We start from the raw sequence: 144179 nt of genomic DNA, 5'->3' as shown, positions 1-144179 counted from the left end.
ATACTAAAACATCACTCTACCAGCTAATCTAGATTCCCAATCCATGGATTAACCCTGGAGTTCCTCTTTAAAAAGTGAAAGAAATCTGTTCTGCATAAACACCTGAGTTCATTTTCTGCTAATAACTTATAAAATATTTGAAATTGTCTCAGCTTTTTAAAATTTTAAATTAATAAACATACTTAAATATAACTATCTAATAACATCACATATACTCTAAGCATGAAATAAATAACTTGTAAGGAGCAGTTAGATAAAGAAAAATGAGACGTCTAAATCAATAAACAGTTTTAAAAATATGCTTTATTATATGGACATTATATGGAACCTTTTAGGGTTCATGGTCAAATTGAGAAATATATAATGTTGTAATATGCATGTTTCTCCCATTGCCAGATTCCTACTTCAGAGTGGTGAAATGATTACAACTGGTAAACCTACACTGTTATATCATCATTCAAAGTCTGTAGTTGCATTAGGGCCACTCTTCAGGGTTTTTTGGGTTTTTTGGGTTTTTTGTTTGTTTGTTTGTTTGTTGTTTGTTTGTTTAAGACAGGGTTTCATGTAGCAAAATTATGTGATTATAGTTCAGTATGACCTTGGATTTCTGATCTTTCTGACTTTACCTTTCAAGAGGTGTGGTTACAGGTATGTGCCAGTATGCCAGGTCCATTTTGGTATTGTATATTCTATGACTTTGGAGAAAATATACAATGAATTGTAGTCACCATTAAGTGTCCATACTGAGTAGTTTCAATACCCTAAAACATCTCACATGTTCTCTCCTTTTTTTGAACCCCTCGGCAATAACAAATACTTTAGAATTTTAAAAAAGTTGGAAATTTCATAATCTGATTTTTCCTTCTACTCCCTCCAGACCTATTTCCTTCTTCCCCTTCTCACATTCATGTTCTTTAAACACACACACACACACACACACACACTCCAATTAGAACTGCTTTCATGTACACGAGTGTGGGGCTAATCAACATAGGTAGCTTATGAGTATCTATACCCTTGACAGAAACAATGATTTCCTTTCCCACAGCAGCTATCAATTGCCAATAGATCCTGGACTAAGGATAGAGCTTTAGGAGCCCCTGCCCAAGCCATCTCAGTCAACCAAAACGGTGTCTCAAGGCAGGGAATAAGGATTGAAAAGAAAAAGATAATTAGACAACATTATAATGTGTCTCCAGCCAGTGACGAGGCTGAAGCAAGCTTATTTTTCTCCAGTCTGCTTTTATACCACTCTAAGTACATGCAAAGAATAAGGTCAGTTCTAGGTCAATAAACAAAAAATAGTCAAGTGACAAAGAAGGCAATAAACAAAGTCCCATGGTATTCAGGGACTTATCAAGATGATCAAGATATTGAGTCTACTTCCTTTCCTAGGCCCAATGTCAAATTCCTGCCTGAGCTTACTTCCACATCCTGGTCCAATGTCTCATTCTTGGCAAATTTCTAGAAACAGCCCCAAGAGCTCTCCACATCTCCCCTCTTTTAATTTTATAAACAAGACTGCATCTGTCTTTGGCTTTTCTGACAAGAATGCCTTCCTTACCCATTGTGGAATATGCATTATCAAAAGCAATGCATTGCTATCTTAGGTTGGTAAGGCTCTGTGCAGAATCTTGACTGCCAGCCTTTTAAATGACTGACTCTGTTTGGGATCCATTTTTAGTTTCAAGCCATGTATTTTTGCCACCACCATGTGTTGTTAAAGGCAACTTTTATCACAATAGGCAGGAATAAAAGTATTCCCAGGACAAGAAGGGCTAACATGATCAAGCTATATAAGCTATTCTTGAAGCTTGACTAAGATGGAAATACTGACCTAAGCCAGTAATATTTTTATGAGAAATATCCACAGCATTAAAACTCGGTGGTGCAGCATTCTTTAAATTCATAATCTCATTATGCAAAGTTAAAACATCCAGAGACGTGTTAGAATTATGCCAATACCCTGCAAATATCTTTGAATTTTCTCCCAATTATAGTGACTGTCATTGTAAATTTTAGAAGTGACACAAATCCATTGGTATTTAGCATGACACTTGAGATGGCTTCTTACTCTTAAACTCTGAACCTCTTCTCCAATAATTTGAATTGTACCATAAAGAACATCAATTAGTTGTTCCAAACACCTATCTAAATCTACTTGAATAATCAGAGCATTAGTAACATGTTTTGCTAAATGATTAACAAAAGTAGCTGTCTTAAATTCTTGTGTCAAAGCAATTGCAGAAGTGTGGGCTATAGCTTGCACGTGGGCATGGGTTCTGTCGGGTTGAGTTGTGGCCAACCCAACACTTGTCTGCCACCCTAGGCATCTAGAACCACAGCTCAGGGGAGCAGTAGCGCAGAAATTTGACTGAGTTCACTCCATGCAGTGTTGGGTGGATGCTGGGCTATGAAACACACAGAGCTCCACTCTGAGGCATGGGGAGATCTCAGTCTGAGGTCCCTCAGGGGCAGAGAGCTCTTGGGTCAAAGGTCTCCTGGCCAAGGCAGCTGACACTGCCTGGTCTCAGCTCTTGGGCTTCCAGGTGCCTCTGGGAGGCTGCAGAATGGGCTGAGAATTGGGGGGGGGGTGTGCATATGGGCTAGACCAGCCTGCAGCTGAAAGGGGCAAAGGAGAGAGGCTCTGGGCAATGCCCCGAGGGGTAGATGAGACTCTTGGTCATGGCTACTTACTTGGCTGGGTCATGGCTGGCTCACCTATTTTTGCTTAAGTTTCCAGGCTCCTGTGACTAGAACGCAGAGAGGTCCTCTGGAGGCTCATTAGTTGAAGGCCCCCTCTACAGCTCTCCATGGCAGGCCCCAATGACATGAGGAAGTCCATGGTTTTAAAAGGTTTGTTGTCATGGCAAAACATGGATGAAGCTGTACCCCTTGTCCTCAGGGAGGGCCTGAGGTTAAATAATTTTTGTAAGTTGGAGAAGGGTCTGGAAAGAATGCTTAATTGGCTACATTCTCTGGGCTTTAGGTAACTCATGAATATGGAGATCTCTTAAGGCTCTGTGGCCTGTAGTCACAACCTCTACCTGTGTAACTGAAGGCCACAAACCTTTTTTGGGAAGGGCTGTGAATGGCTGAAGCTAAGTGAGAGGGTTTGAGGCCTGTGCTACCCTCTCACAGCCCACCACCCCACACAGAAGCAAAGTAACTTCATACAAAGCAGTTGTCTATTTTCAAATATGCCTCTGGAAATGTCTTGTATCATCCCTCCAACTGAAGATTTTCTCTTTTACATAATGATTTCCAGACCAGTTCATAACTGAGTCAGAATAAGTGGTCCCAAATATTGAAAAGGATATTGTTTTTGAAACCTTTCTGGAGCAACAACTAATCCCAAAGATTTTAAAACTTATTTTATAAGAGCAAAGGATTGTAGTAAAACTCCTTCAGAGGGATCACCTAATAAAATATCATACATGTAATGAGTAATATACACTGAAGGATTCAAAGTCCTAACTTCTTGTATTGAAGCAGTGACAAATTTTTGATATAATGCAAGGCTATTAGCCATTCCCTGTGGCAAAACTTTCCAATGACATCACTTCATGGGTTCTTTAAAATTACAAGCAGGCACACTAAATGCAAACTTTTTACAATCATCAAGATGCAAAGGAATATTATAAAATCAATCTTTTAAATTTATAATATTTTATACATATTTCTTGGAATGGCAGCTGGAGTAGGTAAGCCAGGTTGTAATGCTCCCATAAGTTCCATAGTTGAATTAACCTTTCATAAACCTTGCAATAATTTCTATGTTCCTAAATTTTTCTTACTCACAAATATGGGTGAGTTCCAAGGGGAATTAAAATCTTGAGTTTCTGATTGAAACTGCCAATGTTCCACTAGCTTTATATATATTTAACTATAATTATTAAAATTTTATTTTGCAATATCAGAGCATAACCATAATTTTGGAAAGGAAAACCAAATTTTAACAGTGTAAGCGATCCATTTTCTCTAAAATCTAGTGCAGCACTTTCATGTTAAAGTTTGGCTGCCAGTTCTTGTATATGAACACATGACATAATGGTTCAGCTTTTAATAACTTATTAAAGAAACATTATGGGCTGGAGAGATGGCTCAGTGGTTAAGAGCACTGAATGCTCTTCCAGAGGTTCTGAGTTTAATTCCCAGCAACCACTTGGTGGCTCACAACCATCTGTAATGGGATCTGATGAACTCTTCTAGTATGTGTCTGAAAACAGCTACAGTATACTCATATAAATAAAAGTAAATAAATAAATCTAAAAAAGAAGTAAAAAAAAAACATCATTTTAAATCCTATCTTTTATAAACATGGTTTCTAGGATAAGAATTACATAAAATATTATCCCAATTTAGAGTTATCTTTACAGACCTATTTCCCTGGGTTGACTCATACCTAGTGTTGTTGACTAGAATGACTCCAATCTTGAGTTACCAGTTTTAAGCCAATTTTTGTTACCATGCTACAAACTTTTAACCATACCCAATAACTTATAAACCAATAATCTATAACTGAGACATGCAGAACATATTTATATATTTAGGATCAGTTAGAAACAAACATGACCCCAAAACCCAGAGGAAGCTGGACTCCCAGGAGCACTAACATGCCCAGGATTCTAGAGGGCATGTTTGTGTTTTGTTTGCAGGATGCTGAAGAAACATGGTGGCTGCCAGAGAGACAGGTGAGACATGCTGATACCTGGACAAAGAATGATGCTGACCTGTGAGCTTGCTGAGTGTCCTGACAATGGTGCCTGGGAAGTTGTATTAGACATATTTTCCTGACCCACCTTTGCTTACCTATGGGTCCCTGATGGTTACCTGATGGGACAAGCTTCCTTGCCTCAAGTTTTTAGACCTTGTGGGACAGAGAATCAAAAAGAGAAGTTATAATGACTCTTGTATTTTTCTTAAATGTGACCAGTTATTTGGACTTAATCATGTACTGGTCTAGAAATCAATTCAATATTGGAAATAACAGTCTTCATTTGGAAATCTGGTTCTGGACATTTTCAGAGACATATTTGGAAGTTAGGTGCATTTCTCTATGTTGTTATGTTAGCAAGAGATAAAGTTGGGGTAGGATCAGGATTTCAAACAAGTGTTAGTACAAGTGTTAAGGCTCTTTTAATTGTCAAGTTAAAATTACTTTGTTTTTTCTACAGTATTTAATGTAAGTTGCATTGATTGTACACCTTCTAATTGCGTTAGTGTGTTGAAATCCGGCATGTCAGTTACAGATGTCTATCAACCAGATTTTGTTTTATTGCCCTGAGTATCACAGAACCTGAGTATGAGTCAGGCTTTAAGCAGAAGCAAGAGAGTAGTGGGCTTGATTTTTGCTGGTATAACAGCTTTAATTACATTAATTGCTAGCACCACTGCTTATGCAATTGCTTTGACAAAAGAATTTAAGACAGCTACTTTTGTTAATCATTTAGCAAAAATGTTACTAATGTGTTGAATATACAAGAGGATTTAGATAGGCATTTGGAACAATGGATTAATGTTCTTTATCCTATTCAAATTACTGGAAGGAGGTTCAGAGTTTAAGAGTAAGGAGCCTCCTCCCCCTTCTCCCAGCATGGTGGCTCTTCTTCTTCCTTCCTCCTTCCTTGGTCCCTTGCCTGGGAATCACCAAAGAATGACCAAGAAATAACTACATAAAGAATCAGTGACGCTGGACCAGACCTCTGTCCAGTCTGCTGTTGTGTGGACCCCGGATTCCGCCTGAGACATACTGGAAGGTCCACTCAACCCAGAGCCACAGAGGAACAACTGAACTCAGAGCGTCAGACAACATATCCTGAGATATCCTAGAGGAGACACTGCACCCAAAACAGCAGACACCTAGCTGGACTGCTACCTTGGAGGCACCATATCCTGAGGCATCCTAGAGGTACCACTGTACTCAGTGCAGCTGGAAAAGATCACAGAGACATCTGGACCCTGAGGAGATCAGACACAAGCTAGATAACTGGAAAGGCAGGCTTCAGTCAGAGACAGCAAGTACAGGCAGCACTAGAGTTAACCAGATGGCGAAAGGCAAGTGCAAGAATGTAAGCAACAGAAACCAAAGTTACATGGCATCATCAGAACCCAGTTCCCCCATCATAGCAAGCCCTGAACACCCCATCACACCAGAAAAGCAGGATTCAAAATTAAAATCACTTCTCATGACGGTGATAGAGGACTTTAAGAAAGACATAAATAACACTCTCAAAGAACTTAAGGAGAGCACTGGTAGACAGATAGAAACCCTTAAAGAGGAAACACAAAAATCCCTTAAGGAATTGCAAGAAAATGCAACCAAACAGGAAAAGGAATTAAACAGAACCATGAAGGATCTAAAAGTGGAAGTAGAAACAATAAAGAAATCACAAAGGGAGACTACCCTGTAGATAGAAAACCTAAAAATGATCAGGAGTCATAGACACAAGTATCACCAACAGAATACAAGAGATGGAAGAGAGAATCTCATGTGCAGAAGATACCATGGAAAACATTGACACAACTGTCAAAGAAAATGCAAAATACAAAAAGCTACTAACCCAAAATATACAAGAAATCCAAGACACAATGAGAAGGCCAAACCTAAGGATAATAGGTATAGATGAGGGGGAAGACACCCAACTTAAAGGACCAGTAAATATCCTCAACAAAATTATAGAGGAAAACTTCCCTAACCTAAAGAAAGAGCTGTCCATAAATATACAAGAAACCTACAGAACTCCAAATAGTTTAGACCAGAAAAGAAATACTTCCCGCCACATAATAGTCAAAACATCAAATGTACAAAACAAAGAAAAAATACTGAAAGCAGTAAGGGAAAAAGGCAAAGTAACATATAAAGGCAGACCTATAAGAATTACACCAGACTTCTCACCAGAGACCATAAAAGCCAGAAGATCCTGGACTGATATCATACAGACCCTAAAAGAACATAAATGTCAGCCCAGACTACTATACCCAGCAAAACTGTCAATCATTATTGATGGAGAAACCAAAATATTCCATGACAAATCCAAATTTAAACAATATCTTACCACAAACCCAGCACTTCAAAGAATAATTGGTGGAAAACTCCATCACAAGGAGGGAAACTACAACCTAGAAAAAGCAGGAAAGTAATCTTCTAAAAACCGTAAAAGAAGGTAGCTACACAAACGTATCTCCACTGCCAATAACAAAAATAACAGGAAAAAACACTCATTTTTCCTTAATATCTCTTAATATCAATGGACTCAATTCTCCAGTAGAAAGACATAGACTATCAGACTGGATATGTAAACAGGACCCAACATTTTGCTGCATTCAGGAAACGCACCTCTGTGGAAAGGACAGACACTACCTCAGAGTAAAAGGTTTGAAAACAATCTTCCAAGCAAATGGTCCCAAGAAACAAGCTGGAGTAGCGATTCTAATATCAAATAAAATCAGTTTTCAACCAGAAGTAATCAAAAAAGATAAAGAAGGTCACTTCATATTCATCAAAGGAAAAATGTACCAAGAGGAACTCGCAATTCTCAACATCTATGCCCCAAATGTAAGGGCACCCACATATATAAAAGACACTTTACTAAAGCTTAAAGCATACATTGCACCCTACACAATAATAGTGGGAGATTTCAACACCCCACTCTCAGCTATGGACAGATCATGGAAACAGAAACTAAACTGAGATACAATTAAACTAACAGAAGTTATGAACCAATTGGACCTAACTGACATCTATTGAACATTTCATCCTAAAATAAAAGAATATACCTTCTTCTCAGCACCTCATGGTACCTTCTCCAAAATAGACCATATAATTGGTCACAAAACAGGCCTCAACAGATACAAAAAGATTGAAATAATCCCTTGTACCTTATCAGACCACCATGGACTAAGACTCCTCTTTGACATGGACAAAAACAATGGAAAGCCCACATACACTTGGAAACTGAACAATGTTCTACTCAATGATAACTTGGTCAAGGAAGAAATGAAGAAAGAAATTAAAGACTTTTTAGAATTAAATGAAAATGAGGACACATCATATCAAAACTTGTGGGACTCACTGAAAGCAGTACTAAGAGGAAAAATCATAGCTCTAAGTGCTCACAAGAAGAAAATGGAAAGAGCATACATTAACAACTTGACAGCAAACCTGAAAGTGTTAGAACAAAAAGAAGCTAATATACCCAAGAGGAGTAGACAGCAGCAGGAAATAATCAAACTCAGGGCTGAAATCAACCAAGTTGAAACAGAAAGAACTATACAAAATATCAACAAAACCAGGAGCTGGTTCTTTGAGAAAATCAAGAAGATAGACAAACCCTTAGCCAGACTAACCAAAGGGTGCAGAGACAGTATTCAATTAATAAAATCAGAACTGAAAAGGGAGACATAACAACAGAAACAGAGGAAATTAAAAAAATCATCAGATCTTACTACAAAGGCCTATACTCAACAAAACTGGAAAATCTGGATGAAATGGACAATTTTCTAGACAGATACCAGGTACCAAAGTTAAATGAGGAGCAGATAAACCATCTAAACAGTTGCGTAACTCCTAAAGAAATAGACACAGTCATTAAAAATCTTCCCACCAAAAAATGTCCGGGGCCAGATGGTTTCAGTGCAGAATTCTATCAGACCTTCAAGGAAGACCTAATACCAATCTTCTTCAAGCTATTCCATCAAATAGAAACAGAAGGAACACTACCCAATTCGTTCTATGAAGCTACCATTACGCTCATACGTAAACCACAGAAAGATCCAACAAAGAGAACTACAGACCAATCTCTCTTATGAATGTTGATACAAAAATACTCAATAAAATTCCTGCCAACCGAATCCAACAACACATCAAAACAATTATCCATCAAGATCAAGTAGGCTTTATCCCAGGAATGCAGGGATGGTTCAATATTCAGAAATCCATCAATGTAATCCACTACATAAATAAACTCAAAGAAAAAAACCACATGGTCATCTCACTAGACGCTGAGAAAGCATTTGACAAAATTCAACATCCCTTCATGTTAAAAGTTTTGGAAAGATCAGGAATTCAAGGCCCATATCGAAACATAGTAAAAGCAAACCAGTAGCCAACATCAAACTAAATGGAGAGAAACTTGAAGCAATCCCACAAAGATCAGGGACTAGACAAGGCTGCCCACTCTCACCCTACCTATTCAATATAGTACTGGAAATCCTAGCTAGAGCAATTAGACAACAAAAGGAAGTCAAAAGGATACAAATAGGAAAGGAAGAAGTCAAAATTTCACTATTTGCAGATGATATGATAGTATACTTAAGTGACCCTAAAACTTCCACCAGAGAACTCCTAAACATGATAAACAACTTCAGCAAAGTGGTTGGATATAAAATCAACTCAAACAAATCAGTAGCCTTCCTCTATTCAAAGGATAAACAGGCTGAGAAAGAAATTAGGGAAATGACACCCTTCACAATAGTCACAAATAAAATGTCTTGGAGTGAATCTAACCAAGCAAGTGAAAGATCTGTATGACAAGAACTTCAAGTCTCTGAAGAAAGAAATCGAAGAAAATCTCAGAAGATAGAAAGATCTCCCATGCTCCTGGATTGGCAGCATTAACTTAGTAAAAATGGCCATCCTGCCAAAAGCAATTTAAAGATTCAACGCAATACCCATCAAAATTCCAAATCAATTCTTCATAGGGATAGAAAGAGCAATTTACAAATTCATTTGGAACAACAAAAAACCTAGGATAGCTAGAACTATTCTCAACAATAAAAGAACTTCTGGGGGAATCACCATCCCTGATCTCAAACTGTACTACAGAGCAGTAGTGATAAAAACTTCATGGTATTGGTACAGAGACAGACAGGAAGATCAATGGAATAGAATTGAAGACCCAAAAATGAACCCGCACACCTATGGTCACTTGATCTTTGACAAGGGAGCTAAAACCATCCAGTGGAAAAAGGACAGCATTTTCAACAAGTGGTGCTGGCTCAACTGGAGGTCAACATGTAGAAGAATGCAAATTAATCCATTCTTATCCCCTTGTACAAAGCTCAACTCCAAGTGGATAAAGGACCTTCACATAAATCCAGATACACTGAAACTAATAGAAGAGAAGTTGGGGAAGACCCTCGAATACCTAGGCACAGGGGGAAAGTTCCTGAACAGAACATCTATGGCTTATGCTCTAAGATCAAGAATCGACAAATGGGACCTCATCAAATTTCAAAGCTTCTGTAAGGCAAAGGAAAAGGTCAACAAGACAAAATGGCAACCAACAGATTAGGAAAAGATCATTACCAATCCTACATCCGATAGAGGGCTAATATCGAATATATACAAAGAACTCAAGAAGGTAGATGCCAAACAACAAAATAACCCCATTAAAAAATAGGGTACAGAGCTAAACAAAGAATTCTCAACTGAGGAAACACGAATGGCGGAGAAGCACCTTAAGAAATGCTCAACATCCTTAGTCATCAGGGAAATGCAAATCAAAACAACACTGAGATGCCACCTGACACCAGTCAGAATGGCTAAGATCACAAATTCAGGTGATAGTAGATGCTGGCAAGGATGTGAAAAAAGAGGAACACTCCTTCATTGTTGGTGGGGTTGCAAGCTGGTACAACCACTTTGGAAGTCAGTCTGGCGGTTCCTCAGAAAATTGGACATAGTACTACCTGAGGACCCAGCTATACCACTCCTGGGCATATACCCAGAAAATGCCCCAACATATAACAAAGACATATGCTCCACTATGTTCATAGAAGCCTTATTTATAATAGCTAGAAGCTGGAAAGAACCCAGATGCCCTTCAACAGAGGAATGGATACAAAAAATGTGGTACATTTACACAATGGAATATTACACAGCTATTAAAAATAATGAATTTGAGAAATTCTTAGGTAAATGGTTGGAACTAGAAAATATCATCCTGAGTGAGGTAACCCAATCACAAAAGAACACCCACGGTATTTACTCACTGATAAGTGGAGATTAGCCCAAAAGTTTGAAACAACAAAGATTCAACTACCAGACGACATGAAGCTCATGAAGAAGAAAGAACAAGTGAGGATGCCTAGGTCTTTCTTAGAAGGAGTAACTAAATACCCAAGGGAGCAAATATGGAGACAAAGTGTGGGACAGAATCTGAAGGAGGGGTTGTATGGAGACCATTCCACCTGGGTATTCATTCCATGTGCAGTCACCAAAAATAAAGCTGACAGCAGCCTGATAAGGCTGTTTCCTTAGAGGTCCCCCAGAGTCTGACATATCCAGAGGCAGATACTTGCGCTAACCATTAATCTGATCAAAGGTTCCCAATGGAGAAGTTAGAGAGTAAACTGAAGGAGCCTAAAGGGTTGGTGGCCCCATGAGGAGAGCAACAATACCAACCAGCCAGAGCTCCCCAGGATCTAAACCACCAGCCTAGGAGCACATATGGAGAGACACATGACTCCAGCTGTACATGTATGGGAGAATGACCTTGTTGGGCATAGATGGGAGACGAGGTCTTTGGTACCTTGAAGGCTGAGCCCTGAGTGGGAGGGGGGGAATCTGAGGGTGGGGAGGGGGATTGGGGGGTAGGTGGGTAAACACCCTCATAGAAGCAGGAGGAGGGGGGATGGGATAAGGGGTTCCTGGGGGGTGGGGGGAATGCGGTAAGGGGATAAATTTTGAAATGTAAATATTATATCCAATAAAAGAGGGGAAAAAAAGAAAAGCGGTTAGAACCAACATCCTTAATAAAATGTTAGCCCTCTTAAAATAAAAACTATCTTGATACTAAAATTTGTTTTGAGAATTGTATATTGCAGAATGATCAGCTTTGGTGTATCTACTCATCAAGCAAGCTGGGCAGACCTGCTCAAACCTCTGAGGTCCGGGAATTCCATCTGGAGGCAGTGAAGACACAGCATCAGAGGCTTAAAAATTTGCTCTTCCCCCCACTCCTCTTCTAATATCTCAATGCCCATAATCAGCTTGAAGAAGCTAATGAAGAGTCAGCACCCCTATTCCCTGGGCTTGAAAACTAAGGTGGTAAATGTTGGGCTGTCTCTCTAGGGAAAAGTACTGGTTTTGTCAGAATAGAGAGGATTAGCTAGGGTTTATTGCATAGCCATAACCTATTAGTAGAAATCTGTATAATTAGTATCAAGATGAAGATATAAATTCTTAAACGGCTCCAATTTACTTTGATTACAAATTTTAAGGTTTTCAGTGGTACGAGCTTTTTATTGATATAAAAGTGAGATGAATATTGTTACTCTCATAGGCATTGTACCAGTACAACACATTTAGGAATACAAGGCTTAGATCCAGTCCTTCTTTAACTTTTTTTAAACTGATTTGAGATGGTCAGCCTGTGAGTTAAGGGACTATAGCAAATTCATGGCTTGGAGTTTATTATAAGGGTGTACTCTATGTTTTATTTAGAAATAGCTGAGTAGAGTTAACAGACAACAGTCCAGATTACCTTACATGGATAGTTGGTTTTCAAAACATCAGAAATCCACAGAATTGACATGACAAACATTTCTGTATTAATGTTCATTTTGATTAGAGACCTGTCTGCTCCTGACAGCTTCATATATTGAATTATAAGAAGAAATTGAGCATCTTTGGAGTTATTCCAGTTATGGTGAGACAGCCACTAGACAAGAATTGCCTCTTTCCTTCTACAGAAAAATTACTGTCCAGAAAAGGACACACTTGCAGAATAGTTGACTGATTATATCTGCCTAGACAGAGTAATCAGCCCTTAATAATTCTGCAGCACTAAGGTCTGTCAGATGATCCTGGGCCAGAAGGCTGAAGAACAGATGCTCCAACGTTTTGTAGTAGAGGGAGTGTCCAGGTGTTCAGAGGTCTCTATAAATTGGCTAAGTTTTAGAAGCTATGCTTTGTGCTTCCCACAATTATAGTTCACTCAGTCATTCTGGATTTTTGATGGGGTTGAAAACTTATAGCCTCATAGCCAATCCTGGCTATTTACCTTGAGAGAAAAGATTTGAGTGGATGGTCTTCAGCTGACATTCATCCTAAAGCCAGGTTCAGAACTAAAATTTTTAGTTAGGGTAGATGACAGGGGTTCTGGTTAGTCAACAAAATGATGGATTGGGTATTAGGACTATCTTGTACCTCACTAGTACAAATTGGCATAAGTATGCTCTAATTGTATTTTGAGAGAAAAGTTTCATTTGAACAGGAAGGGTGATATGTAGGAGGAGCTAAGGTGGGAGGAGTACTGAGAGGAAGAGAAGGAGTAAGAAGAGGAGGAGAAGAAGGTGAGGAGAAGCTAGGTGATGAAAGAGAGAAAGAGGGGGGAGACAGGGAGGCAGATGTTCATGTATCTCCACCAGTCAAGGACAGTTGATATATCTAGGTTGGGTAGTGGGTTACACCTCTGATTGAGCAATACCAAACTTATAAAGCCTTTGATTAACATTTTTTTTTAAAAAAAATGTATGAGTGCAGAAAGGAAAAGGGGGCATGGGATAGGGGCTTTCTAGGGGGAGGGGAATGGGGAAAGGGGATGGCATCTGAAGTGTAAATAAAATATCCTATAAAAATGGGGGGAAAAGGAGTAAGGAGCCATCTCAAGTGTCTTGCCAAATACCATTGGATTCATGTTAATTCTAAAATTTACAGTGGTGGTCATTATAATTAGGAAAAAGTTTAAAGACACTTGCAGTATATTTGGCATAATTCTAACACCTCTCTGGATGTTTTAACTTTGCATAGTGAGCTTATGAATTTAAAGAATGCTGCTCTGCTGAGTGTTAATTCAGCAGATACTGCTGATAAAATTACCCATGGCCTGAGCTCAGTATTTCTATTTTGGTCAAATTTCAAGAATGGCATATATAGCTTGATCATGCTAGCCTTTTTTGCCCTGGGAATAATTTTATTTCTGCCCATCATGTTAAAGCTTGTCTTTAACAACATCAACATGTACATGGCTTGAAACTGAAAATGGACCCCCAGACAGGGTTGTTAAATTAATAGACTGGCAAGCCAAGGACAGGTAAGATTCTGCACAGAGCCTTACCAAGCTAAGACAGAAGTGCATTGCTTTGGATAATGCATATTCCATGATGAGTAAGGAAGGCATTCTTGTCAGAAAGACCTAAGTAAGACAGGCTCCGTCTTGTTTAGTAAATAAAAAGGGGGAGAGGCAGAGAGCTTTTGGGGCTGCTTGGCAGGAATATGACATTGGCCAAGGATAAGAAAGTAGGCTTCAGGCAGGAAGCTGACATTAGGCTAGAACAAAGAATTAATTTTAGGCAGGAATCTAAATTTTAGGCTAGAACAAGGAAGTAGGCTTCAGACATAAAAATGACTTTGGGCTAGGACAGGAAAGTTGGGTCAGATATTTTGTTCATCCTGATAAGCCCTTAGAAACAGTGATCATGGGAGTGCTCACAGAATTTTGTTTTTTGTTTTGCTTGTTCTTTGACTATGTGTGTTTATTTTCTATCCATCCTCCTTTGTCTTTGAGCCCCTGATATCCATGGGGACATCTATTATTTTTTTAATTTATTTTTTATTGGATATTTTATTTACATTTCAGATGCCATCCCCGTTCCCCATTTCCCCTCCCTAGAAAACCCCTATCCCATGCCCCCTTCTCCTTTTTGCTTTTATACAATTTTTTTAAATGTCAACCAAAGGCTTTATAAGTTTGGTAATGCTCAATATCAATCAGAAGTGTAACCTAATACCCAATCTAGATATATCAACTATCTTTGACTGTTGGAGACATGTGAATATCCGCCTCCATGTCTGGCCCCCCTCTCTCTTTCTCTCTCATCACCTAGCTCCTCCTCTCCTTCTGCTCCTCCTCTCCTTACTCCTCCTCTCTGTACCTCTCCCACCGTAGCTCCTCCTACATGTCACCCTTCCTGTTAAAATAAAACTTTTCTCTCAAAAATTAGTATAAAAAATTAGTATAAAAATTAGTATAGTTAGAACATAACTATACTAATTTATGTCAGTAAGGTGCAAGATAGACCTAATACCCAGTCCATCATTTTGTTGACTAACCAGAACCTCTGTCATCTCTTTTAACTAAAACACTTACTTTTGATCCTGGCTTTTTTTTTTTTTTTTTTTTTTTTTTTTTTTTTTTTGCTTTAGAATGAATGACAGCTGAAAACCATCTACTCAGATCTTTTCTGTCAAAGTAAATAGCAAGGATTGGCTATGAGACTATAAGTTTTCAACCCCATCAAAAATCCAGAATGACTGAGTTAACTGAGATTATGGGAAGCACAAAGCATAGCTTCTAAAACATAGCCAATTTGTAGAGACTGCTGGACACCTGGATAGTCCCTATACTACAGAATGTTGGAGCATCCAATCTTCAGCCTTCTGGCCCAGGGTCATCTGACAGACCTAGTGATGCAGAATTTATTAAGGGCTGATTACTCTGTCTACGCAGATAAAATCAGTCGACTATTCTGCAAGTGTGTCCTTTTCTGGATAGTATTATGTCTGTAGATGGAAAGAGGCAATTCTCGCCTAGTGGCTGTCTCACCACAATAGAAATAACTCCAAAGATGCTCAATTTCTTCTTGGAATCCAAGACAGGAAGCTGTCAGGAGCAGGCAGGTCTCTAATCAAAATGAACATTAATACAGAAATGTTCGTAACTTCAGTTCTGTGGATTTCTGATGTTTTGAAAACCAACTATCCATGTAACGCTATCGGGGCTGTTGTCTTAACTCCTCTCAGCTATTTCTAAAGAAAATATAGAAAACTCCCTAACAATAAACTCAAAGCCATGAATTTGCTATAGGCCCTTAACTCACAGTTTAACCATCTCAAATGAGTTAAAAAAGCTAAAGAAGGACTGGGTCTAAGCCTTGTATTCCTAAATGTGTTATACAGGTGCAATGCCTATGATAATAACAATATTCATCTCACTTTTATATTTATAAGAAGCTCGTACCAATAAAAACCTTAAATTTCAAATCAAAATAAATTTTGTACTATTTAAGAAATTATAACTTCATCTTAATAACAATTATGCATATTTCTACCAATAAGTTATGGCTATGCAATAAATCCTAGCTAATACTCTCTATTCCCACAAAACCACTACTTTTCCCTAGAAAGACAGCCCAGTATTAACCACCTTAGTCCCCAAGCCCAGGGAATAGGGGCACCGACTCTTCATTAACTTCTTCAAGATGATTATAGGTGTTGAGATATTAAAAGAGGGGTTGGGGGAAGAATAAATTGATAAGTCTCTGACACTGTGTCTTCACTACATCCAGGTGGAATTCCAGGAAATCAGAGGTTCGAGTCTGCTCAGCTTGCCTGATGAGTAGACACATCAAGGCTGTGTATTCTGCAATATACAATTCTCAAAACAAATTTTAGTATCAAGATAATTGTTTGTTTGAATTCTGGAATCTAGTCTTCTGGTGGCCTGCCTCTATCATGTCTAATACATATAATTCTGGGTATTTCTATGAAGGTGTGCTCCCACCATGCTCCCATTCCTGCCTCCCTGTTCTCAAATTCCTCAACACTTGGGGATCCACACTTTCAAGCACCAAGGCCCTCCACTTCCACTGATGCCTAACCCCTTACCCCATCTTTCCTCCTCCAATTACTATGAGGGTGTGCTTCCACCATCCTCTCATTCCCACCTCCCTGCTCTTGAAATTCCCCAACACTAGGGAATCCAAACTTTAAGGTACCAAGGCTGTCCACTTCCACTGATGCCTGGCAAGGCCAACCTCAACTACATATACAGGTGGAGCCATGAGTCCTTTCTTTTGTGTTCTCAAGCTGGAGATTTTAGAATGGCTACTCCAGCTTGTTTCTTAGGACCATTTGCTTGAAAAATTGTTTTCCAGCCCTTTGCTCTAAGGTAGAGTTTGTCTTTGCACTGAGGTGGGTTTCCTGTATGCAGCAAAATGCTGGGTCCCGTTTATGTATCCAGTCCATTAGCCTATGTCTTTTAATTGGGGCACTGAGTCAATTGATGTTAAGAGATATTAAGGAACAGTGATTGTTGTTATTAGAGGTGAAGTTATCTTTGTGTGGCTATCTTCTTTTGGATTTGTTGGAAGAGGGTTACTTTCTTGCTCTTTCTAGGGTATAATTTCCCTCCTTGTATCGGAGCTTTCCTGATATTATCCTTTGTAATGCTGGGTTTGTGGAAAGATATTGTGTAAATTTGGTTTTGTTGTGGAATATCTTGGTTTCTCCATCTATGGTAATTGAGAGTTTTGCTGGGTATAGTAGCCTGGACTGGCATTTGTGTTCTCTTAGGCTCTGTATGATATCAGTCCAGCATCTTCTAGCTTTTATAGTATCTGGTGAGAAGTCTGGTGTAATTCTGATAGGTCTGCCTTTATATGTTACTTGGCCTTTCTCCCTTACTGCATTTATTATTCTTTCTTTATTTTGTGCACTTGGTGTTTTGATTATTATGTGACAGGAGGTATTTCTTTTCTGGTCTAGTCTATTTGGCGTTCTATAGGCTTCTTGTATGTTTATGGGCATCTCGTTCTTTGGATTAGGGAAGTTTTATTCTATAATTTTGTTGAAGATATTTATTGGCCCTTTAAGTTGGGAATCTTCACTCTCATCTATACCTATTATCCTTAGGTTTGTTCTTCTCATTGTGTCCTGAATTTCCTGGATGTTTTGTGTTAAAAACTTTTTGCATTTTGCATTTTCTTTGACAGTTGTGCCAATATTTTCTATGATATCTTCTGCACCTGAGATTCTCTCTTCTATCTCTTGTATTCTGTTGGTGATGCTTGTATCAATGACACCTGATTTCTTTCTTGGTTTTCTATCTCCAGGGTAGTCTCCCTTTGTGATTTCTTGATTGTTTCTACTTCCACTTTTATGTCCTGGATGTTTTTTTTTTCAATTCCTTCACCTGTTTGGTTGTGTTCTCTTGTAAGTCTTTAAGGGATTTTTGTGTTTCCACTTTAAGGGCTTCTACCTGTTTATCTGTGTTCTCCTCAAATTCTTTAAGAGTGTTATTTATGTCCTTCTTGAAGTCCTCTATCATCATCATTAGAAGTGATTTTAAATCTGAATCATGCTTTCCTAGTGATATGGGGAATTCAGGACTTCCTTGTGTGGGAGAAGTAGGTTCTAATGATGCCAAGTACCCTGGGTTACTGATGCTTATGTTCTTGTGCTTGCCTTTTGCCATCTGTATCTCCTTAGTGCTACCTGCCCTGTCCCTGACTGGAGCCTGTCTTTCCTATTTTCTTGGTTGTATTAGAATTTGTGGGGTGGGTGTAACTACTGGGGTAAGCGCTGGGGCCCAAAATCTGCTCAGTGCTTAAGCTCAGAAAGGATACTGCCTGAGTTAGAGTGCCTGAGATCCCTGTTTCCTCTGGGTTCTTGGAGATTGGGGGCAGAGCTGCCACCCAAGATCTGCTCAGTGCTCTGGCCCAGACAGGAAGGAACCAGTGTTCCAGGCTGGGAGTGACTTCCTGGGTCCTTGTGGGTCCCACTTACTCCCTGTTTGGGGCAGGCCTTGCTCTCTGCTTACCTAAAATACTGCCCGAGTTAGAGCGCCTGGGATCCCCGCTTCCTCTGGGTTCTTGGGAGATTGGGGGCAGAGCTGCCACCCAAGATCTGCTCAGTGCTCAGGCCCAGACTGGAAGGAACCAGTGTTCCAGGCCGGGCAGGAGTCGGGACCTCTATTATTGATGATCAAATCCCTCTAATAGCTTGTGTGAACTAGTCCATTAGGGGATGATTTCCATTTTATTGTCTCAGATTATGTAGCCCTTGTTTTCAAGAAAGATGGGTGGTTATACTGCTCAGTTTGTCTGTTTCTGAAGCACTCAAATTGATCTTATTTTTCCCATATCCCATAGTCTCACAAGCCAGGTGGAGAGAGGCTTCATTGATTGTTTAAAGCTCTTCCTTAATTCCAGGAGTTTCACTGCTGAGTAGTCTCTGATTCTTATAGCCACTCACACAGACCATTGTTAAAATCCCCATTGGCACTCTGGATTGTGAATTATTATTTTCTCTGTATCAAAGACCTCAGTGGTGTCTTCTGTTACTTCTACTTTGCTCTCTTCCTCTTTTCCTCTTCAGGCCTTCCCTGGGTTCCAGGCTTTTGAGGCCCCAGAAAGGCTCTTTAACATGGATCAGACTGGTGATCCTGCTACCTTTCTCCAGCCATGAGAAATAGCAAGCCAATACCTCCAACTCTACTTCTCTCTTGTATAATTCACCTACTATGATGGAAGCCAAACTAAGGATGCCAGATGAATGGCTTTCTTATTGCCTTTCCTCCCTTTCACCCACAAGCTTCTTCTGAGCAACCATCTTTGCCTTAGAAGTATTTCTTGTTACCCATAGTATGGCCAGGCAACTTCTGCAGCCTCTTATCAATACTCTTGTTCCTGGAGTGCTACTTTCAAAGACTGTAATAGCTGTTGAAAACATCAAACAGTTCTCAAATAATTTTAAGATGTACATGAAACACCTTACACATCGAACAAGCATGCTACTCCATACTACTTAGAAGCTACCACTCTGAGATTGCCACTATAGATACTCCATCTTCAAGTGGCCCTGCTTTAGTTATGTATCTCACTATACCCTAGACTGCCCCTGCCACTGCTGCTACCCACGAAAAGCAAACCATTACATGCCATATGGAGGATGGACAATCATGTCAAAATTTCCCCTGGGGATGCTTCACCTTGCATCGCAACTGTCTGTCTCATTATCCATAGCAGTGACAATGTCTTTGTTCTTGAAACCTCAGCTCCCTGGTTTTGTTATATCCTGCAGACTATGCCAGGTGCTTTAAGAATTTTTTTCTCCAGGGAGACTTAAATGGCTACTGTGATGGTTGATGGGACTGGCCCCCATAGACTCTTATGTTTGAATGCTTGGCCATAGGGAGCGGCACTATTAGGAGGTGTGGCTTTGTGAGAGCAGGTGTATCCTTGTTGGAGAAAGTCTATCACTGTGGACGTAGGCTCTGAGGTCATATATGCTCAAGTTACTCTCAGTGTGGTACCCAGTCTTATTCTGCTGTTTTCAGATCTAGATGTAGAACTCTCATCTCTTTATCCAGAACCGTGTTTGCCTATATGCTGCCATGCTTTTTGCCATGATGATAATGGACTAAACCTCTGAAACTATAAGCCAGCCCCATTCAAGTGTTTTCCTTTATAAGAATTGTCATAGGCTAGAGAGATGGCTCAGTGGTTAAGAGCACCGACTATTCTTCCAGAGGTCCTGAGTTTAATTCCCAGCAACCACACGGTGGCTCACAACCATCTGTAATGGGATCTGATGTCCTCTTCTGGTGTGTCTGAAGACAGGTACAGTGTACTCATATACATTAAATAAATAAATAAATAAATAAATAAATATTTTTAAATAAAAAGAGTTGACGAGGTCATGGTGTCTCTTCACAACAATGGAAACCCTAACTAAGAGAGCTACCAAAGTTTTATTCCACAAAGTTCACCCTGGGGAACCACTGAGTGTATTAGCCTTACTTCCAGAGCATGGGTGAGGAGTTATGGCCAGGAACTTAGGAGATCTTAAAGTAGCTCAGTGGAAGGTCAGCACCCAGCATGAACAATGGTTTCCCTATGGTTAGCCTTCCCCCAGCCAATATACTCTAGTACTTCCCTTAGACCCTGAGGCCATGTGCAACTAAGACAAAAATTGCATCCAAAAGGGAATATCAAATGAAGTTCCAGTGACACACCACCATACCCTCCTTCTATAGGAGAATATCAACATTCTGCAGGCCTGCTTCTGATAGACACTTGCAAGCATGTACAAATGATATGAAGATGATAGCTATTTGGCCAGAGGATAGTCCTGGACAATAATAATAATAATAATAATAATAATAATAATAATAATAATAATAGGTTTTACCAGGATATTTTCATATATGAACAAAAGTATTTTGATCATATTTAAACCCCATTGCCCTTTATTGTCCCCTTCCCATTACTATTGACCCCTGTCACTTCCATGTATTTGTGTGTGTGTCCCAATGAGCTTCATTAGTGTTGTTTACAGGAGCATAGGGAGGATTTTAGAGGATCATGTGTTTCTTACTAGTGGCTAAACCACTGAAGATAATGTCTTTTCATCCCTTATCAACAATTATGTACATATGTATCTTCAGGGAAAATTGGGGCACACAAATCCTTCCCCTAAAAACAAGTTTTCAAACTATAAATGCCCCAACAAGTACCAGTTACTGATATTTCAAACATAATTGGAAAATGAGAAATTCTGTCTGTCTTTCTCATTCCCTCCCCACCTCTCTCTTACTCATTCTCTCTCTCTCTCTCTCTCTCTCTCTCTCTCTCTCTCTCTCTCTCTCTCTCTCTCTCCCTCCCTCTCTGAAAGAGGGCCTCATTATATTGTATTGGCAGGCCTGGGCCTCACTATGTAGATAAATCTAGCTTGTCTAGAACTCACAGGGATACAATTCCTTTTCAGTGCTAGGATTAAGCTGTGTGTCACCATGCCAGACTAGTAAAGGGGAAATTTGGCATACTCATATTAGTACTTTTTCATATGATCTCTGACTTGCTTATATAAAAAATTAAGTGTTAAATTACATACAGATGACTCTAAAATATACTTTATGGACTAGTTATTGCATAAAAATGACTCTAAAACTACATGGAGTGTGTTGCTCAAAGAGTTCAGCATTTCAGACCATTTAATGTGCTGTCATGAGGACTCGATTTTAGATCCCAGCACCCACATAATAAGTTGAATGTCTCACAAATCTCTATAACTAGCGCCCCAAGGACTCTAACACCCTCCTTTATACTTCCAATACAAAGATGCATACACTCTACACACACTAGTGCATGTATAACCACAGATAAATCTTAAAATACTAAAGGGCTCAAAGCAACAACCATTTATTATTTATCATGATGCTTTAGACTAATTATAGACACAGCTAAATGAAATTTAAGTTCTAAGCAGAATTGACTAAACTCATTCATTTAACTAGATCACTCATCTAGTAGCTTCAACAGCTGTAAACTTTCTGGGGCTACAATATTCAAGATTATTTTATTGACATATCTGAACATTGTGACTGGTAACTTGGGGGTGCCTTGGGTCTCTCATTTGCTGGCAGCATAGATTATCTTTCTCACAGTATAGTAGATATAGATAGTAGATAGTAGATATAGTAGTATAGTAGATATAGTAAATATATAGTTCATATAGAGAAGGGTTGACTTCTGCACAAGAGCTTTTCTGCATGTATTGTGTTTGCTAATATTGCATCACTTGTATAAGTCCTATTGATCAAGCACAAGGTCAGCATGGGAGGGATCAACAAAGTACATTATTGCTAGTAAACATGAGTCATTAGGAGCTACCTATCTAGTAGCCTACTGTATGTGTGTGTGTGAGTGTGCACCTGAGAAAGAACTACATTCATTCATTCACTCATCAGTGATAAAAACTGCAGGCCCAAGGGATAGAACATTGTTAATGGCAAAATCCCTGGTACCAAGGAGCCTACCTGGTTACATTTTGGGGGATAGGATAAAAGAAGATGTAGCCCTTAGTTGCCTTTCAGGAGTGGATGGTGGGTCCCTGTTGCTAAAGTGACCACACACTCCACATACTCTGCTCCTCTCTTCTCTCTCCTCTCTTCTCCTCTCTCCTCTCCCCTCTCCCCTCTCCCCTCTCCCCTCTCCCCTCTCCCCTCTCCCCTCTTTTCCTCTCCCCTCTCCTCTCTTTTCCTCTCCCCTCTCCCCTCTCCCCTCTCCCCTCTCCCCTCTCCCTTCTCCCCTCCCCCCTCTCTGTTTCTTTCAGTCCTTGGTTCAGGTTATAAAGTTCTCAGCTACTTCCCAGCATAGCCATGCCTTCCTGCCAGCCATGATGTGTCCCACTATGATGATAATGGACTAAGCCTCTAAACATATAAGCAAGCCCCTATTTAAATGCTTTTTGATAAGAGTTGCCTTTGTCATAGTGTCTCTTCACAGGAATAGAACACTGATTAAGGCATAAGTTGGTACTGGGAGTAGGATATTGCTGAGCCAGACGTGACCATGCTGATTTGGGGCAGAATATGGAAGATGTTGGACTAGAAAAGGGTTTCATGCTTTAAGTGGGAGGTTAATGGGCCACCCTAGTAAGAGCATGCAAGAGAGTGCTGTGGGTGATTTGAACTGTGTGGGGGCCCAGCCCAAGAAATTTCAGAAGGGAAGAATATTATTAGTAAGTAGCTTAGGGACTAGACTGCTCTTGTTATATTTTGGCAAAGAATGTAGCTGTTTTCTTCCCTTGCCTTAAAAACTTGCCAGAGGGTTTTGGATTAATGACATTGGCAGTGAGATTTGAAAACAGCCTAGTATAGACTGTGCCCGTAGTTGTGAGTGAACACTCTTATGCAGATCTACAATGAAAAGGAGCACATGGGACACAGAGAAACACAAAATGGACAGGTGGAGAAGAAAAGGAGCACTAAGAAATGAAATGGAGCTAAAGCCAGTGCTCAAATAGATAAAAAGTTTCAAGAAAATCCTGCTGCCAAATGGAATAAAGGGATTGGTGACTTCAGGGTAAGACTCCACCCAGCTAAGCTTCTAACTTGTGGAAAAGAATTAAAGGAAAGCTTAAGCAGTGAGGGAAACCATCAACAACAGGAAGTTGATGCAAATGTAATTGAATGAGGGGGTCAAAGTCCAGCCCCAGCAAGCAGAATGCAGTGGCTTCAACCACGTGATTCTGGCTTTAGAGTCAAGAATACAAGAAAGATGTTGTGGAGTTTCCCTCCACAGCTAAGGAAAGCTACTGAGGCCAGGCATGTGTCCCAAGTGTTCCTGCATGGAGGCCCAGAGAGGCCATTATACTGTGAAGCTATGAAGATGAAACCTGGATTGGGTTAGAGACAGCAAGATGTTGGAGATGCCAAGGTTGTGTGATACCTGCCAAGGACACTTGAAGACTGGATGTGGATTCAGCCCAAGAGAGAGGTGTGTTGTAGTCAACAAGGCTGAAAGGAGTTGGAGATCTGAGGAGTGATTTTACATTAAATATGGAGATATAGAATTTGGAGTTTGCAGAGCTGGATTTTAGCCTTGCTAAATTTAGTGATTTCTTCACTATGCTCCCTTTCCTCTCTTTTATTTTGTAATAAAATATGTGATCTGATTTTTTACTTTTATTTTACAGGGATCTACAATTAAGACATTGTCATGAGTCTCAGAAGAAATTTTAGCCTCTGGACTTTAAACAGTATTTAAAAGATTGTGATAGTCTATGGAGACTTTTGAAGTGGAACTGAATGAAATTTTGCATTATGATATGGCTACAAGCCTATAGGAGCCACAAAATGAAATGTTGATGTTTGAATAAGAAGCCCCCGGTTACACGTTTTCTTTTATAAGAATTGCCTCGGTTATGGTATCTCTCCAAAGCAATTAAACAGTGGCCAAGGCATTATATAAGATGCTAAGGAAGAGGAGTAATTAAATAGTCCCACCCAACTGCAACACTTATGAATCATGACAATGACTAGCATGCCAAAATACTGACACAAGTGCAATAAGTGGCATTTACATGTCAATGGCATCAAAAGCTATCTAATTGAACCAAAGGCCCACTTGACAAGAGACAAATTATGCCCTGTATTGGAAACCTAGCCAGACTCTCAAGGCTAGTAAGGTTATGAACTTTGTGGGGGTGGACGTGTGGAGACTACTACTGTCACTATGTTAGACCAGCATAATTTCTTACTACATTCTAAATCTTATTCTTTGGTGGCAGTTTGAATGAAAATGACCCTCTAGACTTATAGGGAGTGGCATTAATGGATGTGTGGTTATTCTGGAGTAAGTGTGGCCTTGTTGGAGGAACTGTGTCACTAGGGGTGGGATTTGAAGTTTCAGAAGCTCAAGCCAGGCCCAGTGTCACTCTCTTCATGCTGCCTGCTGATCAGGTCATAGAACTCTCAGCTACCTCTGAAGCACCAAGTCTGCCTGTGCACTGCCAGGCTTCCCACCATGATGATGATAATGAACTAAACCTCTGAACTGTAAGCTAGTCCTAATTACATGCTTTCCTTTGGAAGAATTGCTATAGTCAATAAAACCCTTAACCAAGACACTGATATACTGACAGATAAGTATAGCTATCCTTCTTCAAAGAAACTACTCTTTACAGCAAATGGAGATCAACATCAAAAACAAAAATGGACACAATACAAAGGTCAAGAAAGCATGGGAAGCCTGGCCCCAATGGATACATCGATATCCCAGTTCCTGCATCTATGGCTCACAAGACATCTTGGAAGAGTGGATGGAAAGATTATAAAAGCCAGAACACTCAGAAAGGATGCTGTGAAATAGTCTCCCCTGGAAATTGTGGCATAAACAAGACCAGGGTGATGTCAATTTATCAATGAATATGTTAATGTGAAAGAGGAAAAGAATCATGGGCTCCCACCTCTAGGCAAGCAACAAATGGCTGTTGGAAGAACAATTTGTCTCTACTAGGGATTTGCCCATTTATTGGTTGTCCAATGAAGAGGGGTCAGTCTTGAAATCATATAAATATCACTAACAAAAACAGACTCAGTAAGTTGTGTGTGTGTATATATATATATATAATACATTATATATTTGTGCATACACATACATGTATATACATGTATTCATGTAACAATAATAGTCAAAGGAAAAAAGCTATCAACTTGAGAGTTGGGAATAGACATAGGTGGAGTTTGGAGAGTTATTGGAGGGGCTGAAGGGAAGTAGGGAACTGATGTAAGTTTATTTCAAATTTAAAAAATCAGTTATCCTTCAAAATGAAGATGACATTCTTAAACAAATATTCTAGTTAATTCCTTTCTATTGCTTTATTCAGTCAGGCAGGGTCTCATGTAGATCAGGCCGGCCTCACATTCAATATATGGGTGAGGATAATTTTGACCTCCAATCCTCCTACTTTTACCTCTTGGAGCACTAAGAGTACAGCAATTGTGTCCATGCTGCAGTTCCTTCCTTCCTTCTCCTTTTGGACAGGGATTTGATGTGCAGTCTAGGTTGGTCCTGAACTCACCACCCTCCTCCATCAGTCTGTCCATGTGCAGGGAGTAAAGGCATTGTGTTACTAGAATGATGGATTACTTGATACTTAACAGAGACCTAACATTGCAGAGAAAGAGGCACTAACTCATAAAAAGGACTGACATTTTAAAAATAATTTTATGTGTATAGATGTTTTGTCTGTGTGTATGTCTGGATAACAGGTAGGTCATCCAGAAGAGGCCTCAGGTCTTTTGGAATTGGAGTTACAGATACTATGTGGGTGCTGGGAACTAAAACAGGGTCTTATGGAACAATAGTCAGTGCTCTCAAATGTTGAGCCATCTCCCCAGCCTCTTAAATATTTTTATTAATTAATTTAGTGCATTCATGTATGCATGTGATGGGTAGCACTATGCACATGGAAATCAGAAGACAACTTGTAGACGATTACTCTCTACTTCCATGATGTGGACTCCAGGGGTTGAATGCAGGTGGTCAAGCTTGATGACATATGACTTTACTCACTGTGCCATTTCCCCAGTCCAAAAGACTTAAAAAAAAAACTTACAATTTTGTCAAACTACTCACAGAGAGTGGCCACAAAGGGTGGCTCATATAGTAGCAGCAGTATCACCAGAAAACTTTCTAGCAATGCAGATTCTCAGGCTTTACCTAGGATACATGGCAGTGGCGCTCTTTGTCTCTCTCCCTCCCCTCCCCTCCCTTCCCCTCCCCTCCTTCCCGTCCCCTCCCTCCCCTCCCCCGCCCCCCCTCTCTGTGTGAATGTGTGTTGAGAAGCTGGTAATGGAACCCTGGATTTTAAGTATGCTAAGGAAGTGTTTAGCACCACTGAAACACATATCCAGTTAAAGCAACCTGATTTTTTTTTTTTTTGAGACAGGGTTTGCCTGTATAGCCCTGCTGTCCTGGAACTCTTTCTGTAAACCAGAGTGGCCTTGAACTCACTGAGATCTGCCTGTCTCTGCCTCCTAAGTGCTGAGGCATGTGCCACCACTGCCTGGCAGCAATCTGAATTTATAATAAATCCTCTAGGCTGTTCTGCTATAAGAAGTTTGATAGTCACTGCCTACCTTATAGTTTGAGTCAGGATAAACTTGAAGTAATAAAACTGATGCTATAAAGGATTTACTAAGAAACTTGCTTAGGAAATGTTACACAAAGTAGAATCTAGACTACAGAGAGCTGACCCCAATATGACTGGGAGATAGGTAATATACTAAGCAGGACAGTTAGAAATTGTAGGGAAGACAATTTTGTAGCATAATTGATGTTTAAGGTTGCTGAGAAAGTGTGTTGACTGCTCACCAAGATTGACCTCCAGTTAGGCTCTGTTCCCACAGTAAATGGAGACAACTCTGACACACAAATTTGTGGTTCTGTTTTGGGGTTGCCAGCTGCGATTCCACATCCTCTGCTTCCTCCCTCTCAAGGTGGCCAGAAGCTGCTGCACACTCAGCTGGAAGATGATGCAGAGTTCAGAATGGGTGGGGTCCTACAGGGTCCTGGTTTGGCTGGGAGTGAGTGTCAGGGTGGAGAGGGTAGGAGGAAAAGGCTTTCTCTTAGGATCTTAATGTTACAGCTTTTTAAGGCAAAGGTTTTCTCTGAGGATCTTCAATGAAACAGCTCTCTGAGACAATGTAAGCTTGTGGATATACTTTTATTGGGGTGGACTAGTATGTATACACTTTATTTGGGGTGAACCAACAGTATGTATGGACCTTGGAAAGTTCAAAGGAGTTTTCAGGGTAAATGAAAATCATTGGCTAGAGTTTAAACTCCTATGAATGCTTCCTTTGCACCGAGAGGCATCCCACTTGATGGGCAGGTTCTTATAGGAGGAGGGGTAAAGAGGAAACTGAACTTATAGGTCTGCCAAGGATTACTCAACCTGCCAACTACACTCGGGTAGAGAGTGTAGGGGTTCAGGCTCCCTAGACAAGGTCAGAAAGGGGAAATTCTCCCGGCTGGTAAAGGGCATCCTCATTTTGTTCTGAGCTCAGAGAGCTACCCACACAATGGGAAACTGTGACCTTAATTAGCAAAGTCCAACACAAATTGGCCATTAGGCCCATTCTCATATCAAAGACCATATCTCTAAGGGGCAGTTCAAGGGGGCAATGCAGGGTCAAAACCATCATTACATCCTGGTCTGCTATTAAAGTCCCCTGTCCTCTTATGAGGAAAAGCAAAATTCTGCAGGTGGGAAAGATGAACCTGGGCAACAAGTATTCGAAAATATCTGTGCTGTGTAAGTCTCCCATCTACACAAGTGATCAGACTTGCAGTTTACAATCTCTGTATAAATTGTTCAGAATGTAACAACATGGGGCTAGGACTTGAAGATTTTGGAATGACAGCATATGTGGACTGTATTAGCTTAAGGCCTATATAAGCTCATAAAATTTTGTTTGATGCTGATTCCCTTTTCTGTATTAGCCAAAACCAGTTGCACACTACTATTAACAAGGCTTTTCCTTTATTAATCTCTAAATATGCAGAAATTATTAATTTTATCACAAATTAGGCTTTCTGTTGTGGTGATAAAACACCATGATCCAAAAGGGTTTATGTGATTTACATTTCCACATCACAGTCCATCATCAGAGGGAATTAGACATACTGAAACCTGGAGGCAGGAGCTTATGCAGAGGCAATGAATGGACTAGTGATACTGACTGACTTACTCTTCATGGCTAGTTCAGTACACTTTTCTTATAGTATGACGAACATTATCCCAAGGATCATCGCAAACACAATGAATCGAACCCTTCCACATTAAGAAAATGACCCTCAGACTTGTCTACAGGCCAATCTCATAAATACAATTCCCTCTTCCCAGATGTGTTGAGTTTTGTGTCAACTTCACAAAAATGCTACTAGGACACTGTTATTGTCCCACTATGTTATGATTATAACACTGTAAAGTGATGCATAATTAGTAGTCAGGTTCTTTTTTACTGGATACTAAGCCAACTTTCCCCACCTCATATGGTAGGAAAGTGCTTTTCTACTGAGTTAGATTCCTATAAAAGTAACTTTTATTCACCTGATGTAATTAACATCTAGGAGGTTTGTTGCCTCCATCTGCTAACCTAGGTCAAGTCCTGGAAGCTAAAGCCCCCATACAATCTAATCTAGACATAGAATGTTTTTGGTCTTTGAGACTTGTTGGTGAATAAGCTCACCCCTTTCTTGTTTTGAGCTCTGGCTGGCTGCTTCATCTCAACTGTTCTGTCTTAAACTCCTCTCCAAGCTAACTGATTTAATTGGGCTTCTCCCAGCCTCTCCTGAATTGCTCTGCTTGCCCGAAAAGTAACTTTAACAATCTGTTCTGATCCTTTGGCTCGTTCTCATTATCTGGCTTGCTCTGTCTTCACCTGTGTCTAGCTTGTTCTCTCTCTGCAGCTTGTCTCTCTATAACTCTCCCAGGTAAAACTGCCTCCTCCCTCTCAGGGCTGCTCTACTCTCCCTCTCAACTCTACTGCACAGATCTCCATGGACTCTACTATATTCCTATACTGTCTGTCTCCACCTTAAGTAGCTTCCCTTTCTTCTCTCTTCTCTTGAGTATTGGGTATATCCTATTCTGTCAAATCTTTCTCTGATTTGTCACTTTTTCCATCACTCAATTAGATATCACTTTCAAACATGGATGGTTCTTTCTACAAACTAACTTTACCTTCATTGTTTGGGATTAAAGGTGAATACTAAGAGCATGTCTGTATTCTAGCAAGAGGGATTAAAGGTCGGTACTAAGGGCTGAGCCATACCTTAATTAGAAACAGGTTCAAATATCCTGTAACATATTCCCACCACTCTTTTTACATTTTATTTTGAAACAGAGTCTCACTGAATTGCCCAGGCTGGCCTTGAACTCACTCTTTATCCTAGGCTGGTATTAATCTTATGACTGTTCTTCATCTAGCCTTCCAAATAACTGGAATTTCAGGACTGCAACACATGGCTAAATTCACGTTCAGATTACTAATATGCATAAGAATAGATTCTCTAAGTTGCAAACAGGCTAAAAAAATCCAGTATGTTTAAATTCCTTATCTGTTTCTCCACCTGGTGCCACCTTTCACAAACCCTTGACAGATCTGCTCAAGTCACTCAAAGTTGATAAAATGATATTTGTCCGTGCTTTTCAATAAATAAACATTTCTAACACTGACACTAATACTGAGATGGAAAATCTTACATGCTTATTATCTATATCAACCCATACACATCATTAAAACACAGGAAGAATTAAGAAAACATTAGCTTTCCAAATAGATTAGGTTGAAAATTAAGTACAAAATTTTTGTTTTTGCTTTTTTTTGTTTGCAAACAAACAAACAAACAAACAACCAGGGTCTCCTGCTATAACCAGGCTGGCCTCTAATTCTTTGGCTCCTGTCTAATTCTTCCTGTCGCAGTCTCCTTATGGCTGGGCTTATAGGTATAAGGCACCACACCCAATTAATAACTGCTAGTTATTAGGCAAACATGAGAGGATCAAGGAGTGTTGCCAGAATATTCTTTAGGGAAAAATAATAGGTTTTCTGTTTATGCCAAGTCCGCATAAGTAAATTAACAACAGGAAAAACCAGAGAAGGGATTAACTGAAGCAACCAACGATTCTCTAGCAGGGGTTAACACTGGCTTCCTGCTCTACCAGTCATGACTGGAAGGGCTGGAGGTGGTAGCATACATCTGTAATCCCCACACTAGGAAGTGGAGGTAGCCGGATCTACCTAAATCCCCTTGGCAAAATAGAGATGGAGAGGCTAGGCTGGATTACCTAAGACCTGGTGAAAGAGAAAGGAACAGAGAGAGGGAGGAAGGAAAGGAAAATAACGCCTGTGTATGTATCCTTTAGATGACTCAGACTCCTTAAATTATTTGCATGAAGCACTTCCCTCCTAGCCTTCACACCTGGATTTCCTTGGTACAAGCCGATTTGACAATATAAATACACGAATTTTGCCTTTCCTGCCTAGTTGTACTGCTTATACCATCCTTCCAGAGACATTACATCAGTTAAGTTTCAGTAACTCATTCACGTCACTATAAGTGACATTTTCCCTATTTTGCAAGTGAGCAAAAGAAAGCCATAGGTTACTTGAGGTCATGATGATTAAGTGTTGGTTGGCAGAGCCAAGACACTGAGGGTTTCTTCTCCTGCTTTGCTTTTACATATGTATTAGTGGTTTGGGGGATGGTCAAGGATGAATCCTTGAGCATTTCTTTTTTCCTCATTTTTTTCTCATCCATTTTCCTTTCTAATTCCCTCCAGCTTCCACTCCTTTAGGCTGTTATGAAGGACACTAGGTTTCATGTCAGAATGAAATTTTAGTCTTGGATGTGTCACTGGAGACTGGCTGATCTCAAATATGCAGATTATTTGTTCTCTTTGGGATTCAACTGTCCTAGTGTTACTTTCAACATTTTAATACTGTCTCATTTGACAATATAAAAACAGCCACAGTACCTATTATTCAGTTTTACATTTATACATAATTTCTGGACCAAAGCTGTGGTTTCCCCCTTTCTCATCCCCCTGATCATTCTGCCTTTACCTACCCGTGTGCTAGAATCTCAGGCATGTCAGTCTGGCCAGATAAAAGGGAGACAATAAAGCTGTGAAAGTTTAGAGTAAATATTTATGGTGTGGAAATTAAGATAGGCTGAACTAGATTTCTCTACTTAGGACATATTTTCTGTTTTTTAAAATGTTGTTGCTTGTTTCTTTTTAAAGGACATTTGAGATATCACTGGTCTGGGAACATTAAAATAATATCGTGGCTTTTCACATTTGTTTTGCTGACAGCAGTGAGGCTGTGAGATAGACACTGTTATAAGAACCACAGTAAAAATGAATTTAAGGCTCTTTCATGTGCTTCTACTTTCATTTCATCTGAAACGACTGAATTCTGATCCCTACTGTGCTGCTAAACAAATAATTTGCTGTCCTGTTGGAATCTGAGCCACAACTGTGCTAAAGTTCAGATGTGGTCAGGATTTTTTTTTTTAATGCTTCAACATAGTAAGGTCTGTGGCTTTGTTCTTAGTGACTTCTAGAACTAAGAGAATCCTTGCCCATATAATTTATTCAATTAATGCCTATCACAAATTTGACAGTAACGTTGTCTGAGTGTCTTAATATTTGTCTGACTGTCTGCTTCTTATTCTACTCCAGAAAATTAAAAAATACTGACTTACCTGAAAGCTTATCAATTCTTAATAAGTACAGCATCTCTATAAAACAGTCCTCATCTGGAACACCAGGACAGGTAATTGTGCTTTAATAGCAAGCGTGGTCAAACTATATAAATACACACAAAGTATATAAACAAATATGGATGAGTGAGGTGGCACAGAGCGAAGGAAATTATCGAAAATTGTTGGGCACTGCAAAATAGTGTGAGATTTGGGAAATGGATGGAAAGACATTGGGAACAGTATCAATTCTGAAGACGACAGAAAGCATGGTAGCTTACAAAATCAATGTCTGAGCTTGCTCTCTCTCTCTCTTTCTCTCCCTCCTTCCTTCCTTCCCTTCCCTTTCCTTCCTTCCTTCCTTCCTTTCTCTCTTTCTTTCTTTTGGTGGTAAGGTAGCCAAGGATGGCCTTGAACTCCTTTCTGATCCTCCTCCACAGTGGGTTATAGACTTGCACTAAAATCACTCAATAAGCTCAATGTTATTTTTTCCAATCAAGATGTTAAAAAATTGGTATGCCATAGAATGAAATACATAGGATTGTATATGTTGGAGCATCTTCTGGGTATATGCCCAGGAGTGGTATAGCTGGGTCCTCAGCTATGTCCAATTTTCTGAGGAGCTGCCAGAATGATTTCCAGAGTGGTTGTATCAGCTTGTAATCCCACCAACAATGGAGGAGTGTTTCTCATTCTCCATATCCTTGCAGGCATCTGCTGTCAACTGAGTTTTGATCTTAGCCATTCTGACTCATGTGAAGGTAGAATCTCAGGATTATTTTGATTTGCATTTCCCTGATGACTAAGGATGTTGAACATTTCTTTAGGTGCTTCTTGTCCATTCGGTATTCCTCAATTAAGAATTCTTTGTTTAGATCTGTACCCCATTAATTAGTGAGAAAAAAATCTTTTTCATGTCTCATTACTTTTGGGATAAGACCATATTTCTTGTGATTTAAAACTTACCTCTAATAAGTTGGTAAAAACTTATATGGAACAATTGTACTTGACAAAAGGGCCCTACTTCCACCTTCTATGTCACCACTGACTCAACTATTATTTATTAATACAAAGGCTAAATTCATATAGTCATCATTTAACTTAGACATGATTAGCCTTTCCTTTCTATTTCCTACCCCCCGCACAATGACACTATAATTTTAGTAAATGACATTTAGAACTCAAAGCAAATTGAACAATTGATATAATGAAAATTAAAGGCTGAACAATTTTACAGAAATTATCATCTATTTTAGAATATGAAGAAGCCTTAATTACATTTTTGTGTGTGTGCGAAATGAGATAACAGAGGCAATGCCAAAATTAAAGGTCAAAGAGAAATTTTATCTGTTTACCTAATAATTTTGTTCACATGCTTTAAAATGCCTGTATAATGTTTGTTTATGTAATAAAATTTTCTTTTATCCTAAAAAATACATAGAATGCATAGCATAGATAAAAGTGCTTTTAGAAAATATTTTAAAATATACACGAGTATACAGCATATAATTATTATACACAAAAAATGCAAGTGCAATGAGCAGCCCACAAACACCAGCCCCAGTCTGTTTTGAAAACTATTTCTCACTGCAGAACCAGCTCAAAGTTTGGAAGCCTTTAGAACACACGCCTCCAAAGGATCTAGGCAAGGTAAATTCAAAAACTATTTCTCACTGCAGAACCAGCTCAAAGTTTGGAAGCCTTTAGAACGCACGCCTCCAAATGATCTAGGCAAGGTAAATTCAAGGTCAAGTGAGAATCCCAATTGGCTCCCAACCTAGTCCACAGTGGTTAATAAAGAGCGGAAATGGCGCACAGGGGAGGGCATACTCAGTGAAGCTGAGCGAAAGAGTCAAGGGCGCTTCAGGACTGGGAGGTGCTGGGTGTTTCCTTCGTGGTTGGTCAAACTGATGTTCTTGAAGACAACTGTTTGACACGTTTTCCTTACATGATAAACCGAAATAACTTCCGCATCCTTCGGCCTGGCCTACAAAGGTGAGGGATTCGTTTTGGCTCCAGCAGCTGGTTGCACCCCAAATTGATGCGGGTCGAAGAGCTTATTGTTATTAACAGGGGCTCAGCGCGCGGAGCGTGGGAAGAGCGGGGATGAAAGGACGAGATCGTCCACCAGGCGAGTCAGGTCGCACTCTGCACAGCCTACCAGAAAGGGAAGAGGCGGCTCTGCACTTCACGTTGCTCCTGCAGGCTTAAGTCTCTGGGTTCCGTGGGAGCCTCAGGGCCAGGCGCGGGGAATATTATTTGAGGCTCCGCCCTCCACTAAGCCTTAGCCTGGCTAAAGGAAAAAGCGCCTCCGGTCCCCAACCACGTGACCCCCGCGCTGGCCCCGCCCCCGTGACGTCTCACAACCCTCTGATTGGCCTGCTGCGGGGGCCTCTTTCTCTAGTCCCTCATTGGTTCGCCCGGAAGACAGCGCCCCCCCCCTTTGCCACGCCTCCTGAGACCTTAGGGAATGCAGGTCGGGGCGGAGCCTGAGCCTGAGGGGCGGGGCGACGCGGCCGAGCGCGAGTAAAGGGGCTGCCTTAGGAGCAGCGCGAGCCTTCTGCAGAAGCGCGCTGCTTTGCCCTCCGCTCTCCCCGCTCCGCCTTCCGCAGCCCTCCACAGTCACCCCGGAGACCAGCCGTGTTAAGCTCTCCTCTCTGAAGCTGACTAATTTCCATGGCAGCCGCGAAGAAAGCAGTTCTGGGGCCATTGGTGGGAGCAGTGGACCAGGGTACCAGCTCGACACGTTTTTTGGTGAGCCCAGGGTGACATCTTCTCAGCCCCTTGAACTGGGACACTAGCTGGAGGACGGAAAGGCGGGGTGTTGCGTCCTCAGCCCGCGCCTCTTGTTCTCCTGGGCCCTAGCTCCTGGGGCGAGGAAGGGAGGCCAAAAAGGGGACCTATCATGCTGGGATTGTCCCGGTCTGAGGGGGGAATCTTGGCCTCCTAGGACCCCCCTCCCTCCCGGAGTAGAGTTGAGCAGTCTTAGCCTTGATGGTGGAGCCAGGTCACGTACCAACAGGGAGATTCTTTTCCCCAAAAGAGTGAGTACTCTTGGAGCATCCACGCAGAGCAACCCGGGTGCAGTAGGGGACAGGTGGTCACATTGACACTGCTGCGGTCTTCCCTAGGAGCGTTTGGCCAGCTGGGCACAGGACGTCCTTGGATGGAGGGAAAGCTGTGTCACGGCTGTGGTAACCCAACATAGCGTCCTTTCAAGCGGTAGAACGAATAAAGTATTAGCATGCTGATGCATTGTCATCCTCTTCCACAGAAACTGAAGAGGATAGACTGAGGGGGTGGCGGAACATATTGGAAACGGACACATTACGATTTTCTGTATCTTTATTTCAAGAGCTTAATAATTTCAGTTCTGACACTTTGACCATTATCATCAGATATTGACCACTCTGCTCGACTGTTTAATGTGACAGGGCAATTCTATTTAGTGTGCATGACAAGAATTACCATAACGAGGAGCTGTTTAAACATCTCTTTCCTGGCTTGTTTGGCAGTGAAGAAGTTTAGCTCTTCCTTTTCATTTTTGTTTTGTGTTTGAGACGGGGGTCTGCCTAGTTACTCCAGAGAAGCCTGTAAGTCATGATCCTCCTGCCTCATCCAGGCAAGTGGTGGGATTACAGGCATGAGCCGCTGCTTGCTCACAGCTAGGAAACTTGCTCTTGAAGTGAGCTAGCATTCAGTTCAGTGAGATCATTTTAAAGTAATTGAAGTGAGTAGAGAACTGCTAAAAGCCCATGCTTCAGTGGGCATTTGACTAACCTGGAAAGTTGATGTAAATATTTAGTGATTAATCACCTCCCTCTTTATTTCTTTATCAAACATGAATTTTCTTCAATTATTTACCTTGTACCCTTAGGGGTTGATGTCTTTGCTGGTAGCATGGTAGGCAGGCAGTCTCTCACTAAGGTATACCCCCAACTCTTCCTGTATCATCTGGTGAGTGTGCGCAGGTACACCTGTGTGTATGGGCACGTACACACCTGTGTGTGTTTTCTTCCACTAGCACTTGACTAAAAACTGCATTGGGTTGTGGTCATGAGAAGTCTTTTTTCTTTTTGTAATTAAGAAACTTTCAGTCCACTTTCAATTTAAATATTCCTTAGTGACCATCCTGGTTCGAGTTTCCCAATCATTGTTTCACATCTGCATTTTAAACTTTTTTGATAGCAAAAGGTAGGGTTCATTTTGTCTTACGTTCATATAAATGTTCATAAAGGAATCCTGAATCATAAATAAGTCCGCTTGGCTGGATTTGATTAATATATCTGTGACAATAATACAGCTACAAAAATCATTTTTTTCTGAGCTTATTAAAACATTGACTGAATAACTGAGATTATTTTTAATGTGTCTATTTTATGTGAGTGGGTATTTATTTTGTCTTCACGTATAAGCCATGTGTGTGCCTACTGCCTGAGGAGGCCAAAAGAGGATGTCAGATCTCTTGAAATTTGAATTTTAGACAGTTGTGAGCTACCCTGTGAATGTTGGTAATCAAAGAAGAGCACTTAGTGCTTTCAGATGCTAAGCCATTTCTCCTGGAGCTGATTATTTTAAGACAGTACCTTGTTATATAGCTCAGGCTGTTCAGGACTCAATAGTAGCACAGGGTGGTTTGAAACTTGTAGTAATTTTGCCTCAGCCCCATACGTACTAAAATTATGAGCACAAGCCACCACAATCAGCCATGTTGGTTGAATTTTGAAGCCATATTTGAGAATTGTCACACTCAGGGCTGGAGAGATGGCTCAGTGGATGGATAATGGTGCTTGCTGCCCATCTTAATAACCTGATCTTGGTCCTCAGGATCTACTTGGTGGAATGAGAGAAACAACATTCACAAGCTGTCCTGTAACCTTCACATGTGTGCTGTGGCATGCACACACATCATAGAAAAGAAATAAATGTAATACAAATAATTTTAAAAATTCACACGTGAATGACTGTAGGGACCAGGCAGGTTGAAGGGGGCAAGCACACTGGCAATAGTGTCTCAGGTCAGATCTTCCATTTATTCTAATAAAAGATGGTGCTTTAGAGTCCTTGGCAAAACTTCACTGCTTTTTAAATTCTCTTTCCAGTTCGTAAGTGATTAATAACTATTAACTCAAAGCACTGGAGGAAGCCAAGCAAAGCATGATAATTGTTTCCAAGTTTGTATAGCCTTGCCCTATATGAACGTGAGTAAAATAGTTTATAACTTTAAAGGTGTCCTCCTTAGCCAGCTCTATGAGGAGCTTGCCTTCATTTGGGGTCTTCATAATGCTACTACCTTTATAGTCCAGGCAGTCTTTTTACACGCTGCAGGTTGTTTCTTGCCCTTCACACTTTGTTACCTAAAGCATTTTTTTTACATTGATAGAGAAAGAATTTATCAAGTTCATAATGCTATAATGATTTTTGAGTTTCTAACCTGAACAATATTAAGTGTCAAAAGCTGGATATGGTGGTATATATGCCTGAAATCCCCACATGTGGTAGATAGGCAGAAGGATGAGAAGTTCACATCCACTAGGTCAGCCTGGGCTCCATGAAATTGATCTAAAACACCACCTTTAATCCCTGTACTTGAAAAGCAGAGAGGCAGGCAGATCTCTGAGTTGAAGGCCAGCCTGGTCTACAGAGTGATTTCAGGACAGCCAGAGCTACAAAGAGAAACCTAGTCTTGGAAAAAACAACATCAACAACAAAACCAACCAAACAAAACATATGTTTCAAATTGGGAATCTTTGGTCATTTGTAGAGCACTACCTAGGATATGTACGGCCCTAGAAAGGTACTTCATGCTAAAACCATATATGTTCAATTTTAGAAGATTCTTTTCTGGAAAAGGATGTATAAAAGTTAGAAGTCAGATGTGGTAGCTAATCCTTTTTATTTTGTTTTGTTTTAGATTGTGTGTCTGTATGTGTGTGCATATGTGTGTGTGTGTGTTTCACTTGTATGTGGATCCCTTTGGAGGACAAGGAATCCCTGGAGCTGCATGACACAGGAGCCACAGAACTGAAGTTGGGTCTTCTGGAAGAACCCCTAAACCATCTCTCCAGTCCTGGTGGTACACACTTGTAACCTCAGTGCTTAGAAAGCTAAGGTAGAAAGATTGCTGAGTGTTCCCTGGGCTATTCTGTTGTAGGCCCACTTGACCTACATAGTGAGACCATGAGTAAGAAAAGAAAACTAAATGGCAAATAATTAAAAATTAATGTTGATGGATAACATCGTGTATTCCTTAAGAAACAACTAAGAAATCATGCTTCAAAGGCCAAGTGGGTAATTGGGAAAACTTGGGAATGGTTTAGCAAGGTAGTATTTCCTTTGGTTGTAAACCACTCCCCAGGGAGTGCAGATAGTGGATTTGCTGAATAAGTGTTTCAGTCACAAGGTGATTCCCAGGAGTTGTTCCTTTGTCACTGCTCCATCTTGCAATGATGACTCAAAATTAATTGCTTACCTTCTCAGGAAAGGGTGTACTGTGTAGGAACTGTTAGAGGAAGCTCACAAAGATAAAGATATCTACACAATCTAATTAGTCTTCATTGCATTTACATATTTGAATTATTGGAGACCAATAGCCTTGTTAGGCGTTCTTCCCCTTTCTACTAGTAAAAAATCTATTAGTAGTAAAAGATATTTCTTCTCTTTCATCTAAGGTGACTGCCTCCTCTTACTCTATGTTGCCCATCTGTTTTTTATGGTTCTATTCTACCTATAAATAGTAGCTCAACAGCTCTGTCTTCATAATTTCCCCCAACCCCTTACTCAGAGCTTTTCTCTCTTCATGTAGAGTTTATTTATTTTGATTTTTGTGGTGCTGAGGATGAAAGAGCACTAAGTAAGTGCTCTTAGATTTTAGTAGTGGACCCTCCACTTTATTCCCATTTTTCTTTACATGTGTGGGTGTTTTACTTGCATTCTTGTATGTGTACCACATGTGCGAAGTGCCCAAGGAAGCCAGAAGAGTCTGTCTGATCCCCTGGAACCAGAGTTACAGATGCTTGTAACCCACTATATGGGTGCTAGGACTTGAACCTGGGTCCTCTGGAAGAACAAGTGCTCTGAACCATCGACGAATCTCTCTAGCCCCTAGACCTTTCATTTCAATCACATTTCTTTCTCTCAAATTTATTTTTTACATTTTTATCTAGTTATTTACTATGTATTAGTATGTGTGCATGAATACACACACAGTATGGTACTTGTGTAGAAGTCAGAGGACAACTTGTGAGAGCCACTTTTTTGTTTATTTGTTTTAGGCTCCCCTCTCCCTAACGACAGAGTTATCAGTATAGCCCTGACCTGGAACTCTCTCTATAAATCAGACTGTCCTTGAATTCAGAGATCCATCTTCCTCTGCTTCCTGCTGCCTGAGTGCTGGGATAGAAGGTGTGCGCTACCACCACTGCCATGCTTGGGAGTCACTTCTTTCATTCCACCTTGTAGGTCTGGTTGATTGAACTCAGATCATCAGGTTTGGTTGAACTCACATTTCCCCACTGAGCCATTTCTTCCACCCCCATGTTTATTTCTCAACTTGTCACAGAACTAAGTTTTGGGATCTGGTGCAAATGTTTTGTACTAGAGGAAAATCCCCAACTTGTCTGATAGGAAAGTGAACCTGTGTTGGCACATGGCTACACAGGTTGCAGAGTAGGAACTTCTTGGAAAGAGAATTAGTGTAACAGGTTTTAAGGAGGGACAATTTCTCTATGAACAAGAAGTTTCAGCTATAGCAGTCAACTTCCTTCTTTACTTTGGTAACTTAATTTTTTCCCCATTAAGTTAAATGTTTACAAAAAGCTTTGGAGAATGTTGTGACTTGAAAGATGTCAAGGACACAGTCGGCTGTCATTTGATGAGGTATAGATAGTGTTCAGGGACACGCCTTTACCTGGGTGATGAGATTGTGACTGAGGATTTGAGGATTGGGCCCAAGGTCACATGCCACATAACTGGTGGAGCAAGAATTCAAGTCCAAGTCTTTTATACTCTGAGGCAGATTATACCACTGCTTGGAGAATGGTGAAGAGGGGAGAGATTGAAGGAGGACCTAGCCAGTCACATGTCACTTCTGATTATAGGATTAGAGCCGTACAGGAATGACTCTTCACCAAGAAAAATATTCTTACTAATTGGTTTCACAAGGTATGAATAAATACTGCTTTGAGTAAGTCCTGTAGGTTATGATCATTTTGTGACTCAGGTTCAGTGGGTCCTGGGCAGGGCTCAGGTGTGTCATCGTGGATAATGGTTGTGTAATCATTTTGTTCCAACTGCCAGTGTTTATAAAGAATGACAAGAATTGTAGTTCCATGCTTACTTTGGCAAGAAACAGTGCCTTGGCCCCAGTTGTCGCATTATACTTAGAGATCTCAAAAGACTTATAGACAGATTTCCCTTTCTTTTTCTTCTTTCCTGCCTTCCTTCCTTCCCTCCTTCTTTCTCTCTTTCCTTCTTTTCTTCCTTTCTTCTTCCTTCTTCTTTTCTTTCTTCCTTTTTTCTCCTTTCTTATTCAATACATATGTTTTTGGTTTTTTGTTTGTTTGTTTGTTTGTTTTGAGACAGTCCTACCACTGGAGGTTTGCCTGGAACTCAATGTAACCTAGGCTAGCTTCAAGCACATGACTATCTTCCTGCTTTACCTTCTTAAGTGCTGAGATTACAGGAATGAGCCACCATGCCCAGCTTTTAGGAGCTTTCAATTTTATACTTCCCTAAAGGCATGTAATAGTTACTTACTCTTTATGAGCAATCACATGAGTCAACATAAGCATCTTGGGACTGAGATATGTTGACTGAATGAAAAACTTGGGAAATGTAAAGTTTGGCCAGTAGCTATAAGATGTCAGCATGTCTTGAAATAAAATATTTTGTAGTACTAGGGACCAAGAATAGGGCCTTGTAAATGCTAGACAGGAGCTATACAGCTGAGCTACACGCCTTGCTTTACAAACTCATTTTAGATGAACTTACATAACCCAGGCTGGCCTTAAACTCAGCATGTAGCCACAGATGACTCCTAATCTGCCTGTCTCCATGTCCCACGTGCTGGGTGTACCATCACGCCTAGCCTACAATTTCATTAAAACTTTTTATTAAATATAATGTGTGGTGTGTGTGTTAATGTGTGTACTTGCAAAAACCTGAACTTCCAGGAGCTTATTCTGTGATTTAACCATGTAGGTCTTGAAGATTGAACTCAGGTCGTCAGGCCAGGCAGCGAGTACCTTTGCCCTTGAACCATCATACCAGCAAATTTTGCCTTTAAAAATTATTTTATTTTTGTTTTACATGTATAGGTGTTTTGACTCTGCTACATGGATGCCTGATGCAGGTCAGAGGCCAGAAGCGGGCATCAGATTACCTGGAACTGGAGTTCTAGATAGTTGTTGCGATGTGGTTACTGGGACTTGAATCTGGTTCTTCTAGAAAAATAAGTGGAGCCATGTATCCAGTCCCTGTTTTTTTTTTTTTTTTTTAAGAATTTGATTTACTTTTGTATGCATGTATCTGTATATATGTGTCTGTGTGAGTCCTATAGAAGGAAGGAAGGAAGGAAGGAAGGAAGGAAGGAAGGAAGGAAGGAAGGAAGGAAGGAAGAAAGGAAGGAAGGAAGAAAGAAAGAAGGTGTCAGATCACTTGGTACTGAAGTTATCCCATGTGAATATTGGGATCTCAACTCCTCTAGGCCCTGATTTAATTCAAAATATTTTTAAATTACATTTTATTTGGTAAAGGTGTATCTCTATGTGTGTGTTTGTGTGTGTATGTGTAGGTCAGAGGACAGTTTGCCAGAGTTGATTCTTCAATCATGCAAGTGCTAGTACTTGAACTCAGGTCTTCTGACTTGGTAGCCAATGCCCATACCTGATGATTTTTCTCACTGGTCCTTGCAATCTCATTGTTAGGAAATGGTGTGATAATGCATGTCTGTAATCTTATGATACTGAGGCAAAAGGATTGCAAATTGGAGGCTAGCTTAGGCTATGCAGCAAGATCTTGTCTAAGAAAAAAAAGAAAAGAAAGAAAAAAATATAATTTCTGTGTTTTCTTCTGTGGCATTAGGCCATTAATCCTTTTCAGGTCAGTTTTGCAGTGTAATACATCTGTGGCTAGTATTTTTATTTTTGGACATTCAAGTTTGAGTAAAATGGTTTCCTTTTTCCATTTTTTTTTTTTTTTTTGATTTTTGACATAATGTGCAGGCTGGCCTCAAACTGGCCTTGTAGCTGAAGACAAGCTCAAGCTGCTAATTTTCCTGCCTTCAAACCCAAATAGTGGGTTTATAGTCACGTGCCACCACACCCCACCTACATTCCTGAATAATGTCTTATCACATAGTAAATTTTAGTATACCATAAAAGAGTAGGATGTGGTAGGATTGTGTGGGTAGGAAAAGGAATATGCATGTTTATGATGGTGTGGCTAAATTTGTTACAGGATGCCAGAGGCAAACCCTGCAGGACACTTAGGAAAGTGAACATGACCTCTTTCTATGACTTTTACAAGTTAGGGAATATATACAACAAAATGTTTCAGCAGATCATTGTAAAACGTTTAAAATAACAATTTTCATTCTGCAGTTCATACTATCGGTGAAATTGAATAGTAATTTAGTTGTAGACATGAAATAGAGATCTGGTGACATTTTAAAGTGTGTGTGTGTGTGTGTGTGTGTGTGTGTGTGTGTGTGTTTGAAGGCAGAATCTCATGTAGCCCAGACCTTTAAATTTGCTACATAACCAAAGCTGTCTTTGAACTCCAGCTCTTCCTGCCTCTTACCTCCTAAGTGTTAGGAATCCAAGTGTTTGCCACATTGCCCAGCTCAGATCTTGTGACATCTAATTCTGCTACTATCATTTCTAGGTAACACAGTAATAAGAGTAAACAGGTAGAAGGAGGAGGTAGGAACAACTGTAGTCCTGGAAACAGCAACTGGATATATACTATATCTGCACCATGCCAAAGTTCCTCCTACATCAACTTTTATTTTTATGTATATGAGGACTTATGTAGTTCAGGCTAGACTTGAACTTATTCTATAGCTGATGATGACCTCACATTCTGTTCCTCCTGTCTTTATTGCCTGCATGCAGAGTTTATAGGTATGTACTAGCATTCCTGGTTTATTGTGTGGAACATCAAATTCGGGGCTTTGTGCATTCTTAGCAAACATTCTATCACCTATGCTATATCTCCAGCCCAGACATTAACTTTTTTCTTGCTCTCTTTTTTACTTTTACTTAAAAAAAATATTTATGTGTATGGGTATATGGCCTGCATGTATGTGGTACTCAATTAGACCAGAAGAGGACTTCAGATCTTTTAGAACTGGAGTTAGGCTTATAAGCTACCATATGGGTGTTGGACACAAAACTCAGGTCTTCTGGAAGAGCATCCATGTCTCCTTTACCACTGAGTTTTCTCTCTAGCCCCATCCCCTTATTATTTTGACACTGGGAATCTAAATCAGGATCCAAGCAAATGTTTTACTACTGTGTTAAATCTGTAACATCCACAGACAAAATGTGAAGAGGTAAATGATTTATCTGTTTGCATTTTGGGACAGAATCTCATTTAGCTCAGTATAGCCTCAGATACAGAATGACCTTGAACTCCTAATCCTCCTTCCTCCACTTCCCAAACTCTGAGCTTATAGATACAAGCTGCCATGTCTGATCATTTCATTTTTGGTTTTTATTTATTGAGACAGAGTCTCAGTCTCAGGCTGACCTGGAACTCAGTATTTAACTCAAGCTAAACTCAAATTCACAAGAATCCTGGTCTAGCCTCCCAAGTTCTGGGATTACACATATAATTCTTCAACTCTAGCTCTAGGTTATTATTATTATTATTATTATTATTATTATTACTACTACTACTACTATTAGTATCATCATCATCATCATCATTATTCTTATTTGTTTGTTTCCTTGTTTTTAAGACAGGGTTTCTCTAAGTAGCCCTTGCTGTTCTGGAATTGTTTTGTAGACCAGGCTGGGCTTGAATTCACAGAGATCCACCTGCCTCTGCTATGATCAAAGTCATCTGCCACCGTGCCTGGCTTTTAGGTTATTTTTATTCAGACTGTTTTGGTCTTTAAAAAAAAAACAAAAAACAAAAAAAATAAGGTATCTTACTGTATAGCAAATCTTAGGTTGGCGTAAAGTTCTCATACTCACTGTGTTGGGATTACAAACATGCACTACAGTGACCAGTTATTCAGTCTTTTCACAGATGGGAAATTCATGAGGCTCAGAAATAAATGAAAAGCAAACAACTGATGTGGGCAGGGCAGGGCAGGGGCTTCACCTCCCTAAGCATTGTGTGCCTCCAAGCCCTGTCCTTTTTTTGCCTCTGAATTATGGCAAACATAAAGTTCTTGATGGTTCTCTGGCCCATGTGGAGTTCTGATAATAGATATTTCTTTAGATGACCTGAAATAAGAACAACTGACTTCTGGGCATTCTTACTCTGAGATAGCAACACCCCAAGTGAACATTGTCTATAGTGATTTTATTTATTTATTTATTTATTTATTTATTTAGACAGAGCCTTGTGGTTTCAGGCTGCCTGGAACTCAGTGTATAACCCAAGCTGGACTCAAATTCTCAAGAATCCTGCTCCAGGCTTCCAAGTGCTAGGATTACAGATATGATCCTCCACATCTGTAATCTCCATTTTCTTCATTTTCTTTCCTGTTCTGTACCTGCCCTATCCTTTGTCTTATAACACTGTCTCCACATGCTAGGCTGCCACATGTCATGTGGTATCTGAATGCTTCCTCTTTTCTTGTTACAAGTCTCTCAGTCCCAATTGTTGCTGCTCTCCTGATGGAACCTTCCATGTGCCATACTTGTTATCTCCACAGGTGCAATACTGCGGCTTTCCTGAGCCCACCCTTGCCCACTTCTATGGCCATCATAGCAGTAGAGGTCATTGTGTACTCTCGCCCACCTATGCATCCTGCACACATGTATTTCCTGCCTCAAATAACCCATTTCTGTTCAACCAGAATTTACCTCTTCTGGGAGCCTGTACCTGACTCCCACATGTCTGCATACAACGTATCTTTTTTCTCTTCATATGCCTAGAAGTTGTATTGTGGAAAGATTTCTCTGTATTATTACTATGGAATAGGTAATTAAAAGTAATAACTTTGGTAGTATGATGTCAAAGTAGGAAAGCGCTGTGTTTGCTGTGATTAAATACCTGACCAAAGTGAATTGGGGAGGAAAGGGTTTATTCAGCTTCCACTTCCCCATTGCTGTTGGAGGAAGTCAGGATAGGAACTCAAGCAGGACAAGAACCTGGAGGCATGCGCTGATACAGAGGCCATGGAGGTATACTGCTTACTGGCTTGTTCATCTTGACTTGCTTAGCCTATTTTATTATAGAACCTGGGACCACCAGCCCAGGGATGAACCTCCCCTCAATGGACTGGGCTGTCTCTCATCAATAACTAATTAAGAAAATGCCCTACAGCCTTGCCTTGCCAGAAAGCCTGATCTTACGGAGGCAAGGATCAACTGAGGATCCCTCCTCCTTGATGCTTCTAGCTTGTGTCATGTTGACAGCACACACTGAATTGGTGTTGAGAAAGCTAATCCTTAGCCATTTGTCAGTTTTGTCTGATCTCCTGACTCTCACCAGGTGAATATGAGTATTGCGTATTAGAGCCACTGATTCTAGGTGGTAATGTCTTTAGTTTTCATCTTAAAACTATATTGTTAACTTCATTTTTTAAAGAACTTGATTGTGGAAGCTGAAGTCAGAATGCGAATTTAGTTCGCAGGACCAACTGGAGGTTTTCATCTCTCTTTCCCAGCTCCTGAAAAGGCCTAGAGAAGCAATAAGCACTGTCTGAAAATGCTGGGCCACAGGTTCTCAATCATGTCTTCTTACTCCCACCACCTCATTGTGCTTTTTGGTTTTGATTGTTTTTTTTTTTTTCTGAGACAGAGTCTCCTGGAGCCCAGGCTGACCTCAAACTCATGATCCTGCTCATCCTTTCAAGTGTTGGTATTAACTGGTGGCAGACTTGGTAAAGGCTCCTGAAGTCAACTTGGAAAAAATAAACTGTAACAACCAGTATGACCATGCTGGACTTTGAAAAGGGGTATCTTCATTTCTTTTCATATATGTGTGGTGGACACATTGGATGCATGTAAGTGTATGGGTGCATATGTCCATGTATGCACATGCACATGCAATATGTATCTTGCCCTATGAATTTCCAGCTTATTCCTTTAAGGCAAGGTCACTGTTATGGAAGTTTGCCATTTTGTCTGGGCTGGCTAGCCAGTGAACTCCAGGGATAGTGTTATCTTCACCACCCAATGTTGGGGTTATAGGCACATAAACTCAGGCTTGGTTTTTAATGTCAGTGTTGGTAATTCTAACTGAGGTTCTCATATTTGCACATCAAACACACACCTTTTTATCTCCCCAGTCATACTCTCTACTATTTTTTTTTTAGAAAGATGCTCTTATTGTGCTATCTTCCTAGTTTCCTCCAGTCTCTAGAAAGATTCCCACACTGTAGCCTAGGCTGGCCTGGAACCTACCATATAGCTGAGGCTAACTTCAAATTTTGGAGGAGTCCCCCTGTTTTTGCCTCCCCAGTTCTGAGATTACAGGTATGAATCCCCATAACAAGCTCCTGCTATTTCTATTTGTTTGTTTGTTTCTTATTTACTTTGGAACAGCATCTCCCTTGCTATGCTTGGTACTTGCTGTGTAGACCAGGCTGATTTTAAACTCAAAGAGGTTTGCCTGCTTCAGCCTCCCAGCTGCTGCAATGGAAGGAATGTATAATCATGCTTGACTATTTATTCAGACAGGGTCTCATGTAGCCCAGCTTGGCCTTGAACCCTTGATCTTCCTGCCAATAGCTCCTAAGTGCTGGAATTATAGGTTTGTAGGTATATACCACTACATCTAATTTTATGCAGTTCTGGATTTTAAACCCAAGGCCTTACAGTACTTGCTTGGCAAACATTCTTCCTTCTGAACTACACTTCTCTAGCACTCTACATTCTCATTTTATCTATCTCTTCTTTCTTTTTGTTTGTTTTAGACGTTGGTTTATTTACTGTGTTCCCCTGGCTGAGCTGTAACTCAATATGCAGATATCTAAGATCAGGCTAGTCTCAAACTTGTAGCAAGTCTCCTGCCTCTGCCACCCAGTTTATTAGATTACATATGTGAGCCACCAAACCTACCTTGGCTATTCTTATCTGATAATTTGTCTTCCAGTAAGTACTTATAATAGAACACATTTATGTTTTCAAATCTTCAACAAATGTGCAAGGTACCATTCTGTGTCCTGGTGATATGTCAATAAATAAATTACAGATAATAGAGCCTACATCCTAGGCACACAACTTTACTACTGAGTTGTAAATCATAAGCTGACATGGGTTCTGTCAGGGTTTTTTATGATGTTGCGTTAACCTTTGATTTATAAGATATTTTATCTCCTTGAAGAACTTTAGAATTTGCCTTTTTGCTTTATGTTTATCACTTCTCCAGAAAAACGGGTGACGTTATGACAAGGGAAGAAAACAACTGGTCAGAGAGAGTGTTCTCATTTTACTGTTGCTGTTTTTAGTCTGCACTGAGCAGGTAATTTTCTCCCATAGGAAACTGAAGCATGACACTACTCTAGGAACTGATTAGAAATGACTTTTGTGCTGTAATTACAGTGATTTGGAGAGTACATTTGAGTTAAGTTATGCATTCTTCTTCTGAAACTATAAGAAAATTGATTCTCAAGCACCAGAGTACTAACTGGTGGAAACAAGGTCTAACAAAGAGTGTTGCTAAATTTTTTAAAGTGTTGTTTTATTTTATTGAAATTATGTGGAATATATACATATATATCATATACATATATATCATATACTCATTAGCTTTCATTCCCCCAGCTTTAAATGTTTTTTTTTTTTTTTTATCAAGGGTCTGAAATTTATGACACGATCCCCGAGAGAGTGCCTAGGTGTGGGGCCTCCAGTTAGCCATTTCTCTTCTGTCTGACAGGGCTCTATTTTCCTGTTCTAAGAGCTCAATAAAGATACGACTGCATCTCCCTGCAAAACATCCTGCATGAGCATCTTCCTTTCTTCTCATCCAAGATGAATGAGGATATACCACTTTTCTTCTTATTATTGGTTTTCTATTCTCAAGGAAGTTCATGCTACTTGTATTAATTTCCATTTTGTAGAGCACATTTTGGTTTATTTAGAGGTAAAAAGCTGCTTTTTTTTGACTCAGCTTTGGTATGTAGCTCAGGCTGGCCTCAAATCATGGCAATCCTCCTGCTTCAGTCTCCAGAATGTTGAGGTTACAAGTATATACCATCACTCTTGGCAGGAATTTCCTCATTTAAAAAATGCTTTATTATATCTCCTTTTTTTAGGAGAAATTCTCTTTTATTTTCTCATTTATTCTTCAACACATTCAATCATGGGGACAGTGAATTTAGTTGTTTTCACCCCATTGCCCTCACTCATCTCTTCCTCCATTTGCTGCTGAAACCCTTCTGCCCAAGAAGACCTGCTTGTACTTTGCCTTTTATTGTATCTGTGACCTACTGACTTTAATTAGAATGGTACTGCCAAAAGTGTGTCAGGGAGGGCGATACCCCTGAACCCCTCTCTATCTTGTGTAGGCTCTGTGTAGGGAAACACAGCCGCAAGTGAGTTTATGAGGGTGACAACCATGTCATGTCCAGAAGACATTTTGTGCCGTAGCTACTCATCCTCTAGCTCTTGCATTGTCTTCATCCCCTCTTTGATGTTCTCTGAGTCTTGGAGGGATATTTAGAAGGCAGTTTAATAACATGTCCATTTAGCAAAACAGTAGTAGTTGGTTCCCTTCTGAGCCTATACCATTCCCAGCCATAGGCCCCTGACCAGATTTCCATTTATGAGAAATTCTTTCATTTGTTTTCTTTAACAAATTATCTTTATTTTATGTGTTTGGGTGTTTTGCCTGTACATATGTCTGTGCAGTACATGCATGCCTGATGTCCACGGAGGCTAGAGGTGTCCAATCTGGAACTGACGTAACAGAGGGTTGTGGGTGCTGCAAATGGAACCCAGGATCCTCTGGAAGAACAGCCAGTGCTCTAAACAGTGGAGCCAGCTCTCCACGTTTTTTTTTTTTTTTTTTTTTTGAGAAATTGTCCATAGTTTTTGTCAACAGAATGTCACATTGTAGCTCAGGTTAGCCTCCAAGTATGGATTCTTCTGCCGAAGCCTCCTGAGCACTACACTCTCAGATGTGAGTCCCCATCAATCCTGGTTATGAGAAGTTATTTCTGGTGTAATAATACAGTTTTTAAGATACATTTTAATATATGTATGTATATTAAGATATAATAATATAATATATATGTATGTATGTATGCTCTCTCTGTCTCTCTGTCTTTGTCTCTGTCTCTGTCTCTGTCTCTGTCTCTCTCTCTCTCTCTCTCCCTCTCTCTCTGTGTGTGTGTGTGTGTGTGTGTGTATTCGTTTGGAGTTATAGGAGGTTATAAGCCAGATGAAGTAGCTCCTGGAAATTGAACTCAGGATTCTTTGGGAGAATAGCAAGTGCTCTTAACGACTGAATTATCACAGACATCCACATTGTAATGTTTTGTGATTCTGTCTGAAGAATAAGCCAAACATCATTGATCATCATTCCATCTGATTCAGTCTTTTCTATATGTTAATAAGAGCTTCATTTGCTATGCAACTTTAAACAAATTTGACATCAACTTGCATTTTTATACTGATGTGTTTTTCAGGTTTTCAATTCAAAAACAGCTGAACTTCTTAGTCATCATCAAGTAGAAATAAAACAGGAATTCCCAAGAGAAGGGTATGTTTCTTAATTTAATATGTAAAGACACATCGCATTTATTGGGTTTTCTCACCCCATGTATGCTGTGGATTGGTATAGTAAACTTAGGCAGACACCTTCTGGAGAAGACCTGAGAGAATGGGAGTGGTCAAGAAATGAAGTTATAATGTAGTAAAATAGCGGAACAATGGGTAGCATAGGGATTCATTGACAGAAAGCAAAGTGTAAGTAATGTAACACACACACACACACACACACACAACTGTAATGCAACAAAGGAATAGTGACTATCAGAAACTCTGCATTAAGTCTGAAGTGATTTCTTTCTGTGTTTCTGATACTAGCTGTGCTGAAATGATTACTTTTTACAAATTTGTTGTGTTTTACTTTTGTTTTTGACTTTTGGAACCAAGATAGTATCCCTCTACAGACCAACCTAAGACAGTCATCCTGCCTTTGCCCCTCAAGTGCTGGGATTTGAAGTGTGATCCACCACACCTGGTTAATGATCGTCCTTAGAAGGATGGGTTATTATTAGCTTGTGAGGAATAAGAAAAATATATGGGAAATAGGTATTTTTCCCATTCATTTAGAATGTAGAATACAGATATGTTTTCTTTGTCCTAATTTCCTCACTTATGTGCTAGGCCCACCTAGTAAGTTAAGTATTTATGGAAACTTGTTAAGTTTGTATTGAATTCTTGGAAACTAACACGTTTATCCTTTTGTTCCAAAGATGGGTAGAACAAGACCCGAAGGAAATCCTGCAGTCCGTTTATGAGTGTATAGAGAAAACGTGTGAGAAACTTGGACAGCTCAATATTGATATTTCCAACATCAAAGGTATTTTCATCGAGTATTTTCTGCATATAGTCCAGCTCTGCTAATCCCATTCATGAATTTATGCTTTCAGCTTATAATTGAGTCCTTATGTGCAACAAGGATTTTTGGTGAGGCTTTGTGGGCAAAACAATAAACAAGATTCAGTCTCTGTTCACTCCTACATTTTATTCTGATGCTCATGGGGAACAATAAAAGAAGACTATGCAAATTAATCTTACATACTAACAAATGCCATGTGGGAAATGAAAAATGAAAGATATGATAGAGTGTACCTATGTGGCTTAGACACAGGAGGCGGCCATGGGAGGGCTTCTCTTCTCTGAGGAGGTGATTTTTTTTTTTTTTTTTGCTGAGATTTCAAGGGACTTCAGGGGTCAGTCATGTGACTGGAGAAAAATATTTGAAGAACAAATAAACAGCTCAACCTTCCATGTTTGGTTGATGTCCCTGGGAGGCCTGCCCTTTTCTGAAGGGAAAGGAGGAGGTGTGGATAGAGGGGAAACGGCAGTCAGGGTATACTATATGAGAGAAAGAAGAATTTTAAAAGTAATAAAATAGTCAATGGATCGCCTGTTTAGAAATTAGAAATTTATATTGAGTTTTACTCATTCTTTGTTTTCATTTCCCTTGAATTTCTTTATAGTAATGCCCTAAAACTGTCCAGTTCAGTAGAATAGATAGTGAATTCAAATCTGTGCCTGATAAGGAGATGCTGGAGCTCAGGTGGCACTTGAGGGACATTGAAACATCACAGTGAAGGAGATTTGTGGTTCTCCTTTTCATTCTTTACAATTTCTTATGGAATTTCACTGTCCTACAATTGTAACTAACATAGTTTTATTCCCTTTCTTACATTTCTTTAATTTTGCATATGCCTTTTGTTGTTATTGGACAATTGTTTCCATTCCTATTTTTATTTTACTTTTCTTTATTTGGCTTCATGTACTCTTTCCTTATTTATTTTTATAATATTTAGTAGCATTTGACTTTGTCTTTTTAACTATTGAGTTTTAATCTTTTTATTAATTAAATTTATTCTCTGACAATATAAAATAAACATCTCATGCAAAGATCTCAAGGTGGGAATATAAATTGACAGTCTAGAGTCACAAAGAAGACCACAATGTTATACACACAGTATGAACAAGTTGAGAGGACAGAGTGGGTAGGTAAGAAATTTCATAGAACCGAGATGGAAGAAATCAAGGGAGACTTGTCAGCCATCTGTAGGACTTTGAGTGTTAGTTTTAGTGTCAGAAGGGACAGGTCATAACTCAAAATTTAGAGGCAGCTTTATACCTGGTGTGTAGAAAGCAGATTCTGATGGCCTAACGTTCATTAAACATAGGGAGACCAGTGTGAGTCTTCTGTCAAACTATTGAGATGGTATGGTGTCATGACTGACAGGTGGTGAAATGGAAGCAAGGAGAAAGGACCAGTACTGCTGATCAGTTGGCTATAAGGGTAGTATAGAGAGTAGTGAGTAGTCACGCAAGGGGAAGAGTTGGGTCAAAGGTGATGCTTCAGCTTCTTGTAGTTTCTGTTTTCTTTTGTTGTGTCTGGATATGTGTTGCTACTCGGCAGACAGGGATGGGCAGACAGTTTTTATTTACAGAAGAAACACTAGAGGGAGGAATAGTTTGGAGGAATAGTGTATGAAGTCCAAATACTTTACATATAGAATTTCTATGAAATCATTTCCTGAAAGTATGAGTTTGTTGTAAATCTCCCTATGAATTACTTTTTATTACTTATACAGGGAGACAAAGTTACTTGCTATCCAAGGCTGCTGGAACATTGTGTAGTGTGCAAACTACACATAGTTATTGGTATCCCTTGTCTCTTATAGCTTATGTTTATGTCTCTTAAAGCTTATGTTTATGTCTCTTATAGCTTAGTATTATGTTTTTGCAATTTGTGCGTTTGATATTTTTTTTTTAAACAAGGAGTCACTAAATAGACCTTTCTGGCTTGAAATTTGTTGTGATTCTTCTGGCCCTGTTTCTTGGGATTACAGGCATGTACCACTTTTCCCACTTTTTTTTTTTTTTTTTAAAAATTAAATCATTTATTTACTTATTTGGTTAGGTAGTTTGACTATCCATAGAAAGAACCACCATCACCATCCATGTGTGTGTGTGTGTGTGTGTGTGTGTGTGTGTGTGTGTGTGTATGCATGCACACGTGCTTGTGTGCATGCTCAAATGTGGGCTCCTACATTTTTTGATTGTTTTTAATGTCATCTTGGGTCTAAGACTTACCATATTTCTAAGACTTTTTCCTAATTTTATTTTTTCTTTATTTGATTGTTTTTGTTGTTACTATTGATTTTTATGTTAGTTTTTGGTTTTTTTTTTTTTTTTTTTTTTTTTTTTTTTTTTTTTTTTTTTTTTTTTTTTTTTTTTTGACAAGGTCTGTTTTAGATAGGGTATTTCTATTGTTGTGAAGAGCCACCACGACCACAGCAACTCCTATAAAGGAAAGCATTTAATTTGGGCTGGCTTACAAGTTCGGAGATTTAGTTCATTTTTGTCATGGCAGGAAGCATGGTGGCACACAGCCAGACATGGTGCTGGAGAAGGAGAGTTCTGTTTCTGCCTGTCTCTGCTGGGATTAAAGGCATGCGCCACAACAGCCAGCTATTCTTACAACTAATTAGAAGTGCAGTCACCAAATTTATGTGAGCTATACATCAAATGGTTGCTCTTCTTTCTTGGAGATATTCTCACAGTCTGAAACTGGATAAACAATTAACAGGTACTCAGTAGTGCTCAGTTGCTCAGTTGTCAAGGGTCACATTGCCTCAGATGCATAAAGCCAGCTTGGATGTTTACTGTAGAGTCCAGAGTAACTGGTCTTGGCATTGACATTCTGCCTTTGTGACAGATAAATGGGATGCAATATGGTGGCTTTCTGAACCATCGGTATACTAGTCTGTCTGGGCTGTGTGTTGTATGTGAAGATGATACAGAGTTCTTCACCAAGGGATTTCTCGAGCCCTTCCAGTAATTGGCCTGTAAGACTTAAACATGTATCTGTCTTTTTCTTCTCTTCCTCCTAATCCATGTGCTGTCTTGGATCTCTCTATGGAGACCAGACTAGCCTCAGACACAAAGAGACCCACTTTCCTCTTCCTCCCAAGGGCTGAGATTATAACAACTATCTTTTTGACACACCCATTTGTCCAATATAAAAGTCATACCAATCCAAATGATTCCTTCTGCAAGCAACAGCCTGTAGCCAAGGAGGAACACATCTCCTAATGCCTGCTATACCAGCTCAGTCATGCTTCTGCTTTCCCCTGATAATTTAATGAATTGGCATCAGAATTAGGCAAGCTTTTGCTTTCCTATGTAGAATTCTAGGTGACAAAACTGTAAAAGCTGTAAAGGACAAGCAGTCACCTAGACCAACTTCCTGTAGCTGCACTGGGGTAAGAGGACTTAGGATAGGTGGCTGTTTATCAGCGGAGGGCATTAAATACCACTCTTAAAACTCTCAAACCATTTTCCCTGGGCCACATTGATGATAATCTCACAAAGCATTTTCTTTATATTTCCTATGCAATAAGCAAATCAGCTTTGTCAGCTGAGAGCAAGACCATATCATTTCACTTGGTGATCATTAACAGTTCATCATATCTGGTTATACATTTCACAAATTCCTGATTTGTTCATTTTAGTTGTCTTCATCTGTCAAAAAGTATTGACTTCAAAGCTCTGTGTGGTCATGTATATCTATATTCTCAGCATCTGGGAGACTTAGGTAGGAGGATTGCTGCTAAGTTTTAAGGGCAGAGTGGTCTACTGAATTGAGACCCTTCTTCAGACACCCTCACCATAAAAAAATAAAGGTTGAGAAGTGTTTTTTGCTTTTTGTCTTTGTTTGTGGCAATGACCAGCTATTTAGCTGGCTTTGAACTCACAAACTCCATCCTCTGCCTCAGCTTCTTTTTTCAATAATTTATTTATTCACTTTACATTCCATTTGCTTCCCCCTCATTCATCTCTTCCCAGTCCTGCCCTTATAACTCCCTCCCCCCACTAACCCTTCCCCTTCCCCCTCCTTGGGTACCACCCCACCCTGGGAAATCTAGTCCCAGCAGAACTAGGCACATCCCCTTCCACTGAGGTCCAACTATGAGATCCAGGTAGGGAAGGTGATCAATTGGCAGGTACCAGAGTCAGAGACAGCCACTGCTCCAATTGTTGGGGGACTCACATGAAGACCAAGCTACATACTGTTTCACATATATAGGGGGCCTAGGTCCAGCTCTTGCATGCTCTTTGTCCGGTGATTTAGTCTGTGAGCCCCCCCCCCCCCGCCTCCCGCCTCAGCTTCTTAAGTGCTGGGATTATAGGCATATCACCATGCTCAGTGTGAAGGGCTTAATGCATCTTCCCACATAGTGTTTTTAGTAGCAAGAAGGCTTTCTTTGTAAAGCTTTTTATTATTTTTAGTATATTTACAGTTTTTATTCCAAAATGTGTTGCGATAATAAAAATGGAGCATTATTTACCTATTTCAGTGCTGGGTATTCTAAACAGGGCCCATACATAAGTACTGAGCCATATTCCCACCCATTTATTTTGAAAGGATTCACATCATCCACAATATGGCCTAGATAATCATTACTGAGACTTTAAGTATTTGCAAAACCCTTGTCTAAGTATATTTTCTTAATTGTTATGGCTTTTTGTTCACGTATGAATGTGCGTTTTTTGTTTGCCTTTGAGATAGATGATAAGATCTGGCTATGTAGTCCAGACTCAACTGGAACTTACTATGTACTGAGATTAACCTCAAACCCATAACCAACCTCCTATCCAGCCTCCAAAATGTGCCAGGACCATACTCGTGCCCCACCATGCTAGGCTTTGGTTATTAGATTTTAAATAGTTTAATTTTTTATGATCAGTCAATGAAGAGAAAAGAGCCCTAAAAATATTAGGTAAAGTCTGAACCCAATCGATATAAGACCAACACATTGGGTTTTAGTTCTATGAATGATTATATCTGTAAATATATTCCCATGAGGGAAAGCAATGTGTATCTTGTGCATGTAACACTCATATGCATCTGAATGGTGTAGGTGAACTATGGCGGAGAATTAATAATCCTGAATGTAGTTTTCTGCAAAAGAAAGAATAAAAACCAGAAGCAATTAATGATTTGGGCAAGTAAGATGGCTCAGTGTGTAAAGGTACCTGCAGTGGGTAAAGGTGTCTTACAACTTGAGTTCAGTCTCCAGTCCCCACATGCTAGAAGGTGAGACCTGATTTATGTAAGTTGTTCTTTGACTTCCACATACAAGCATCCCCCTAAATGTATGTAAATAAATGTAATTTAAAAGAAAAATAGGATTTTAGTGTAAAGCAAGAGGTCAGCATTGCATGAGGCCTGTGTGCAGTCATAAAATCTCTGTGGCTGAAAAAGAATACTGAAAAAACAATTTTCTGGACTTTGACTGTCTGCAAGGAAAGCAGTTTAGTTTCACTTGGCATGAAGGAATAGAATTAAGATACAGGAGAAAGAGGGAGTGGTCAGGGAGGAATCCTAGACCAAGAATCGGATGGATCTAGCTCTAGATTAGATTGTCAATGAGTCAGAGGAGCGAATAAAAATGGCAGGATGAGAGACATATGACTTGGATTGTGACTAAAAAGAACATCCAGCTGATTTACAGGGAACTTAACAAGGAGGAAATGGACTCTTAGCTGTGAATTCACTGTGGTTCCACATTGTGCAGTTTTTATTTTGAAACAAGTATCGTTTTTGTAATATTTCACTATACCCTTTGCTAGGCTTCTGCTGGTGTACCCTCTGAGATTCCAAGGAATTCTCTTATCCTGCTCAGTACAGACTCATGGTCCGCAACTGTCACTGTGTTCTGATAAGAGCCACCAGAGTGACATTTACCCAGTATTTCATATCTCGCAGACATCTGCTTTAATGTATAGTGACTTATTGTTAGGTGGAGACTTTTAGTCTCCTCATTTTAGATGAAATAAAAATCTAAGAATACAAAACAAGGGCACTTAAGATTGCAATTTAAACACCAGCTATTTGGCTTTGTTGAACCTAAGTGCTTCTGAATATTTCCTTAAGATTTCTTCCTTCCTTCCTTCCTTCCTTCCTTCCTTCCTTCCTTCCTTCCTTTTTTGCTTTTAAAGACATGGTCTGTCTGTATGTTGTGTGTCTTAGGGGTAGGGTTTTGTATATGTCATGGCAAAGGTCAGAGGACAGCTTTGTGGAGTCTTTGTAGTTCTTTTTGCATCTGAGTGGATTCCAAGGATCAAAGTCAAGTCATCAGCCTCACATGGCAAGCACCTTTACCTGTTGAATCATCATCTTACTGGCCTCTTTTGTTTTGTTTTTAGAGAAAGTGCCTCATATAGCGCTTGAACTCTATGTACTGACCTTGACTCCTGGTCTCCTTCCTCACACAGCCTCCTAAACACTGGGATTACAGGCAGCCATTCTTACTATCATACCTGGCTGTGGCTATTTTCTAAAAATGCAGACATGCACATATGTATACACATAGGAAGGGAAATTTCACATAAGAAGAACTAAAGAAATTAATGAGTTTATTGCTGCTCAGTACACAGTAACCAAATGCTCACTGTAAGCTTGTGAAGTTATATTACATCCCTTGAGACAATCTGAGTACCTTTCCTCAACAATGTGGATCGTCATTGTGTGCTTGTAGCGAAGTAGAAAGATTCTGTGGTAGCATATGCCTTTTACTCATAGCATGCTGGAGACAGAGGTGGTGGGGTGGTGGGGTCTCTGTTAATTTAAGACCAGTCTGTCTACTACATAGAGAGTTCTAGGCTACATACAGTGAGGACCTATCTCAAAAAATTGCAAGTTTAAAAAATTGTTTATTTGTTCCTTTTATTCTGAAATAATAGTCTACATGTTTAACTTTTTTCCTTCTTTCTGCTTTAAAGCCATTGGCGTCAGCAACCAGAGGGAAACCACAGTAGTCTGGGACAAGCTAACTGGAGAGCCACTCTACAATGCCGTGGGTAAGTCATTCATGCAGAGAGGTCTAGCACAGGACCTTGTTCCATTTGCAAAGGTAGCCACACTAAGTTATCTGACTGAAAAAATGTATGTTCATGGTTCCTATAAATCTGAAGAAAAGGAGTACAGACTTCTCTTAAAAATGAGCTATTGTATACATAAAATTTTGAGATCATATTTATTCATTCTTTTATTGAATTTCCTTTTACCCTTGCTCGCTCACTCTTTCCATTGATTCTTTGTATTAATATAAGTGGTTGGATATTGCCAGGAAGGTTTGTTGACCCCCCCCCCACTGTGTTTTTGACATCGAAAAGCGATCTTTCTCCCTCCTACCCTAAAAAATTGAAATTGCAAGTGCTCAAAATTATCTATAAACTATTTGTATATTTACTTTTTAATCTAAAAAATGAACTTGTTAAGAAAAATAATTAGATTTTTAGCTGCTTCTGTTACAGATTTAACTATTCTATCAGGGCATGCAAACTGCAAAAATCTCAAGTCTTACCTTTAGGTATCAGGTCTTAGGTATAAATGTCCCTGGGTAGATACTCGCATTGTCCTTAGCACATGGCAGTTGCAGAGCAGTACATGATAGTGCTACTTTCTTTTCTTTCTTCTTCTTCTTCTTTTTTTTTTTTTTTTTTTTTGGTTTTTGAGACAGGGTTTCTCTGTGTAGCCCTGGCTATCCTGGAACTCACTCTGTAGACCAGGCTGGCCTCAAACTCAGAAATCCGCCTGCCTCTGCCTCCCAAGTGCTGGGACTAAAGGCGTGCGCCACCACTGCCTGGCCGATAGTGCTACTTTCTAAAAGGAAAATTGTGTTCTATATCCATAATCCTTAAAAGATTTCTGTGACAAATAGCAAACCATGCTGGCTCTGATAGCCCAGGCCTATGTTTCCAGTGCTGAGGCAGGAGGATTGCCTCAAGTTAGGAGCCGACCTGCCTTAATTGTGTGTTCTAGATCATCTAGAGCTGTAAAGCAAAACTCTGTTTCAGAAAAAATGAGAAAGAAAGATAAAATAATACATGATTTTCATAATAAGTTACAAAGAAAGGTAGTAATGAATTTCAAAAAGAAGGAAAGGAATATGAAACAGGAAGAGGATGCAAATAAAAAGGATATAAATGTAATATGTATACAGAACAGGATGTTTCTAGGCAGTGAATCTATTAATTGAAAATGCTAGTGACTTACTGAGATAGTTGCCAAGACGTCTCAAAGGGTAGTAGAGCCAACTGCATTTGTACACTGAAGGATTCATAGGTATGAAGGAGGTGACCATTCCTTGAGAAGCCCACACCTATGCTGGTGGTTGTGTGATTTGTTCTGAGTGCCTCTTTGCTTGTTAGCACTGTGCTTAAGGTCTATATTACACCATCTTTAACCAAACACCAATGCTGTTTCCATAAAAGAGATGAAGGAAAAATAATACGAGCTTATAAGAACTGAAGTTAATTAAGTAATATTAAGGGGAAAATAGCTTTTTGTTTTATATGAGATATTAAACTTTTGATTGAAACTATTTTCTAGGCAATTAGAAATTAGATTTTTTTGGGAAGCTTTTTATTAGTTAATTTCGGGAGAAACCGGGGATGCCTTTTTGGCATACATGTGGAGAAAAGAAGCTAACCAGCTGGAGTCAGTTTTCTATTTTTACCTTGTAAATCTCAAGGGTCAAAGACAAGTTGTCAGGCCTGGCACCGAGCACCTTTGTCCACTGAGCTGCCTCACTGTGTGTTTGTTTGTCTTGGAGCCAGTGTTTTATGTGCACCATTCTGGCCTTGAACCCACTGTGTAGCTAAGGATAACTTTGAACTCCTGACCTTTCCTCCCTCTGTCTCCCAAGGGCTTGGTTTACTGCTATACACTACCATACTTACCTTTAAATTGCTTTAAATGCAGATTTGAAAGTTTCTAACACAGATGTGATCATCTCAAATTACTATAGATGACCTCACTATAGAAATGAATGTACAGCTGGCGGTGGTGGCAAACGCCTTTAGTCCCAGCACTTGGGAGGCAGAGGCAGGCAGATTCCTGAGTTCAAGGCCAGCCTGATCTACAGAGTGAGTTCCAGGACAGCCAGGGCTACACAGAGAAACCCTGTCTCGAAAAAAATACAAAAAAAAAAAAAGAAAGAAAAAAAAGAAATGAATGTACAATTTAATGTAAAACCTTGGCTAGATGCTGTTGTGTGTTTCATGTTCTATGGTGACCCCTATATATATCACAACAAACCAAGGAGGCCTGTCACTTACCATTCTCTCCTGGAAGTTAAGAGTAGGAAGTTGGGAGCTAGAAAAAGAAATGGGAAGAGAACTAGGGGGCCGACAATTGGACAAAGAACTTGCTTAATCATTACAAGGATACACTTTTCTAACTTCATTTCACCCAGAAAAACATGGAACTATCATCTATACTTGTGGGTTTCAGTTGAAGGTTTTATCATGATATTAAACATTTGGCAGCTTTATTCGAATGGAAGATCAGATGGGATTAGTGGAAATGGAATTAGATTGTCCCATGGATTTGTGGTCAAGCTTCTGTGGCTTGTTTGTATCAGGATGCGATGTTTGAAGTTTTAATTTTCTCATTTTAGTTCAGACTGCTAGAGCCAAAACACCATAAAATTGATGGTAGCTTATTCAGCAGATATGTGCTTATCATAATTGCAGGGGCTAAAAGTTTGAGACTGAAATCAAGGTGCCAGTTGATTGGGTCTGGTGAGGGCCCACTGACTGTCTTGTGTTTTCATATGGTAGAGAGCACAGTGTAAGAAAAGAGAGTCTTTCCAGTGTTTTTCTAAGTATGCGAATCCCATTTCTAAGACTTGGTGGTGCTGAGCGAATCATTTCCCTAAGGTTTCTCGTCTTAATTCTTTCAAATTTGGAGTTAGTAATTCACTATGAATTTTTTCTATGACATAGTCAGTCTATGATGGGACATACCTTTGATCCAAGCACTTGGGGCCTGGAAGCAGGAAGATGAGTTCAAGTTCACACTCAAGTATACAGTGACTCCGAGGGCAGCCTGGGATACACGAGACAAAACAAAGAAATCAGTTCATAGCGTTCTTCCTTTTCCTCTTCCCCTTGTAAAGCTCTGTCATTCTAGCCTATTCTTGTCATTTTCCTGCTTTTACTTAACTGAATTATATAACTGATGGACAATATTTATTATAAACAGGCAAATAAGAAGAGCTAGTTACATGTGTCTTTTAAAAAATTCCCTGAGATGGCTCATTAAGTGCTTGCTGTCAAGCCTGATCACCTGAGTTTGAGCCCTGGGATGGACATGTAGAAGGAGAGACTGACTGCAAGTGTCACATGACCTCCATACACATGCCAGAGCAATGTACACACAGTCACATGTATTATGTACATACATACTGAATGAATACATGTAATAAATAATGAAAACAATCCCTTCCATGTGGCCTTCTTTTTTATTAATGTGTACGTGGTAAGCACTGAGTAGGTTTACTCCTAGAATACTAACAGGGAAAATAAGATACAAGAGTGGTGGCTGTGGCATAGGTTAATTGAACAAATTGAATCCCGACAAAGGCTGTGCTTACTTGCAATAAGGCTGTGTGCTTAGTGGTATATTTTCCAGTTGTAAACAGATATGAAAGCTCAGTGGGTCCCGTAGGTGCGTATGACTCAATTTTAGATGTACCATATTAATGTATTAATTCTGAGATTAATAAGGTAAAATCTCGTGTAATAAAGAGGAACATCACTTTGCTTCACTGCTTCCCAAACACTCAAGTCTGTTGTTGGCATTTTGGCTTTTATGTACTAATAGCTAAAGTTGATTTCAGATCCTACACTTGGAGAGAGAGAGAGAGAGAGAGAGAGAGAGAGAGAGAGAGAGAGAGAGAGAGAGAGAGAGAGAGAAGAAGAAGAAAAAGAAGAAGAAGAAGAAGAAGAAGAAGAAGAAGAAGAAGAAGAAGAAGAAGAAGAAGAAGAAGAAGAAGAAGAATAGGGAGAGGGAGAGGGAGAGAAGAATAGGGAGAGGGAGAGGGAGAGAAGAATAGGGAGAGGGAGAGGGAGAGAAGAATAGGGAGAGGGAGAGGGAGAGGGAGAGGGAGAGGGAGAGGGAGAGGGAGAGGGAGAGGGAGAGGGAGAGGGAGAGGGAGAGGGAGAGGGAGAGGGAGAGGGAGAGGGAGAGAGTGTTCAGGAGAGATAGGTTTTAATTTTCCTGCCTTTCTTCTCATTAAGAGCCTAACTATTGGCATTTACAATTCTTATATTATTGAAGGGAAAGAAGTCAGTAGCATTTTTAAAAACTGGTAGTCTTTGCTTATGGTGTGTTGGATAATATGGAATATCCTCTTCATCTTACTACAATACAAATTGCTCAGGATAAATTGTCTTTGAGGAGATTTACTATATGCTGTATGCTTAGCCAACCAGACATAGATGTACAACAGGGATTTTTTTTCTATTTTTCTTTCTTATATGTGTTTGCTTCCTGTTGTGATGATTAGCCAAAATGTACAGATTTGTGTGATTTATTACTCAGTAGCCTCTAAAGATAGTGGTTTCTTCTGTACTGTGTATATCACTTAACTATCTGGTCCATGAAGATTGAGGCAACTAAATTTCTTTTCATTTGTAAAACTTTTATCTGGACAAACTAAATGTACTGTATATATATATTAGATATGACTTTATTCACACCATCCAAATTATTTTTGTAAACTATTTATCAGAGCGTCTGGACCATTGAAATTCCAATTTAATTAGCCTAAATAAATGTCATTAATACCTTCTAAGAGTGGGTCTATATAGTATTTTGCATACCCTAGAATTTGTTTCTCTGCTATGTATTACTTTATAACCTTGGAGGCTAGCAGTTAACTATGTCCTTCGACAGTGTACCTGTCTGTGGAAATGATTTTACTTCCAGCTACCCAATGAGGAAAGTACTTTCTCGGGATTGTGCTTTCCCAAAATAGCTCTTTCATGTCCTGCGGCATATGACCATGGCAGGAACTCTATAGCATGTTTTCTGGTAGCATTCCTTTTTAACATCCCCTGAAGTTGTGCTCCTGTAATATATAATGCATGATTTCCGTTCAGCATTTTTTTTTGAATTTTGTTTACATATATGTTGCCAAGTAGGGAAGAATCTTTCTGAACAAGAAACACATACTTACATGGTGTTCATCCAAATGAAAGTACTAGTGAATGAGACATCCGGACTAGACTTTCTTTGTTCCCCTTCTACTCTGTGTCTCTTCCATTTCTTTTTCTACATCCATGTGTAGAAAACCATTCATTCTAATGAACTTGCCCAAATATCTGGCATCTCAACACAAGCATACAGCGACTTTGAACCTGGCTATCTCTAGCATGAATTGCCATTATTTCTCCTAATGCTCCAGCTGCTCCAGTTTCTCCTGGCTCTTCAGTTCCAGTTGCCGTTGTCCCCTCTGGCTCTTCAGTTCCAGCTGCTGGTGCTTCCTCAGGTACTGGTGCTCTGGCTGTTGCTCACTCTCCAGCCTTCCAACTCAGACATGTTGGGGAAATTGACTGCTGCCATCAGATCTGGATCTTTCACTTCTTTCGATCTCAGAAATTACCTACACAAGGGGCTCAGTCCTCCAGCTTGGGGATCTTCTCTTTGGCTTTTGGTCTCTTATTCTGCACATCTAATTCTGCCATCTTAGCTTCTGTAATGAGTTTTCTAATTGTCTTGTTCTTAATTCAATTAATCTTGAACCTTTGCGAGTTGTTTTGGTAGTGTATCAACAACTGACATCTTTTCCTTTGCAATTTGTACTAATTCATTCTGTGTACTCTAATTGCCATGAACTCATTGACTGCACAAGGTAAATATCATGGCTGCCTTCTGAAGTCCTGGAACACTTGAAGGAAAGGACTTTAGATGCCATCCACTCCGGTACCCTTATCTTATATTTAGGGAATCCAGGTCAAGAAGGGTTAAAGTTGTATACGTCAGGAAGCTTGATGGTAGCGACGCCAAACTTAGAACTTCGGTTTCATGATTTTACATTCAGTGTTTTGATTCTTTGAGGAGAGGATTTAGTTCTGTGGATAGATACCATTGTAGTCAAGCATAACTACAAGTCTGGTTTATTTGTCTTTGTTGAAGAGCAATAGAGTCATAGGACCACTGAGACTCATTGTGCTACCTTATTGACAGCGTTTGGTTTGGTTTTGAATTAAGTAACTAGAGCACATTACTGTTCTAAAAACATGCCCTATAAAAGACTTACTCACATATTAGTATTGTGTTGGATAACTTGGAATACTCACAGAAAAGTACATAGGCTCAACCCTGGCCTAGGCTTGAACCAGAATCTTGCATGGTAGGTTATGGTTAGATAAATTCAAAGTTTTCTAGGTGGTTCCTTTATGCTTCCTAAGAAAGAACCATTGCTGTGGAATTCTAGTAGCGGTTTCTGGAAAGGAAGACACTTATTTTAAGACAAATTTGTGTGTCCTATTCACAAATCTCCTGTCCCAGAATTGTGGAGTATGGGGCCCAGCTTTCAGCTCCCTGATAAGTATTGTGTCCAGTAAGATGCGAGTAACTAGGGACTGCTAGTGTGGAGTCAGTTGTAGAGTCAGTAGACAAACACTTGCATGGCACTTGTAAAGCCCCTGGTTCATCTCTACCCACCCTTCAGTGAGAGGGCAGGGCAGTGGGGAGGAAGGGGGAAGAGAGAAGGAGGAGGAACACTAGGTGTAGGAGGCTTACATGATCAAACAAGAGGCTAGAGAGCCAAGCCAATGGATTTCAAATCTATTTAGACCCCTCTTTATGAAATGTATTTTATGTCATAATTCAATGAACCCATGTAACTGAAACAAATGTTTTCCAAATTTACCTTTGTCCTACCAGGTACAATGAACTCTAATATTAGCTATCCTAATCTACCCTATTTAATTTTTTGAAGTAGTAATCAAAACTCACCACATTGAGTTTTAAACTCATAGCTCACTGTAGTTCAAAGCACTGAGGATTAAAATGTACTCCTTCATCAAACATATTCCAGATTTAAAACCTCTCTTTGAATCCTTCCATTTTCCCCAATTATTCCTGTTAATCCAATAACATCTGCTAAGGTTGCTTGTCTGGGAGGAAAGTCTGTTTTTGCCACCATCACATAACACTGTGCCTTATAAAAAGTAGCCGGCTCTTGTTCCTTTGATGTGGAAGATGTTACCACTTCTGATAGTTCTAAATGTTTGTGTCCTGTGATAGAAACTCAACTCCAACTAAGTCAAGTGAGGAAAAAAAGCGATTTATTTTACTAATGGATGCAGCCACCCACTGGTAGCTTAGTTTAGGTTTTGATTCATTCTAAATACAGATGAGATGGCTCCTGACATAACAGACTGACAAATCTTCCCTCATGAGCACAGCAGGCCCAAATGACACAGTGCCAAATGCAGCTGAGAGAAGTGGCAGTTGCAGACTGAACATAAATCTCAGTTGGGTGATTTGGCCAAGGGATCTCTTGTGTAAGAATTTAGGGTTCATATCCAACCCTGGTACTTGAGGTAGGGTGAATTCTCAGATAAATCACATGGCTGAAGATTATGGAAATCTAGATTCCCCACAGGGAACTTGAGATGATGCTTCTGGTATAAAGAGGTGCTGGGTACCAAATGCCGATCTTACCAATAGACCAATCTGGTTTTGTGGGTTTACTATCTTATTTTCTTGGTTGTCATGTGGGTCATTTGCTTGCCGCTTTTTCTACCTGTGAAAGTCAGTATTTTATCTGGACGTCTCCAGTTAAAATCTCATGGAAATTAGTCCTATCAAAATGAAGCACACAGCAATTTAAATAATTAGAATTTGTTGAAATTTACAACAGGAAAGAACTGATTTTAAATGAAGAGAACACAATAACACAGTTAAGTGAGTCATACTAGGTCTCTGTCAGCATTTTAAAAAAAACGTAGTGTGCAAGCTTTCATTACCTCCCCCAGAATCCTTTAAATAGACTGTGGGCCTTGATTTTTTTCAGGAGTTATCTGAGCATACTTAGTATTTAAAAATACCAAGTTACCACTACAAGATTAAGCTATAAAAGTTAAATACAATAGACCCTATCTTGAAAGAAAATAAAAAGATCGCAAACCTGGGTTCTGTTTGTTAGTTATGCAATCTATTATGTAGTTTTTAGTGCTTTCTATTTCCCAAGCTTCTGCCATAAATCAAAATGAGATATTTTCTCCGTGGGGAACAGAAAGCAAGTAACAAATTTAGTAAAGAAAATGGTGGTTCATAAGAATTTTCCCCATATTACCCAGCAAAGAAATGAACTGTAATTAAAGAAAAATCTTTTAATGATTTCATATCTTGCATCCTTTGAAAGATTTTAATGTAAATAAACATCTTATACATGAGACTGAATCCTTTATTACTTCAGTAATAGGATCAGGTACTCTCCTTAGTCTTTGTCACAGTTTTCTCCCAAGGTTTTTAAGATATACATTTTATCCTGATCTGAGTGTCTTGCACTGCCAACTAGCCTGCCCAGGTTTCAAGTCTTCTGTCCATTCATGTGTGTTTAGAAAATCCCTATTCCAAATACTCTTTCATAGTTTTTATTTTTTTTTCTTATCATCAAAATAAAAGCTCCAAGGTTATATTGTTCTTATAAATTGGATCTATAATTTTGCATAAAATCTTTCAATTCTTCTTTGTAAATATATTTTCTTCTAACAGTATGTCCATTCATTTTTAATCTTCTAATTTCTGTCCTTTAAATTTTAATTGCTTATGGAAACTAATCAGTCTCCTCTCTATGACAGTGATTTAACTAGGTTCTCATTTTTATGATGTTCTTCATATATATTATTATGTTTTGATCTATAGTGTGGCTTGACCTAAGAACCCAGTCTACTGTTGAGAACCTTAGTAAAAGAATTCCAGGAAATAATAACTTTGTCAAGGTAAGAAATCTTTTCAAAAGTACAATGTAAGAATGTTTACTTGAAAAATTCACAGATTTCATGGTCTATGGCAATATGATTATTTTATACAACATATAGAATATTTCCTTCAGATATATGGGGCCAATTTGGTTCTTAACCCTTCTGTCTTTCTTGTTCTGTAAGGTAACTGAAATTATAATAGCCCAAGATGATAGATTGGCAGTGATCATATTTATCCCAGTAGCTTAAATCATATTCTCCAAGGGTATATCTTTAATTTATCCATAGTTTAAGAATCAATCAGCATAGTTTCTTATTGAAAGTTTTTGGGTGATTTTAGGTTTTTAAGAATTCAGAGAGAAAGAAAATTAGGCAGTATTCTAGACCTTCACTAAAGATGTTTAAAAAAACCAACAACTTTCTTCACACAAAAAATAAAATATGTCTAAGTTTAGATCCTCATATAGATTCTTTCTCTTTAGGTAAATGAAATTAATTTCTTAGCAAGCTCAAGTTATTCTGGAACTCCAAAAGAAGTTGTTTTTTTCTTTCTGGTGCTTTGTTTTATTTTAGTTTTGGCAAGGTGTGTCCCCTTTTTATTTGCCAGTGGGACACATATTGGTTCTTAGATCTAAAATTAATGTTCAAATACCATTAATAATTACAGGCTAGCAAACAATCCCATGTCTGCTCCCTTCCCTGCCCAAGTAGTTTCCATCTTATCCTGCCCATTTATTACCTATTGATTGCTTTGTTACCCTGCAAACACCTCTATTCCTTCATCTGCAATCTCCTTCAAGGGTTGCATAGTTTTCTCTGCATTTTCACTGCAGGCAACTATTACACTCCCTACCTGCATCATTTTAAGATTCAGTGTCTATTAGCTTTGCAAGATCTTCGTGAGGACATCCTATGGGATGTCCCTCTGTGGGATGACCCTGCCAAGTCAAATAATATGTCCATATGTTAACATATTTGTGATATGTTCTTTTCTTCCATAATTCCTGAGCATTGATTCTCCCTGGCCCACAAACCCAAATTCTCAAGAAAGATCAATAAATATACATGAGTTTCATCTTTACTCTCTCTAAACTTTACCCATTCATTGTATTTGTTGACTTTAGTCAGCTGCTTTTTTTCATTTTTTATTGGATATTTTATTTACACTTCAGATGCCATCCCCTTTCCCCATTCTCCCCCTTAGAAAACCCCTATCCCATGCCCCCTTTTTCCTTTTGCACATATACAATTTTTAAAAAATGTTAATCATAGGCTTTATAAGTTTGGAATTGTTCATTCAGAGGTGTAACCCACTGACCAACCTAGATATATCAACTATCTTTGACTGGTGGAGATACATGAACATCTGCCTCCCTGTCTCCCCCCTCTTTCTCTCTTTCATCACCTAGTTTCTCCTCTCCTTCTTCTCCTCCTCTTCTTACTCCTTCTCTTCCTCTCAGTACTCCTCCCACCTTAGCTCCTCCTACATATCACCCTTCCTGTTAAAAGGAAACTTTTTTCTCAAAATAAAATTAGAGCATAATTATGCCGATTTGTACCAGTGAGGTACAAGATAGTCCTCATACCCAGTCCAACATTTTGTTGACTAACCAGAACCTCTGTCGTCTCTCCTAACTAAAACACTTAGTTCTGAACCTGGCTTTTTCCTTGGCTTTAGGATGAATGTCAAGTCAGCTGCTTTCTAATGTACAGCAATTCCATATTGATTTAATTTGGCATGTCATTGAGCTCTGGTACCAATAGGTTTGTATTACTTTGTTATTTGAGTATATATATATGCACAGAGAATATAGTATGTTATTAAACTATGTGTTTGAGAAATAATTTTTTATTATTGATTTATATGACTATTAAATATCACAATCTACTGAAAAAAGAAAACTAAAGTGCAGAATTTTGGTTTAGCATCTACAGATGAACAATTTATTGCACAATGGCATTATATTGTTACTGTCTAATTAGAAGATGGTGTGTTGCTTAGTTTTCTCTTTACCCTGCTTACGTGGCTGCTCTTTGAACTGCCAACATAGTCGTTCTGATCTTTGTCCATGAACATGCTTTTATGTACCATGGGCTAGAAAAAGTACTTTCATTTCAAAGTCCTTCAAAAGGGATTCCCTTTAGAACTACTAACCAGTTTACGTTTTGTTGCATTCTTTTGTTTAGAGGCCTTGTTTTCAACTGTGCTAAGTATAATTTACTGACTGAACTTCCTGTTTTAGTCCAAGACAGGCCTTCCACTTAGCACTTACTTCAGTGCAGTGAAACTTCGTTGGCTCCTTGACAATGTGAGACAGGTCCAAGAGGCTGTTGAAGAAAATAGAGCCCTTTTTGGGACCATTGATTCATGGCTTATTTGGGTACGTTCAAATGTGATGTATGCATAGAAAATGTTTGGGGGGCTTTTTTAACTGTCCTATTTTCTTATCAAAATTTGGACTTTTATTCAGTTTCATTATTGGGAAAAACTACTCAAAAGGCAGCAAAATGGCTCACCCTCCATTTGAGAGATATTTTTATCTACTTCTCTTTTTGTTTTTCTTGTTTGATTTGAGTGACCGTGGAACATAATTACCAAAACCATATTTGATAGCTCTTATCTTTTAGGCAGGTAATCTAGGTAGCTTCTCTCTCATGCCTATCATTTTCTTCTAGCCATTTCTAAGAAGAAATAACTATTTCATGCAGTAAAATACCTACACTTTTCTTTCTTCATCACTGTCAACATTTGATAACTTTCTCTTGTGGAATCATGCCAGGATATGAAACTAAACCATAGCAGGATTTTATATTAAAATATTTTGTCCAGGGCTGAACACAGGTCAGTAATAATTAGCATTTTAGATATTTATATAACCCATTTTCCTGGTTTTGGCTTTTTGAGAAACGATCTCAGTATATAGATCAGACTGGTCTACGGTTCATTATGTAGACACTGTTGGACTTAAACTTCTGCCAATCCTCCAACCTCTGTCTCCTGAATCTTGAAATGCACACAAGTGTCACTGCATCCAGCCATTTCCAATCTGTATCTCTGTCCCTGTCTTTCTCTCCGTCTCTCCGTCTCTCTCTCTGATAGGATTTCAGTATGTAGCCCTGGGTAACCTAGACCTTGCCGTGAAGACCATAGATATCCACCTACCTCTGCCTCCCATGTTTTGGGATTATATGTGTATGCCATCACACCTGGATTGCAATGTAGATTTTTTTAAATTTTTAATTATTTTATTATTTGTGTGCATGGGTATTTTGCCTGCATGTATATGCACCATGTACATGCAGTGTTCTCTGAGGCCAGAAGTCATATTCCTTGGGACTAAACTTTATATAGTTGTGAGCTGATGTGTGGGTGCTAGTGATTGAACCCGGATTAATGCCCTTAATTGCTGAACTGTCTCTCTAGCTCCTCAATATGTATCTTTATAGTATATGTACTTTTGTGGTTTATGTTGTCTCTCCCTTTTCATCCCTGTTACATTTATTATGGGCACTTTTTGTTAATGTGTCTCAAAATAGGCAATACTGTAGCCAACATAGGCAATACAGTAAGCCAACTATAAGATCATAAGCCTTTGTGCCAATCTTGCTTCAACTGTACTCACATAATTCTATTTGTGAATACATTAGTAACTATGTGAGGAACTTTTTCAACATTTGTGGGAACTTCAAGCTAGTATTATCTTTATTCTCATTTATGGAATCCACACAGCAGGTCTTTTAGGACATGTCCTGGAAGAGTTAGTTACCTTTTTCACTCTTTTGTAGTTGGCCATGGAATGTATATTTAGTGCTTTATAGAAGCCAACTATTTTCTCATGTCAGTCACAGTTGAATGAATAGCTCTGGCAGTGGCCTTGAAGCGGAATGATGTAGAAAATGGGAACCGTGACCTGCAGGAGACAGGAAGGAACATCTTGGGGCTATACCTCATGGGATGCTATTATTCGACCTTTGTTCTTTTCTTGCTTCCTTCTTCTTACACTAGAAGGAAGGCACCAGTGCTTCCCATGGTGTTATAGAGAGCTTAAAATTCTGCTTTCAAAATATATGCAAAAAGAGGGGTTATTAAAAAAGAAAATGTGAATAGACAGTTTTTCTATAAACCTTGGAAGAGGTAAATTCCACCTAGTCAAAGATTGTAAAGCTCTGTATTTTCCAAAGATAGAAGATTTAAAAAACAAACTGACTTTTGCTTAACTAGGAATTGACTACAATTGGATGAATACAAAAGCCACATGAGTGATGCTGTGAATATTTGAGTTGCTGTCAATCTAGTTCAGTGTGATATATTAGAAATGTAAAATACACACTGGATTTTACATTTAAGACCAAAGAAAATAAAGTGTAGTAATAATATTTTTATTGATTATAATGTTTATATGTTATTTTAGATATGATATAGCAGCTAAATAAAAGAAGATGGAATATAGGAAATACAGTTATATTTTATAGTTCTACCTATTTTTAACATGGCTACTTTTTAAATAACATTTGTGGAGGCATGAAGAGAATGCCTGTCATGGCATTTGTGTGGAGGTCAGAGGGACAACTTGTGGGAGTCAGCTCTCTTTTTTCTAGTATGTGGGTCCCAGGAGTTAGCTCAGGTCCATCAAGTTTAGTGGCAAGTGCCTTTACTTGATGAGCCATCACTGCAGGCCTAAGCATCACTTGCAGGCCCAACTACTGGAGATTTTAAAATTACATGTATAGGTCACCTTTTATTTTTGAGTGCTGCTGAGACCTCAATTATTGAAATGTTTGGTTCTTCTGCTTGTTTTCTGTACCCTGCTGCTGACAGTTGCCCTTCATAACATATATATAAAACTGCAGTTTAGTTCAGACTTAATCTGTTTCTTTCATTCTATCTAGAGTTTAACAGGAGGAATCCATGGGGGTGTCCACTGTACAGACGTAACAAATGCAAGCAGGACAATGCTTTTTAACATTCATTCTTTGGAATGGGATAAAGAACTCTGCGAGTAAGTTATACAGTTGTCCTTAGGTATTCTTTTGTACATTTAGAACGTGAATTTTATTGTTTGTAAAAGGTCATTGTATACTAACATTTATTGTTGATATTTCAACTACAGTATGCAAATCTGTATTTGTATGAGGGTTTTTGTTTTGTTGTTTGGGGGGCATTGTTGTGGTATAATATGTCACTGTAGCCCAGGCTAATATTGAATTTGTGGTGATTCCCCGTCTCAGCTTCACAAAGTCTGGGATTATAGGTATGACTACCACACACAGATTCTATTGTATGTGTGTGTTTTAACTTTATATATTATATATGGGTGTATACACTCACATTCTAGAACATAAAGGCTAAAGTTTGGGTATGTAGGCCAGAGGGCACCTGTACAAGTCAGTTTCTTTCTGCCCTTTGGCTTCCATGTATCAAACTCTGGTCATGTAGTTCCATGGTAAGTGCCCTTACCTGTTGAGCAATCTCAGCTACCATGACTATTGCGCACAGAATAAACAGATCATATTAATTATTCTTTAAGGGTGAGTCTCTTTTAGAACAGTTCTTTGCATCCTGGGTATGTTTTAAAATTTACACTGATTTGGTTCATTAAGTTTGGACTGTTAAATACCCAAAAATACAGCTATGTTCTCTACACTCATGTGTTTGTCAGTACTGAATTCTGTGAGTAGATGCACCTATTTTCTAATTATATATATTTAAACTGTTTCTACATGTTTATTCAAAAACAGTGTTTTATACCCCAAACTATTCTTTTTCAGATTTTTTGGAATTCCAATGGAAATTCTTCCCAATGTTCGGAGTTCTTCTGAGATCTATGGACTAATGGTAAAGTAAATAGTAGGAGGAAGGGATTTTATTATAAACGAAAGACCTTTGACATTTACAATTCAGCAGTTAACTTTATTATATTTTATAGCTTGGGATTTGGGACTTTCTCTGTGAATGTCAGTAGTATGTAAAATAATAATTTAATGTTTTTTAATGGCTTTATAACTAAAAACTTCAGAGTCCTTACTACCAAGTGATGTTCTATTTATAAATCTTAATTGGCTTTCCTTTCAATAATATTGTTTTGTCACTTGAATATTAATGTTGTAAAGTACTATAGATAACCTAACTCAACAGAGGTGTGGGAATGTTTGAGATAGTTATCCATATAACTCTCTGATGTTATTTTAATTTTAATTAATTTTAATAGTGTTCTTTTTCCAAATTAATCCCTTTTAATGGCTAAATCATTGTTACATATTTTCTTCTTTGTCAGTTTGGAACAATTTAACAAAGAAACTGAAAGCAAAGAATCTGTTTCTAAATTAGGTTGCTAATTAAGGCGATTTCCTTAATGGGCATTTTCCTTAAACCCAGAGGGAGAAAAGTAAGTGTGCTTAGCATCTTTGAAAATTTGTAGTCACGTATCAGGAATAGAAATCTTTAGGAGGGTATGAACTAGTATTTGAGCTTACAAATTTGAAATGCATGATAAAACTTTTAAAAAATACGGTTAAGGAAACTTCAAAAGTAGCCATTTCATGAAAAATATTAGGAACTTCATTCATAGAGTTAATAAAATGAAAGGAATGCCAAATGTTCTAGTTAATGGTTGAGCAGGACTTTTTAAGTGCTCTGTGTGGATTAAGGCTTTTTAAGGCAATGCATAATTGTTTAAGGCAGGTGTAGTCACTGCTTATCTACAGTGCTTTCATAGTTTCAGAATGATCACAAACTCACTTGGGTCAAAGCAAAAGAAGCTATTTTTGAAATAGCTTCAGAGAATGATGAAAGAAAACATTAAATTGGCCTACTTTTCTCTTGCATTTAAAATATTATGCTTGTGTCCCCCTCTCTCCCCCTTGCTGACTATAGAAAATCTCTCATAGCCTGGTGAGTAGGCTACCCACTGATTATGCTACTCATTCATTTTGAAAAGATACAGTGCATTTCCATTTCTTTTCAGACAAGCCTAAGTCCATTCACTAAACAGATGTATTTAGAAATTCCATGACCTTCCAAAATATTATAAGCTGTAGTCATATGTTAGGGTTTTTTTTTTAAAACAGGAAGCAGAATCTTGTTTATTCATTTATATTTTCTATAAGATTAAAATCAATGTTTCTAAAAATCCTGAGGGATCCAGAGATTTGCATGCTACTCATTGCAAAGTACAGTTGTTATGTACTTTGGCCTTTAAGATAGTAGGGACATTCGAAATGGTTTTTAAATATCCTGTGTATATGTCTTACATAATATCTTGCCCAGTGTTTCAGACTAGTTAGTTGGAAATGCACTGTTACTTTTTCTGCATGCTGCCTCAGAGGACCCTCCTGGAATCCTCCAGAAGCCTGTCCCAATAAAGAAAACAGAGCACTTTATATGCCTGAACATTTCTTAGATTATGTTAAAAGTTTGATAATTTTGGAAGTATAATAAATATATCAAAATAGAAGGCCTCTCAGTTTCCTAGTGATTCATAGTTAAACCCTTTTATCTACTCTAGCTTTTATTAACATCCAGGCTCATTTTCAAAGACTATATACAATAAATACAAATATTGGGTCTTAGGCAGAGAGTGTAGCTCACTAATAGACCACTTACTTACTTTTTCGTAGGCCCTGGATTTGATATTTAGCACTAAAATCCAGCCTTGAAAAATAGCTTGTTTTTAACTAGAAAGCATGAAAGAAAGAAATAGTAAGAATATACAGGGCATTTTCTATTTTGCTATTGCCCTCCATATATATGGCATTTTCTACTATCAAAAATTCATGAGGATAAGATTGTTGCTGTTTTCATGTTAATGGCTAAGGCAGTGCAGGTGCCAGGGCCATTTGCTAACAAATGGTAAGCAAAGGAGTCAATGTGAAGTTTTTCCACTTAAGTTTCTTTCTGGTACATCATCCTTCCTTTAGGGATCACATTCCTTAATTCCGCTAATGTCTTAATGTCAGCACAAAAATTGCTCTGTGGTAAAGTTCTCCCTACCATGGCCTCTGGGAACTAGACCCAGGGACCAGTAGGCAATAGCTGGAGCACTGGCATATATCCTTAGCCTTGTAATATGTTTTTTTTTTCGAAAATTGCTTTATAAAGTTTTGGCAACCAGCCACTTAAATCTCAGTTTGCTTCTTATTGACCATACTGGTTGAAATAAAACCCCCAATATTCATAAATGAATTACTTGTCTAAATTTATCATCCTTGGAACAAGCATCAGAAATCCAGGCACTCCTGTTTCTTAAACGCAGTTTGAGTCAAAAGAAGAGTTAGTTGATAAAATACAGCCTTCTGGAAACTATGTTCTATGCTAGATTATGATTTTAAAATGTGTTGGTTGTTCCATAGTAGCAGCAACCACATGAAAGCACTAACTTTAATCTGCGATCACATAGCCCAGTTGTCATCTTGTAGATAAAGAAATTGTGTAGCATGATTAGCTTATGGCCTAACACTAACTAAGCAGGAGAAGAACCCGTGTCTCCTGACTGCCAGGCTGCTGCTTTATGTTCCTTTCCCAATGCCCTATGTCTTCTTGTTACTCTATAAACACTTGTAGTGTCTGTCTCTGGCCTGCTCATGCAGCTGAAACCCTTGCCTTGCTTTGTCTTGTCTGTGCACCTCCTTTGGCACGTTGCTCTTTTTGTTCATTGCTATTAAAGTTGTGTTACTAGAGCCAAGTTTTTGTGACTGTTCCTAATCCCCTTTTAAAAAATTTTATCAGAAAGCTGGGGCCTTGGAAGGTGTGCCAATATCTGGGGTAAGTATCAGCACCAAATATCTTCCTGTCGTCTCCCCCAACCCCAACCCCTATCCTATATTGTTGTGGTTTATCTCCTCTTTAAGTCAGCGGCATAGTGAGTTAAAGGCCAGCCCGGGTTGAGATTGTATCTCCAGAAGGGGGTGGGGGTGCGGAGAAGAGGAACGAGGAGAAGGTGGGGAGACTGGGGGGGAGAGAGGAAGATAAATTCTAACTCTCCCTTCTTATGTCTTACCTTGATTAATAAATGTCTGAAATCATAATGGGAGGAAACGTAAAGGCACAGGTAGTTCACTCCTTGATAAATTAAAAGACACAAAAATAAACCTATGACTCCTCAAGAAAGGAAATTAGTAATGTTTCAGTATTTTTTTTTTATTGTCATTTATAATTTTAGTGTTTGGGGGACCAGTCTGCTGCTTTGGTGGGACAAATGTGCTTCCAGGATGGACAGGCCAAAAACACGTGAGTTCAAGAGACCTGGCTTAAGAAACACTGTTGTTTGTTTACTTCTCTCTCCTGGTGCTCTTAAAGCTCAACCACAAGGCAACACTTTAGTCACTTCAGTCTGGAGATGCACATTGTGTTTACAATTTGTTCCTATCTTTCTCCTCTTTTCCACTCTTTTTCTCTCTGCCTTCAGTCTTATACAGCCCAAGCCTGCCTAATATCCCTGATCTTCCGGACTCAAATACCAGATTTATAGTCATATGCCAGGACACCGGACACCTGGTTTTATGCTACACTGGGGATGGCACTCAGGACCTCATGCACATTTGACTAGCATTCTGCCAAATCAACCACATCCCTATGTCTGATTTTGTCTTTTATTTTTAATTTGATTTTGGTGTTTTTGAGATAACCTACAGAAATTCAAACTAGGGAGTTGAAGACTGGCCACAAATTTCCTGGAAATTCTCCTGTCCCAAGTTTTCAGGGGTTTGTTTCGTTGTTTACCCCAAGGCCAGATTCTTATCTTTTTTAAAAAGCTAGGTTGATGGGATTGATGGATGGGGGTTGGGAAGAAATGAGGAAAAGCAAGTGCTTACTCCATTCCATATATTGAATGGCAGAAACAATATGTTCCAAGAGCTGAAATAATAGTGACAATTAAAATACATGCTCAGAATGCACAATGGCTATTTTGTTATACGTAATGGTCCATATACTTGAGATATCACTCAATCCACATTAATCCTATTATTTGGGATTCCTATTATTCCTATGGTATAAGTCAGGTAAGTAAGATTTAGAGAGAATTATTAATCCATGTCATGTCATGAAGCTACTAAGCCAGAAGCATAATATTTGTATATTAGTTCATTGTGTTTCTTAGTTGTGGCTCTAGACAGCTGTCTGTCCTGTATAGAAAAATTTTCCATAAATTTATAATAAGATTGTATCTTCCCCACCTTTGTTTATATTTTTAAAATATTGTTTGCTTTTTAAAAAGCTTTTTAATATATTTATAGCTTTAAAAAAGATTTATTTATTTCATGTATGTGAGTATACTGTTGCTGTCTTCAGACATACCAGAAGAGGGCATTGGATCTCATTACAGATGGCTCTGAGACACCATGTGATTACTGGGAACTGAACTCAGGACCTCTGGAAGAGCAGTCAGTGCTCTTAACCTCTAAACCATCTCTCTAGTCCAGCTTTTTCTTTTATTCTTATATATTACATCCTAACTATGTTTTCCCCTTCCCCAGTCCCTCCCTCTTCCACCTCTCCTCTCTCCCATATGCTCCGCTAACACCCCACCATCCCTACCCTCATCCTGCTCCACCTCCCCTCAGAAAAGAGCAGGTCTCCCAGGGACATCAAACCAAACACTGCATAATAAGCTACAATAAGACCAGGTACATACCATCATATTGAGGCAGTACAAGGCAACTCAGTAGGAGGAAAAGGGTCCCATAGGTAGGCAAATGAGTCAGGGACAGTGTCTCTGTCTCTCTCTCCTCCCCATGTTAGTATTTTCACAAGAACACCAGGCTACACAGCTATAACATGTATGCAAAGGACCTAGGTCAGATCCCTGTAAGCTTCCTGATCTCTGTGAGTCCTGGCTAGTTGATTCTGTGGGCCAGAGGATTATATCCTTAATGGTTTTTTTTTTTTTCCATGAGAATTTCCTAATTCTGTTATCAAGGATTTTTGTTAGTTGCTTAGATTTGTTGCTTTATTTTGTTTTGCTTTTGAAAGTTTATTGTTTTTGTTGTTTTGATTTTTTGTTGTTGTTTGGAGATAGAGTTTTGCTGTGTAGACCCTTTGCCTGGAGCTTGCTCTTCATCTCAGCCTGTTGTGAAACTCACCATCCTCTGCCTCAGTCTCCCAGGTGTTAAGGTTTTAGGCATGTATCAGCACACCCTTCCAGGCAAGGTCTTGTGTAGCTCAGTCTGTCCTTAGACTTGCTATGACACTCCTGTCCTTTTCTCCCTAGTTCTGGGAAAATAATGCTGGGATTACAGGTACGCACCACCGTGATGACTTCATTATTTTTAAATTAGGTGATTAAGTTCTTTTTCTGCAAATAATGAAATATATAGCAGTCCTAAAATAAATGCTATACTAATTCAGCAGGACCAGCCATCCTCATGTGAGAGGGTGATCTTGTTCAAATGAAAGTATGTTTGGAAGAGGATATATGAAAATTCTTTGTAGGCTGTGCTGACCTCAGGTTATGAAGGAGCGCTTGAGTCAACATCAGTGGTGGAAACATTTTCTTTGAATCAGAGTTCCAGCAACCGAATCAGGAATCATAGAAAAGCAGGCTGTTTTTTTCCCCTTTCCTCCTCTGCCAGGAACTCTAATGCTAATAAATCAGATGCTATCTCTTTAAGTCCATTACCTAGCACAGTATATAATTGGGACCCAGTATAATAGCTTTTATTTCCCTCTCTCTTCTGTTCCTTTCTCTCTTTGCCATTGTCTGCCAAGTGAGTAAGTTATTAATTGACGTTAGGTAATAATTATTTGAGTACCTACGACATAAGAGACATTACCATAATGTCATGGGCTTTCGAAGTGAGGCCAGAAAAATCACAGGTAATCACCCTGGGCTTGATTTTAGCAGTATAAAAAAACCATGATGCTAGGAGTGATATGTTTTTGACAATGAACAGTGCTGTGGGGAGGGTACAGTAGACACTTAGTAAGAATATATATATAGAAAGACTTAGTATAGAGAATAAAGGAACGTCGTTTAGGGTAGGAAAATGGTTGAAAATACAGCAGGAGCCCAGTGGCTCTGGCTTGTATTTCAGGCACATGGGAGGCAGTCTGGGCTAAGTGGTGAGTTCCACAGCAGCCTGAGGTACTCAGCATTAAAAAAACCAGATCTGTGGGGGTAGGTGGTATTTAGAGGAACAAAGTAGTGGCAGGAACATGTCTTGGAGAAATTCACATCCTGACAGAGAGGAGGAAGAAACAGAAGGCAGTAGATTGGGAACTTAGTATAATCCTAGAAGACACACATTCAGGGACACATATCCTCCATCTAGGCCTCATCTTCCAAAGCATCTACAACCTCCCAAAATAGCTCCAGTAGCTGGGCTCCAAATGTTCAGATCGTGAGCCAATAAGGGATATTTTATTCACATCATAAACATTCTGTAAAGCTGTAAATTCCAGGCAAAGATTTTTGTTTGTTTGTTTTGTTTTCTTCTTTTCTACTTGATAAGTAATGGATAACTTCTGAATATGTATGAGTTGGTGCTTAGGTGTGACTAGAGTTGTCAGATGACAGTCTTGGGTCAACTCAAGGAAAAGCTAGAGGGCAGGAACCTGTGGTATAAGCCATTGTGCCCTAATACTACAGACTCCAAGGATGAGTTCAAAAAGGAAACTACAGGGATACACAGGGCACTGCAAAGAGACAATGGAAAATTAGTTGTGAGGTCTAGACCCAGGGACAGACAGAGGGTTAGGATTACTTGGTGTAAAGGAAAGGTCTAGTAAAACAGTTTGTGTTTGGACCATGTTGTGGTACTGCTAAGTTATGTATTATACATACAAGGAAATGAGAAGTGAGTTAAGGATAAGTGGTTTTATATAAATGTTTTTCCCACATGTATGTTTGTGCCACACATGTGCTTGGACCACATGGAAGTCAAAGGAGAGCATCCAATAAGCTGGAACTGGAGTTGTAGATGGTTGTAGATGCTAGGAATAGAAACCTCGTCCTCCAAGAAAGAGCAACAAGTATGCTTAACTGCTGGGCCACTCCTCCAGCCCCTGTTGTCAACACTCTAGAGGCAGAGGCAGGAAGATCTAGCATAGCAGCAATACTTGTCGAGCAGGAAATCCAAGCTTAGGCAGTGTCTTAGGGTTTTGTTGCTGTGAAGAGACACTGTAACCAGGAAAACTATTATGAAAAGAAAGCATTTTATTGGGGCTGGTTTACCGTTAAAGAGTTCCAAGGCCAGCCTAACATAACAAGTTCCAGGTTAGACAGGCCAATACAATCTAATAAAAAAAAAAAGCATAAAAATCTGCATTTAAAATGCATTTCAATAAACTGCAACTCTTCTTTGAAAAGCCCACATCCATATTCTTACATATGTTTTTTTTTTCTTGAGTGCCTTTCTTTGTATTTTTAATAAAATCCCAACTCAGCTTCACAAAAAAAAAGCATGGAGAGATAATAAGCTTCCATTTTAGTGATGGGGCAGTAAAAATGTACCATAACTCAAGTGCTTTAATTTGTAAATGCATTGCCTATACTTAGTGTATTTGACAAGTGTTTCTATAAACTTAAGTATTCAGTAGTCCCATAGCTCTTGGGTGTGTCACCTGTTCATTTAGCAAGCCAAAAATCCACTTAGAAGGAAATGGAACATTTTGAGATAAACCTTACTTATTATAATAATGTTGTATGAAGAAACTATTTATCAGGAAAAATGCATTGGGCTTATGTTTGTTACCCAAGAACAATGAAGCCAGTTAGATAATTGTAATAGATCCTTCCATCATCTTTTCTGCCAGCATGGAGATTAGGCACTGTTACAGTGTCACCAACACTGTTAAAACCATGGTTGCACAAGGCTTGGGAGCAAGACTTGTGGGGCAGGAATTCCAAGCTCAGGCAGTGTCTTAGTTAGGGTTTCTATTGCTGTGGAGAGACAGCAAGGCTGTGGCAACTGTTTATAAGAAAAACATTTAATTGGGGCTGACTTATAGTTTCAGAGGTTTAGACCATTATTGTCATGGTGGGAAGCATGATGGTACACAGGCAGACATGGTGCTGGAGAAGGAGCTGAGAATTGTATATCTGGATCTGTAGGCAACAGGGAGAGAATGAGCTACTGGGCCTGGTTTGAGCTTCTGAAACCTCAAAGCCCACCCCCAGTGACACATTTCCTCCAATAAGGCCACACCCCCTAATAGTGCCACTCCCTATGACCAAGCATTCAAACACGGGAATCTATTGGGGAGGGTGCATTTCTATTTAAACTCCCACAGGCAGAGTCAACTGTGGCTGTAGCAGCCTTGTTATCCCTGCTCACTTTAAAACTGTTTCTCCGTGACCCTTGCTAGTATTAGTTGGGGTTAGTAACTGATCTTCTATACTCAAGTCAAAACTATTCAAGTGCTAGGCTTGTGGCTGCGTCCTAAGCTTATACTGATATGACTGCCATGAAGTTCAGTTCTTTCCTATGAATTCTGAGTTTGATTTCCCCACCACTGTTGGAATACATGACCCTGTAGAGAGAACTAGAACTAGATCAGTAAGCCTGAAATAGCTTTTCCTTGTATGTTGCTTTTGTCTTAGCTTTCAAGCTCCCCTTTCTGCTATTCCATGCTCCGCCTTTCACCCTGCCAGATCCTAGTGGTATTGCTGTCTATAGCTATTCTTAGTGACAGAGCTAAGCTAGCCAACTCTATTCATGAATGGCTATTAGACATGATGCTTCACTCTGTGTAGAGTGGTAGTAACTTAACTGCAACTGCATGTATAATTGGTTGTAATCCAGTCATTTTACAAACACAGCCCTTGGCCAATGACTAAGTGCTAAATTCTATACCTGCATTTCCCCATTAATTGCTCTCACTCAACATTTTCTTCTAGACTTACTTTTTAAATCCTCTTAAAGAGCTCTTAAAGAACTTTCAGTACTTTTCATAAAATGACTTTAGTTTTACTAAGTAAAATGTCAGTTTTGATCATTTGTAGTACTAAGGTTTTGCTATTTGCTTTTGATAAATTTGTCAAGGTGTTCATTTTGCCTCCACCTATAGGTACGGAACAGGGTGCTTCTTGCTGTGTAACACAGGCCATAAGGTTGGTCTTTCTTTTGAATTCAGACTGAAAGTCTTTTTTATATAGTGTTTGAATATATAATTCATTATTAATGTGCTTTTGGGGACTTCATCTTTTACTTAATCTTTATTTTGCTTTAACTTGGTTCAACTGAAATGATGGAAAAGTCTTAAAATTTGGGTGATTCTAACAAGAGGCCTTCTATGTTTTTTAAAATTTCATATGTGTTCTTTTGATTGTGTTAATAGAAAGTGTAGATTTAGTACCATGTCAGATTCTTAGTGAAAATCCAATTTGAAACAAAGAATAATGTTTTAGCAGTCTGTGTTCTTATTACCAATGACTTAAACTTACTTTTAATCATTATTATTTTATTGATAGAATTATTATGAATAAACATAATCTATTTTAACCGGGTGTGGTGGCACATGCCTTTAATCCCAGCATTTGAGAGGCAAAGGTGGGCAGATATCTGTGAGTTCAAGGCCAGCCAATCTAGTGAGTACTAGGCTAACTAGTTTAACACAAAAAGTCTTTTTAATACCCTTTACATTTTTTCCATACTAAAATCTTTGGTTTTTCTTTCCTACAGTGTGTATTTTCTGAACATGGCCTTTTGACTACTGTGGCTTATAAACTTGGCAGAGACAAACCTGTGTATTATGCATTGGAAGTAAGTTCTTTTCAATCAGTTCAGATGTTATGACATATATCCAAACAAAGTATGCAAATGACCATGCATTCTAAGGGGAGAGGTATTATTTTGAGATAGGATCTTGTATCTCTGGCTGGTCAAGAACTCTGTATTGTTTTTCAAATTGGCATTAAACTTATGACAATCTTTCTCCCTCTGCAATTACATGAGCAACCCACACCTGGAAAAATTACCATGTTTTCTAACATCTTTTCTCACACATTTTAATATATAGGAATCAAAAATTCCAGTTTTTTTGGACTTTGAGTAAAAAGAACCTTGGATTAAACTAGAGGTCAAGGCTCTCCCATGAGACAAGATGGTAATTTCCTCCATTGTGGGTACCAGTTGATATTGTCACCTTGGGGATGTTATTTACCTGTCGGACAACCTAAACTTTTTATTCTTAATGTTTATTGATGAGATTGGCAGACTCTAGTGCTTCTTTCAGCTTAAAAGTGTTAGAGACTGAAATGTCCCAGTTTTCCATAGTGAATCATTGGGCACAGAAAAGCAGAGCAACTCTTCACTTGTGTCTCCATTAGTATTGTGTTACATATGGATGTGGGCAACAAAGGTGACTTGTCCCAGTTATCCTGAGAAACATCTGTTTCAGATACATTTACAAATTGTAGTAGTACCTTATCGGTCTAAAGCTGTAGGACATGATAGGTTTGTATGGAGCCATTAAAGGAGTTGGTATAGAGCTCACTTTGCCCAGCATCCTCAAGGCTCCAGCTGAATCCTAGAGTCAGGCTCCAGAATCACAAAAAGAAATAAACAAAGATGAAAATGTTGGTGTAGAATCACAGAAGCAATATTTCTTGTAAAAGCAGACACATGTCTTGGGATCATGTGTGTAGTATGCAGTCAATTCTGGATCTTTTTAAATGGGCTTTTAGAGATTGGATTCATGCCTCTAGGAGGTGTCTATCACTGAGCTACGTCCCCTAACCCTGTGTATCTAATGTTGGAAAGATTACCTGGTAACTTTTTACTGGGACTCATTTCTTAGAATGCCTGATGATAATTTGGTCAAGGGCTTTGACTGCTAGTCATCATTAAGACATTTTCTCTGCTGTTACACGTACAGCATGATGAGCATTTAGTCCAGGTTTTCCACCCTTCCCGTAAACACTGCAATGTCTCTTCCCAAACTGTGCCCCCTTCTTCATAGCACTGATGGTTGAGCCAGGGCCTTGAACCTGCTAGGCAAGTGCCTTATGACTAAACTATAAGCACAACAATCTCAACCCTTCTCTTTACACAAAGGCATCTGTATATTAAAATTATCTTAACACTTCTCAGAATTTAAAATCCCACGAACTCCTTTTCTCCTTTAGTCCCTAATTTGGAAACCACTCAGGAGAACATTGCTCATATAAAAAAATGGAATTTTGGGGGGGGGGGGGAGGGGGAAGTAGTTACCAGTAATTGTAGCAGCATCTGTAGTACTATTAACATGCTTTGTTTAACCTTGTGTGAGAAACAGAATTTTAGGTATTTTAGATCTGGAGAAAAGGCCCTCTAGGGCAGGGGTCACCTACCTTACTTCCAATGTCACCCAATGTGAAATATTTCTCTTGTCTCCTTTTCAATAATAGCCTCTCTCCAAACTTCTGTTTCAAGATAGAAACTCTGAGCATTTTTTTTAAAAATTTGAGACAGGGTCTTGTGTATCTCAAGCAGGCCTGAAATTTGCTGTATAGCTAAGGATGAATAACTTCTCTTCCTCCTGACTTTCCTCTTTGAATGATGGGATTATAGGCATTACCACCATACTTATTTATAAACTGTTTCTTAGTAGCATCCCTAGAAATGTACCTAAGTCATCTGCTATATCTCCAAAATGCTAGGAGGTACCTTTCAGTTTATCTGAATCTTCCTCATCCAATTTAAACTGCCTGGATGACTTGGCATCACTCATAATGCTTGGAGTTTTGAATTTCCATTCCAAATCACGCATCTTTCTAGAGAGAGAAAGGATATTTTCCATGTACTCAACAGTGTGCTTCTCTTACCATAAGCATCCTTTTACTATTCTGGCCTGAAAACATTTAATTTAGTTTAATAACTTCTTTATACTGTTGGTCCTTAGAGCATATGTTAAAATATTCTTTCTCAAGCCAAGTCTGCTCCATTGTGTATTTGTACAAATCTGCACAGTTCATCTAAACTAGGGCTTTATCTCTCTCTCTCTCTCTCTCTCTCTCTCTCTCTCTCTCTCTCTCTCTCTCTCTCTCAAGATAGTTACACAGGGTCATTCTGCTATTATCCAAAGCACTTCCATTTGCCATAATATGCACACACACACACCTTATAAAAAAACACATTTTAATACAGTTAGTAGATAGGGTTCCCCTTTGTATCTTTACTGAAATTTTTGGCAGTTAAATATTTTAAAACATTTTAAGAAATTGAAACAAATTAAACAAAAAGAAATAATGCTAAGTATGATAAAACTTGGTAAATTTGTACAAATTGCTTTTGTTAGTTTTCAACCCATATAATCTCAGTACCTCTATTTGACAGATTGTTGGTAGGTTTAGGAATCAAAACTATTACAGCTTTACTTTCTAGCTTCTTTAGAAACTAAAACTATAGCTGTCTGCCTTTAAACTTTTAGTTCTCTACTCTTTTTTTGGTTGTTGTTTTTGATTCTTGAGTTAGGATGTCCCTTTATAGCCTATAAAGGCCTCCTGTCCCTGGCTGCCAACTGAAGGGCTTGCAGATGTGAATCTCCATGGCTAGGTTTTTTGAGTTTTCCTTCATTCTTTTGCTGATTTGAGAGTAGTATGAATTAAATTGTTTCTAGCTCATTGATTTTCTTCTTTTACATTAAAAAATATAATTCAACTAAATAGTTCTCTAAAAGTATATACAAATATTTCATAGTTTTAATCTCCCAACGATGATGACATCAAATAGTTTATTCCTAGAAATCCTGCCAGCAATATTGAAATATATTGTTGAAAGTTTTTATTTCGTCTTTTTCCTTCAGCATACAATGACTGGTTGTCTTCTTTGCAATTGAGAGTAACTAATATTGATTGATTCATTATATACATTTCTGTATCCAGTATCATTGTTTTGAGGCTTACTCTTGCAATGTTTCACAAGCTGGCACTATGCATATTTGCTACCACACCCAGCCCCAGGAGCATTTCTTTGCTCCTATACCTTTTATGTCCGTGTATGTATGTATGTATGTATGTATGCATGTATGTATGTATGTATGTATTTATGCATGCATGTATGTATGTGTTCTTGATGAGGGTCATCCTTTTATAATTATATTCATAAGACTGTAGGATAGTAAGCCCACTTGCTTTTAGGCTTTTACTTAATTTTTTCCTCATTTGGGGAAAATATACATTTCTAGATTAGCAAGTATTTTTCCCACATCCCCTAGGGTGCATTTGGTTGTCTGAGACATGGTCTTGCTATGCAACCCAGACTGGCCACAAAAACCTTTTGCCTTCTGCATCCTGAGCAGAGCATTGGAACTGACACAACTGGCCTTTGGCACTAATGAGACCCCTGCTGTCACTTTAAATGTAGTTCCTTTGCAGATTGTTTCTTTCATTACCTGAGAGCTTTTAACATTATCTCTTTAGCATTGGTGCTCTAGAGTTTTGTTGTGATGTACCTGGGTTTGGATTTATTTTTATTTGTCCTGTTAGGTACTTGGATCCCAGGCTATCATCAGATCTGGAAGGTTCTCAGCAATTATCTCTTCAAATATTACTCCTCTACCATTACTTCCATCTTCTTCTGGACTTGCTATTGGATGACTCTTGGAACCTTTCAGACCATGCTCCATGTCTGTTAACTACCCTTGTTTATATATATTTAATCTCTTTGTTTCTCTGTGCTGCATCCCTGGTGAGTTACTCAGTATCTACCTTCTGTTTCCAAATTATTTCTTGCAAATAAACCCAAATGCATAAGTTCTATTTGTTTTGCATTGTGAAATGTTAAGACACCTGAAGAGATATGAATTAGGGCTGGAGGGATGGCTTAGCACTTTAGAGGACCCACTTTCTATTCCCAGCACCCACATGGTGGCTCACACTTTTTGTAATTCCAGACCCATGGAATCTAACACCCTCGTGTGGGCTCCCGGGTACTGCATGCATGCCAAATACCACACACATAAAATAAAAATAGATCTCAAAAAGAATATGGCAAGGGAGAGTTGAAGAATATAATAAAATACATTTAAGTTTAGAATTTGCTTTGAATAATAAAATACATAACAAAAATATGAATTAAACCATTGTACGGTTTATCAAATAATTACAAAGAGAATATGATATAGTCTCCACTGAGGTCAGGTCACAGGATACCACCAACTTTCAGGAACCCCTTAATGGCACCCACAGTCACAGTGGTCTCTGTGTTCCCTGAGAGAAACAGTGTTGTAACTTTTAGCATAATCATTTCCTATGTTTGTTTATAGTTCTAAGGCTCAAATCTGTAACCTTAAATACTATACATGATGATGATGATAGGTTAGAATAGGTGGAGAAAGATTAAAAAAATGACCATGTGCTTCTGGGTCTCAGTCCTGAATTCTTTGGTCTGGCTCCTTTCTCTCAGCATCATTCTTATGACATCTACTCTTATCTTTAGAGGCAGCTGATTCTTTACTACTTCTCATTGCTGCAGTTTAGAATTTTGATTGTATATGAATTGGCTTTGGTGTCTGAATATTATAAAAAGTGAAGATATAGCATTGGTATATATGCCTACACACACAGACACACACACACACACACACACACACACACACTCATATGTCCATATATATGCTCATACATTTTATAAGAATAGACTTTCTAGGCCATAGACTGTGTGTATTGTCTCTTTGAGTACATCTTGCCACCACTTTGTCACAGTAGCTTAGGGAGCTGTACCCAAGAGCAGTGTAGAGGATCACTAATGTCCTCATCTGTGTGTGCTCTAAACCTGGCCCCTTTCCTTTCATTTAATATTTGTAGTAATAAGATTTTTGTTTGTTTTTCACATCTAGCTGCTTTTGTTTTTTTTTCCTCTTGAGTCACAATTTCCTGTTTGCTTTCTGAAAGGCCCTCACACTGTCGTTCCAGCAGGACTCAAACTTGCCAGCTTCCTACGTGAGCCTCCTCAATCCTTGGATTAGAAATGTGTGCCCCGAGTGTACGTTTGCTATGCTTGTTGTTTCTAATTGAAGCCATGCCCCGATTTATCTCTTCAACTATTCTTAGCACTCATTGTAAGGTTTTGTCGGTCTGAAATGAATTCTATTGCAGATGGTAAATTTGGTGGCTGAACTTTCATTATGGATTTCTTCATGAATTAAAAAAAATATGTGCCTTCCATTGTACATAGCCTTAGCTAGTAAGTTGACAAGGGTTTATTTTTCCATACCCCTACACAAGCAGAGCTCTTTCTAAGCCTCTGGCTTCAAGCACTGTGTCTGACTGTATTCCCTGTCTTGCACAAAGCATTTTGGACTCGTTTCCTCTTGAGGAAGCAGTTTCTGGCTACCACTCCTACTTGTCACACACAGAGAAATAAATCAGAAGCCACTATTCTTGCAGTGCATTCTTATTATACTGCCCATTTTCAGTCTTGTCCACATGAATGTTCCTTTGTATTCAAGTCAGTATAGGCTACTTTATAGTTCTTTCTTCATTTTGCCCGTGTTTAAAACAAAACAGCATTTTAAAAGTAGCGTGACTACATTTATGTAAGCTTCTACATCATCTGCATTGCCAAGAGGATTTTTTTTTCTGTTCCTCTCCAGTGATTCTAGGCCTAACATTTAAACCCCTGTGTTCTCACTTCATCTTATATGGAATGCAATTAAAATGAGTGTGGAAAAGAATCAGGGCACATGATTTTTATGTTATTCTGAAACTGTAGTCTCATTCATGTCAAGCTGTTTTGCTTTGTCCTGCCATTTCTGGTTGGAAAGCGTTTCTCTGTGGTGGAAGAAAATAGAACAAAGGAAGGCAGTTATGTGTTCTGTCTTCCCCCTATCATCTGTCCATAGGACATTATCGTCCTGAAGCCATGCTTTCCCTTTCCTTGTTCCGCTTCTTTTTTCTAAGTATTGTTTCATAAAACCAGCCTCCATTTGGGGACCTATAATATAATAATGAACTTGACCTTCCTTAGGCCTTGAGACTTCCATGATCTGTATTTTCTTATTAGGACATAGCTCCTGTGTGTGTGTGTGTGTGTGTGTGTGTGTGTGTGTGTGTAAGCATGTAAGCACGTGGCTGCATAAGCATGCCATGGCATGTGTGTGAGCTCCGAGGACAGCTTGTAGGAATACTTGTTGACTCCTGTCATAGGCTTTCAGAAGCCAGACTACCTGTCTATTTTGTCCATCCTTTTATCCTAAAAGCTCATCAAAATGTATAGGCAATACAAAATCCTATGTTAAGCTGTATTTTTCTTCCTTTAAGTATAAACATTAGAGGCTTCTATATTCTTCCACTAGTATCTTTATCTGTCTCTTTTTCCAACTAGTCTATACTGGTATGATTTCGGATAACCATGTTAGTACTATTTTTAGAGATTTTCATTCTTGTGCAAGATTGTGCATCTTAGGTGGAAGCCTCTGAAGTTGCCAGTGATTTGGTATATAGTAGTATTAGCACAAGGTTGAATGACTTAAAATAATACTCATTCATTGTCTCTCAGTGCTGGGTATCCAGCATGTCAAAGGCTATAGTTAGGTGTGGGCTGAGGCTCTGGGCTTATCTGGCATTCCATCTCCTTTCAGCCCAATAAAGGCTTTTGGCAGCATCCAGTTCCTTCTCATAAGAAGGGATTCTGTTTCTCTAGCTGTTAGACCACTTTGAGCTTCTAAAGGCCACATGTAGTTCTTTTCCACGTGGGGCTTCTCTGGCTTCTTCAAAGGATAAAAGGGAGGGGGAGTGCCCAGCAAGATAAGAGCAGTGGTCTTATGTCACATGATCATACTCATAATTGTATTACCCTGCCACTTTTAATTAGAAGCTAGTCATTGATTCTATTGTACCAGGGAATCATAAGAGAGCATGAATATGAAAGAAATTATGAAATTAGGAATTATGAAAGCTATGTCAATTAAGAGTCTGAATGTATGCTACTAATAAACATTTTGTGGACATTTATAATGTACATTCTTTTTGGGGGAGGATGTGTAGCTCAATTTTAAAGGTGCATTCTTTACAGGCACAAGGACCTGAGTTTGATCCTCAGAACACAAGTGAAAAATAATTGAGCATTGTGATTTGTACTTGGCAGAGAAAAGTGGATCTGTAGGGCTCCCTGGCCAGCAATCCCCAATCTAATGTAACTGGTCAGCCTCAGACCCCAGTGACAGATCCTTTCCACAAAAATATCTGAGGGAAGGGCTTGCCAGTGTATGCATGCACACGCGCACACACACACACACACACACACACACACACACACACACACGGGTACTTGTTTAGTTTTTAAATAATACATTTATCTTGTCTTGTTATCATTTAATTTTTTAATACCCTCTCATTTTCTATTGAAGTGTGCAACTGCTGCTTATATGCGTATATGCACAATTACCAATTTCTTAAGTTTACAGAGTCTTAAAATTAACAAAAGAATATACCTTCTTCTCAGCACCTCATGGTACCATTCTCCAAAATTGACCATATAAGCAGCCACAAAACAGAATTCAACAGATACAGGAAAATTGACAGCATCCTATCAGATCACCATGGATTAAGGTTGGTCTTCAATATCAACAAAAACAACAGAAAGCCCACATACACATGGAAACTAAACAACTCTCTGCTCAATGATAACTTGGTCAAGGAAAAAAAAAACAAAGAAATTAAAGACTTTTTAGAATTTAATGAAAATGAAGGCACATCATACCCAAACTTATGGGACACAGTGAAAGCAGTGCTAAGAGGAAAACTCATAGCTCTAAGTGCCTACAAAAAGAAACTGGAGAGAGCATACACTAATAGCTTGACAGAACACCTGAAAGTGTTAGAACAAAAAGAAGCAAATACACCCAAAAGGAGTAGATGGCAGGAAATAATTCAAACTCAGGGCTGAAATCAACCAAGTAGAAACAAAAAGAACTATATAAAATATCAGCAAACCCAGGAGCTGGTTCTTTGAGAAAATCAACAAGATAGATAAACCCTTAGCCAGGTACAGAGACAGTATCCAAATTAACAAAATCAGAAATGAAAAAGGAGATTAAAACAACAGAAATTCAAAATGAATTTTAAAAAAATCATCAGATACTACTACAAAAGCCTATATTCAGCAATATTGGAAAATCTGGATGAAATGGATAATTTTCTAGACAGATACCAAATACCAAAGTTAAATCAGGATCAGGTAAACCATCTAAACAGTCCCATAACCCCTAAATAAATAGAAGCAGTCATTAAAAGTCTCCCAACCAAAAAAAGCTCAGGATCAGATGGGTTTAGTACAGAATTCTATCAGACCTTCAAAGAAGATCTAATAACTATTCCACAAAATAGAAACAGAAGGAACACTATCCAATTTATTCTATGAAGCCACAGTTACGCTATGTATTCTCCCTTGGAGATGGAACGGTTTCTGTCTAATCAGAAACCTGTCACAATTTCCTTTTATAGAGGACTTCATAAGAGATTTTTTTCTACTTCTATCAGGTTTAATGTTCCAAATAGATTTTAAAAACTGGTTGAGTGCATATTACGTTTAGGTTCAGAAGATATCATGTATATTTAAGAGGCATTTAACTATTATAAATTATTTTGATGACTTAAAAAATGTCAATAGTGAGTTGTATATTTTAAAATAAATTTTATTAGTTTAATAAAAAAAATTTTAAAAAGACAGAACTAAGGCTGATTCCTATTTGTAGATGATACATTGAAAAAATTGGAACTTTGCATTTAGCATGCAATTTATAGTAACTTGATAAGTAGACAAATATAGTTCCTTCTGTATTCTTTTCCTACCCAGCTTCAAAACATTACATTATAATTATATTTTGTCTCCTGCCTCTGAATTCAGAAGGCTACATGTCTTTTTAACTATTCATTTTTCTGAATTTATTTATTTTATTTATGTCCATGGGTGTTTGTCTGTGTGGGTCTTTGCAGATGCTCAAAGAGACCAAAATAGGGCTCCTGTCAGATCACTTGAAGCTGGGTTGAAGCTGATTGTGAGCCACCTGATGTGGGTGCTGGAAACTGAACATGGGTCCTGAAGAGCAGCAAATGCTCTTAACCATCAATCATCTCTCCAACCGCTACATGACTTTTTTCTATGAGAAAGTTTATCTCATTTTTATTAAATTCTTTAAAGTCTAAACCATACTGTATATTCTATCCAGATACCAAATCTATATCCTTGTTTCAGATACATATCTTAGTCACTTTTTATTGTTGTTTATTCACTATATTCCTTCAGTTAGCACAAAACATTCCTTGTCTCCTGAAAGCCAAGTCTTTATTTACTGGATAGCTTTGAGCTCACATGCTCAAAGGTGTACATGTGTTGAAGTCAGAGGACAGATCTGAGAGTCAGTTCTCTCCAATGTATAGATTCTGTGGGATGACTCAGGCTTGGTAGCCAGTGCCTTTAATTACTGATCCATGTTGTAGCCTTGTGGCTGTGTAGTTTTTAAAGCATTTGCTTTAATTGAAATAATTCTCCATAGTTGTCACCTTTATTTTACCGTCTCCTGAAACTATATTTGTTTTAGTCTTTAGTTGCTTTTTTAGTTTGCTTTTTTTTTTAGGTTGCTGTTTGTTACTGTTTTCGTTTGCCTTTAAACAAGATCTCATGTACCACAAGTTAGCTCCAAACTTACTATGGAACTGAGAGAGAGTTTTAAATCTATTTTATTTTTGAGACATAGTTTCATTATGTAGCTTCCTGGAACTCACTCGATAGACCATGCTGGCCTCTAACTTAGAGATCTGCCTAACTCTGTCTCCCGAGTGCTGGGATTAGAGCTGTGTGCCACCACTGCCTGTCAAGAGGACAGCTTTTTTAACAGTTAATTCTCTCCTCCTGCCATGGGTGAAGCTCTGGTTTATAGACTTGGTGGCAAGCAATTCTTTACCTTTTTAGTCATCTCATGACTTCAGAAAGTAGTCCTCTGACCTCCACTCCTACAGTATAGCAGAGGTGTATGAACAACAACAACAATAATAATTTTAAATGTATATTAGATTTTTAACTCAGTACAAAAAAGAACACAGTGACTTTAAATTGATTACATATTTAAAATCACATTAATGTATTGAGTTAAATGCTTTAATTTTACCTGTTTGACTTTACTTTTATTTATTCTATCATTTAATAATTCTACCATTTAATAATTAATAAATTACCATTAATAAAACATAAAGTTACTGTATAAAGAAAAACTGCTATTCTTTGTGAGGACATACAATGACTTTTCATAGAAACTGTTGGAGTATGTTAGTATATTCTGATTCACTTGCATTTTGGCAACTGATAGCAAGAAGGGACAATTTGGCTGGTTGATTTGTTTTGTTTTATTTGTTTTACTTTTTTAACCTTCATTTTTATTTTATGACTATGGGTATTTTGCCTACATATATGTCTGCAGTGCCCGGGCGGGGGGTGGGGGGTGGAGGGAGAAGAGGGCATTAAGTCACCTAGACTTAATTCAGTGTTTTGCAAGCTGCCATCTGAATGCTGGGAATTCAACCTGGGTTCTCTGGCATAGCAGTCAGTACTCAAACTTTGAGCCATCTCTCCAGCCTTTGTTTTTATCTTTGCTTTTTGTTTTGTTTTAAATTTAAGAAAGGGTCTCATGTTGCTCAAGTTCTAACTTACTAAGTGGCCCAGGACAGCCTCGAACTCCAAATCCTTCTCTCCCCATCTCCCCATCTAGAATTATAGATGTGCAACACAATTACCAGTAAGACTGATTGAAATTCATGTCATTGACCTGGTGCCATGTTTGGTACACTTAATAAAATCTGATATTTGGTGTAGAATGACTCAATAGAAGTAATTTTGTGAATAAAACCTTAGCACAATAAATTAGAATCCTTAATTATTGTTTTTGATACATGTTTGCCTTTAGGATCTGTTTGTTTTTATAGGACTGGGGATTGAACCTAGGACCTTAAACATGCCAGACAAGCATTCTGACACAGCTAAACCCCTGGTCCAGTCTATTTTTATAATTGCTTTATTGAGCTATAATCTGTGTACCAAAACATCTTTTTAATTTTTTTCCTTTTTTTTTTTTTTTTGTGATGCTGGGAATGGAAACGTGGGCCTGTTATACACTAGGAAAATACTCTACCATCAAGCTACAACTCTAGCCCCAAATTTATCTTTGTTGTGTGTACAAGTTTATGGTTTGTAGTGTATTCATAGGGTTTTTTTTTTGCAAACAACAATATAACAACTTCAGAATGTTTCATAACCCCAAAGCAAAACCCCGTTTACAGCTCTACCTCATGCTATCCTATCCTGACCCAATCAGATCTGAGCAGCCATCAGTCTACTTCCTTTTCCTATGGATTTACTGATCGTGGGCATTCTATATACATGTAATCATAGTATATGACACTGACAATTAAAGATCAATGAAGCTAGTGTTTTTGTTTGGTAAGAACCTCTACATATGTTCTTAATAGTAAGAGTCATGAGGGGTTGTTTAAATAAGTATTGTAATAGTAACCATCACTCTGTAGGTTAAAAATGGAACTCAGAAAGCCTATATAATTTATCTGAGATCAGATAGCCATTAAGTAATGAAACTCAGACACAAATATGACTAAAATGATATGTTTTTACCCTCCTATCTCCCTCCCAATCCCCCAGAGATTGGCTGAGTGTGGACAGGATAGTAGGGACTCTAACCCAGTGCCTTACCCCTGTAACATATGAATAATCACATGTGTCTTCACTGGGCTTTGGTTTTATTTTCTTCTGTGCTATTAGATATATAAAACATACTTAAAGTTTTACTGTGGCCCATTACAGTAGCTTTATGAACAATATAAGATTTTTTTAATAGATGACACTATTCCTAAGTAGCTTACCAAATTGTACAAAGATCAAGCTGCTTAAAAGATGGGTGATCACCTATTGGAATATTATTAAGGGTATACTGCAGCGTCCACTTCTTTTCCTTATCCATAACATGGTCTAGGTAAAATTGTTCGTATTAGAAGTCATAGTTTTCATGTTTGTAGGGATTCCCAAATTGAATTGCTTGAATGTTCTCTACTTAGAAATAGCATACATAGAGAATACCCTTTCTAGTGACAACACACATTCTATATTTTATTTCTTTTTTCCCACAGGGCTCTGTAGCTATAGCTGGTGCTGTAATCCGCTGGCTAAGAGACAACCTTGGAATAATTAAGTCCTCTGAAGAAATTGGTGAGTATGTTTTAGCAAAGAGTTAAACTGTCTAAAGAAAGCTAGGCATTCTGGTACATGCCTTTAATCCCAATACTCAGAAGGCAAAGGTAGGATCTTTGTGAGTTCCAAACCAGCCTAGTCTACATAGCAAGTTCCAGGCTAGCCACAGCCACATAGACTCAGTTTCAAAAAAAAAAAAACTATAGAAGAATGAAAAAAGAGTTAATATTTTGTCCCTGCAATCTGTCAATATTAACTTTGCCACCAACTTGATCTATGAATCATGTGGACCTTCCTTATAAATTTGATTTGTCCAGAAAGGACTGTTTTATGAAGATTTATTACATAATTAGTGGACATAATTTGTAGTAGTTATTATTAAACTGGTAAGATCAGGCATAAAAATTACTGATGTGTAAAACTGAACACCAGAGAGTGCCCAAATCTGTAGGTAAAACAGTGTCGTTACATGTTATCTGATGAGAAAAGGCTTTAATTTCTAGATTAGAGTGAACATTAGAACTCTGGTGCTTATAAATGAAGTATTAATATGGTTATATTTAGCCTGTAGGTAATTAGTTTGAACTCAGCTATTCACATTCTCATCTACTTGTTTAACTTTGCCTGAAGGTAAGACAATCAGAAATGCATTTCTGGTTAGGTGCAGAGGAGAGGCCACCTCATCTCCTAGTTGAGAACTTAAAAATCATAGAAACAGAGCTGGGGAGAGAGTTTGATAGTTAAAATCTTTAAAATGCAAGCACACGGATCTGAGTTGGTCCCCAGAACTACATAAAAAACAGAAACAAACCGAAACAAGCTTGGTGGCTTCCACATCTAATCCCAAGGTTGAAAAGTTGCAGTGCAATGGTCCTGCCTTTGTGGCATGTTCTAGGCCAGTGAGAGATATTGTCTTAATGAATAAGATGGACATCTCCTGAGGAACAACCCCCAGGGTTAACTTCTGACCCTTAAATGTGTACATACTCTCACCATGTACACACACACAACACACATGCACATGGAAATGAACTAAACTGGCTAAAGGAAATGAATCCAGGCCCTCGGTTTCTTGAGCTCAGTTTAATTTGTATGGGGCATTCAGTGTAGGGGAAATGTTCTTATTGCTCTTAGCATTCTACTGTAATTAGTAACACATTGATACTAATGAACTAGAAATCAAAAATTCTGATCTAAAATTGAAAGTGTATGTTTATTTATTTATGTTTATTTATTTATCAATATGTTGATTTTCTTTTTCCTTTTTAATATTAGAAAAACTTGCTAAAGAAGTAGGTACTTCTTATGGCTGCTACTTTGTTCCAGCATTTTCAGGGTTATATGCACCTTATTGGGAGCCCAGTGCAAGAGGGTAAGTATTCCATTGGTACAAGTAATTTACTACCTATTTTAAAGCAGCCAGAAAAAAAAAAGGATATTGAATGTTCCTTTTACAAAGATAAGATAAATGCACACGGTGGCAGATATCACATAATATACATTTCTCCAAACATTACACAACATGACAGTAATATATACAACTATTATTTATTAATTGAAAAGTAAATGATGATAAAAGACATGAAAATAGAAGGGATTATTGTTATTTCCTCTAGTTGAAAAGAGAAAAGGGATTATTAGGAGTGAAACAGTAATGAGTTTAATATGTTCAAAAGCATTATGTAGATATGTGAAAATGTCATAATGAATCTCATTAGGTTTAACTAATAAATGCTAATACAAATTAAGAACAATCATGAAAGAGGAATATATTGACAATATGTATATGTTGGGGGTCTTAATTATTTATTAAATTAGCTAATAACTAAGCAATCATTTTCTGTCTATTTTTACCTGTACATTGTAGACAAAATCACTAAGATTTAAATGAATGTGATTTGATTTGGTGTTAATATTATATGTCCTGTTAGATCAAAGATACTTCCACCTGTAGATGTAGGGCTATGGGCTATAAGGACATTCTGGACTACTCAATGAATGTATCCAATTTTCTTTCTTGCCTACATTTCTGTCTATTGAATTCACTTTTTATGTGTTTGGGACATACTATCAATGGCTTAATCTCAGGGCTTGGATGTGGCAGAGTGGTAGGAGAGTTTAGGTCTCAGTCCTCACCAGAGAACAGGCAGTTAATACAGAGACTCACAAATTGGCCAGAGTGCAGAAAATAAATGTCAGTAAAGTGCTCCATTGTAAATGGGATAGCTAGACCCCGTATCCCAAAGGGCAAGGGACCATCCCAAGAGAAAGGACAAAAGCCTTGTAGGAGCCAGAAGTTGGGGAAGAAAAAGAAATCCATGGGCTATTTATACTATTCTAGGCTGAAAATCTTTGTGTGTCTTTTTAGGATCATCTGTGGACTCACTCAGTTCACCAATAAATGTCATATTGCTTTTGCTGCATTAGAAGCTGTTTGTTTCCAAACCCGAGAGGTAAGGAACATAGGCAAAGTGTGTGTGTGTGTGTGTGTGTGTGTGTGTGTGTGTGTGTGTGTGTATGCGTGATCTATTCTTATCACTCTTAAATATTAATTATTTATTTATGCCTGAAATTATCAAGTACCTAAAATGTTCCCAACTGAAAAAATTGTAGCCAGCAAAGCCACTACCCTAAATACCCTAAATACACTACCCTAAAGTGTGCCCTTTCTCCCCTGCAACTATCATTACCTTATCAGTACATTTATCACCTACCACTGGGCATGCTATGTTAGAAAGAAGACTGGGTAGTAGAAAATATAGTACATATTAGGCAAAGAATACAAATGCAGGTATCAAGATAGGAAATGAAGACGCAAAACAGAATTGCTTATCTCGCTGAATAGTAGGGTGAATATGGAAGTATGCATCCAGGAAAGGTTGACTTCAGCCAGATCAAGGAGGGCTTAGAAGAACAGAATAAGATGTCTCAATGTCACTCTTTGGGCCGTGAGAAATACTTCCAGGTTTGTATATGAAGGGTTGTGCCATTTTTAGACATGGTACTGTGAAGTAGTTTCATGATGCTAACTGCATTTGCTTTATTGAAGATTTTGGATGCCATGAACCGTGACTGTGGAATTCCACTCAGTCATTTGCAAGTAGATGGAGGAATGACCAGCAATAAAATTCTAATGCAGCTACAAGCAGACATTCTGTATATTCCAGTAGGTTAGTAACCCTTCACTCCTTAATTTAAAGATCAGAAGTACTAATGTTGGTTTGGGAAGAAACTGATCCTTCAGGCATATATAATTACACAGTTGTTGACATAGCTCTCTCCTCTCAGTGAAGCCCTCCATGCCTGAAACAACTGCTCTAGGAGCTGCCATGGCGGCTGGGGCTGCAGAGGGCGTTGGTGTTTGGAGTCTTGAACCTGAGGATTTGTCAGCTGTCACAGTGGAGCGGTTCGAACCTCAAATCAATGCTGAAGGTATAGCTAAAGAACAAACCTTTCAATGGAATACAATGAAAATGGCCTTCAGGTGGGGCGGATTTCTACCCTTTGATTCATTTACAAGTTATGGAGCAAAATCATTTGGCTGCTAAACATACATGCGTGAGTGGAATGTGTCCCATCTATACTATTCAAGAGAAGACTGCTTCTGCCTTGTCAATCATCTTGTCAGCCTAGGGGTGGGTTTGTTTGTTTTAAGTGAGAAAGGAAAGCCAGATGTGGTGGCACTCACCTTTAATCCCATCACTTGGGAGGCAGAGGCAGGCAGATCTCTTGTGAGTTCCAGGTCAGCCTGGTCTATATAGCAATTTCTAGACCAGCCAGTAAAACATTGTCTCCGAAGAAAAGAAAGTCTAAAACATATAAAGTGAGAAGTGAGATAAACTCTCTTAAGTAGTCTTGCTCAGGATCCTGCATCTATAATGGGGCCGCATCATTGTTTACTTTTGTGTACTTTTTATATTATAGATTTTTACCTAAAAAATCCCATTTCAGGTGTTGGTGATTGGGGGGCAGTTATGATTTGCTAATTCCTTCAATTCTGGTTTTTCCACATTATACTTCACCTCTCTGCCTATGTCAGCCCTCCCTATCCCAGCAAAAAAAAAAAAAAAAAAAAAAAAAAAAAAAAAAAAAAAAAAGGATTTTCAAAGAGGATTTTCATTTTGGAATCACCACCACTTTCTTGTGACTAGTTCCATCTTCATAGCAGATAGCCTGTCTCCCAATCTTCCCTAGCCTCATGCTAAATTTCTATTATAAACCATTCCTCAAAGAGTGCTTCAAAGAATCTCCCTCCCTCACTGTCAGTCACCACCAGGGGAATATTCCCAAATTTAGGTTCCAGTAAAGCCTCACTTTCGTTTAATGTGTGCAAGGGTTTGTTAGGAGTGCGGAGTAATCAGTTGTAAGTATTGAACTTTGAACACCTCCATTACTTGCATCTCATATGTGTGGTTTTTCCAATTCTAATTTCAGAAAGTGAAATCCGTTACTCCACATGGAAGAAAGCTGTGATGAAGTCAATGGGTTGGGTTACAACTCAGTCTCCAGAAAGTGGTAAACTGTTCCTCATTGGCTATTATTGACAGTTTTTTATTTATTAAGGACCTTTTTCTTAGTGTTAGTTTATTCAAGTGTATGGCTATTTATACTAAGCCAGGCTGCTCTGAAGAAAAGGATTATTCTATATGTAAAGTTTCTCACAGTTTTGAGAACACTTCAGAGTTTTAAACATCAAGTGGAATTACAGGTTCCTAAGTGTCCTTCCACGACAGCCTGTCATATCACTCCTCATTGATTTATTCCTGGCATGTCAATGAGTAACTGAATTTTCCAAAAGTAAAATTGTTATTTCTGATTCCTTTCTTAATGAAAAAATCAACTAGACTCTTTATTTTTCCTCTCTTTGATCATGTCTACCTTTTTGGGAGGCTTTTCTCATCACTAGAAGCAATCGAGAGGCATATTCACTTCTACATCTGATGCCAGACACTCACAGAAAGTAATCAGGCTGAGTAAACCATGATGCAATGTGAATTCCTATGAAACCAGACAGGAGGAAGTAAACTAAATATAGTAAGTTGGAAGTTTTATAATTGAGAAATGCCATTAGCAGAAAATAAAGAACTATTTTAGCTTCCAAGTCACTTAAACAGGGAAGTATTCAGGTTTAGTAAACAAACCATTCAGGTTAAATAGCTGTAGGCTTCATTTGATGACATGGTATTATGGTCCTTATCGAAATTCAAGATATGGAGTAGAATTAACAGCACACTTCATTGAAGAAGGGTTTATAAGTGAAGCATTACCCAGCTTCCAAGCCTATACTGTTAATGTGTATGGCTTCTATTTCACTGTAAGCTGTAGTTTGGGCCCTGGGTGTTCCTAATTAAAATTGTACCTTTATTCTCCCAAATAAATTTAATATGCTTTTGGTTTGAGACTGGGCTTCTTATTTTTCCTTTCTTTTTTTTTTCTTTTTTAAATATTTGTTTGCTGAGTCTTATGCACACCCCAGGCTCAGCTTCCTTTTCTAAGATGGTGGGTTAGCTTATTTTTGCTATGACTGCAGTTTTGAGACCCTGGACGATTACATTTCTCTATCATAAGTACTACTTTCCTATCACACTCCTGGGTTCTGTGTGAGCTATAACAAATGTGGACTCTGATTTCTTTGCTTATTCCCCTGAATCAATGCAATGTGAAGTTGGGTCTATGATTTCTTGGACTAGCTGATTTTTTTTTTTTTTTTTAAAGAAACAACCAGGCTGGCTTCTTCCCTCTCCTCCACTCGACACTAAATATACACGTTTTCTCTACACTATCTCTTAAAGATACAATGTTAATTTCAGATTTTCACAAAAGCAATAGATCATTTTCTACTTTTATTCCTTTTTGACAATGAATATCTAACACTTGAAAAAATGGTAAAAAGAAAATGAAAATTGAATTTCTTTCTTTTTTATTATTATTATTTTTTTAAGTTTCATTTTTTCTTTCCTTGTTTGTATGTGGTCTCATCTAGCCCAAGCTAGACAGGAACTTATTTTGTAGAAGTTTGAACTTCTGGTCCTGTCCCCTCTACCTCTGCTGGGATTATAGATATATGCCATTATGTCTAACTTTCAATTTTTATTTTCTTTATTTTTTGCTACCAGCATCAGTAGTAAAGGTAACATCATTTGTTTAGAGTTGTAATTTGTTTTCAGTCCTAGAGATTGAACCCAGCATCACACACATAAGGCGAGTGCCATATCCCAGCCCTCCCTTTGTTTTTTTTTTATATATTTTTCATTCATTTGTAAAATTACCTTATGGCATAATAGTTTTCTTTATCTCCAGCCATCTTTTTTTAATCTTGAGTAGGGCTTCATTTGCTTGAGGTGCCCTTGAACTCAGTCTGTAGTCCAGCCAGTCCTTGAACTTCCTGATTGTCCTGATCCAGACTCCCAAGAAGCCAGTATTAAAGTCTATACTGCCAGAGCCAGCTCTTAATTTTATTCTTGTTGAAGTTACACCAGTTGTTAAGCATATTTAATAGTTTTATGAAAACATTGAAATTTTTCATAGTGTCCAGTAGGATCTCTAAGCTGTGCAATTAACTCAGAATAATATTTAAGGTTTTGCTAACTATATTACCTTAAACAATATAAACTATATAATGGCAGTTTACATTCTGTGTAAGCTATATGGTAATAACAATACAGATAGAGCCCTAACCTAAGAAAAGCAAAAAGATGTTAGAATTGTTGCCTTGAATCTCACTTTCTTTAATTTATGGAAAAGATATTGTATCACTTAATTTCCAAAAGAAGTTCGTTAATATTGAAGCAAACATATTATTTGGTTTATAAATGTATTTGAGTGCATTGTAAACAAATTTAAAATATATTAAATATGATTGATTATACAGCTAATAATATGAATTACATAATCACATATATTAATATGCTAATATTATAGATGACATTTTTAGATAATGCTTTTATTTTTACATTTATACCATGTCCAGCGTAGGAGTTTCATGGTTTTGAGAGCAACCCTATTATAATGACTTGGCTTTAGATTTACAACATACCAAACACTTTGAAAGTGGTTCAAATTGGTTTGAATATATTACACAACTATATGAGAGGTCTGCATAAAATATAAATTCAATACATATGAATATATGAATACCTATGTACCATATATTTGTGACCATCTCACTAGAACAGAACTAGCTTCATCAAATGAATACTACCTAAACTGCTAGGAGCTCCACACATCTTCCTTTTTGTTGTTATTTTTCTTTTCTTTTTTTTTTTGAAACACAATCTCATATAGTTTAGGATCACCTCATTCACTATGTAGTAAAGGATGACCATGAACTTCTGGAAATTCTGCCTCCATCTGCACCACCTACTTTTTGTGGTATTGAGGAATTGAACTTCTGAGCTTTGTGCATGCTAGATAAGCAATCTACATCCCTAGCCACAATCACACCAGAACTCACTATAGGGGCAACAGAAAAATCAGCTATTGTAAGTTACAACTAATGGTTCTCTTTAAGAGAACTAGACATTTTTGTGTCTAAAATCAAACAAATTGTGATTCTACAAATATGGATATAAAAAAGTTTGTCTTTCACTTTAAAAAAAAAAAAGTAGCAAGAACAGAACAGGGAAAATGGTTTCTTGAACTCTTTATTGAAAATCCAGTTTCTAAGGGGGAAAGAAATACATGGTGAGAGAAAGTCCTTATACAAAGTAGAAACAACCATCTTTAGGCTACATAGCATAAAATATGCAAAGAATCTTTATCTGGCATATTTGAATGATGCCCTGTAGAATGACTGTATTTATTTTTGTAACACTCGGGCATTACCTTATATTCTAGGGTCTGGAAGTGTAACTAGAAAGCCCTAGGTTTAATTTTTAATACCCCCAAATGTGCTAAATAGATAAGATACACCATGTGTAGAGAAGTGTGTAAAATGTGTCAAAGAACACATTTAGTAAAAATTATATGTACAATGTTTTAAACTCATCTAAACTAGATTAATAAAACCTTTCTAATATATTCTTGGGTGAATTACATTGCTCATTTATTATCACTGGGGGAAGAATCTAGAAAGCCCAAACCCATAGCCTCCCAAAAAGCTCTCTTTGGCTTTGCCAGTGGAAAGTTGATGTTGGGCTCTGTGTGTTATGCTCTTGACTACTTCTGGCATGCTATCTGTATTGTATATTAACATTCATAAGCCTTGATATTGATTATATTTTTGATTTGAAGTAATAACTCTTTGTCAGCTTTGATGAATATGCTATTTTTATAACTTGTTTTGCTATCATGTGATTCTTAACATAAATATTGTAATTATGTGTCTCTCTTTTGGTTTGCTTGACTGGAATTCCCTTCTACTTGGATGACCACAGGTGACCCTAGTATCTTCTGTAGTCTGCCTTTGGGCTTTTTTATAGTGAGTAGCATGGTAATGTTAATCGGAGCAAGGTACATCTCAGGTTAGTTACTCTTTAAATTAGACAACTTGTATTAGTTAGCTTTAATATGTTTATTTATAACTCAGCAGAAAACTTATAGTGTTTTTCATTCTTCCTATGTTTGAAAACCCAGAAAATCAATTAAAGGCTCAATTAGTTATATCGGTTCATTTTGGGGGACAGTTAGAATTAAGGACTATGACTTCTCTTAAGCTGTATTCAAACGTTTTATCAGATGATTTCTTTGAAGGTCTTTGTGCTGCTGGCAGCTGTGGCAGTAACCAAAACCAAAAAAAGCACAAATGCTAATTTTTAACTGAAAGGAATTTCCAAATGACTGATGAAAGTTAAAGTGTAATTATGACACTAACCATCTTGGTTTTAAATGTGTATAATTTTTTTGAGACTTCTGAATATTTTCTCAGTACTAGATCCATTCTTGAAAGAGGTTTTGGTCAGAGCTTATTAGCTGAGTTTCTGTAAAACTCTAGAACTTAGTCACTTCTTTTAGTGAAAAGAACACATTTTGTGAAGTTATTTAATTATTAATTAAATGAATTCAGATTGAAATAAAATGGAAATATTCTTTGCACAGTAGCTTCTATTGAATATTCATATGAAAATAATGGCTTAGTATGTTATGGAATGCACAGTATCACCAGTACTAATTTAAACATAATTGCCCTTTTGGAAGCTACTTCTGACGATTCTTCTGTTTTTCTTCTGATTTTTACCTTAAGTGGAAAGTATTGGTTCCTTGTTGCATAGTTTCCATGAAAGTGAAACATGCTTGTATTTTCCAAACATGCTTTTATTTTCCAAGCTTTATATTTAGAGGAAAAATAAGAATAGTTCTTTTAAATTAATATTACTATTAAGTAGTAATATTTAATATGATGATGTCTGACCTTGGTTTAAGATATAAAATTTAAACTTCAATCATGTAAAAGAATATCTGCTTATGGAAAGCTGACAAGCATTTCTTTATGTTGGCATTGTCAGTTTAATGTCATATATAAATATGAAACAAACTTTTTAGCACCAGAACATGGGATTATATTTTAAGTAATAGAAAACAGAATTATTTGCATGAGAATTTAAAGTTAGATTGTATTACCTTTTCCTGTATTCTTCATATTCAATTATACTCAGGATAAAATTGTTTAATCACCTAAGTTAGACTATATTACCTTTTCCTATATTCTTGAGCATACTCAGGATAAAATTTTTAATCACCTACTTCTGTACTAACAACACCTTATTTTGGTATTAATGCTAATATGCTAAAGGCTATGTCTACAAAAACATAACAGAATTATTAGACTTTTGTTCTTTTTCCATTGCTAAGAAATGTTTAACAGAAAACTCAACATTGCCATGAGAACTTTAACTTTACAACAATAAATACTGTTTTAGAAAATACTGTTTTAGTTCTATTACTTTCTTATTATCCTGAGTATTTTTGCTATATGATGATGACCTAGAAAAGATAAGGAAGGGGAAAATAATAGCTGAAAACCTTAATTGATTTTGTTTTGTTTCTCCTTTGATACTATGGTGTGTCTCTTAGGTAAATGATATATTAAATATCAGAACTAGTAGGATTTCTTTCAGGTCACCATCTTTAGGCTTTCTTTTTGGTGACATCTGTTGAGATTCAATAGTAGTAGCCACTGTTTGCCTTTATCAAGAGTGGTAATAGTTGATAATTTTGAACTCAGCCCAGTTACATTTGTTGTTCCTTAACTATGAAGCATCAAATGTAAATAATGGAATTTATTATATAGAAAGTATAGAATTTGTTGCTTAAAATAATTGAATAATCTTTATTATTTTAACACATATATTTATTGACTGTTATGGTTTTTATCCCCTTTTAGGTATCCCATAAATAATAGCACCTCATGGATTCCCAAGATGCAAGCTCTTTAGTGTGATATGAAAATCTGACTATTCTGTCTCATAATATAATGATGCTATTCATAGACTCTGATTTTTTCACAAGCCACTTGCTGCATGATCCTCCAAGCAGACTTATGGCTTGAAATAAAGAAAATGCAGCAGAAAGAATCCTCCAGAAACATTTAATGTTTTTTTTTAACATTGACAGTTAAGATTGGGTCAGTCACCTTTGGGGCTGACCCCTGCCTTCACTGTCATGATGTCCTACACTATTCCTGTTAAGGTCTAGGATGAATTTGTATCCTGTCCATTGAAATGTGCCATCCAGTAAATTCAGATGCTAGTGGACTACTACACGTATCTAAGGAAAGGGTTTTTACTAACCTCTTCAAAATGAGTGGCTTCTTGCTTGTTTGCTTTGAACAGCTCAGATGTCTTCTTTCCTACATATTAGAAGACCACAACATCACTGGATATTTCAATGGAAACACCTAAAGAATTATTAGATAATTATTTGCTATTCTCGTTGCTTAGACATTTTCTGTACAGTGTTTGCCAAAATTGAAAATTGCCATGTGTTTTACACTGTCTCACTAATTGTCATGGCTCCTGTCTAGATCTTACAGGATAGAACACTTTTTTTTTCTGCTTTTTTTTTTTCATTTCTCCTTTTTTTATTTTTATTCTGTATGTATAACATACATGCCTATATATTTTATATGCTGAGGGTAGCCCATTTATAAATTAAGAGCACATTATATTCAGTAAGTTATAACAGGGCTGGTCTTAAGTGGACTACTATGTATATAAATTTGAGGGGGGGGGGGGCAAGCTGTATACATTTTTGGGCAACGGTTATGCATATTATTTACCAGAAGAAAATTTTCTTATAAAATCAAGCATTTGAAATTTAAGTATGTATTCAGTGTCAATCAAATAAAATGTACTATATTGTAATTTCAACTATATTTCTTACACTCTCCCATTTAATTATCTTAGCTGGAAGAAAAGCAACTGTAGCAAATAACAGTAAATACTTTTCTCAAACATGAATTCTAGTCCAAATAAAATTTTTTCCTTTGAATTTATGTTTTCCATATTTGAGCTTCTATTGAGGAACTGTCAAATTCAAAAGCTAAGTGGAAAAAAATGTGTGAATAAAGCCAATAATGTCTTTCAAATGTTATTACCCATTAACAAGATGTTCTTATTTTCTAGTATGATAGAAAATTATCTCTACTTAATGTCATAACTGGCAAAAAAAAAAAAAAAAAACTGTCATTGCAAATGCCTCACAGTGAAACCAATAAGTTCTCAAATATTTAGAATTGTTGGTCATAACTCATTAACCTAGCTTCATAACATCAATTTAAAAATATATTTGTTTTATAGTAAAGAAATAAGAAAATGATGCTTTCTAATTATTTTGTTTTGTCATTTTAGAATGGAAATATTGATATATTAATAGAAAAAGGGTTTTTTGGAATTAATGGTAGATTGTATTTCCTGTTCTGAATGTGCTGCTCATAATGATTGAATCTGCTGGGTTTTACTGATACAGCTGCTGCTTAAGTGGCATAAATATAGGAAGGTACTGTGAAATATTATAGCAGTGATACTTTTGAACTTAGTTATATTTCTACAAAGGCAAGCTGAGTTCATTGTAAATAATTGTGTAAATCACTGTTCCAGTAATTTTAAAATAACATTAATTTTTCTACAAAATGCAAGATTTATAAATGTTTGAAATTGTACCCATTAATAATTAATGGCAAGTTTACTTAAAATAAATGTACCCCTTATTTCTTATTTGCATTTCTCATTTCCAAATGAAAGTTCAGTTAACAGAGATGTTTCAGCAGACACGAAAGTCACCTTTTAGCACTTTGTTCACTTGCACTGACAGCTAATTAGCAGCAGAAGTTGTTTCAGGAATGATAAACACTTAATCATTCTGTTAGAACAGACTAGACAGTTTCTACCTCAGCGTTTTCAGAAAATACATTTTCAAGGCCAAAGGCCCTGTAGAGTCTCACCTGGCTGAGACCTATATATCTCTATAGGCTTCATCCTTTGCCTCAGCTTCTGTCTCGCTGGTTAGTCACTGAGGTCTGGAACACTATTGCTCTTTCATACTAATGCCAACATCCCCACCTTTTGTTCTCCAATTGATCAGTAAAATAAATAATGCATTAGTGCTTTTTCATTGGTATCCTTTTTTTTTCTGTTTTGAGACAGGGTCTTGCTATGTAGGCCTGACTGTCCTGCAACTCACTATGTATATCAAGCTGGCCTTGAATTCATAGAGACCTGCCTGCCTGTGTCTCTTCCAACTGCTGGGATTAAAGACATATGCTACCATGCCCAAAATAACAAGTCTTTTTAAATTTTTCTTGTGGAGTATTAAAATTAAGTAGTGTTTACATTTTCCTCATGTCTCTTTGTCTTTCTGTCTCTACCCCCACCGCCACCCCCTGTGTGTCTCAGTTAAGGTTTCATTGCTATGAAGAGACACCATAACCAAGGCAGCTCTTATAAAGACTGCTACCAGGAGAAACTGTCTCACAGGCAGCTAGGAGGAAGGTCTCTTCCATTCTGGGCAAAGCCTGAGCATAGGATTTCAAAGCTTGCCTACACAGTGACACACTTTCTCCATCAAGGCCACACCGACTAATAGTGCCACTCTCTGGGCTTCAAACCACTACAGTGTGTGTGTGTGTGTGTGTGCGTGTGCGTGTGAGAGAGAGAGAGAGAAAGAGAGAGAGAGAGAGAGAGAGAGAGAGAGAGAGAGAGAGAGAGAAGAAGAAGAAGAAGAAGAAGAAGAAGAAGAAGAAGAAGAAGAAGAAGAAGAAGAGGATGTGTTTGAGTTGTCTTCTAATGTAGACCATACTCAGCTGAACACACAGTGATTGATCCTCCTGCTTCAGCCTCCACTGTATAAATTTTTATTCTCCATTATTAAACATGATAAATCTTAGTTTTTAACTGCTACATAACACATTCACAAGTGAATTTTGTTTATGCAAAGTATTTAAATTACCAGAACACATATAAAGAAATTGGATGAATAAAATATAATAATATAATCACAAGAAAATGCGTAGCTTTGGAAGAAAATGAGGACACTGTCTAGAAACAAATGGAAACATTTAGAATGTGTAGAAAAGCAAGTTGCATATTCCTGGATAAGTGTGCCACCTTTTTTTTTTTTTAAATAAAAGGTAACATGAAACATGTAACTTATAAACAAGTACAGGTTTAATTGAAAGGAGTATTTTAATATCTTTTTTATTTAAAATTGCTAACACTTATCACTTTAAGTACATATTAATGTAGATAGGTTGCTTATGTTTATTTTAAATTAATATCCTCTAATTTTAGGTTTATTTTAGTAAATACAAATATCAACTAAATTTTTGGTTATCCCTTCTAAAAATCTTAAAAGTAAAAATTACACTTGACTGGGAGCTGGAGAGATGGCTCAGTGGTTAAGAGCATGAACTGCTTTACAGAGGGCCCAAGTTCACTTTCCCAACTCACAGGTGCCTGTAACTCCAGCTCCAGGACATCTTACGCATTCTTATAGGCTCCATGGGCATTTGCACTCACATGTACCACCTACACAAACACAAAATTAAAACTAAAGTATTGTTACACATTATTGAAAAAAATTACATTTCTATGGTGACCAGCAGGCATAGACACAGAGACAAAATCAAATCATTAAAGCACATCAAATCCTGAACATATCAATTACGGCAAACCCTAATATATTGTGTAAAACAATACAAAAGCCACACATTAAGTATACCAAGCCAATTTGAAGATGCTATTCATTGCAGCACTAAGCCATTGCCCCCTATTTTTCTTGTCTGGGGTTAACATACAAAGAACAGGGTTAAATTGTCACATTTGTCCTCTAGTTTGTCACTTCTGCCAAATACAATCCCCCTTCTGCTTTTGTGTTACATATAGTTTGTCGCCCTCTCCTAGTTACAAGTCCCACCTTTTAAAAGACTTCTCTCTCCCTCATCCCCAAAGTAAATAAAAATAAATTACAATGTATTACAATGTATTAAGTTGTATTTTCTCTTTAGTTAAATAATATCACTCTCATGTGGCAAAAAGTGACTTTGACAGTTATCTTTTGCATATCCATAAATAAATGTTCTCTTGATAGTCTAAAGAGCTACAAACAATACCTGACAACAGCAATTTAATGTCTGTTTTAGGAGAAAAGCATTAAAGTCCTCCTGCATTGTAAGCCTAATTTTCTGGTGTAAGTAAGCAAGGTCACTACATTAGCCTTTTTGTTTGTTTGTTTTTCGAGACAGGGTTTCTCTGTGTAGCCCTGGCTGTCCTGGAACTCACTCTGTAGACCAGGCTGGCCTCGAACTCAGAAATCCGCCTGCCTCTGCCTCCCAAGTACTGGGATTAAAGGCGTGCGCCACCACCGCCCTACATTAGCCTTTAGTAGAACGGTGTAAATACCAATGAATACATGTCTTAAATTTGATAGGACATAATAGAATGCAATCATCAATTCAAATGTAACAAAAAAACCTAAATATATTTTAGCCCATCATTTGGTAGTGAGAAATCAATCTTGTCAACTTCACAAATCAAGGTCAGGACGGTTGGAAGTTTAAGAAAAAGACATTAAGTATGTCCTAGTATTTGGGATAAAGATCTTTAGAATACTGTCGTTCTTGCTTAAAGAAATGTGATACAATCCACATCAATCTGCTACTGTATTTGAAGCTGGTGGACCATGACTTTCTTAGTTTGTTGGGGTTTACAATTAATTTTAGAGGTTGGGTTCATGGCCATCATTGCAGGTAGTAGGCAAGCATGGCATTGGAACAGTAGCTGAGAGCTTGCATCCTTGTTATGTAAAAGTAGAAGGCAGAAAGACAGATGTTGAAATGAAAGATTTTAAAACCTCAAAATCTGCCCCCAGTGACACACCTCGTCTAACAAAGCTATACCTACTAATTCTTCCCAAACTCTTTCACCTACTGGGGACCAAGAATTCAAACACAATTGGGCCATCTTCGTTTTTAAACCACCACATTCCGCTTCTTGCCTCCCATAGACTTGTAGCCACATAATGTACAATACATTTAGTTCAAGTTCAAAAGTCCCCGTAGTCTACCTCAGTCTCAAGTCCGAAGTCTCTTCTAAGACTCAATGCAACCTCTTCATTATAACCCCTGTAAATTAAAAAAGCAAGTTACGTACTCCTAACATATGGCACAGAATATGCATTACTATTCCAAAAGAGATGAAAGGGGACATAGTAAGGAAATGCTGAACCAAAGCAAGATTGAAACCCAGAAGACTAAACTCCTGTAGCTCCATATCTGATATCAAAGAACTTAGCCACACTCTTCCACCTTTGCTGACTGTAGCACACCTCTTTCTTTGGCTGGTTCTCCTCTCTATATGCAGCTCTATATGGCAGATAAACCAAAGAGCAGACATCTTCAACATCTTGGGGTCTCCAAAACAATCCATGCTCCACTTTTACAGCTTCACACAATGCTACTTTTGGGCCTCAATGCAGGGATTCCCCTGCCTGAGTCACAAATTCATCTTCTTGCATGGCCTGAAACTTGTCCCTCTCCTGGGATTACATTTACACAAGCTTTGGTTGGTGATGCTTTTTAGGACCAGAAAGTCCCTCAGGCAGGAGGCAGAGAGAAAGCTAACTAGGAACAAGGGCTTTTGAAACCTCAAAGCCTACCTGTATTGAAACACCCCCTCATCCTTCCCAAACAGTTCCACTGACTGGGTTACAAGCACTCAAATGTATGAGCCAGTGGAGCCATTGTCATCCAAATCATTATAGTGACCTTATGGTACATGTGTATCCTATCTTTCTATTAAAGACAAACAGGGATAAAAATGTAGCTCAGTAACAGGACACTTGGCAAGAACACATGAAGCCCTGTGTTCACCAAGCAACACAAAATATGCAAATAAATTGAAACTGCTGAAAAATACAAATTCTCTGTTCCTTTTTTTAAAGGAGGAAAGGTTTTGTTTTGGGTTTTGGCTTGTAATTACAAATTGCATTTGTTTGGGGGAAGTCAAGGCAGGAACTAAAGCAGTTAACCACACCACATCCACTGTCAAGAGCAAAGAAAGAATAAAAGACATTCTTGCTTGCTTAATACTCCAGCTTGCTTTCTCCACTCTTATACAGTGCAGGACTCAGCCTATGAAATGCCCACAGTAATCTGGGTCTTTCCACATGAATTAACAAGACAAACCTCCATAGGGTAACTTAGTCTAGACAATTTCTAGATCAAAACTCCCTTCAAAGGTCAAAACACAAATGCTCATTTGTGCTGATCTTTTGGATACAGAATAAAATAATACTATGTCACCAAAAAACAAGTTGGAAAGTGTGAGCAAGCAACACATGCACATGTGTACACACACAGAGAGAAGTCATTTTAAATCTTAGAATATATACTATCAATACTTGTTAATATACTAATTACAAAATTAAAAAATTTTAAACTTCAATCCAAGGCCAGTGTACATGAATTTTTATAGAAACATTAATCATAATAGCTAGAAAGAAAATAGCAGAAATGATCTAACCACTGATGAGTCAATAAGCAAAAGTTATATGTATGCACAAAGGAATAGTCATCAAAATGTTAAAAACATCTTGAGTCTTAAAATACTATGCAAAGTAAAAGCAGATAGACAAAACTGCCACGTGTAGTATGACTGTTTATATGCAACGTCCAGAATTGGCAAATGTGTAGAGACAGAATGTAGTTTTTTATTTAAATTTCTAAGTACTATATATCATTTCTATCTCTCTCTCTCCAACACCCCCCATATGTCTCAATTTCACTCATCCTTGAATTAATGACCTACTAAAACCATTTAGTGTTGATTATATGTGTGTATGTTTTTAGGGATGAGAGCTTGGGATTGGACAACTTACCAAAATGGATTCTCGTCTTAGCTGGCATTGCTTGCCTACAGTTCCTTACCTAGGGTAGGGCCTTGTGAGATTTTAACCATGCACATTGCCATGTTGATTGGTGCTGTCATCATGCAGATGCCATTTAGGCAACCATATTGTTGAGATCACATGGCTGCAGTTTCCCTGTCAAAAAATAAAACACACTTAGCAGCAGGCTTCCAGGTCTTCTGTCTCTTAGGATTCCCTCCCTCCTGTTCTGAGATGTCCCCCAAACTATTGGTTGCAGTGCAGATGTGCCAACTGGGACTGGCCACCAAAATTGCTTTAACAGTTGCAGGTATCCATGATAGTAACCATCAGCTGTTAAATCAAGTTCCTTGGATGAGGAGTGAGAGCTACATTTATTTGTGGGTAAAAGGATAAGTATTTAAAATGCAGTTAGAAATTAAATTGCTTTAGGAAAATGGTGGTCATAGTTTTTCCTCTAAGGTCTATGCCCTTTCCAACTATGAATAGCTGGCTAAGTTTATAGTACCAGGTATGAATTCCTCCCTATTGATCAGGCCTTAATTTCTTTTTCTTTATTTTTAAATTTTTATTGTTCTCCCATGTATTACATCCTGCCTACAATTTCCTCTCTCTCTCTCCTCCCCAGTCTCTCCCTGCCACCTCACTTATACACCAGACCCACCCCAGTCCACCTCCCTTCAGAAAGGAGCAGGCTGGCCTCCCAGGGCAGGCCTAAATTTCAAATAGAAAGATATTGGTTACCTCCAAAATAATAATGCCACTATTATACCACTGGCAACATCTTGCCAGGCTAATCATTGTTGTGGTTCACAGACCTTATATCTGGTGTTTGCATAGTAACTTCTTGGTGGCATGGGAACTAGTCCTCAGGAAGAAAGTTTTCAGGTCAGTGACAATTAGAGTCCTCCAAGTCCTGTGCCCAGCGTGTGTTTAGTATTCAGCAAATAGGTCTTACTTTCAGATAAGACAATGGGAGGTAATCAAATGCAATGTCAATACCCCATATTACGTTGGAAGTCTGTTGGAAACTTCTGACCAACAGCTTGAAGAGAGGTTTCCCATGACTGGCACTAGGGTTATTGTTGTATAGTCTGTGACTCTTGGGGATAACATTTGTCACCCTGTGTGGCATAGTTCCATTTAATATACACACGCACACGCACACGCACATGCACACACATGCATATATTATATATTATAGATATTTATATATATATTAAGTAAGCTTACAAACAATGTATTTTCCTATAGCTTGCTCAAACATTTTCAGTGTACTTTATTTCTCTTTTGTCTTTCTCCCTCTGCATTACACTTCCTCTGTCCCTAGTGAAAGTTCAGCCCAGCATTTCCCCTTTTCCTACTTTATAGCACATGTGTCCTACTGTCCCCTTCTCTAGGTAGAGCTCCTCCCTCCCATATCCCCCCACCCCCCATAATGATCCTTTTCTACTTTCCTGGCTTCTGCAGTTACTACAGGTTCTTCACTCAAATAAAAAAAGGTTTAGAGTGCTGGGCCACAGTAAGAGAGGGCCTGCAATGTTTGTCTTTCTGGGACTGCTTTCCTCATTCAGGATAATATTTAGAATGTGTAAGATCAAAAAATAACTGACGACAAATGCTGGCAAAGGGGTGAAAAAAAGGGACTCCCCCAGTCACTGTTGGTGGAATTATACTGCTGCAGCCATTCTGGAAATCAGTGTGGAACATTCTCAAAAAGAAAAAAAAAACTAAAATTAAAACTGCCATATGACCCAAATATAAGATGTCTTGACATATGGCCAACAGACATGACATCCTGCACCACTGATACTTGGGCAGCCCTGTTCAGCACTCTGTTTACAATAGCTAGAAAACGGAAACAACCTCAATGTCCTTCAGCTGATGAATGGATAATGAAAATGCAACACATATACATAATGGCATACTATTCAGCTGTAAAGAAAAAAAAATGAAATCTGTAGGTTAATGGATGGAAATAGAAAGTGGTTTTACTGATGGCCAGAACTGGAGGAAGGGGATGGAAAGTGAGGCTTAATAGGTACAGGGCTTTTATTCTGAGACGATGAAACTGTCCTGAAAGTAGATGTAATGATTGCACAGCTTTATGATGATACTAAAACCCAGTGACATACTTAAAAGTATGCATTTTATAGCTTGTGAATTAAATTAATGAAATGTAATTTACATCTTCAGAGGTCACAAATTTGTGACCCAGATTCACCTCTGGGATAGTTTAAAATGGAATTATTTTAAATTTGCATGTACATAAAAGAAACATAAAGGCCTAGTCTCTAATGGCCTATGAGTTTGGGATCCCAGAAATAAAATTTATTACTCCTTGAAAAATGAATGTTAGCAAATGTTTAAAAATGTTAGCTCTTTTTTTTCTGTACTGAAGAACTTTTTGTGGGGATAGGAGAGGTGTTTAGCTTGCATACCCTGATCACAGTCCATCACTGAAGGAAGACAGGGCAGGAATTCCAACTGGAACTGAGGCAGGAACCCTGGAGAAACACTGAGTACTGGTTTGTTCTCTGTCTCTCTGTCTCTGTCTCTCTCTCTATGTATATGTTGTGTGTCTTTTTGCAAATAATTTTAATTAAAATATAGTTATATTTTTCCTTTCTTCATGCAAGCGCCTCATGTTCTCCTCTCTCCTTCACTCCTTAAATTACAGCTTCATTTCTTTAATTATTATTGTAATACCCAGATGTGTGTGTGTGCATAAATATATAAGTACAACTTCCTGAGTCCATTTAGTGTTGCTTATATATATATGGGATTTCTGGGATGACCAGTTAAGTGTCTCATCCCTGGGGAATGCTAGTTGCCTAAAGTTCTTCGTCTAGGAGTGGGCTTTCCCCTTTCCATAATAGCATGTCTACTGCTGCCATTATTCAGGATTTGTGACTGTGGAATGACCAATCCCAGTGATCATTCTACAAACATCTATCACACAACCCTAAAACCCAAGGCTCAGGAAACATCTAGGAAGAGGGGACAGAAAGATTGTTCGAGACAGAGGACTTGGAAGTCTGTTTTGAAATTGTGTCTCTTAGAAATGAAAGGGATGCTATGCTTATGATACCTCAACACTATGGCGGCCTAAATAAGATCCGAATTATGTGGGAATGCCTCGTTCATTTTACTAGGTCTCTTAGCATATGCCCACTATCTCAAATACTTATGAGGCTGGCCCAGGAAGATCTCATTTAAGATCTGCCTGGGCTATAGAGGAAATAATTGCTTCAGTTGCTAATATTACTGCATAAAATATGAAACAAACCCTGCCTTTCCATTCTCCTTCCCAGGGTGTGTTTGATGACTATACTGACATGAAAGTATGAATCTGCCGGGCGATGGTGGCACACACCTTTAATCCCAGCACTTGGGAGGCAGAGGCAGGTGGATTTCTGAGTTCGAGGCCAGCCTGGTCTACAGAGTGAGCTCCAGGACAGCCAGGACTACACAGAGAAAACCTGTCTTGAAAAAACAAAAACCAAACAAAAAAAAAAAAAAAGAAAGAAAGAAAGTATGCATCTGACCCACACCCACTCCCCCATTACACTCAAATACCACAGGGCAGACAAGAACAACTTGATAAATCCGAGCAGTCTTATGAAAAATATAATGAACACTTCACTGTTCACCAAGTGGAAGCATTTAACTCTTAATTTTCCTAAAGAATTTCATCTGTTCATCATCTTTCCCAATTTCAATAGCAGCATTTGCCGTTTAATTTTCCACAAAAAAATTCCTCTACAAATTTTATAGGATAAAGCAATGTTTGTAAACTACTGCTTTCATTAATTATCAACAAATACCAAGTAGATCTAATTGAAATGGTGGCAAATATTTGCCAATTCACATTATATAGCTGATTTCTCACCTGACAGAGGAGTTCCTTGTAAATGAGTACTTCTTTCTAGTTTTTATTTAATATAAAACTATTCACTTGAGAATAAAAGTAATACTACTCTTAGAAACTCTGGACAAGCAAAGAGGTTAGAAAGGGTTGAGAATAATCACTGTGGCTATCATTCTGACTCTTCTGAAACTCAAACTCCAAATCCTTCTGCCCTCAGTTCACAACTGTTAGGTTTACACAAAGGTGCCACCGAGTTTGGCTGATAGCCGTTCATTCTGTTGGTTAAATACAAGTCTTTATGTCCAGCTGGTGTTACTACAAGGAACATTCTTAAAGTTTTCTATGAAACCTGCACAGTGAGAAGCATACTGTAAGCTATTCTGCTGCAGAACAAAACAGTAACAGCAGGAGCGAGTTTCTGACAGATATCCAATTTCCTCATGCCATATTCTTTAAAGTGAACACAGAGGCTTCCATCCCTCTCAGGGGCTCATACCTATTACACATACAGCTTTGCTGATTCTAGCGACGGTTTCCTAATTAACATCAGCAACAATATTTTTTTTTTCTTTCTTTTCTTTTTCTTGCTTTTTTTCTCTTAAGAAATGGTCTTACTCTGGAGTCCAACCTGGCCTGCAACTCATAACAAGGTCCTTCTCCATCTTCTTACATGCCGAGGTTACAGCACATAACCAGTGAGGGTGAGTTTTTAGTTTTTAAATTTAATTTTTTTTTTTTATTCCAGGTTTTTAGCCCAGGCTGACTCTGAACTCCCTGTGTAACCGAGGGTGATCTTGATCTAAATCTCCTGCCTCTGTCTTCCGGTCACCAGCTATATGTAATGCCGAGGATCAAACCCATAGCTACATTGATTCTAGGCAAGCACTCTTCAAAAGGAGCTCCATGCCAAGCCCACACTGAGCTTTAATTTAGATGTTATAAATCAAAAGTTAAATTATCATGAAATGCACAGATGTTGAGCCATTTCTTTCTATGTATATAAAACATACTATTGCAATGAACTGAAGGGTGCACCATTTCGTGCTTTTTTGTAAGTGCATCACCTATCACCCAAACTATCATGTCAGTCGGCTAAGGGCCATTTAAAATAGAATCTTTTTTTTTTTTTTTGGTTTTTCAAGACAGGGTTTCTCTGTGTAGTCCTGGCTGTCCTGGAACTCGCGCTGTAGACCAGGTTGGCCTCGAACTCAGAAAAATCCGCCTGCTTCTGCCTCATAAGTGCTGGGATTAAAAGCGTGCACCACCGCCGCCCGACTTAAAATAGAATCTTAAATGGCCTTTGTTACTTTTAGAAAACAAACAAACAAACAAACAAACAAAAACAACAAAAACCCCCGACTTCTTAGAAAAAAATTTAACCACTAGGTGGCACTGCGACCCAAGGAAAGGCTTCTTTTTTTTTTTTTTTTTTTTTTTTTTGGTTCATGGTTTCGTTATATATATATATATATATATATATATATATTTCATTTACATTTCAGTTGCCATCCCCATTTCCCATTTCCCCTCCCTAGAAAACCCCTATTCCATGCCCCCTTTTCTTTTTTGCTTTGATACAATTTTTTAAAATGTTAATCAAAGGCTTTATAAGTTTGGTAATGCTCAATCAGAAGTGTAAACCAATACCCAACCTAGATATATCAGCTATCTTTGACTGGTGAAGACACGTGAACATCTGCCTCCATGTTCCCTCTCTCTTTCTCTCTCTCATCACCTAGCTGCACCCTTCCTGTTAAAATAAAACTTTTCTCTCAAAATACAATTCGAGCATAATTATTCCTAATTGTACCAGTGAGATACAAAATAGTCCTAATACCCAGTCCATCATTTTGTTGACTAACCAGAACCTCTGTCATCTCTCCTAACTAAAACCCTTAGTTTTGAACCTGGATTTTTTCTTGGCTTTAGAATGAATGTCAGCTGAAAACCATCCACTCAGATCTTTTCTCTCAAAGTAAATAGCCAGGATTGGCTATGAGACTATAGGTCTTCAACTCCATCAGAAATCCAGAATGACTGAGTTAACTGAAATTATGGGAAGCACTAAGCATAGCTTCTAAAACTTAGCCAATTTATAGAGACCGCTGAATACCTGGAAAGCCCCTATACTACTGAACGTTGGAGCATCAGATCTTCAGCCTTCTGGCCGAGAATCATCTGACAGACCTTAGTGCTGCAGAATTATTAAGGGCTGATTACTCTATCTAAGCAGATATAATCAGTCGACTATTCTGCAAGTGTGGCCTTTTCTGGACAGTAATTTGTCTGTAGATGGGAAGAGGCAATTCTTGCCTAGTGGCTGTCACCATACAACTGGAGTTGGATGCTCAATTTCTTCTTAGAATCCATGACAGGAAGCTGTCAGGAGCAAACATGTCTCTAATCAAAATGAACATTAAAATAGAAATATTTGTAGCGTCAATTCTATGGACTTCTGACGTTTTGAAAACCAACAATCCATGTAAGGTAACCTGGACTGTTGTCTGCTAACTCCTCTCAGCTATTTCTAAATAAAATATAGAAAACACCCTAACAATAAACTCCAAGCCATGAATTTGCTATAGTCCCTTAACTCACAGTTTAACCATCTCAAATCAGTTTAAAAAAAGTTAAAGAAGGACTGGGTCTAAGCCTTGTATTCCTAAATGTGTTATAAAGGCACAATGCCCATGAGAGTATCAATATTCATCTCACTTTTATATCAATAAGAAGCTCATACCAATGAAAACCTTAAATTTGAAATCAAAGTAAATTTTGTACCATTTAAGAAATTATAACTTCATCTTGATAATAATTATACAGATTTCTACCAATATGTTATGGCTATGCAATAAGTCCTAGCTAATCATCCCTGTTCCAACAAAACCACTACTTTTCCCTAGAAAGACAGACTAATATTAACCACTTTAGTCCCCAAGCCCAGGGAATAGGGGTGCTGACTCTTCTTTAACTTCTTCAAGCTGATTATGGGCATCAAGATATTAGAAGAGGGGTGGGGGGAAGAGTAAATTGATAAGCCTCTGACGCTGTGTCTTCACTGCATCCAGATGGAATTCCAGGACATCGGAGGTTTGGGCAGGTCTGCCCAGCTTGCTTTATGAGTAGATACACCAAGGCTGTGTGTTCTGCAATATACAATTCTCAAAACAAGTTTTAGTATCAAGAAAAAAATTTATTTTCCTAGAGGACTGACATTTTTTTAAACGTTGGTTCTAACAAATTTTCTTTTTTTCCCTTTTTAAAATTGGTTGTAATATTTACATTTCAAATTGTATCCCCTTATCCCATTCCTCCCACCACCCAGGAACCCCTTATCCCATCCCCCCTCCTTGTGCTTCTATGAGGGTGTGATTTTCCAGTTTCTATGATGCTGTTTCCATTAACATAAACTGACTCCTAAATTTCTAAATCCTTCCCTTTGTGTTATTAAATCTTCTATTTTTCTTTTTTTCTCCTTTCCCCCTTTTTATTCATCTCTCTCTTTTTTTAAATTGGGCATTATATTTACCTTTCAGATTTTATCCTCTTACCCCACTTCTTCCCACCAACCAGAAACCTCCTTTCCCAACCAACCTCCTCATGCTTCTATGAGGCAGTGCCCCCACCTACCATCTCCCCGCCCTCACATCCCCCCCACTCTGTGTTCGTTTTTTATATGACCAAGAAATTCCTCTCCCACCTACGCACGACAAGGTCATCCTCCCCTACATATGCTGCTGGAGTCATGGGTCCCTCCCTATGTGCTCCCAGGCTGGTGGTTTAGACCCTGGGGGTTCTGGTTGTTTGGTATTGTTGCTTTCCTTCTGGGGTCACAAACACTTTCTGCTCTTTCAGTCTTCTCTCTAAGTTCTCCCTTGGGAAACCTTTGATCATATCAGTGGTTAGCTGTGAGCATCATTCTCTGAATATGTTAGTCTTTGGCAGACCTCTATGTAGACAGCTATATCATATTCTTGACAGCATGCACTTCCAGCCATCCACATCAGTGTCTAGCTTAGGTGACTGTACATGGGATGAATATCTAGGTGGAAGGGTCTCCTGGTGGCCCCTCCTTCAGATTCTGTCCCATGTTTCTATATGTGTTTTGTTTCTATATCTGCTCCCTTGAGTATTTTTGTTTCTTGTTCTAAGTAGAACTGAGGCATCCCCTCTTGGTCTTCCTTCTTCATGAGCTTCATGTGGTCTGCAGGTTGAGTCTTTGCTATTCCAAGCTTTTGGGCTAACATCCGCTTAACAGTGAGTAAATACCATGTGTGTTCTTTTGTGATTAGGTTAACTCACTGAGGATGATAATTTCTAGATCCATCCATTTACCTAAAAATTTCTCGAATTCATTATTTTTAATAGCTGAGTAATATTCCATTGTGTAAATGTACCACATTTTTTGTATCCATTCCTCTGTTGAAGGGCATCTGGGTTCTTTCCAGCTTCTGGCTATTATAAATAAGGCTGCTATGAACATAGTGGAGCATATGACCTTATTATATGTTGGAGTATCTTCTGGGTATATGCCCAGGAGTGGTATAGCTGGGTCCTCAGCTATGTCCAGTTTTCTGAGGAACCACCAGACTGATTTCCAGAGTGGTTGTACCAGCTTGCAATCCCACCAACAATGGAGGAGTGTTCCTCTTTCTTCGCATCCTCTCCAGCATCTATCACCTGAGTTTTTGATCTTAGCCATTCTGACTGGTGTGAGGTGGTATCTCAGGGTTGTTTTGATTTGCATTTCCCAGATGACTAAGGATGTTGAGCAGTTCTTAAGGTGCTTCTCAGCCATTCGAGTTTCCTCTGTTGAGAATTCTTTGTTTAGCTCTGTACCTCATTTTTAAATAGGGTTATATGGTTGTCTGGAGCATAATTTCTTGAGTTCTTTGTATATCTTGGATATTAGCCCTCTATCAGATGTAGGATTGGTTAAGATCTTTTCCCAATCTGTTGGTTACCATTTTGTCTTATTGACAATATCCTTTGCCTCACAGAAGCTTTGAAATTTGATGAGGTCCCATTTGTTGATTCTTGATCTTAGAGCATAAGCCATTGGTGTTCTGTTCAGGAACTTTTCCCCTGTGCCTAGGTATTCCAGGGTCTTTCCCACCTTCTCTTCTATTAGTTTCAGTGTATCCGGTTTTAAGTGAAGGTTTTTTATCCACTTGGATTTGAGCTTTGTACAAGGAGATATGAATGGATTGATTTGCATCCTTCTACATGTTGATCTCCAGTTGAACCAGCACCATTTGCTGAAAATGCTGTCCTTTTTCCACTGCATGGTTTTAGCTCCTTTGTCAAAGTTCAAGTGACCATAGGTATGTGGGCTCATTTCTGGATCTTAATTCTATTCCATTGATCTTCCTGCCTGTCTCTGTACCAATACCATGCAGTTTTTATTACTATTGCCCTGTAGTATAGTTTGAGGTCAGGGACGGTGATTCCCCCAGAAGTTCTTTTGTTGTTGAGAATACTTCTCGCTATCCTGGTTTTTTTTTTTTTTTTTTTTTTTTGTTATTCTAAATAAATTTGAAAATTGCTCTTTCTATCTCTATGAAGAATTGATTTGGAATTTTGATGGGGATTGCATTGAATGTATAGATTGCTTTTGGCAAGATGGCAATTTTTACTAAATTAATCCTGCCAATCCAGGAGCATGGGAGATCTTTCCATCTTCTGAGATCTTCTTCTATTTCTTTCTTCACAGACTTGAAGTTCTTGTCATACAGATCTTTCACTTGCTTGGTTAGATTCACTCCAAGATATTTTATTTTATTTGTGGCAATTGTGAAGGGTGTCATTTCCCTAATTTCTTTCTCAGCCTGGTTATCCTTTGAGTAGAGGAAGGCTACTGATTTGTTTGAGTTGATTTTATATCCAGCCACTTTACTGAAGTTGTTTCTCAGGTTTAGGAGTTCTCTGGTGGAAGTTTTAGGGTCACTTAAATATACTATCATATCATCTGCAAATAGTGAAATTATGACTTCTTACTTTCCTGTTTGTATCCCTTTGACTTCCTTTTGTTGTCTAATTGCTCTGGCTAGGACTTCCAGTACTATATTGAATAGGTAGGGTGAGAGTGGGCAGCCTTCTCTAGTCCCTGATCTTAGTGGGATTACTTCAAGTTTCTCTCCATTTAGTTTGATGTTGGCTACTGGCTTGCTGTATATTGCTTTTACCATGTTTAGATATGGACCTTGAATTCCTAATCTTTCCAAGACTTTTAACATCAAGGGATGTTAAATTTTATCAAATGCTTTCTCAGCATCTAGTGTGATGATCATGTGGTTTTTTTCTTTGAGTTTATTTATGAAGTGGATTACATTGATGGATTTCTGAATATTGAACCATCCCTGCATTCCTGGGATAAAGCCTACTTGATCATGATGGGTGATTGTTTTGATGTGTTCTTGGATTCGGTTTGCAAGAATTTTATTGAGTATTTTTGCATCAATATTCATACGAGAGATTGGTCTGTAGTTCTCTTTCTTTGTTGGTTCTTTGTCAGGTTTAGGTTTGAGCGTAACTGTAGCTTCATAGAACGAATTGGGTATTGTTCCTTCTGTTTCTATTCTGTGGAATAGTTTGAAGAGAATTGGTATTAGGTCTTCCTTGAAGGTCTGATAGAATTATGTGCTAAAACCATCTGGCCCCCGACTTTTTTGGTGGGGAGATTTTTAATGACTGCTTCTATTTCTTTAGGAGTTATGCAACTGTTTAGATGGTTTATCTGCTCCTCATTTAACTTTGGTACCTGGTGTCTACCTAGAAAATTGTCCATTTCATCCAGATTTTCCAGTTTTGTTGAGTATAGGCCTTTGTAGTAAGATCTGATGATTTTTTTTTAATTTCCTCTGTTTCTGTTGTTATGTCTCCGTTTTCAGTTCTGATTTTATTAATTTGAGTACTGTCTCTGCACCCTTTGGTTAGTCTGGCTAAGGGTTTATCTATCTTGTTGATTTTCTCAAAGAACCAGCTCCTGGTTTTGTTGATATTTTGTATAGTTCTTTTTGTTTCAGCTTGGTTGATTTCAGCCCTGAGTTTGATTATTTCCTGCTGTCTACTCCTCTTGGGTATATTATCTTCTTTTTGTTCTAACGCTTTCAGGTGTGCTGTCAAGTTATTAATGTATGCTCTTTCCATTTTCTTTTTGTGGGCACTTAGAGCTATGATTTTTCCTCTTAGTACTGCTTTCAGTGTGTCCCACAAGTTTTGATATGATGTGTTCTCATTTTCATTTAATTCTAAAAAGTCTTTAATTTCTGTCTTCCTTACTTCCTTGACCAAGTTATCATTGAGTAGAGCATTGTTCAGTTTCCACGTATATGTGGGCTTTCCATTGTTTTTGTCCATGTCAAAGACGAGTCTTAGTCCATGGTGGTCTGATAGGGTACAAGGGATTATTTCAATCTTTTTGTATCTGTTGAGGCCTATTTTGTGACCAATTATATGGTCTATTTTGGAGAAGGTACCATGAGGTGCTGAGAAAAGGTATATTCTTTTGTTTTAGGATGAAATATTCTATAGATGTCAGTTAAGTCCAATTGGTTCATAACTTCTGTTAGTTTCATTGTGTCTCAGTTTAGTTTCTGTTTCCATGATCTGTCCATAGCTGAGAGTGGGGTGTTGAAATCTCCCACTATTATTGTGTGATGTGCAATGTATACTTTAAGCTTTAGTAAAGTTTCTTTTATGTATGTGGGTGCCCTTGCATTTGGAGCATAGATGTTCAGAATTGCAAGTTCATCTTGGTACATTTTTTTCTTTCATGAATATGAAGTGTACTTCTTTATCTTTTTTTATTACTTTTGGTTGAAAAACGATATTACTTGATATTAGAATCGCTACTCCAACTTGTTTCTTGGGGCCATTTGCTTGGAAGATTGTTTTCCAACCTTTTACTCTGAGGTAGTGTCTGTCTTTTTCACGAATGTGTGTTTCCTGTATGCAGCAAAATGTTGGGTCCTGTTTATGTATCCAATCTGATAGTTTATGTCTTTCTATTGGAGAATTGAGTCCATTGATATTAAGAGATATTAAGGAAAAATGAATGTTGTTTCCTGTTATTTTTGTTATTGGCAGTGGAGTTATGTTTGTATAGCTACCTTCTTTTAGGGATGTTGGAAGATGACTTTCTTGCTTTTTCTAGGTTGTACTTTCCCTCCTTGTGTTGGAGTTTTCCACCAATTGTCCTTTGCAGGGCTGGGTTTGTGGTAAGATATTGTTTAAATTTGGATTTGTCATGGAATATTTTGGTTTCTCCATCAATATTGATTGAGAGGTTTGCTGGGTATAGTAGTCTGGGCTGGCATTTGTATTCTCTTAGGGCCTGTATGATATCAGTCCAGGATCTTCTGGCTTTTATAATCTCTGGTTTGAAATCTGATGTAATTCTTATAGGTCTGCCTTTATATGTTACTTTGCCTTTTTCCCTTACTGCTTTTAGTATCTTCTCTGTGTTTTGTATATTTGATGTTTTGATTATTATGTGGCAGGAGGTATTTCTTTTCGGGTCTAAACTATTTGGTCTAAACTATGTGACGGGAGTTGTTTCTCTTTTGGTCTAGTCTATTTGGGGTTCTGTAGGCTTCTTTTATATTTAAGGACATCTCTTTCTTTAGGTTAGGGAAGTTTTCCTCTATAATTTTGTTGAAGATATTTACTGGTCCTTTAAGTTGGGAGTCTTCACCTTCATCTATACCTTTTATCCTTAGCTTTGGTCTTCTCATTGTTTCCTGGATTTCCTGGATGTTTTGTGTTAGTAGCTTTTTACATTTCACATTTTCTTTGACTGTTGTGTCTATGTTTTCCATGGTATCTTCTGCACATGAGATTCTCTCTTCTATCTCTTGTATTCTGTTGGTGATGCTTGCATCTATGACTCCTGATCTTTTTCCTAGGTTTTCTATCTCCAGGGTAGTCTCCCTTTGAGATTTCTTTATTGTTTCTACTTCAATTTTTAGATCCTGGACGGTTTTGTGTAATTCCTTCACCTGATTGGTTGTTTTCTTGCATTTCTTTAAGGGCTTCTACCTGTTTACCTGCGTTCTCCTCAAATTCTTTGAGAGTGTTGTTTATGTCCTTTTAAAAGTCCTCCGTCATCATCATGAGAAGTGATTTTAATTCTGAGTCCTGTTTTTCTAGTGTGATGTGGTGTTCAGGACTTGCTATGGTGGGGGAACTGGGTTCTGGTGATGCCAAGTAACTTTGGTTTCTGTTGTTTACATTCTTACGCTTGCCTTTCACCATTTGGTTAGCTGTAGTGCTACTCACACTCACTGGTTCTGACTGGAGTCTGCCTTTCCAGTTATCTTGGTTGTGTCAGAACTCCTGGGGGTTCAGATGACTCTATGATCCTGAGCTCCAGCTGCTCTGGGTACAGTGGCTCCTCTAGGATATTTCAGGATATGGTGTCTCCACGGTAGTAGACCAGCTATGTGTTTGCTGCTCTGAATGTAGTTGCTCCTCTAGGATGCTTCACGATATGGTGTCCCCTGCTCTGCAGCTCTGTGGGCCGTGTCCTCTCTAGGATGCCTGCAGCTCTGCCGTCCTTGACCTCTCTCGGGTACCTCTGCAACTCTGCAGTCCGTGACCTCCCTAGGGTGCCTCCGGACTCAGTTTCCAGAGGGGAAGCAGATCCCAAGGTCAAGCTTCTTTGAAGACTCCCTGCCTCGTGTTGCAAAAAGTTGTCTTTAAGTAATCACAATGAAAGAAAAGCAGGAGACTATCCCTGGGATACAGAAAGACCGCTACCATGCTAGGGTCATTAAACAAACAAACAAACAAACAAACAAACACCAATGGCTTAACTGAGAGCTTACGCATACTGACACTTTCATGAGTTGTTGATTTTCCTTGGGCTTTTCAACCCATTATAAAAGTAAAATTTATCCATTGCTTTCTGTTATTGCTACTGTTAATTGTCTGTTTATTTGGGACATCCTTACGATGTAGGACTGAGCTGGAACATGATACCTAGCACAGGCCAGCCTTGAACTTGTGATCCAACTGCCTCAGTCTTCCAAGTGCTGAGATTACAAGTGGTGTGTAACACCACTTCCAGCTCAATATTTCTTTTCATACCTTATAATTTAACATAGTGATTGAACTATTTCTTGTAATTATATAATATGTACTTTCCTAAATTCATGCAATTATAAATACATTCTGTTAGCATTCTGTCTAAACTCCACCTCCACAGTTACCTGGCAACAGACAGGTAGGCCTGGTCCACTATAAAAGGCGGGCTGCTTGCCCCTTCCTCACTCTCTTAATCTCTTACTCTCTTACTCTCACTCTTACTCTCTTGCCTCTCTGTCCCCTCCCCCCTCTGCCTCTCTCTCCACGTGGTCATGGCCGGCCTCTACTCCCCTACTCCTGCTTCTCTGCTTCTCTCTCTCTCTCTCTCTCTCTCTCTCTCTCTCTCTCTCTCTCTCCCTCTACTACCCTCCTGGCTCCCCTCCCCATGCCCTCAATAAACTCTGTTCTGTACTATACCAGTGTGTGGCTGGTCCCTCACAGGAAGAGATGCCTCTACATGGGCCCACTGAGACATCCCCTTCCCCATACCTCTCCACACACCCACAGAACATACTCTCTTTATCTCTTTATCTTTTTATAAACACTTCACATTCTTTTTTCCCTTAAGTACATTCTTAGTAGGTTGACTTTTGGGGTAATATAAGACAAATTAATTTCAAGGCCAAGTGCTGTCTTCTATTAGAGTCCAGTACAGAATAAAATATTTTTACTCTTCATTGTTTTGTTTGTAACTTTTACTTCTTTGTACAAGATTAGAAGGCAAAAATATATTTTTCCACAAGCCATGAGCAGTTTATTCTGTCTTTTGAGCACAAGCAGTAAAGTACCAATTATTAAAATCAAACAAATCTGGAAAACAGTAAATATTTGAATTTATAAGTATTATGTATGGAAAAATACATACAGTTATATGGGGAAAAGGTATGCCTGTTTTAAAAGTCACAATAGATCCAACCCTATGTCAATAAACTGCAATCAAATTCCTTCAATCATAAGAAAGTTATAGAAACCATATATATATATATATATATATATATATATATATATATATATATATATATATATAGGTTTTTCGAGACAGGGTTTCTCTGTGTAGTCCTGGCTGTCCTGGAACTCACTCTGTAGACCAGGCTGGCCTTGAACTCAGAAATCCGCCTGCCTCTGCCTCCCAAGTGCTGGGATTAAAGGCGTGCGCCACCACCGCCCGGCGAAACCATATTTTTAATACCTTAATTCCTTAGCTTTGGGGGAGCATAAACTATTTTAAATTGAATTCTTTGTAGTTGTAATAAGAAACTACTCCACTTGCATCTCCTTTGTGCAGCTCTGGGTACTGTCCCCGGCATCTAAAAGAAAAAAAAAAAAAAAGAGCAATATAATGAAGTTGTAATGTTTTTGGTTTTAGCATATTATTCTTACAATAATGATGAGCTATTTTGTAATTAAGTAGTAATCTGAATTCATTAGTACTTAAGAAAAGGAAAGACACATTTCTGCGTATTATACAGTTGGTAAGAATGTTTTCTATAGAGATGCTAAAGGTACCCAATTATGACTGTGTAGTCAAAGATACTGTTTTGATGCCGATCTGCTTTGGGAACTCTCTTGTAGAAAGTAATGAAGATTTTTATCTAAGCCATATTAATAAAGGTATTAGCTTTCAATAAAGTGAGTGGCCTTAGGGTTATAGGGTTATAGTTCTTTTTCTGCTTTCAGGTTTCTAGGTTAAGGAATAAGGAGCCTTATTTCTAAATGTTGCTTTAGCAGAGATAATTTTTAGTCCCCCTAAGGGTAAGGGTTGGAGAGTGGGAGATGCAGTTTTTTTCTTCCTAAGCTTTTGTAATCAGCTGACTGTGGTGTATTCAAATGAACTTGGCCATTTTAACTATGTGAGCTTAAACATTTTCCTGAAATCAGACAAAAATACAAATCCAATTCTGTCAGCATAGAATTCTGTTACTATAGTAAGCTATTCTTAGTTCATTATCATGTTTCACATAAATATCTTTTCAGAATAATGAAAAGAGAAAATAAGTTAGTGATGTTTTGGTAGTAAATTTTCAACTAAGAACCTGACATGATGATTCATGATTGTAAGCTTGGCAGGCACATGGAAGGCTGAAGTCAGTTAGACTACCAGAATTCTGAGGCCAGCATAGGCTACACACTGAACTCCAGGCCAGGTCAGGCTATAGAGTAAGACTGTCTCTCTCTCTCCCTCTCTCCCCCCCCTCTCTCTGTATGTATGTATATGTACACACACACACACACACACATATATATATATACACACACATATATACACACATATACATATGCAATTTCAGTTGAGGATTATTTTTTATGAGACAGGATCTCAATGCCACAATCAAGGCTAGTCTCCTATGCTCAACCATTCTGCCCCTTCAGTTTCTTGAATGCTCTGCTGACAGGTGTACATCAAATGCTATGCCTGTCTTAGTGGAAGAGTTTGATTAAAAATGAACTTCATGCATCAGTTATCTATTACCTTGAAATAGAAGATTCCATACAGCTGGAAGAATGGGCAGGAGTAGGGAGAAATGATGAATTTGGCATGATATCGCTTTTGAACTCTTGAACTTGCATCAGCTCTGATTTTCTATACAGGATTGGCACAAGAGCAGGCCCATTAACATCTTGTCATGGAGTGGAAAGGAAGAGACCCATGAGTTTACACCTTTCCTTGATGATTAAGCACAGATAAATGGTTGGTAGTGGAAGAAGAGAGATTTTCTCAGTAGTAGTGTAGCCCACCCATACTGTTACAAAGAACCCTAATGCAACTCACTCCTCATACACACACACACACACACACACACACACACACACACAATGCAGAAGTAGAAGGGGGTAGTTGGAAAGAGGAAGAAGATTTAGAGAAGTTGGAAGGGACAAGAAAAACTAATGGGGTGAGTATTATTATTATGTACATTTATTTATGAAAATGTCATAATCAAATAATTAGAATAATAAATTAATATATAATTATATTAACTAATATAATAATATATGCTGACAAACGCCTCAAACGAACTTAGTGTCTTGAGACAGCAGCCATTTTATTGATCACAGTCTTAATACATCATCAGTCTGGTCTGGTTGCAATAGAGACATTTCCTGTGGACTCATGTGAATCACTCCTGCACCTGTCATCAGATGGCCAGCTGCCTAGAGGCTAATTGACCCCAGTGGCTCACATACATTTAGCAGGAAATGTTTTGTGAGCCATACTGCTCTGATTATTTTCATGTCACCTGTCTAGCAGAATAGTTCAGACATCTCATGGCAGGCTAGGTTCCAAGGGAAGAAGGTAGTCATTGTAAGACCTCTTGAAGTCTCAGATTGGTACATCCCACACCAAAATGTCTACAACTTTGTGTAGTCAAAGCAATAAGACAAATTCTGATATACACAGCCATGTAGTAGGTATCCATGCTAACCTTCCATACAAGGCAGATAATCTAGTCAAACTTCTCAGTAAAAAAAAATAAAAATAGAAACCCTGGAGTGTCCTAAGGGTGTACCTCATTGTTAGAGCACTTCCGTAGCACATGGTAAGGCCTTGACTTCAATCTCTAGGACTGCAAATATATATGTTGACGGTCTGAGAAGATAGTAGCAAAGTCTTAGACAATTTTCACTTTCAATTGGTTGTCTGTAATGAGAGTTTTTAAAGAGGCATTTGGGATAAATAGGCCTTATCATACACTTGGAAATCAGATGCAGAAATGCACACACACACACACACACACACACACACACACACACACAGAGGAATGTTTTAGATTAGCAGAAGGATCTAAGAAGACTTCAGTATATAGCAACAGATTACTCCTGATCTCAGTGAACTGCAGAGTAGGCTGATTGCCTCTGACAAAGGCTATAGGAGAACTAAAAACAAACAAATCTCTGAGAAGTTGCTGCCTTATTGTATCTCAAAGACACAGCCTCAGTGTTTAAGACGCAGCAAGGCCTGAACTTGGTTGATGCCATGTGCAATGGAAGTGCTTTCAGATGCCTGACTGAATCAAGTCAAGGTGATATTCTTCATCTTATGCCTTTGGTGACTAGCATAAAAGTCAATGATAATAGAAATTGACAAAGTTGGTATCATGAAAAAGAATCTTAAGAAATACCACCAATGGAGTAGTGTTCCTCTTTCTCCACATCCTCGCCAGCATCTACTATCACCTGAGTTTTTGATCTTAGCCATTCTGACAGGTGTGAGGTGGGATTCTCAGAGTCATTTTGATTTGCATTTCCCTGATGACTAAGGATGTTGAACATTTCTTTAAGTGTGTCTCAGCCATTCGAGATTCCTCTTGGGCACCAAAATGTTGCAGTAAAAATTATTTGGGGGGTTTCTACCCCACCTTTGATCATTTAGCTCCCAAATAAAAGATGCAAAACTTTTATATTTATAATAAGCTGTAAAGCATTAGAGCTGGGCTGATATCAATCCTCTATGTTATTATCTACTGCTCTGTCAATAACGCTGAGCTATCACTTCCTATGTTTCACCTAGGCTGCTCCTACTCCAAGAGGCCAGTGCTCATGACCGTATGCTCATAATCCATCTCCTGTGCTCATAATTCCACCTACCTCATGGTGACTTCTTTCTTCTTTCTCCTCTCTCCCCTGGTCTCTGCCTCATACCCCAAGCCTGGGAACTGAAGCCCCACGCACCTCTTTTCTGCACCACTACAAGTTGTAGACATCTTTATCCAACCAATAGTATTAAATGAAGGAGCACGTTTTGCATAACAAAAGCTGGTATACATAAGAATTCACTTGAGGTCTAGTTTTGAGGCAACTAGACCTTGGGATACAGAATTTAGCATTCCAACACATAGCAACACACCAAACCTAAATAATTCTCCTTTATTTTGTCTAAATAGAAGGGTTCTTTCTCTCATAATAACAACATACAATGGGGAAAAATGAAACAATTATGAAAATTATTAGGTATGTGTTACATTCATAATGTTGAGTCTATTTATATTTGGCAACTTAGATAGAGTTTTCTATCATCTACCCTATCTTGGTAAGTTCAGAGTTCTCTATCTAAATCATTTTCTATCCTAGCATAACTGTCTCCTGAGAGAATTCACCAGTCAGGGGATAGAGGTAGATGCAGAGACCCATAGCCAAACATCAGGCAAAGCTTGGAGAGTCTTGTGTAAGAGTGGAGGATAGAATTGGGAGTGGGTGGGTGGAGTCAAGGCCAAGACTAGGAGATCTACAGAGTCAACTAACCTGGGCCCATGGTGGCTTCTAGGACCTGGGCCACCAACCCAGGGGCTGGACCTAGGCCCCTATACATATGTAGCAAATGTGCAGCTTGGTGTTCATGTGGGTCCCCTACCAAGTGGAAGGGAGCTTTCTGGGTCTGTGTTGCCTGACATTGGATCCCCTTTCCCTATCTGAACTGCCTGTTTGGACATCAGTGGGAGAGGATGTGCCTAGCCCTGCTGGGACTAGATGTCCTAGGGTGGGGTGGTACCCAAGAGGTCCTTCCCCTTCTCTTAGGAAAAGAGGGTAGGAGATATGGGGAGGGATTTGTAAGGATGGGACTGGAAGGGGACTGGTGGCTCCTATGGGCCACCAACCAGAGAGCATGCAGAGGATTGTGATTGGGAGGTTAAGTGAATAAACAATAAATTATTGGATAAAAGATAACAGCAGGGAGAAAGTTGAATAGACAGTTCAGTGGTTAAGAGCGCTGGTGGATGCAACAATTCCCATAATGGCAAGAGGGGATGCTTGCACCCACCGACATAGGGGCTAGCATCATCTGCCACTCTAGTTCCAGGAGATCCAACACCCTCTTCTGACCACTTCAGGCCCAAGACAGGTGCATGGTGCACACATAGATGCACACAGACAATACACTCATATACATAAAATTCAGTAAATAAACCCAGAAAAAAGAAAGTTGATGCAGAAAGATCAGCTTGGGATACATACAGAGAATCTGACTGAGAAGGCCTGAAATCATAAACAAACAAGCAACACTAGACAAACTCAGCAGGTTGTACCCATGCATGTATACACACACACACACACACACACACACACACACACACACACACACACACGAACCAAGGGAAAATAGGCCATGTATTTGAGATGATATATAGGGGGATATTAGAAGGAATTGGAGGGAAGAGCCATGGGAGGGGTGGCAGGGATAAACAGTAAGAGGGGAAATGATATCATTCTATTTAATTATGGAAGCAAAAGAACAATACTTAAGTTTAAAAGATGTTGTGATGACCAACCCCCACACATGTTATATCAAATGGTTAGGTAGTATGCCCCTGTATTCTCAGTTGTTAATTGCTGAGCTAGCAGAGCCAATATTTGGCAGGATATTTCTATGACCTACTTCCTGTTTTCTATATGTAAATGTTTGTCACTTATGCACCTGCTCAAAAAGAAGAAAAAGCAAGCTGCCGTGTGCAGGAGGTCACAGAAGGTCACATTGCCCTCAATTGGGCCAAAAGGCAACACTAAAATATGGACTGGGATTAACTGTGCTACTGATCAGCTAAGGATGAGTAAACTGTAGAACCCCTCCCACTATGGTAATGAGAGGCCAAATCTTTTCAATTCAGACCCATTTTAGAGAACCTGACCTAAGTTTGAACTCAGATAAACTAACAGGCTGGTACCTAGCATTAGTTTCCAAGTTACACCCCAACAAAACTCAAACCTAGCTCCAGTCTCTAGGCTCACCCCCAAAACAAGACCAGCATCTCCAGGTTATTACCCTAATAAAGCTGCACCCCTAGGTTATAAGCCCGCCCCCTACCTAACGACCACCAAATACAGAGGGAAATAGAAATTAAGTTAATGATATGACTCCCCACACCAGCCAATTATGTTAAAAAGCCACAGTAGTTTTCTAATTAGATGCTTGCACACTCACTGGGATGTGCTGGGGTGCCTGAGCTAGCTCGAATTTAAAAAAAAAAAAAAAAAAAAAAAAAAAAAAAAAAAGCCCTACTGTGATTGCATCACATAGGCTCCTGTTTGGTTTTTTGGGGGATTACTAAAACTTTCCTGGCACTACATTTTGGTGCATTGGCCAGAAAGTTCCCCATGACACACAGGACACACAGATAAAATTAGACTAGGTTCGTCTACATGTATATATTTATGTTTGTAACACTTCTTTAAACTTCCTGCTTCCTGTCAGTCTGAGTGCTGAATTGTCTGAGTGGCAGAAGCTTGTGTGAAGGTGAAAGTCTGTGCAACAGTGACTTGTGTTGCCATGGTAAATCTTTCAGGTCTGAGTAAACATCTGTACAGTACTGCGGGTTGTCTTGTGTGTGAGCGCCACCTTCTGGTTGGTTCTTGTTATATCAGGCTGTATCTTTTTCTGTTCTTGGATTTTGTTTCTGTTTATGCCTTTCTCTGTTCACTGATTCTGAGCGGTGCCACATTTTTCTGGGAACAAGTTCTTGAATTTGTATCCATCACTGGTTGCAGTTAGGGACAGATGTGTCTGGGAGCTGTGGCCACGGCGGGGTCAGGAGAAATTCTGAGTCTTGGTCTGGGGCAAGAGTGGGCTTGGAGGAACCAAAAGATGCCCCCCAATCTGGTTCTTCTCTCTGTCTCTGTCTCTATCTGTCTCTGTCTTTGTGTGTGTGTGTGTGTGTGTGTGTGTGTGAGAGAGAGAGAGAGAGAGAGAGAGAGAGAGAGAGAGAGAGAGAGAGAGAAACTTTCTAGTTTGTTTCTTGTTTCTGCCTGATAGAAAAGGTTGGACTTGTGTTTTGGATGTCATAGAAAGGTCTTTTTCATGAGTGTCACTTTCTGGTTGTTTCTTGTTTCTGCCGATAGGAGAGGGAAGGTTATATCTGTGGTTTTTGTGTGTTGTGTTTGTGTTTCTCTTTACAAGATGACTTTGACAAGGTAACCTTGATGGGATGACTTTGGTGAAGTGACTTTGACTTTTACAGACATATTAACATGAGACAGGCTACCTGTACCACATTACAGGCTTCCTTCACCACAGAAGAGACCAGGAGGGCGTTTCCTGGATCCACAGGGGAGCCCACCAGTAGCCAAGCAACTATTGGTGCTTGCTTCCCTCTAACTTGCCCAGACTGGGATTTTAACACAATTGAAAGTAAGAGGAGACTCTTGGTCTACCATCAGGCTCTGTTGGCAGGTTTCAAAGCAGTTGCAAGATGGCTGACAAATTTGGCCAAAGTGTATGACATTAGGCAGGGAGAAAATGAAAGCCCTACAGTTTTTTTAGAGAAGGTCACAGAGGCATTTTGACAATATACTCCCATGGACCCTGACTCACCAGAAGCAAAGGTAGTAGTTCCTCTAGCTTTTATTAATCAGGCAACACCAGATATTAAGAGAAAGCTCCAGAAGGGTTGAGAGATTAGGAGAAAGGAATCTGGGGGACTTAGTGATAGTGACAGAGAGCGTATTTAATGGAAGAGAGACTGCAGAAGAGAAGCAGATGAGAGGACAGGCGCAATAGACTCGAGCGAGACCAGACAAAGATCCTGTTGGCAGCCACGGCCAAACCAGATGATCATAGGAGACACCTAAAACAGATAGCTTCCGAAGATGGAGTTAAGGGGGGGGGTCCCAGGGATCGAGAATGCCCCCACTTGAAAAAGAACCAATGTACCTATTGTAAGAAGGAGGGCCATTGGGCCAGGGAATGCCCTAAGAGGAGGAAGCCTATCCAAACCTTAGAAGATAAAGATTAGGGAGACAAGGTTTGGATCCCTTCCTGGAGCCCAGGGTAACCCTAAAAGTGAAAGGGAAACCCACCAGCTTGCTTGTTAATAATTAATAGAGTTCAACATTCTGTCTTGCAGGAACCTGAAGATAAAGTCTATTCAACAGTTTATAAATAACTTCCTGGTGGCAACAGAAACAAAACAAAAATGTCTGAAAGAGACCCGGGACCTCTTGGAGGCCCTGAAGAATTTGAACTATTGAGCCTCTGCTAAGACAAATACAGGTGACCTCCCTAGACTCAGGGGATGCACACTCATAATCTGAGCCCTGGCATCAGCCAATGGCCAATCTGTCACCAATTACGAGAAGCTGCCCCTGCCCCTGCCCCTGTTACATAACAGTGCAGCAAGGGCCTCCTGGTTAAAGATGATGCCAGAGTGACTCATTACCAGCCTCTCTTCTTGAATGCCCCCAGGATAACTTTTCAGCTGCCCTGCTGCCTGACACTGACCGAGATCAATAGGCCTCTGCATGACTGCTCTAACATTTTGGCCCACATCCATGGAACCAAACTATGCCCTTGATGAATGCAGAGGTAACATGGTTCACTAATGGCAACGGCCTCATTCGAGACTGACAGAGGTATGCTGGGGCAGGGATGGTCTCAAAACACAGAGATCATAAGGGCAGAGCCACTCCTGGCAGCTCTGACCAAGGCATTAGAGCTGAGAGAAGACAAGAAACACAGATAACCTGTCTTTGCTACCACTCATATCCATGGGCCTATTTATAGGGAGAGGCCTTCTGATGGCAGAAGGAAGGACTATCAAAAATAAAGAGGGAATTCTCTCCCTAGGGCTCTATGGGGGCTGATGGTGACTGGGTGACTCTTCTCCCCTTCATCCTTTATAGAGTACAGAATTCCCCATACCAGATGGGACTCACTCCTTTTGAAGTTATGTTTGGATCACCTACTGACAGAAGTTATTACACGAACTTGAGAGCGTCCAATGGGTACACAAATGTGTTTGGCTTAAACTTTGTGCTTTCCATAAAACAGGTCCACCTCCAGAGCTCCACCAGTGTTACCCTGGAGATTGGGTCCTAGTCAAGAGGCACTGCCAGGGGTCACTAGAGCCTTGCTGAGAGGGAAATAGAAATTAAGTTTATGATATGACTCCCAGCACCACCATCCCCCACTTGCTGCCTACTATAAAGTCTTGCCCTGATAAACATTTGGGGCTCCCAACACCAAAACTAGCCTGTGTGATGGTGTTAGATGGAATAAAAAAGCCCTACTGTCACTGTGTCAGATGGGCTCCTGACTGTTTGGGGGGAGGGGATCACTAAAACTTTCCTCAAACTACAGTAATATTTTTTGTTTCTTTGTTTTGTTTTTGTTTTTCTTGGTAGGAGAAAGAAATGTGGCCTTTGTTAAATAAAGAGCTGGTGGCTGGAGCTGGGGTAGAAAGAACCCAAGCAGCAGAAGGAGCAAGCAGACAGACACTGACAGATGCAGAAGGAAGACAGAAGGATGAACAAGAACAGACTGGGAAGTACACAGTGAGAACCTCGTGGAGAGACACATGGCAGAGAAATCAGGTTCAGTTAGAAGCCAGCCGAGAGACCGCCCCAGCCAGGAAAAGGCCAACAGCCTTAAACTGTATAGATGTCTTCATGACATCATTATCAAACCTCAAGCCAGTCACCCAACAAGTCCCACGATAAAAAGAAAAAAAAAAAAAAACCTTACCTTTAGCTGTAAGAAGGAGGGACTGTTCTAGTGCATTGGGAATGGGACTTTATTTATTTTTAGTTTTAATTTGGTTTTGTTTGTTCAGATAGAGTCTCATTGAGTAGACCAGATTGGCTTTAAACTCACTATTTGGCCCAGGCTGGCCTAGGGCTGGCCTCAACAATCTTCTTGTCTCAGACTCCTGTATGCTGGAATTTCTGATGTGGTTCACCATACCCAGAAAGAAAAAAGACATTTTCAGATGCCACTTCAGTGCTAGTGAAACTCACCACTTGAGTTCAATTCCTGAAACCCAGATAAAGGTGAAAGGAGAGACCAACACAGCAAAGTTGTCCTCTGACCTCCATAAGTATGCATGGCACGATGCTCCCCATTGTACACCCAATAGTAATAAGTAAAAATTTTAAAAATAACATAAAGTGCCATTCCATATATAACTGATGGCTGTCATAGTGTGTAATAACTTTCTATCTCATGTAGGAGAATCAATCACATGAGTTTTGGCTTGAAGGAAAGCTGGGTAGCCATTTTTTCCCTTAGAAGTTGCTCCTAGAGTCACTTTTCTGTTTTCCCATTCTCCTTAAAGGTTGAAGCGAAATGAAAACAACTTAATGGAAATGATCCAACTTTAAGGGCAATTCTGAACACAGTTCCTGCGTGTGGTGGTCAACCTATTAAAAACTACACAGTACTAGCTTTCTTCTAATATGGCCACTGTGGTCTAAGTAGAGAACAAAGTTGGGGTTCATATGAAAGCGGACACCAAACTATTCATAGTACGTTCTGTTAGTTTTCAGGCAATTCCACTAGGCTCCTCCCAGGGACCTAGCAACAGCTTATGTCGTCACCTGCCTCCACTGCCAGGTGCTTCAGCTGTGGGCTGCTTATTAAAGAACTGCCCACCACTCCAGCTCTCTCTCTCTCTGCTCCCATCATTCTCTCTGTCCTCCTTTCTGTCCTTCTTTGCCTTTATGGCTATGCCCCATGTGTTTACCTGTTTATATGTCCACTCATCTGCCTCTACCCATTCTTAGGCCCTAAGTCATCTCTCTTCTCCCCAAAACCTCCTTTATATCAGAACTGTTGCATGGGGTACTTACTCAGGGACATATCTTGTCAAGGGTCCAGCAGGTACTCCATCGCCACATTATATTTCATAACACTTTCTTAGTGGATTATGAGAAAGTAAGATTTTCATGTCTACTGAAAATACACATACAGTTTGACTTTAAAAAAAAATGCTTCCTAAAGAATTGTGCTACTAGGAGTAGGGTCTACTTGTGACACAGCCATAAGAGGTGAGCTGTGCACTGTCCCTTGACTTCCATTGTCTGGTCCACAGCCCTCCTTGCCATCCCGATAAACTTTGCAGGATTCCAGGAGCGTCTGACTTCCCTGGGGAGGACCTCTGGGGCCCCAGGAGCTTTGACTCCTACCAAACCAATCCCCTGACTGCTGGGTCCAACTGGGGCACAATCTGCAGAGGTGAGCACTGTCCTGTTCCCTGAGATCCATTGTCAGTCTTGCCTGTCTCCCTGAAGAGTCCTGCTGGCATTAGGAACATCCAGCCAACACTGGGGACAAACAGATGGCAAAAGGACAGCATAAGAACAAAATCAACAAGAGCCATGGCAATGTGACAACACCAGAGCCCAGCTATCCTGCTACAGTAAGCCCTGGACTTCCTAACACAGCTGACACAGAAGATGACCTAAAATCCAATCTTATAAAGATGATAGAGGCCTTTAAAGAGGAAATGAATAAATCCTCGAAAGAAATACAGGAAAACACAATCAAACTGATGATGAAAACGAATAAAACTGTGTAGAACTGAAAATGGAAATAGAAGCAATAAAGAAAATACAAACTGAGGAAATCCTGGAGATGGAAAGTCTAGGGAAGAGAACAGAAACAACAGATGCAGCATCACCAACAGAATACAGGAGATGGAAGATAGAATCTCAGACATAGAAAATACGATTAAAGAAATAGACATATGGGTCAAAGAAAATGTTAAATCTAAAATGTTCATGACACAAAATATCTGAGAAATCTGTGACACTATGAAAAGACCAATCTTGAGAATAACAGAAATAAAAGATTACCAGCTACAAGACCCAGAAAATATTTTCAACAAAATTATAGAAGAAAATTTCCTCAGCCTAAAGAAACGCCTATAAATGTACAAGCTTACAGAATACCAATTAAATTGGACCAAACAGAAAATCCTTCTGCCACATAATAATCAAAACACTAAGTGTATAGAGCAAAGGAAAAATATTAGAAGCCACAAGGGATAATGTCCAAGTAACATATAAAGACAGACCTATCAGAAGTACACCCAACTTCTCCACAGAGACTCTAAAAGCCAGAAGGTCCTGGGCAGATGTTTTGCAGACCCTAAGAAACTGAAGGTATTAGCTCAGACTACTATACCCAGCAAAACTCTCAATCACTGCAGATGGAGAAAACAAGACATTCTACTACAAAGCCAAATATATAATATATCTACAAATTCAGCACCACAGAAGACACTAGAAGGAACTCCAGCCCAAGGGGGCCAGTGAGAGGGATGCAAAGTGGCAAAGTTAAAAATAAAATAAAATAAAATAAAGATCAAAAAACACATACTTGGGCTGGAGAGATGGCTCAGCGGTTAAGAGCATTCACTAACTCACACTGACTGCTCTTCCAGGGGTCCTGAGTTCTATTCCCAGCAACCACATGGTGGCTCACAACCATCTGTAATAGGATCTGATGCCCTCTTCTGGTGTGTCTGAAGACAGCAACAGTGTACTCACATAAATAAAATAAATCTTAAAAAAAAAAAAAAAACATACTTTATTTGAAGGAGGATTAGGAAATGTAGCCTCTGTTGCAAGATCATAATTAGCAGAATACTATACACATATCAGTTTCCAATTGCTATAACAATCACAAAGGTAAGTTTATAAAGAGAAAAAGTCTATTGTGGCTCAGTTCTGAATGGTCCAGTCCATAGTTAGTTGGTCTAATTGCCTTTAGTCCTTCGACGTTTGTGGGCACACTGACTGGAAGCCTTCACAGCAATGTTCACCAACTATCAGCTGTATTATGCTGGAGATCAAGCCTTTAACATTGAAGATCTAAATTGTAATGATACACAAAGTAGCCATGGGAGAAGTCAAAAGAGACTTCATATTAATTTCCGAGTCTCTCTGGAGGTAAAAGGGGATAACGATGCCTGAAAAACATTGAATGTTCTACAAAGGAGGAGGTAGAATTTCAGTCTAGATGCCTTACTTTATTTTTTTCCTGCCTTTTGGCCGTTAATTACTCATTGGTAATTTCATATATACATACAAATATATTTTGATCATGCTCGCACCTAAGACTCCCTCCCATTCCCTCACAGACACCTTCCAACATGTCTACCTCTTACCTCATCCTTTACTTTTTTTGCCCTACACTGTGTTCAATTAATGCTGCCTCGTGAAATGCTCACTGATATTATTGGCTTGATATTGTACAGGTCATCATAGTTGCCATGAATTCATGAGCTTAACAGCTGTGTCACTTCCATAAGACAGCAATTCACAGTATTCCTTCATTGCCTCTGGCTCTCACATTCCTTCTACCACTTATCCTGAAATGTTTTCTGAACCATGTGTGTTGAGGGGCATGGGGTATGTGTGTATGTGGGGGGGGGTGTGGCAGGGGAATGTTGGTGGATATTTCTTCATTTTTGAGACATAGCCTCAGGTCTCCCAGGCTGGATTCAAACTTGCTATGTAGCCAAAGGTGACCCTTGAACTCCTGATCCTCTTAGATTGTTCTCTCCAAGTACTGGAATTGCAGATACAGGCCACCAAGCCTAGCTTCTTTTTATTATGTTTGTGTTTTTGAAACAGGGACTCCTGTATCTCAAGATGGCTTAGAACTCACCATGTAGCCAGGTGTGGTATTGAATGTCTAATTTGTCTGCCTCCATATCCAAATGCTGGGATTGTAGGTGTATGTGACCATGCTCAGTTCATATGGTACCGGGAATGAAACACAAGGCTTCATGATTAGTAGAGAAGCACTTTGCCAACTTAGCCACCTCTCAAGTTCAATTACTTTTGTTTGTTTTCACGCGTGGGTCTGCTTATTTTCCAGACAAGGTCTCCCTACATATTCCCAGCTGGCATGGAACTTGTATCAGTCCTTCTGCCTCTGCCTTTTAAGTATCAAGTGCTAGAATTACAGTCATAAACCATGATTGACATGTTCCTTTTAATTTTTGATTTAAAAGTTAATTCCATGTAAAGAGAATGGATTTCCTTATGACATTTTAATTACATACAAACTCACTGTCTGCTGCTCTTATTTCCTGTCCCCACTCCTCTCTCCTATCACATCTTACTACAGCCTCTCTTGTGATCACCCCTTTCTTACTCTAAAATGGTGGGCCCCTCTACAAGAGACATTTTGGTGTTCTACATATGGAAACATGTGGTGTATGCCTCTCAGTCTGGTCTGTTTTACTTATGATGATCTCCAGTTCCACCCATTTTCCTAGACATGGTACAATTTCCTTCTTTATGGTCGAATAAACCTTTTTCTCAAAAGGAGAACTACAAGTGTTGAAGAAGTATCTGGAAAAGTTTTCAACATCCTTAGATATCAGGGAAGTTAAAACTGCATTGCAACTCTAACCCCAGGGAGAGTGGTTATTATCAAGAAAACAAATGGCAATCGATGCTTGTGGGGAGACAGGAACCCTTATACACTGCTAGTGAGCAGGTAAAATCTGCTGCAGCCACCGTAGAAATCAGTATGTCAGCATGGAGACTCCTCAGCTTCACTCCTCCCCTAAGAACCAAATCACGTGATTTAGCTATATCACTCCTGGTTGTATATTTAAAGGACTCTAAATCATTATTCCACAAAGATATTTTCATATCCATGTATGCTACTGGACTTCACAATGGCCAAGATAGGGAACCAGAGTAAATTCCCACCAAAAGATGGATTGATTTAGACGTGTTACTTTAAAGCAAACTGTCTAAGAAGAGTTTAAATGTAAAGTACTGGCCCACTGGTTTATAAACTGATGTTCAGGAACTGCCAAGATGGCTGAGTGGTTAAAAGAGCTTACCTCACTTGTAGAGGATCCAAGTGTGGTTACCCATGCTAGTGTATCACAGATGTTCTTTGTAGAAGTGTGGTCATTTACCGTTTTAATTCAGTAAGGTGGGCATTATGAATACTTGAAGCTCTATTTATTTCAAAGCTTTTATTTTCTACTTCAGTCATTTCTGTCATTATTATTTATTATTAGTCCATAAAGCCTACATAATTGTACTTAAGTAGGTAACCTTAAATTAGAAAATTTCTATCCTATCAACCAAAGAAGATTTACTCCTTTTAAATGTAATTCATTTTTTTTATTGCTAATTCTCTAGGGGCATTTCAGAGCTGCTTTTCATGGCCATTGCTTCTCACCTAACTTGCAAAATAGCCTGAGCAGTCTCTGAAAGTGCTGGATGTTTGACAAATGTCTAGAGCTTTAAAGAATGTTTTAAAGATCAGAGCAAAAGTGATACGTTGTCTGTTAATGATTAAAATATATACTCCAGAAAAGAAAATACTGTTTTGGTGTGCTCAGGATAAACAGGGCATGGTTGGTGATCCATTTGACATCATAGTTTATTGAACTCATTTCATATCTACCTGATTTGGCAACCGAAAGTTTAAGAGATAGCACATAAAGCCAAGTGTGGTTGGTGATGTACACCTTTAATCCCACCATTTGGTAGGATGTAGTAGGAGGTTCAAGGTTTGAAGGCAGCTTGAGCTACATAGTGACTTTCATTCTAGCTGGAATAGTTGGCAAAACCAAAGACTAAGAGAAGGCGAGAAGTAAACACTATAAGGTCTTAAGGGGGAAGTAATAAAACAGGAAGTATTAAATTGAGGTGGAGGATAGGACAGTAGAGGAAGGGATACAGAAAGTTGTAGGGAAAAAAATAAGGCTGGGGATCCCAGGGTTCCTCCCGCCATGCTGTGGGTAGTCGGCTGGGAATGCTCTGGGTTCCTCCAGCTGGAAGTTGGGCCAGGCTGCTCATTAACTAAAAGCCTCTCCCCAGCTCCTCACGGTTTCTCATGGCGGCGCGGCCCCAACACGAGGAAGTCCTTGGGTTTCCAAAACCTGTTTATTCACATGGCAGAAGGTGGATGGATCTGGATGCATACCCCGTCAACCCAGGATCGACCTGAGTTAAAAGGGGAGGGGAGAAGGGGGAGGAGCTGGGGAGGAATATTTAATCGGCTCCACCTCTGGCCTTCCAGTACCTCATTAGTATGTAAATCTCTCTAGGGCCTGTTTGTGCCCTCCACCTGTGTAGGTGACTGAAGGGTAAAGGTGGAATGGAGATTAGACCTCTTGTTAGGCCCGACAGAAAGTGATAAATAATACTAAAGGTCTTGTAATCTCTCAGCAATACTACTACTAGACACCATAGCTAACATACAAAAAGCTTAATAACAGGAATGAGATTTTAGAGTTGTAGTCCAGTTCCCATACACCTCCAAACATTACAGGCTGTTACCATTGCTTTTGGTTATTCTCTAGAACTTGATGCTAAGACTCTGTTGCTGAAGTTGCTGCACATTTGAGCCATAGATCATGGAGTTATCAAGTTGGCACTGACCTGAATACTTCATCCCTACTGGATAGCTTTTATAGTACTGGAAGGCGCTATATGCACTACCAACACAGAGAAGTAATGTTTAATCATGCCAAGCTGTGAACCCTGTGAGCTACAACAATGACTGGCCTAGAAAGGCTTGTCTACTTGTATAATAGTGGCACAAGCACCATGAGAGTAACTAACCACTTTTTAATTGGATTAAAATACCACTCTAGGAGATGGTGGCTAGACAGGTCATAGGCCCTAGGGTCTATATAGGATCAAAATAATAGAACCTATTTCTATTATTTTAATAAATGTATACAGTATTAAACTGACCTGTAATAAGATATCATTATACCCATAGATAATACATCTCTCAGTCCTCGTCACAGAAGCTTCCAAACTTCTATTTGCAGTAGAGGACAGTTAACAACAGAAACCCACAATTACTCAAGGTGCATATATTGCAGTAAGGGGGCAAAAACTGTAAGAGACAGAAGTGGCAGATTACTCCAAGGAAATATTGTCTTCCAAACACAGGAGAGCAGGTGCACATATGAACTTAGAGTCATTTTGACAGCATGCACAAGGGCCACGTAACCCTAACACTAGAAACAACACTAGGCCAAACACTAGAAAGGACAGGGCAGATGGACACGAAATGAACCCCCTACCTGAGGAGAAGTTGGCAATTGACAGTTGCTGGGAATGGGCAAGTAAGTTTT

General features: G+C 38.7%; 1 protein-coding gene and 1 pseudogene across 6 annotated transcripts; both read left to right on the top strand.

Annotated features, from left to right (window-relative positions):
- Positions 1-34422: 34422 nt before the first annotated feature.
- Gk (glycerol kinase) lies at positions 34423-107845 on the top strand. 6 transcript variants are annotated; one of them, XM_076918511.1, is made up of 22 exons: positions 34423-35040; positions 50099-50172; positions 50891-50997; positions 57954-58031; positions 63428-63511; positions 66901-66977; positions 69203-69340; positions 71850-71959; positions 72729-72795; positions 73834-73851; positions 75685-75720; positions 76118-76185; positions 81964-82006; positions 82578-82658; positions 95012-95090; positions 96348-96444; positions 97441-97525; positions 98122-98242; positions 98361-98504; positions 99507-99587; positions 103448-103534; positions 105394-107845. In XM_076918511.1, the coding sequence occupies exons 1-22, from the start codon at positions 34963-34965 to the stop codon at positions 105402-105404; spliced, it is 1764 nt and encodes a 587-aa protein (XP_076774626.1). In that variant the 5' UTR covers positions 34423-34962; the 3' UTR covers positions 105405-107845. The 6 variants fall into 6 exon arrangements, with proteins under 6 accessions (XP_076774626.1, XP_034341276.1, XP_076774627.1 ...); XM_034485385.2 differs by lacking the exon at positions 63428-63511 and having other exon boundaries at positions 34426-35040; XM_076918512.1 differs by lacking the exon at positions 73834-73851 and having other exon boundaries at positions 34426-35040.
- A 36270-nt stretch (positions 107846-144115) lies between these two features.
- Positions 144116-144179, top strand: part of LOC117694917 (peptidyl-prolyl cis-trans isomerase FKBP1A-like) — a 743-nt pseudogene continuing 679 nt past the window's right edge.

The sequence above is a fragment of the Arvicanthis niloticus genome, chromosome X (assembly GCF_011762505.2).
Source record: "Arvicanthis niloticus isolate mArvNil1 chromosome X, mArvNil1.pat.X, whole genome shotgun sequence".
Classification (NCBI taxonomy): domain Eukaryota; kingdom Metazoa; phylum Chordata; class Mammalia; order Rodentia; family Muridae; genus Arvicanthis; species Arvicanthis niloticus.
Note: the sequence above shows the minus strand (reverse complement) of the source record. Positions and strands in the feature narration are given on the sequence as shown.

Excerpts from the sequence above, each read along its gene's own strand:
- Gk (XM_076918511.1), top strand. The coding sequence starts at position 34,963 with ATGGCAGCCGCGAAGAAAGCAGTTCTGGGGCCATTGGTGGGAGCAGTG. Across the intron at positions 50,173-50,890 it reads CAGGAATTCCCAAGAGAAGG|ATGGGTAGAACAAGACCCGA; the intron begins GTATGTTTCTTA and ends TTTGTTCCAAAG. Across the intron at positions 75,721-76,117 it reads AAGGTGTGCCAATATCTGGG|TGTTTGGGGGACCAGTCTGC; the intron begins GTAAGTATCAGC and ends TTATAATTTTAG.